At 44.7% G+C, this 144,179-nt stretch overlaps 4 protein-coding genes across 6 annotated transcripts; 1 reads left to right on the forward strand and 3 right to left on the reverse strand.

Annotated features, from left to right (window-relative positions):
* Positions 1-7,795: 7,795 nt before the first annotated feature.
* Positions 7,796-24,029, reverse strand: Tfam (transcription factor A, mitochondrial). Its single transcript, XM_057751867.1, has 7 exons — positions 23,795-24,029; positions 22,981-23,099; positions 21,558-21,628; positions 20,898-21,047; positions 19,064-19,159; positions 14,372-14,428; positions 7,796-11,586 (listed from the first exon to the last, which is right to left on the reverse strand). The coding sequence occupies exons 1-7, from the start codon at positions 23,893-23,895 to the stop codon at positions 11,446-11,448; spliced, it is 735 nt and encodes a 244-aa protein (XP_057607850.1). The 5' UTR covers positions 23,896-24,029; the 3' UTR covers positions 7,796-11,445.
* A 6,992-nt stretch (positions 24,030-31,021) lies between these two features.
* Positions 31,022-61,813, reverse strand: Ube2d1 (ubiquitin conjugating enzyme E2 D1). 2 transcript variants are annotated; one of them, XM_057751357.1, is made up of 7 exons: positions 61,670-61,813; positions 39,232-39,295; positions 39,113-39,144; positions 37,070-37,147; positions 35,983-36,088; positions 33,592-33,685; positions 31,022-33,048 (listed from the first exon to the last, which is right to left on the reverse strand). In XM_057751357.1, exons 1-7 carry the CDS (start codon positions 61,691-61,693, stop codon positions 33,003-33,005), a joined length of 444 nt encoding a protein of 147 aa, XP_057607340.1. In that variant the 5' UTR covers positions 61,694-61,813; the 3' UTR covers positions 31,022-33,002. The 2 variants fall into 2 exon arrangements, with proteins under 2 accessions (XP_057607340.1, XP_057607341.1); XM_057751358.1 differs by lacking the exon at positions 37,070-37,147.
* A 29,436-nt stretch (positions 61,814-91,249) lies between these two features.
* Cisd1 (CDGSH iron sulfur domain 1) lies at positions 91,250-106,148 on the reverse strand. Its single transcript, XM_057751985.1, has 3 exons — positions 105,989-106,148; positions 97,810-98,015; positions 91,250-93,895 (listed from the first exon to the last, which is right to left on the reverse strand). Exons 1-3 carry the CDS (start codon positions 106,017-106,019, stop codon positions 93,806-93,808), a joined length of 327 nt encoding a protein of 108 aa, XP_057607968.1. The 5' UTR covers positions 106,020-106,148; the 3' UTR covers positions 91,250-93,805.
* A 1,386-nt stretch (positions 106,149-107,534) lies between these two features.
* On the forward strand, positions 107,535-142,632 carry Ipmk (inositol polyphosphate multikinase). 2 transcript variants are annotated; one of them, XM_057751646.1, is made up of 6 exons: positions 107,535-107,861; positions 122,171-122,256; positions 124,651-124,747; positions 130,780-130,952; positions 134,486-134,567; positions 137,997-142,632. In XM_057751646.1, exons 1-6 carry the CDS (start codon positions 107,723-107,725, stop codon positions 138,608-138,610), a joined length of 1,191 nt encoding a protein of 396 aa, XP_057607629.1. In that variant the 5' UTR covers positions 107,535-107,722; the 3' UTR covers positions 138,611-142,632. The 2 variants fall into 2 exon arrangements, with proteins under 2 accessions (XP_057607629.1, XP_057607630.1); XM_057751647.1 differs by lacking the exons at positions 122,171-122,256; positions 124,651-124,747.
* Positions 142,633-144,179: the final 1,547 nt, after the last annotated feature.

Here is a 144,179-nt window from a genome sequence, read left to right on the forward strand (position 1 = left end):
ACTGGCGTTCCCTTGTCTTACTGTGCCAAGGGCAGGAAGCCAGTCCCGTCCTCTAAATAGGTCATTGCTCTTCATAATGTCCTCTCACGACCCCCAAGAGCTCTGCATAGTCCTCTGCCAAAGTACTCATCCAACCTGGAATCTGTTACAGAGACATTTGGCTCCCCGTGGTCGTGGTCATGTGATCTTCAAGACGCTAAAGACCACGTGGTCGTGGTCTCAGTCTGAGTCTTCTCTACTCCTAGTGCCTAAAGCTGTGTGTGATAAACAGTAGTTTCCATACAAATGTGTTCTGAGTCGACTAAACAAGCCTGCAACTGCTTCTTCCTCTCGGGGCTGGGACGTTTAACCCCCAAACAAGTAGGGGCTTGCAAAATAACTCCTTTGACGTAAATAAGAAGTGACGGAAGTTTCCAAACGTAACATTAATCAAAAGAAATATTTGTTCAATTGTTCTGAATAACACAAGAGCCCTCTACTGAGAACCTCTTCAGCTTGCCTACTTTGGGGTCGGGTCGTTCGTGTTTGTCATTGTAACTCAGCCGTGATTCCATCCCACTGAATTTTGCTACATCTTGTGTGCTCTTGGACTGTCTTGTCGCCTGCTTTGTTGGCGGGTGCTTCAGACAAAACACCTTACTCACAGCAGTTTCATATCGGCATGGATACAAACCCAAGCATGGGTAGGTAGGGGTCAGATACTGTTTGGCTGTGACAGAGAGGTACAATCCCAATGGAGATACTTTGGGCACTAGATACTAAGCAGTAGGGAGATGGCCAAAGTTGACCATGGAACTCAGTTTTCCTCCTGAGGATGACCGAAGGATAAATTTCAACGGGGATAGTTTATTGGCTTATTGTCTCCGTTTGACAATCAGAGCGTGTCGTGTCACTGAACGGACAGTAGATGAGAAATGTCTCATTAAGAAATTCTATTAGAATTCACTGTATATCAGTTGTCTGTCACACCTAAGCCCTTATACTTTCTCCATTCATGTCTCTACTGCACAGACGAGACTCTGAAGTTCATAGTGATGATGTTGAAAACATTTTTCAAAATTTATTATGTTCAATATGTATGCCTGTATGTCTGCATGCCAGAAGAGGGTACCAGATCTTATTATAGATGGTTATAAGCCACTAAGTGCTTGCTGGGAATTGAACTCAGAACCTCTGAGAGAGCAGCCAGTGCTCTTAACCTCTGACCAAACTTTCTATACGAACAAAGAAAGCAACACAATCAAAGAACGAATTCAAGAAACCCTTCTAGCCCAAGGCATGATGGGTAAGGGCAGTTTCCCTTCCGGCCCTGGCTCCTAATCTCTGCGATGACTGCTATCAACACCACAGCTGTGTTTACATCGTCCACAGGGCCTGGCTCACTGATGTGGTAAGCAGAACTCTGGGAAGGGGAGGGGCGGGGGGCTGAGTCACCCTCCAGCCTCTTTTGTCTCCCTGGGTCTGACGGAGGTGCCTCTCCCTAAAGTGTCACTGGAGACCGCGGAAGAAAGGAGGTTGGAGGCTTCCCCCATCAGGCTGTAACTAACTTTCAAGAAGAAATGTTTCGACATAGCTGTGGGAAGAGGTTAGGATGGAAATCCAGTCTCTTTTGTACTTCAGGCCACACTGAAATGTGAGCCTTGTTAACGGAGTGACCCACTTTGAAAGCTGCTGTGTTCATCTTAAATATAGCCTCACCCTGTGGGTTGGATGGAAGTGTGCCCCACAGGCAGGTATGTGTGAACACTTCTACCCCACTAGGTGGCCCTCTCTGTGGACATTACGGAACCTTTAGGAAGCGGAGCCTTGCTGGAGGATCTAACTGGGGATCAGCTTTGAGGACCTATAGCCTGACCCCACTTCCTGTTCTTTCTGTTTTTCTCTCTCCTCTCCCTCTCTCCCCTTCCTCTCATTTCTCCCTCCCCTTGCCCCGCCCCCCCTTCTTCCTGTATGCTGTTGGAATGTGATTAGCCAGCTTCTGCTCCTGCTGCCACGGCTGGCCTGGAACTCACTAAGTACACCAGACTGCCCTCAAACGCAGCCACAGAGAAACAAAGATGCGAGGAAAGAGCCAGGAGCTAAGAAAGACAGTGTGATGATGGGAGGGAATATGGCCCTATCAGACAGAAAGATAAAGCTATAAGTCTCATATAGTGAATTGGGATAGTGTTTGTGGAAGACAAGACCAACTCACCCGACTTTAAATAGAATTTTTAAATCCAAAAATAGGTCCAAACACATACATAAGTTAAATGTATTAGAGCTGGCATCCCAAATCGTTAGTTTTGTTGGGCGGGTACAAGGACAGAAGTGTGGATGAAGAAGGTGGACACAGTAGCCCACACCCGTAACCCCAAAGCTCTGGAGGCAGAGACAGGAGGATCCCTGCGGCTTGTGGCTCAGCCAGGCTTCACTCGGGACCAGCAGGTAAGAGCAGGAGTCACTGCACTGACTGGTGTGGCTGACTCTGCCTGGTGGAAGAGGGGCAGAGACTGAGAGTCAGGAGAGACCACCAGGAAACGAACGAGCAGCCTCTACCTACACCAACGTGTTTTGGGCTGCATTTGTTAGTGGAGGGAGGGGTGGGGAAAGAGAGACAATTTGCCAAGCACACAGGGTTGTACAATATAAAAAATCAATCCCAAACTAAGCCTGTCATGACTCCGAGGTGCTTATGGCCACAGTGGCCCTCAGTGCATCACAGAGCTTCAGTGAAGCCTTATTCCCTAACATATAACATGCACAATGCACACCATGCGTTCTGACCCACTACACAGCACCAACAAATGCTGCCCAGAACACCTTGGTGTAGGCAGAGGTTGCTCGTTAGTTTCCTGGCCGCCCAGACCAGTTTGGTTATCAAAAACAAGGTTTTAATATTTTCTTACAGACATTCCTCAGTGTGGAAGTATCATATTAGCATACCTTGGGATTTTGTTCTGTCAGAATACTTGAGTTTTAAAAATTACTGTTTGCAATGCTGAGTTTCATAAAATGAATTCTGGCCTGGGATTAATGAATCATCAACAATTTCTGAAATGCCCTAACTATACTCCTCTCACTTTGTATTACATATTGAAGGGAGACGGCATTCTCAGCATTGGCAACTATGAAATCAAATTATCAATGAACTCTGCAAAACATTGCATGCTGCTGTCTATCCTGCAGCACCAAATGTTCAAGATTTGCTTCTTTATTAAGCAAGCACAGCTATCCTCAGTATCAAAATCAACCACCCTCTCTCCTCCTCATCTTTCAACGCATGTTCTGCAGGAAAACTCAGGCTTTCCTAATTAGTTATATCTACATCTGCTTCCCCCAGGACTCAACTGACACAAATGGCCTCAAATCTAAGCTTCGGTACCCCCTGGCTTGAGAAAAGAGGTAGCCAAGAGAGGAGAGCACAGACCCATAGGACTTGAGCTGATCAGTCTGAGCCCGCGGCCCTTGGAAATTGTCAAATGCTACCTTCTGCTGCCCTCTGGTGTTTGTGAAACAAACTGCTTCTCCACCCAATCACATGGCGTCTTAATTGCTAGGATGAGTAGCTGTGAATACCTGTTATAAGAAACAAGAACTTCCAGACTGCAGAACAAGGCCACCAGACTGGTCACCATCATTACCACAAACTGATCTGGTCAGCTGACATCCAGGCCACATTTTCCCCAGTTATTATTGGCTCAGGCCTCATAGTGTATTTATCCACTGTAACCAGAAAGCTGATGTCACGGTTTGTGTGAACTTCCCAGTTAAGCCCTACCAGGAAGTCTCTGACTTGCTAGTTTGCTATTTTTTTTTTTTGTAGCTTATCTTTCCAGAGCCTGAGCCCCACCACCCACCCCTGTTCTCACCTTGGATGGAGATTAGAGGGTAAGGTCTATGATTTACAGGACTCAGCCAGTAGGAAAGAAGTGACTATCAATCACTTGTGACAATCCTGGAATGAAGTGCCACTCACTCGGTGCAACCAATAAACTACAGCCATTGTTCATGATTTTAAATCCATACACCCAAAAATACCAATAGAATTATGAGATCAGAAGCACTCTCACCAATAGAAACTGTTCCAGACCCTTCGGTGCACACCGTTTTGTGCCTCTATGGAAGGAATTAAGACACTGGCGGGGCTGTGCCCAGCCAGCTTCAAAGCCACCATGGCTGTGGCTGCAGTGCCTTTTGTGAGAACTGTCTCTACCCCAAGACCACCACCTCTGAGCTCTAGGGATCTGCAAGCTCTCTGACACACGGCTTCAAACCACTGTAAGCTGGAGATGTCAACAGAAAACATTTCTTACTTTCTGCTTAGGCAGCAAAGTCTTTAGCTTCCAGGTGCTTGGGCTGTCCCCATCCCAAGTCTCTGAAGCGCTCTGCTGTTAGGGGAAAGGCATTTGCAAACAAGGCCAGGCAGAGATCAGAGGTCCCCTGCACGGCTGGGGACACACATCACAGTCTGTCCATCTGCTGTTTGCTTTCCTCCTGGGGAAGAGATGGCTCTCCTTGAGGCAGTAACGATGAAAGGCGGCAGGAATGGGGGTGGGAGCAGGGGAAGGGGTGACGGCAGGCTAGTGTAGGGTCAGGGCCTGTGTAATCAGGTCTTGGGAGGGAGGTTGATCTGATCTACTTCAGGCCTTTGGAATTTGGCTCAAGGGATGCCATCCTGCTGGGTTCACAGAGGAAATTCCCAGGGGCTAGAGGTGGTGGCCTAACCACAGAAGTGAGACCATTGAGGGACACACACTTAGGAAACGAGGTTGCCTTGCTGCTGTTGTGATAATGAGAACTGCCAGACCCCTGGGATGAGCAGTGCAATCAGAACAACAGTGTGGCTCTGGGAAACAAGTCAAGGTGGCATAAGCAATTACATCATTCACTGAGAGAAGATACAGGAAACAAATCATGGTAGTTTGTACAATGCCACCAACATGCATTCAACTAAAAATTATTTGGACACACACGGCTAGCTGGTCTGTAATTGGAACTACCTGTGTCTGTTTGATCTACAGCACCGTAGATCAAAGTCGCAGATGCAAATGTCTCTAGCATTCTGCTTTAAGGAATGTGTCAGAATCATAGCAGGACAAAATGAGGTAGATGAGTGTATTCACAGAATCAGGGTTCTCTAATGCTAGAAACATCAGCGACCCGTTTAAAAGTTGAGGTGCAGTCGCATGGAACATGATGCATTATGAGATGAAGGCGAAAAACGGAGCATCCCTGCATCCTAATACGTAAGACACAACAAACTCCCAAAACTCGAGTTTCAGAACAGACTCGATACTATGCTGTCTGAAACAAAGCAGAGAGAGTCAGACAACAAAGAGGAACAGAGCACACTTGATGAGGGCCCACAGGCCCCAAAAGCCCTTCCCACTCCCACCAGTCAGGTTTGCAGAGGGCCCTACACAGGTTAGGCTTAGCTGAGGAAAAAACACATATATACACTTTCCCCCTCTCTTCCTGTCTATCAGAACTTACATTTTAATGAACACACGGCTTATGTAGGGACTGGGATATGGCTCAGTGGCTAATTTGCCACATAGGTATAAGGACCTAGGTTCAAATCCTCAGAACCCATGTAGAATCTGTAGGACACATAGCCCTACAGAAGCTGGAAGTCGGAGGTGGAAGAAACTCCAGACAGCTCGAGTAGGCCAGCTAGCCTGTCAGGCTCAGAGGTAAAACTCAAAGGGGCTTGTCTCAACCAAGGAAGATGAGGCCTACCACCCCAGGTTATGATGAAAGGCATCTTCAGAAGCTGTGATGAGCCTGGCCTCAGGTCTAGAATGTCTGTTTAGTAACAGGCTGAATCACAGCTACTTCCTCTGAATTTGAATATCCCTCCCTGGAGAGAGAAGGAGGCTCACAAAACTCTTAGACAGTTATTACTCTGTGACATCATGTGAGCAGTGGACTCGGGGAGAGGAGACCCTCCTGCATGCTGGCCGGCACGTGGCCAACACATGGATTACAGTACAGAATAGACCACGTGTTAGGGCATCAAACCAGCCAGGCGAATGCAAAAAACAAAACCGAACCCCAGACACCAGGAGCCGGAGAACGTGTACATCCATAAAGGGGATGAGTTACCTGTTGCCCTCCTCCACTGACTAACATGCCAGAGGGAGTCCTCTAGAGAAAGAGAATTCAGAGCTGGGCTGGAGAGTGAGCTCAGTGGAGAGTACTAAGAACACATACTGCTCTTCAAGAGTTTGGTTCCCAGCACGACATCAGGTGCTTCCCAACTGCCTCAGACTACAGCTGAGGGTCCAATTCTCTCCTGGCCTCCTTAGTGGGGCACCTGCATGTACAGGTACAAACCTACATACATGTACGCAAATAAACCAAAAAAAATGTGTTAAAAATAAGAAATCTAAGTTATCTTAAAGCTATAGAGCCTAAGGCCGGGCGGTGGTGGCGCACGCCTTTAATCCCAGCACTTGGGAGGCAGAGGCAGGCAGATCTCTGGGAGTTCGAGACCAACCTGGTCTACAAGAGCTAGTTCCAGGACAGGCTCCAAAACCACAGAGAAACCCTGTCTCAAAAAACAAAAACAAAAAACAACAACAACAACAACAAAAAGCTATAGAGCCTATAGAAAACCTTAGAGCTAAGAAAAACCTGAAAATTCCAAAGTAGAGATGGTTATGGAAACAATGCATGCCTATTTGCCAAGACAGTCATGACAGTTGAGAGCTAGAGTCAGGAAAGGGTACTACATGAAGCTGGAAAGCAAGGCCTGCTTTGGTAGCTCTACATGTCCATTAGCTACAGTTAGGTGTTATGGTCTGTAGCTGAAATGTCCATCAGAGCGCATGTGCTGGAGGCTTGGCTCCCAGCTTGTGGTGCAGGACGTGGGGCCAGCTAGCTTCAGAAAGTGATCACTGGGATGTTTCCTTGGGGAACTAGATCTTGCCCCAACTGCTTCCTGGATCTCTTTCCTCTACTTCCTGTCCACTCTCAACCATGAATACTTTCTTTCTCTACATCTTTCCAAGAGGTCCCTGTCTATCCTTGCACCCACCATCAAAAGATTCAAGATGTGGCATTAAGTCTCTGCAGTCACAAGGCAAGAGATCCCTCCTCCCCTCAAAGTTATACTAGGCATTCTGTCCTACAAACAATAAATATGATCAATCTCACGGACATTGGACAAGAGGCTTAGTCCAACCCCAAGCGGGTGGTCAGGATTTGAACACTCCTAACCCAATGCTTAACCACTTAACAATTTATACTCCCTGCCACCCTTTGGCAGAAGTGGGGACTGAGCCCAGGATTTCATGGATGCTAGACAACCTTCCTGTCCCTGTGTGTGCTTTAGACAAACTTCAGATTCATATTTTGGAAACTAATATATATATATATTGTAATGAGATCTTGGAAACCTAAAAAAAAATTTCTGTGTGTGTGTGTATAACGAGATCTTGAGGGTAAAATATAAATCTAAAAATAAAATTATCTTTTGTATCTACACCTTATATAGACAACCTGAAGGTCATCTCACACATTACCAACTCTTTCTGTTCTCCTACGACCTGTTACAAACGTAATGTACAGAATGGTTTAGTTGTAGTGCCGGTGCTTAAGGTTTAAGATTAGGAATGTTCTGGAGCAGAGGATGCTAGGGACTCTCCAATCTCTGCCATTTTATACCCAGAAGGAACCTGCAAATACATCTTTTACCATTTTTGATCTTCTTGAACATCACGCTTATATTAGAAACCATTATAGTTTCTAATGAGACTGATTTAAATGATAGTTTTTTAAAACACATTTCAAATTCATGTTTAGCATTTAATTTAAATTTGCAGTTTCCTGGTCAGCATTTCTAACTTTACAAAAGAATGGTTTATGTTTAATGTATTTTATAACAAATACAGCCAGTGGTTGAATTACCAAAAGTATCTGATTTGTGAATGATAAACAATTGATAGTACCAGTTGTGCATAATTTTACTTTTTGCTTGGGAAGTTTTACAAATTCAGAGTAATAAATTCATTTTATTTTTTAAGTTCAATTATAAAAAAGTATTGTTTATACTTCAAAACATACAAACACTGTTATAACATTTCCAAACTTATCAGTGACAGGCTGGTGCCAAGTGTGATAAAGGAGGGAGAGCTGCTGTTAGGGAAGAAACAAAGATTCTTGAAGATGGCTAAACAGAATTGATGGGTACTAACTACCCTAAAGCTGCTGTTTTGGCGCCCCCTGGTGGTCCAGTGAATGTGAGGCAACCCAGGAAGATTTTCTAGCTACCTTAAATCCATTTAAAATATACTAATACCAACTTTTAAATTTAGAAATACACACTAGTACCAACTAGAGTTTTTTGTTGTTTTTAAAAGTGTCTCAGTTAGGGTTTCTATTGCTGTGAAGAGACACCATGACTACGGCAACTCTTATAAAGGAAGACATGTAATTGGGGCGGGCTTGTAGTTCAGAGGTTTAGTCCATCATTGTCATGGCGAGAAGCATGGCAGCATGCAGGCAGACATGGTGCTGGAGGAGCTGAGAGTTCTAAATGATTCACAATCAACAGCAAGAAAATTGTCACACTGGGAGTGGCTTGAGCGTGAGACCTCAAAACACACCTCCAGAGTGAGTTACTACAAGGCCACATCTCCTTATAGTGCCACTCCCTATGGGCCAAGCATTCAAACAGGAGTCTATGGGGGCCATACCTATTTCAACCACCACAAAGGGCATTGCCAAAAAAGGAGCAGGCTGTCAGCAATGTTACATAAACATCAGAAAGTATAATTAGCACCAAGTCCTTGTAGACCTCAACGATCAGACACCCGGACACTGTCACTCCAACCACAAAAGCACAAAGTCCCCACACAGCAACCTAATACTGTACAGACACAGCTCCACCTCATCCTTTCAGTTCCTTCCAGTACTTTTTCAGCCCCTTTGGCAACTACTTTGTTGCTGAAAAAACAAAAACACAATAACAACAAAAACAGGCCACTGATTACTGATGCTGCGTTCTCATCCTTGACAAAAAAAAACTTAATGTGTACAACTATATGGTAGGCCACTCTCAACATTTACTGAATTAAAAAAAAAAGCGTGAAGGCGTGGCATGGACGCCAGGTGTGGTGGTACTTATTTAATCCCAGCACTTGGGAGGCAAAGCAGGCTGATCTCTGTAGGTTCGAGGCCAGATTTATCTACACAGACAGTCTTTAAAGGAGGGTGGGGGAAATAAAGGAAGTATGGGGGAGGAGGGATGGAAAGCTACTAACAGTGAGCTTCTCTTACAAACAATGAAAATCAAATTCAACCAAGCATCATGAAAAGGTAGATCTGAGTTAAGTGGTTGCACGGCTAGAGCTCTGGGACCTGTGGCACCTCTATGCATCACTATAGCACCTGCCGCTCTGAATGCTGAGACACAGGGACAGCACAAATCAGTTCCCTTCCAGACAACACTGTGGAAATGCAGGGCTAAAGCCTCTCCTGGAATTGCATTTGGGAAGATAACAATGTGACCACACGGCTCAACCTGGCCTCTTCCCCCACCTCCAAACTACTCTGGCTTTAAACCCATGCCATGTCATCTACTTCAACAAGGGAAAAATCAGGCCTGAATTTGATTGCACTGGGTAAAATTATGTTTTTTTAACTCATCTTCAAAATTCTGATTACCTATCAGAGAGTTGCATTGCTAGAAATAGAATTGAAAGCCTTATAGTCTAGGCAAGCTTCCTACCAGTTACATATATAAATCTCACATCTCCTCTCCGTATGTTCCTCTGTTCTACCTTGTCAAGTTCAGTGATTTCAAACTTACTTTCCCATGAACAAAGCAAAGAGAAACACCTGAGTCCTCTAGAGTTCTAAGTGCACCATCTCTGAGCATCTTCAATACATAAAATACATGAGTGCCAACTCTGTTACCCCGTGTCTGAGGTCTGCTCAGAGGTGTGGGTTTGAAACTACTTGTTCTCTAAAACAGAACAGATATTGAAGAGTGATAGCTTGGGCTTGGTGAGGGCTTGTGATGTGCCAGCTCAAAGGTGGGAAGGTGCTTCTGGGCAACAGTAACGATAAGGAGGGCTTCATTTCATACAACATGGCCTTTTGCTCCACACTAACCACTACTTGAAATTAAAGACTATTTCCTTTGCTAGCACAGGCACAATTAGGCTTACAGTGACCCAGTGACGACCCTAAGACAGGACGACAGTTCCACAAGAACATCAAGGACAGCTGAAAAAACTAGCCCTTCATGCACAGTAGCTACACTGCACCATGCCACAAACCATGGTGGAAAACTATCTGCACAGGGCCACGTGTGTACGTGGCGGCTTCCCAGCCCAGTTCCTGTAGCAGAGCACCCAACATACTAAACCAGAGAGAGCATATGGCTGTCTTCCAATTCTATTCACAAACACTAAAGAGCATGTTAATTTTCACGTTCATGGTTTTCTTTTTAAAAACCTATTTAAATTATAAATACATTTCTAATGAATAGGCTCTGAAAAGCAGTCAATCAGTGGCTGGATCTGGTCAGCTCAGCAGCTGGCTCTCCGTTAGCAGTCATGGACAATGATCAGATCTCTGACTTTGTAGAGATTTCACATTTCTCATTTAAAAATTTAGGCCACACAAGCTGTGTGAATATTCTCACGTGAAAAAGTAACTCAGGAAAAAAATCCTTATCTTACAAGAAAAAAAATCTGTTAACCAAATAATTCATCTTAAAATACATAATTCAGAAACATGTTTGGAAAATTAGAATTTTTATTCTATGCAATAAAAACAATATGCATAGACCTGGTACATAATTTTTTAGTTTTTACTTTAGGAAAAAAAAATAATGAAAAAGGTTTATAAATCTTTGTTCCTACTTCTATAAAAAGCTGTTATGATGTCAGCAATCACTTACATGTACAAGCATCAACTCTATACATGATTTGTCCCTAGGAATCACTTCATCTAATGAGTCTGAAAGCTTCTTTGAATCCGCAGTTACGTCACAGCTTTGCCATACAGCTGTGAAAGCAGCTCTGGCCCCAGAACACGAGAGGCACACTTGCACGTAACAGTCATCAGTGTAAAAACTTTACACACCCATGGTATTGTCATCAGTGTAAAAACTTCACAAAACCTCACGTAACTGTTACGAGTGTAAAAGTTACTTCACAGTCTATCTACCTCCATCAAACCCAGAATGATTCATCCCCACTACATGCAGATGCACGGGCAGTCTCATCCCCAGTTCTTAAGTAAAACGCAGAACTCTGCAAGATCTTCCACTGTCAGGGCTTGAGATTATAACAGAAATGTATTCAACAGGCAGAAGTCCATGGGCTACAGAAAAAGGAACTGAATATCAAGTGTTAACCGACCTTATCCTTTCTACTTTGACAGCTTAAGGCATTGAGACCTAATTGGTTTCTTGTGCCTAGTAACAAAGACAGCTCCATCTTCTATCTTTTAATTTTCAGGGATGTCTTCTGATCGTTTCACACTGCGACGGATGAGATCACTTCGTCCAACTTCAGCCATTTGCTCTTCCCAAGACTTCATTTCGTTATCATAACGAATTCTATCATCTTTAGCAAGCTGAATGTATACCTGAGAAAGAGTGTTAAAATATTTTATTTAGAAAAGAGTAATTAATCTCTGGAATGCTTCCATCTACACAGAAACTGTATCACTATTCTCCATGCACTAAAGGAGAATACAGAAATAATTTTAAATAAAATGTAAGAGGAGAAAAGGTTAAGAGAGAAAGTATTTAAGAAAGTGTTCTCCATCAGAAAAATTATCCACCATGATCAAGTCGGCTACATCCCAGAGATGCAGAGATGGTTCAACATACGAAAATCTGTCAATGTAATCCACATATCAACTAACTGGGAAAAAAAAAAAAAAAAAAACCCCACACAATCATCTCATTAGATGCTGAAAAAAAAACCTTCAACAAAATACAACATCCCTTCATGATAAAGGTCTTGGAGAGAGCAGGGATACAAAGAACATGCCTAAACATAATAAAGGCAATATACAGCAAGCCAACAGCCAACATCAAACTAAATGGAAAGAAACTCAAAGCAACCCCACTGAAATCAGGAGCAAGACAAAGTTGTCCACTCTCTCCATATCTATTCAATATAGTACATGAGGTTCTAGCTAGAGCAGTAAGACACCAAAAGGAGATCAAAGGAATACAAATCAAAAAAGAAGTCAAACTCTCACTATTTGCTGATGATATGATAGTTTACATAAGCGACCCCAAAAATTCTACCAAGGGACTTCTACAACTCATAAACACTTTCAGTAATGTAGCAGGATACAGATTAACTCAAAAAAAAAAACAAAATCAGTAGCCCTCCTTTACACAGATGATAAATGGGCTGAGAAAAGAAAATAGAGAAACATCACCCTTCACAATAGCCACAAATAACATAAAATATCTTGGAGTAACTCTAACCAAACAAGTAAAAGACCTGTATGACAAGAACTTTAAATCTTTGAAGAAAGAAATTGAAGAAACCAGAAAATGGAAAGATCTCCCATACTCTTGGGAAGGTAGAATTAACATAGTAAAAATGGCAATCTTACCAAAAGCAATCTACTGATTCAATGTAATGTCCATCAAAATCCCAGTAAAATTCTTCACAGATCTCGAAAGAATGGTACTCAACTTCATATGGAAAAGCAAAAAACCCAGAATAGCCAAAACAATCCTGTACAATACAGGAACTTCTGGAGGCATCACAATCCCTGACTTCAAACTTCACTACAGAGAAACAGTACTGAAAACAGCCTGATATTGGCATAGGAACAGACAGGAGGACCAATGGAATTGAGTCGAAGACCTACAACTACGAACACCTAATTTTTGACAAAGAAGCAAAAAATATCAAATGGAAAAAGGAAAGCATATTTAACAAATGGTGCTGGCATAACTGGATATCAACATGTAGAAGAATGAAAACAGACCCATATCTAGCACCATGCACAAAACTCAAGTCCAAATGGATCAAAGACCTCAACATAAACCTAGCCACACTGAACCTTATAGAAGAGAAAGTGGGTAATACACTTGAACACATTGGCACAGGAAACCACTTCGTAAATAGAACCCCAGCAGCACAGACGCTGAGACAAGCAATTAATAAATGGGACTTCTTGAAACTGAGAAGCTCTGTAAAGCAAAGGACATGGTCAATAAGACAAAACAGCAGCCTACAGAATGGGAAAAGATCTTCACCAATCCCACATCAGACAGAGGGCTGCTGATTTCCAAACTATACAAAGAACTCAAGAAATTGGTCATCAAAAAAACAAATAATTCAATAAAAAAAAAAATGGGGTACAGACCTAAACAGAGAACTCAACAGAGGAATCTAAAATGGTTGAAAGACACTTAAAAATAAATGTTCAACATCCTTAGCCATCAGAGAAATGCAAATCAAAACAACTCTGAGATTCCATCTTATACCCGTAAGACTGGCCAAGATCAAAAACACTAATGACAACTTATGCTGGAGAGGATGTGGGGTAAAGGGAACACTCCTACATTGCTGGTGGGAGTGCAAACTGGTATAGCCACTTTGGATTTCCGTATGGCGATTTCTCAGAAAATTAGGAAACAACCTAGCTCAAAGACCCAGCAATACCACTTTTGGGCATATACCCAAAGGATGCTCAATCGTACCACAAGGACATGTGCTCAACTATGTTCATAGCAGCTTTGTTTGTCATAGCCAGAACGTGGACACAATCTAAATGCCCCTCACCGAAGAATGGATAAGGAAAATGTAATGGATTGCTACACAGCAGAAAAAAAAAATGACATCTTGAAATTTGAGGGCAAATGGATGGATCTAGAAAGCATCATATTGAGTGAAGTAACCCAGACCCAGAAAGACAATTATCATATGTACTCACTCATAAGTTGGTTTTAAACATAAAGCCAAAAAAAAAAAAAAAAAAAAAAAAAAAAGAGCAAGCCTACAATTCACAAGAGGAGACATACATGGACCTAATGTACCTGGCAAGTAGAAAAAGACAAGATCTCCTGAGTACATTTGGACCATGGAGACCATGGGAGAGGGTAGAATGGGAGGGGAGAAGAGAAAAATATATACCTCAATAAAAGCAATTAAAAAGAAAGTGTTGTCCAAGGGTAGGTAGGTTGTTAATTTAGGAACTTAGGGGAGAGAAGAGGGCGGGGCAGGTGGGACAAGACATGTTTTAAATGTTAGTTTATTTGTTGACATCCTCCAAGCTGGCCTTAATGAAGGCAGTCTCTGAGTACTGCCTTCACTGGCGCTGCTACATGAGCAAGCCTAATCTGATGTACTCGAAGGTATTGTAAATGGACATATAAAGCTGAAACTGTACTACTCACCTGCCTTTCATCACTAGATAGATTTTTCCAAGCCTGATTTATAGTCTTCAGTTTTCCCTGTAAGATAACAGACAGTTAAGATGTACACACCTAAGAAGGCAGCAAAAGAGACCATTCCCCATTTACCCCAACAAAGAACTCAGCTGTCATTCACAAGCAACATCCACTGACTTATTTCTACTGGACTGTTACATTTTTATTGAGCTGTTACATTTTCATTTACATTTTGAAATGTAACAGGAGTATGAAATACGATGAGTTATCTCTTTTAATCAAAAATGTCTATATTCATCTCCACTCTGTCATAAACTAACTTCACAGGTTGTTTTCTTCCCTGTAGCCGTTTTGTATTCTAAATTTTGTCCCTAGATATTTAGGCATCACCCTAGGAATGAAGCAAACAGTCCTTAATTTTTCTACTCACCTGATCAGCTAACCTAGGTGATATCACAGCAAAGAGGCCACTTTACATCCCTCAGACTTTGTTCACATAAAGTCATGGGAGGTAGGGGGAATGACAGAACATGGTTTTTTTGCAATTTCCTCCAAACTCTATTAAATAAAGTTTAAGGCATAAATGCATGTGGAGAATAACCAACAGAAGAGGGCAGTACCCACCCAAACTGTGGACAGTAGCAGGCTGGAATGGTAACTGGATTGACTGACACTGGTTGCAGTGCCCAGAGACAGTAAGAACCTGGGAGCACCAGATTTACAAGGCAAAATCCAGTGTCCCAGAGGCAGCACCGGGTGGGAGTCACAGAGGGGAAAGTGAAAAGAAGCTTAAATGCCCACCATGGCAGATTCCAGACATTCACATTCTCAAGAGAGTAAAACAGTCACAGTGAAGAATAGGCACTCTTGAGGACAATGGCATCTTGCAAAAGGACAAGGGAAATACATGAAAACATACAGTATCTAGGGGACGGGGAAGGAAGTTCAAAAACACAAAAATGAGAAGACACTCAGAAGGTCTATACACAAATACAAGCTATATAGAGTCTAAACAGAAAGCAACAAGCAAAGAAGTCAAATCAAAAAGAACCCAAACTCAAACTGGTTTTACCTAAAAATTTCTAAAATGACATTTTTCTATGTGTGCACATGTATGTGCACACACGGTAAAGATTAGAAGACAATTTACAGGAGCCAGTTCACACCTTCTGCCATGCAGGTCTGGGGAAATCAAACTCAGGTAAGGTGCCTTTACCAGATGACCATCCGATCAGCTCAGATTTTTTTTGCCTTATTTGTTATTTATTTTTATTGTTTATTTTTTGTTTTGGTTTGGTTTTTCGAGACAAGGTTTCTCTAACAGTCCTGGCTGTCCTGGAACTTGCTCTGTATACCATGCTGACCTTGAACTCAAAGAGATACACCTGTTTCTGCCTTCCAAGTGCTGGGATTAAAGGCTTACGCCATCACTACCTGGTTCAGAATTTTTTAATCTGTCGTTCTGGGGACAACCTAGGTGGCCTCATACTCATGATCTTTCTAACTCAACTACCCAACTGCTGATTGTATTTTTCAAAGATCACAGTGGCTGGTAAACCAATAATCCTAAAATGCCAAAGAAACATTATTTTCAAACCATTAACTCAATGGCTAATCTAAAAACACAGGAAAAAGGCAGTTTTTAGATATGCAAAACTTGAAATATTAATTGCCCACATATCCTTAAAGAAAAGCTAGAATAAGAATAAATCAGGAAATACAAGCAAAGGCACAAGAGCACTGATGCAGGAGCTTGGCATGCTGGTGTACACTGGACAGATGGCAGTCGCCAATCTGAAATAAACCAGAAGCTTCAAACTGATGTAACATCAAACTAAATGTACTGAGCTAGTGAGCACTGACAAATTGGGATTAAAAAAAGATCGTAAATGAAACTGGGTAATTTCAATGTTTCCTTTGTAAATATGCTGGGGATTAACTGCTGATAAGCCCCTCCTGCATGTGTATGCATAGGTGTTAGTATCTATGTGCATTTGTATGTATATGTATCTATGTGTTTGTGTGCACCTGTGCATGCACATATGCATATGTGTACACACGTCTATGTATGTGAGTCTGTGGAGGGAGGGATTAGGAGGCAGGAGTGTTTGCAGATGTTCTCAGGTGGCTCAAGCTGGCCTAGAATTCTCTTTATGATCTAGGACAGCCTTGATCTCTCAAGGACTGGGAGCACAAACATGAGCCACCCATCTAACTTAGCCAGTATTTTTAAATGAATAAAATTATAATCAAGTTGTATTCCCATTACTAAGGACAAGGCCCAGTCATTCAGGCTGATGGGTAATTCTAGGGTACAGCCTGCAAGCCAGAATGGATGTATTAAAAGTTCTCACCAGCAGAGAGCTTTCCTATAGCAGTTTTTAAAACAAAAACATAAATGTACCTAGACCCAGAGTAAATCAGTGACTGAGGAAATTCTAATGATCAGAAAGGCGAAATTCTAACAATCAAAAAGGTAAACCTGCATTTTAGTATCAGGGAGTCACAAAAATTAAAGTCGCAAAGAGAACTTCTGCCACGGCCATGGCTGTTAATCTACCACCAACCCTTCTTGTACTCTTGCCAGTAAAGCTTGTAGACAACAGTACAGCCAAGAATTCACACTGTGGTGGAGAGTGACAGACATTTCTTTTCTAGATTTGAGGGCTATCAGTATGATGCTGGAAGATGTCAGAGTTTGAAACTGTACAAGGATTGCTAAATTGATCCAATTTTGCTAAGTGGAAGTAAAAAAAAAAAATGTTGGGTACTAGAAAAGGGCCCAAGAAGATATTTCTTTGACTTCCACAAGATTCTAACTTTTTTTTTTTTGCTGTTTTTTACTTTTAATGATTAGTCTCTTTAAACCCGTTTCCATTCATGGAAAATACTTCAAAGATGAACATCCATTTTTCTAAGCAAATCATGGTTACTGTGGAAAAATAACAGTATGACTTTATTAAACACTAAAAAATAAAGGTGTTTTTGGAAAAATGAATAAAATGTTAAAATCCCAAAGAAAAGCGATTAAGTAGTAACAAGCCTGAGAAGAACCACACTACACATATATTTTACTTAAACATACACAACATGTAAGTGCAGTCAAAGGACTTGCGACTGAATAACAGAACCAGTTAACTCCAGTGATGAGCCTAGCAAGCTCAACTGCCCCATGAGTGATCTGGACATCTACACTTCTTTATCAGTAGTGTACATCTACACTTTATACGAGGAAAACACAGCGGCTATTGTCAGTCTTGAGAGGATATGACATGGGCTTTGGGTTCACAACACCACACTCTATGATTATGTCCACACATACAGCATGTTCCCAGTGCACAGGTATTGTGGAGGTCCACAGATGTGAGCCTGTTTCACCTTGACTAAAGGTCAGTGAGTTTAAGCTTAATTTTGCTTTCAAAGTTGTTGACAACAGATGTAGCTACAAACAAGAGATCCTGACCTAGGGTATGGTTAATTAATATTTTGAGTATAGAGGTGGATCCGCTCCATCTTGCTATTCCTGCTCCTTCAAAGGCTATTGGCAGGAGGTTCCAGGGGAGTGGCTGCCTGCAGGATACTTGGTCTATTCCTTATATCATGTTAATGAAGTCTGCTGCCTCTCCCTCGCTTTCTGGAGAGGAGTATATAAGCATGTGGAAAATAACCTTGGGTGGTTCAGTATTCACTGAATGTCCCTCCCAATGCTGTTCTGTGTTTCTCTTATTTCTCTCATAGCCTTTTGCTTAATAGTTCTAATCCTCCTGCTCCTACCCTGGAAGGTACAAATTTTGTCAAGGCTGGATCCCAACAGGTGTAACCAACCTTGTTAAAGGACAAGGCATGAAGAGAGTTCATCCCAACCCCAGAACTAATCTCATTCTTTCTGGGGATGCTGACACTGAAAAGCTGCGGGAGCAGAGCATTTCTAGAAGAATCTTAACTTCTCATGATACAAATGTTTTATGTCTCCCCCGCCCCCAGACAGGATTTCCTGTCCTGGAACTCACTCTGTAGACCAGGCTCCCTTGACCTCAAAGATCCACCAGCCTCTGCTTCCTGAGTGCTGGGATTAAAGGTGTCTGCTACCACCTCCCAGCTTAGTGTTATGTCTCTCTCTTTTCTTCTTTTCTCTCTCTTTTCTTCCCAAGACAGGGTTTCTCTGTGTAACAATCCTGGCTGTCCTGGAACTCAATCTGTAGACCGGGCTGCTCTAGAACTCACATAGATCCACCTGCCTCTCCGTGCTGGGGATTAAAGGCATATGCCGCCACCACCAGACAGACATGTTATGTCTCTTAAATGTATAGGGTTTATGTTATATAGAGTTGTGTCTGTATAAACCATAAAAACAGAAAGGTAACTTAATTAGAAATGTTTTGAAAGTTGTTCTAGTGTGTATGCATAAAGTATATATGGCAACCTATAGTCACCATATACCCAACCGTATAGTAAGAACAAGAACTTATGTTGTTCCAGTGCTGACAATCAAACCCAAGGTATCACACAGACCCAGCTAGTTCTGCCAGTGAACTATACGCTCAGCTCCAAGGATTTTTTTATTGTTGTTCAAAGAGACACAATAAACTTCCACGTTTTCTATTTTCTTCATTATGTGACATGATAGACATACAACTTCTTACATGATTTTAAACTAAAATAAACACAAACCTACGAACAACCTGCAGCTCTGCTTACCTGAGCAGACTCTTCTTTAGTCTCTTGGAAGCTTTCGGATACATAAATGTTGTATGCTGATCGAGGTCTTTTTGGTTTTCCAAGCAAAGTTAATTCCTGAATAATAATAAAAGCGTCAGATACAGACACTGGGAAGCCTAATATCTAACAAAACAATTCACTACAATTGTATAACAGAATCCAAGTGCTGACAGGAATGACAGCCTGTGGCACCACACCAGCAGTGTGATTTGTTTTTTTGTTTTTTTTTTGTTTTTTTTTTTTTTGGTTTTTCGAGACAGGGTTTCTCTGTGGTTTTGGAGCCTGTCCTGGAACTAGCTCTTGTAGACCAGGCTGGTCTCGAACTCACAGAGATCCGCCTGCCTCTGCCTCCCGAGTGCTGGGATTAAAGGCGTGCGCCACCACCGCCCGGCCAGCAGTGTGATTTGTATATAAAGTATGTTTGTTACATCTTGGAAGTCAAAAACTTTTCCAGCATAAAATCTTAAAAACTGTAATATAATGAGGCATTTCTCCACACAGAAAGTTATTTCCTTTACATGTTATTTTTGTAGCTTCCATGAACTGAATCATTGTATTCACATATAAATTTTCTTAAAACATGTTTTTAATCGTGGTTTCCTCCTTGCAGGATACATAATCATATTGGCCCAATCAATACATGCCTCCACTGAGGCTCATAAACACAGGACTATTTAGTAACCTTATCTCACCCCTTCTCTTAATACTTGTAACATTAAAAATTCCAAAGATGTATTCAACTCTTAGCAGATGCCAAGAAGGGGAACCACAGGATGGGCATGCAGCACCTCTTGCACTTGGTCCCATATTCACTGTGATAGATACTGCACTCTCCTATTGATTTTCTGTATTTGGAGACTAGCAGTATCTGAATTTATAAAATTTTGGGGTGGGTGAGATGACACAGCAGATAAAGGTATGTATTGCACAACCCTGTAAAGGTGAAAGGACAGAATCAACTTCACAAAGTTGTCCTCTGACCTGTAAGTCAGACCCCTCCCCCACACTGCATACACATATACAAAATTTAATAATAAAACAAAGGGGGTAGGGGTCTGGGAGGGGTTAGCAGACCAAGGGTATTAAATACCTACGGTCTTATCTACATAAGTTTTATTATAGAAACCATAACAGCACTCCCTAAATAAAGAAAAATGTAGCTTGACTTTGAAACAGTGGCCTTCATGTAAATTAATACAAATTAGGAAACAAAAAACTTAAGCATGCAGATAGAAGTTTTAATAGTTATTTCTTTAAAAGGAAACAGAATCCTACTTGAATAACTGGCATTTTCCTGATACGCTAATGAAGGAATTTAGTATATTTAGCAACATTCAAATTCATGGTCCTCTACAGACAATTCAAATGTGAAAGTTACTCTAGAAGGAAGACTCAGAGTAAAGACTAACTGTGCATCATTCACTTGTTTCATAACTCAAGCTTCGGACCAATCCTACTGACTGCTGCAACCAGGACTTCCCAGACACACCATGTGAGCTGTAACATCCTGCTTGTCTAAATGGTGTGCCCAAGTGCTCTGCTGTCACCTCTACTGTCACCGACACAAGGGAAAACTACCTAGATTCTTTTTTTTTTTTTTTTGGTTTTTCGAGACAGGGTTTCTCTGTGAGTTTTGGAGCCTGTCCTGGAACTAACTCTTGTAGACCAAGCTGGTCTCGAACTCACAGAGATCCGCCTGCCTCTGCCTCCCGAGTGCTGGGATTAAAGGCGTGCGCCACCACCACCTGGCTCAACTACCTAGATTCTTGGTTGACATTTTTCCACAGGAAAAGAGTATTTCAATGATACTTACTCTCTTTTTTATTGAAGCTTTCTTTTTTAAACGTTTTTGCCTTTCTTCTTTCTCAAAAGATACCAACTGAGTTGGTGTTAGCTGGTCTTTAAACTTGCTCATGGCTTCTTTGTACGCTTTCCATTCTGCCTTAAAATCAGCTTCATACACCTATATATTAAAAACCCAAATAAAAAATCAATGAACCAGTTCTGGCAAGCTCAACACATCACATTTGCCAGGGACAAAGAGGTGAAAATGTGCTCTGAGATTTACTTTTCAAACTCTTGCTATCAAGGTGCAAGTACAGCAACTGACCATCCTTCCTCATTGTTGTCAACTACTAACCTATACTCTATCCATCCATATCAACATCATTCATGAAACAAATGGTATAGAACACCTGTGTGGATATGACTGTTAAGGAAAGAGAAAACTAAGATGATAACACAGTTGGGAAAGTGCTTGCCATGGCCAGTGTCCATAACCCTCATGCTGGGGGATGGGGTGGGGGCAGAGAGGGGTAGATCCCCGGAGTTTGCCAGCCAGCCAGTTTAGATCAGTTGGCAAGCTCTGAGCACAAGCAGAAACCCCCGTCTAAAAGAAAAAAGTATGAGCTAACTAGTCTTTGAAAAAGCTTACATCCCTAACTACACAACTACTGAAAACATAAACGCTTACTTTTTTTTCTGCATCCGGTAGTTCCCTCCATGCAGCCCCAATTTTTCTAATCAGTTCTGAAAGTTTTGCATCTACAAATTAGAACAGAATCAAAATGGATGTCTCAATTTTATTTCTTAGGGGTTAACGTCTACAAGCTTTTAAAAATAGCCTAGTGGCTCACTCTAAAAATCAAGCAAATTACATACATCTCTACACCCTCCAGACACAATTTTATCTAGACATGCTAGGAAACTGTTGTTTAGCTTTAAGGAGCATGTTACAGATTACCAAAGACAGCCCTTGGAAAGCCACTGCTACTGTAAGCACCTGAGAAATCAACTGCTTCAGGTTTCTTACTTCTGTATTTCAATTGAAACATTTTGTCACATCTTTGAAATCATTGTTAGTAACCCCAAATAAACTACAAATTAGTCTTGTTAATACAATATCATCTTGCATTCCAATTATAGAAATACCATTCAGATATAAAACTATTATAAAATTAATCCATTATTCTCCAGTCCTTTGTCTTAACCAGGGACACAACTGTTTCTCGACCACAACTTAGTGCCAAGTCTTACATTTTAGAAGACAGGAGTATGGGATAAGCATATCTCTTAACAGTTCACTGTCTGTCCCTTACCTCCGACAGAAGAACTTTAATTACAGCTCACATGATTTTCACAGGTGCCCCGTGAGGTACTTTAAGTAAAAGGGCATTGGAAATCTTAAGGAACGACCAACTTAATTCAGCTATTATCTTTATTACTCCAATGAAGGCCCTACAACCGTTTCTTAGACTACCTGGAAATATTTCCTACTTGCCAATCTTTTCTTTCTTTTTTTTCAAGAACTCAGATAATTTTCAACGAAGCTAGCAATGATCTGTATAGACCATTATATTTTACAGAACACTTCCTGGTAAGTTATTTTATTGCACCTTTATAAACAATGTCCTATTGAAGAAGCAACTGCTATGCAAGAGATAAATGAATTCGCAGGGCCATGGTGGTGCACACCTTTAATGCCAGCGCAGCACTGGGGAGGCAGAGGCGGGCAGATCTCAGTGAGTTCGAGACCAGCCTGGTCTACAAAGTGAGCTCCAGGACAACCAGAACTATTACAAATCCTGCCTCAAAAAACCTAAGAGCAAGAGAGCGAGTGAGAAAGAAATAAATTCGTCGGCAGGTCTTCTAAGCCCAGGGCAACTAGATCTCAACTTTATCTTTTTTTCTCTAGAGTGCGCTCCACTCTACAGGTTATTTTTAAAAATACTGTTCTCATTTCTCATTTGTATTCAAAGAATTTCTATTAGTTATAAGATATTATACAGACCATTAAAGAAAATGACTGTTGCCAGATGCTCTGGTAGTGCAAATCAAGATTGCAGTTAAAAAAGAAAATTACGTTAGAGAAGAGCATTAAGTCACAAACTTCTTACCTGGGTGTTTAGCTTTAAATCTGGGTAGCTGTTCTGTAGAAAATCGAAGGTATGAAGACAAAGGTTTCTTTGGATGATTACCCACGTTGGATGAAAAACATTTCGGAATACAGACAAGGCTACACGCGGATTAAAGAATCGAATGTCAGAAGGTCAGCTATTTACCTCTCCTGTACACAAACCTCACGTTCTAAATAGAACGTCAGCCAAGGCGCTAAATAACCAACACCTTCGCCAGAAATGCTAATAACCTTTACTTCTCTCTCCTCTGCTGCGCTAAGAATAAATTCAAGGGTTTCATTTGTAGAAGCACGTTACAAAGTGCTCCACAACCAACTACTCCCCAGCCTTAAGACTTACTTTAAAATCCTGCCCTAACCAAGTAAGAGACTGCTGGGCTGTAGCCTGCAAACGCGGCGCCCTGGGTGACCTAGACAAACGAAAGAGGGGGCTGCAGGTTTGAAGCACCAGTCCTGGCGACCTGGGGGACCTAGCCAAACAGAAGAAGGAGCTGCAGGGTTAAAGCACAAACCCAGGCCCCTGGGTGACCTAGTCAAACAGAAGGGGCTGCAGCGTTTAAAGCACAAATCCTGGCAGTCAGAACAGAACAGGGACGAGCGTTCCGCGCCACATCTCTGGCCCCGCCTCCAGGGCACGAGAGGAAGGCGGGAGCCCTGGGCGCCCAAAGGTAGAAGGTGACAGGAAGTGGGGGTCGGGCACCAAAAGCGCAAGGCCCCTGGCGGCCCGGAGAGTCGGGTGGAACGAGAGGACAGACGGATGATGGACGTGCGGCGCCTCTCGCCCCGCGGCCTACCTGAGCGGCGAGGGCAGGCGACCCCCGCAGCCCGCGCACATCTCGGCCCCCGAGCGTCCGAGTGCCCTTAGCGCACCCCACATTCCCCGGAACAGCGCCATCGCTCGGGCCGACGATGCGCTGGCGCGGCGCCTCTTGCGGGCAGCCGTCGTGGTACACACCGCGGTGTCCACACAGCCGAAAAAGCCGCGTGGGAGCCCCGGGCGTTTGTTATCATGCCCGCCGCGCGCGGGGCACTGTGGGAAGCCCGGACTTCCGGTCTGAGGCAGGAGGCGGGGCGGACCGAAAGCGGTGTGCGTCCGTCCCCCCCCCCCTTCCCCCGCACTTCGGTGGGCGGGGCTGGGAAGGGGCGGAGCCTGCCCTGGAGGGCTTAGTCCGGAGCTGGTGTTTCTAAGCCGCGGGGGCTACTGGCCGCCCCGCTGTGTGTTCTGTTTGCGGCTTGCAGGCTGTTGCGGGACAGCGTCTTCACCCCCCAGCTCAGGTCAGTGACGCTGGTGCTGTGATTTGTGTCACAGTGCCTGGCCCTTGAGGTCAGATAAGACTGGTACTGCAGATGCCCGAGCCGCAGAATGCCTGAATCCCACTGTCTCGTCTGAGCCCACCAGAGAGCACGGGGCTACTAGGGGGTGGAGGAGCGGGAGGTGTGGTCGTGAAACTCATCCCTCTAAACTCCGTCTTCTCTTTTCTAATTAATAGAAAGAGGTTCCCAGGATGTAACAGTGAGTAGAGGCGCTTGACCTCAAAGCTGGCAAGTCGAGTTCAATGCCATGGTGTTAAAGAGAACCAATTCAAGCAAATTGCCCTCTGACGTACACACACACACACACACACACACACACACACACACACACACACACACAAGTAAATGTGTCAAAAAATAAACAACCCAGGTTTGTTTTCATCAGATATCAACCATTACGATGTAGTGATTTTATTGTAAATGCGTATTTACGAAGGAAACGTTGCTTGAACTTTCTTTGAACAAAAAGGACTTCTGGTTTTTATTTACCTCTAAGAAACAAACAGCACAGCCTTTCTCTGGATTTTGTCCTCGATGTCGATAATTCTACTGTCCGTCTGAACCTCGTGGTTCCAGTATTCTACTTGTAACCAAGATCTCCTTTCAGCTCTATGTCCACAGACCCACTGAATGTCATTACCTCATGGTTCCTGTAGTCTCTACAGAACCCAGACCTCGCCTTGCAGGCCCATCTCCTTAGACCCAATTTTAAAATTCGACGAACAAAAGTCATGATCTTTGCACTCTACCTAGATTTCCCATTTCACTCATCCAAGTCGATAATTTCTTAAATCATTTTAGAATCTCCACATTGACACTCCACTCAGTAAGCCCCTGTTGGTGCGGATGGGAAGGGTGCAGCCCTCCCACGAACAAGGGGCTTTGGACACCAGTCTGAGACAAACATGCTTGGGAATATGTGAGTGGGTGTATGTGAAACCCTGGCTCCCAGAACAGGTTCCCCAAGAGCTCCCAGGGCACAGGACTACTACTAATGTAATGAATCCAGAGCTGTTACACAGAGAAACTCTTATCTTAAAAAAAAAAAAAAAGAAAGAAAGAAAGAAAGATTAAAAAAAGAAAAAAACAAAGCACATTCATGGATACCCATGTAATAAAAAAGAGTACAGATACAAGTAACATTATGCTAACTGAGCAGGTATATATGTATTATATATGCATGCTTATATGTATGTAACAACCATTAATGAAGAATAGGCTATGATTTTGAAAGAGAGCAAGGAGGGGTTTATGGGAGAGTGTTATGGGAGAAAGGAAGAGGGAAAAGAGATAATTATAATCTCAAAAGATAACTTTAGGAAACTTTTAAAAAATGCAAAATATTAAAAACTTAAGGTAGTGGTGATTCTATCTAGATACTGCAGGAGAAAGTGGGAAATCTTTATTTTTACTACATATATTTCTGTTACATAAACTTTTTCCTAAAATGCAATATTAAAAATATATACATACTTCTGTAATAATTAAAAATGTTTTCAGTTTCTCAGACAGGCCTGTCCTATGTTACACACACACGGTGATAAATTCTAAAAATACCAAGATGACTAAGGCCTGACCCATCTGTTTCTGTTTGCCTGGGAGAGCAGGGGAACGGCTTTGGGAAATATGTGACATTGGAACCGCTGTTGTCAAGTGCAGAAAATGTGGGGTGCTCCCTGGGAAAGGGAAGCTGCAAGTCGCGAGTGTGTGTGAGGTCTCGGTGCTCTGAAGAGAACAAACACGCCAAGGAGTGATTGAAGCGACCGTGAAGAGGTCGGGTGCGGTTAGCTTGGGGAGAACTGAGCATAGCACAGGACGCAGGACGTCTGTCAGCAGAGAGGGCAGGACGATTGCCACAGATGACTGGCACAGCTAAGCTGGGTTTTAGGCGACCTCTGATGGGAGCATATTGAGAGAAGGGAGTGGGAAAAGCAGAAGCGACCAGGGAGGAAGCTGTCGCCATCACACAGGAAGAGGGCTGAGAGTCAGAGCTGAGATTGTGCTGGCTCACGCAGCAAAGGCAGACGTGCAGCCGGGAATGCACTGGCCAGCTGCACACACAGAAGCTGTCGCTGAATTCAAGGTTAAAAGGCTGTATGTAGCCCATTCAAACTGCTTGCTCTGAGTCAACGTCCCTAAACGATTGTTTTTGTCACACCTCTTGCAGATCACACACATACTGACTTCATGTGAGCCATTCACATCTGGCAGATTAATCTTCTCCATCAAGTTTTTTTTTTTAAAGATTTATTTATTTATTATGTATACAGTGTTCTGCCTGTGTGCATACCTGCACCCCAGAAGAGGGCACCAGATCTCATTAAAGATGGTTGTGGCCACCATGTGGTTGCTGGGAATTGAACTCAGGACCTCTGGAAGAACAGTCAGTGTTCTTAACCGCTGAGCCATCTCTCCAGCCCTCCATCAAGTCTTAAAACGTTAGATATAATTGGCTTCAGGGCTTTCTACAACACAGCACACAGCACACACACACACACACACACACACACGACAAATAAACAGGACAGAGAATTGAGGAAGGAATCTGAGATTGACTGCTAGCCTCCACCTGCAGGAATCTGCGCATTTGCATATACCTAGGTGCACACACAAAGACAAAAAAGCTGATTCTAAAGGGCTTGGGGAATTACCATGGAGCTGGCAAGTCAGTAACAAAGAAGAATGAAGTGGGAAGGCCCATATTTCATTTAAAAAGTCAAAGCTACAGGAGTTTGGAGGAATAGACTCGAGAATCCTCTAGAAGGACGCCTTGGTGGGTTTTCAACAGGGTACCAAGTGATTCAAGGGGAAAGGAGTCTTATAGGAGTTATACAAGCCTGCTATTCGGAAGCTCTGTTGGCCAGATAACTTTCCCAAAGGGATAAGCTTGTGCCCGCTACGCTAACCCACCCATAGTTTTTAAGTAAACACAATAAATGTGATTTATGGTTAACACCTGCTTCCTTCTTGGGAACTAGGCTTTTGAAGGGCACAGAGTGCCAGCACAGTTAGCTCCCAGTAAGAACCGCAGCCTTAGACATCTAATTGAGTTGTTGGTTCGAGGGGCCCTGTGGGAAAACCCAAATATCCAGGCTTTTGCCAAGGCTATCGGTTGCTCCCCACAAAGCGACACCAAGGCCTGATTGCAGATAACACCTGAATAACCCAGTAAATACGGAGAGGTCAAGCCGGTGCCTACCTAGAGCCGTTAGCCCTAGTGACGAGTGATCACGGTACAGGAAGGTACTCTTGCATGCGCCCGGTCCCTGTGGGAAACCTCTGCTGTGTGGCCCTTCCAGGGAAAACACTGACCATCTATGTACACAGCCACAGCTTTTACATGTTTTCCCCCACAACTGCCTAGCTGTGGATCTGTGCATGGTCCTTGCGAGAAACCCAAGCTTTGGGGAAAGAGACGCTGAACCCTATCATTGTTTTAATCGACGTCACAACTACTTCACAGGTGCATACCTTTATATTAAAATATCTCAGGCGTATCTCAGTGGCCTGTGAGGTTCTTTCACACGCTAAGCAGACTCTCCAGCACACAGCAGCAATGCCCCTACCTTGAGACACTAGTAGCTTTTCCTAATAAGTAAATTGTAAGGGAAGGTGTATTGTACTTCTGAACTCGTGGCCCACTGTAATCAAAACAGCTTCTGAATGAGTTGAGAAAGGCTCATGTGCCTTCCACAACAGCAGGACCCAAGAGTTTAAAACAAGTAAGTTTTAAAATAAATTTGATTGTACATAACATCCAGCACTAATACCTCTACATGATTTTTTTTTTCTACCTGTTAAGGTCATTTCAGCTCTCAATCTAAAAGCACATTCTTTTATAAATGGATCAAGAAAACAAATTTTCGAGACCGGGTTTCTCTGTAGCTTTGGAGCCTGTCCTGGAACTAGTTCTTGTAGATCAGGCTGGCCTCGAACCCACAGAGATCCACCTACCTCTGCCTCCTGAGTGCTGGGATTAAAGGCGTGCATCACTACCCCATTTTAACTCTTTTATCTTAAATTAACCCATGTCCATGGGCAGAGTCCAGGAGAAGCCATGTAGCCCATGGAGACAGACAGATGCCAGATGGAACTTTACCCGGTAAGCCACAGCCACATGACGATACTCAGATTAATAGAAATGGGTTAATTTAAGATGTAAGAGCTAGCCAATAAGAAACTAGAGCTAATAGGCCAACCAGTGATTTAATTAATATAGTTTCTGTGTAGTTATTTAGAGTCTGGGCATCTGGGAATGAACAAGCAGCCTCCTACAACAAACTGGCACCATGTTTATGGTGACTATATCCATAAAACCTGAGAGAGCATTTTTTTAAAGATGGGCTCTGCTGGTGACAAGGCAGTGAGTAGGAGCTCCGTGGCTCCTTTACAATTAAGAGAGATCTTTTTGATTCAGCAGTAGCAAAAGAAAAAAAACCATACACAGTTTTGAAATGGCAGCTTCCTGGTTCGTTGTGCCAGCATGAACTCTGGCTCTTTCAGGATGTGGAGCACTTGAATGGGGTTTGTGGGCAGCATGTTGCAAGTTACTTGGTAGCAGCATGGGGCAACTGGTTACCAGATTTGACGTGGTGAGCATGCCTCCCACCTGGTAGTCTCAGAGGCAGTGAATGGACCTTTGCCATGTTGGACTGGGCAGAGCCAAAAGGCAAAGAAGCCTTAGGCCTAGATATGCCACTTTGCATTTTAAGAAGCAGTCTTGGTCAGAAAAAAATTACAGATACACAATAAAGACAGATTCAGATAAAAAAGACCTCTAGATGGGTCACAGTGTTGGATAAATGTGTGTAGGCTTCAGAGGGGGGGGGAATATAGACAGTTATAAAAGGAAGTAAATGGTTTAAAAAAATAAAACAAAGTCTTTAAAGAGACAAAGTACAGTCATAGATTAAAGGGATAAAGACAAGTAAACTGTATAAAGATGGAATAAACACAGAAAGTGTGAATTATGTATATTGTGTTTTCTTTGAATTTTTTTTTTTGTGAATGAGCTAAGTACAGAAAGACATTTCATTGTACAGACTGCTAAGCTAAACCAACATATATATTTTAAAGATAAGTTGACTTCAAAATTTGGGTCTAAGGATTTGATGCTTTGGGAAACAGGTTCTTCTTTTGTTTCCACAGAGGATGTAAACCTGTGGATTCCTTCCAGACTAATGTGGTTTGATAGACCAAGATCCCCCAAAAGGTCACTGTGAACACCCCCCAAAAAATTACCTTGCCCAATAAAAAGCTGGAAGCAGTTTGGAGAGAATTATGCCCAAATTCCCAAATATTGTCTATAAATGTTTATTCACATTTAAAGAGGGATATGCTATAGGGATTTGTATTGATATGGATCTTGGTTCGATAGATACAAATTTTAGGTCAATTTTGTTATATATATTTCTGCTCTTGATTAAGATATTTGTGCAGCTCATCTAAAAATGTAATGTATAATTAAGAACTATAGTCATCTATAATAATCAAGCTTGTAGTCATGTTAGTTAGGTTTTCTAGATGTACAGAGATATAATTCAAATGGATAGGTATTCTTCAAACCTTTCAAAGACTTCCAGAATATGGCATTTAAAATGTTCTAAGAACTTAGGACTTTTCACAACATGAGACACATTTTCTCCTGGAAGTACCAATCACTTCAAGAGGATGATGGGCATCGAAGAGGTTCCTTATGGAGTGTGCTAACCATTTGGGCAAGAAACTACTCTTGCCTGAACTGCTTGACTGGACTTGCAGGATCCACAGAAAAATGACTGTTGAAGCTACCTAAAGAAAGTGAGACAGTCCTTTGGGGTTCCTGCTTCGTGAAAGAATCTGCCAGACATTCTGCAGGACACAGAAGAAAGTGACTGACAAACTACCAATATAGGTGGAACTATCTTTGAAATTTCCTGCTTCATGGAAAAGTTCGCTGGATTACTCTGGGCCAGCAGGCTGAAGATGGGTGCCCACAATGTTGCAGAACAACTGTGGGTGACTGTCCAGGCAGCTAGATGTCTCTGTCAATTCTAAAGTTTTGGAAGTTGCCTATAATGCACTTTCTGTTTACTTAGATAATATTATATCCTTTTGATGGAGTTGAAGAGTAGATAGTTGTAGTTTTCCTTAGTTATGATAAAAGATAAAGTAGATATAAATGTTTTTCTTTCTTGATACCTGTTTTGTAATATGTAATCTTGCTATGTTAAAGTTAAAAACCTTTTTTATTTAAACAGAAACAGGAAGGTGATGTGAGAGGTGATATATGCTGTGAATGTTTTATTGCCATTGGTTAATAGAGAAGCTGCTTTCAGCCAATGGCTTAACAGAGTAAAGCCAGGCTGAAAGAAATATATAGAGAGAACAGAAGACGTCAGGGAGAGAAGCCATGTTGCCCTGCCGGAGACAGATGCCGGATAGATGCCTGATGCTGGATAGAACTTTACCTGGTAAGCCATAGCCATGTGGCGATACACAGATTAATAGAAATGGGTTAATTTAAGATGTAAGAGCTAGCCAGTAAGAAGCTAGAGCTAGCTAATAGGCCAAGCAGTGATTTAATTAATACAGTTTCTGAGTGGTTATTTTGAGTCTTGGCAGCCGGGAATGAACGAGCAGCCTCCGCCAACACACACACACACACACACACACACACACACACACAACTTTTAAAAAGAAAATACAAAGACACTTCTAAAAGTAAATGCCATACAAATGGAAAAAATTTTATTAGTTTGTTTTTGAGATATGATCTCTGACACTATAGCCCTGGTTGGCCTAGAACTTGCTAGGTAGACCAGTTGGCCTCACACTCACAGAGATCCTCCTGTCTCTGCCTCCTGAATGCTGAGATTAAAGGTATATACCATCATCGTCAGCACAAAGGAATTTTTTTTCAAGTGATACTTTAAGATACTCAAGAAACAAAATCTCTTACTTTCACAATACACTAAATATTATCTAAATATGAGAGCACCTAACCTCAAGAGACATGTAGTTCACAAAGAATGGATAGTAACATGGGTTTTGTTCATGAGATGACTACTTCAAGACATTAATATCTCTATTTCTCAGACCCAATATTTTCTTACACATCCATTTCACATTTTATTTAATTATTTTTACAATCATTCATAAAGATGTATTTCCTAAGAGGCTAGCCTGTGCTCCAATAATAACAAATCATGACAAAATAATCAATGGAGTTGATTTTTTTTTTTTGCTACCAAGTAGTTCCATCAGATTCTTAACCATTTACACATACTTTTAAAATAGTGATGGCATTAAAATTCTGTTTTAGAGATTCCAGACTTTAAAACATTGAGTGATGTCATGGCAGTAATATTGAGAGTCTTTCTCACAAGTCAACCTGGACATTCCTCAGAGTTATCAAGACTGTTCTTTAGGGTAGGGGATACAAACCCACAGTCCTTTTGCGACATTTATAAGTAATCCATCTTGGATGTGGATAAACCCCCACTTCTAAATTCTCATCTACAACAAGGGACCAAAGTAAATGACCTCATAGCCAACAAGCTGATAAAGAGGTACTAACCTACTGGAATAAAGTGGTTATTAGAAATGCCAAGATAGTAGGTGGGGTGGTCAAGGGTTAGAGGTGACCAAAGTGACCTGAGCTGGATTTTAAAGAACCCCATGATGGAAGAAGAGAACTGACTCCTACAAGGTGTTCTCTTTTCTTCACGTGTACCACAGAACTCACTCCAAATTTCTTTTAAATACAAAAAAAAGATTTAATTTTCCACATTGGAAATAGTCTTCATGAAAAAGTCTAGAGTTTTGATCCTTAAGGACAGATCAAGCAGTTTTGGTTTTTGTATTAATTAACAAGACAGATAGTAGAAAAAGCATTTTATTTATATGGAAAAAGCTACAGTAAGATCTGTAAAAGGTGTCAATATAATATTGCCTATACAGAAAAAAATTCAAATGTGAAGAGCAACCAAAAAAAAAGTGACACACCTTCCTACTTAGCAGTGCAATTAATTCACATTGCAATAAAGTTAAGTCAAGTACAATAAAACCAAAACAAGGGTCTCTCCATTCTAATCGGTATACTGGGAAATACAGTGTGAAGATCAGTTCTGGCTTAAGAAATATGCATTCAACCCACAGAATATCCTAAGACAAGGGGGCACAGTTAATTCATCATCAGTTGTTGGGGGATTCAATACTGTTCACAGGGAAAAAAGTCATGAGTTGACATAGAATATATTTAGTCTATACAGTAAAAAAATACAAATTATAAAGTGAGCTAACAAAGAATGAAATCTGAATTCAGATTTATAAAAGTGATGACATCTTGGACAATACATACAGTGTTTCTCATGTAAAAACATCTCCTTTCAGCAAAAAAAAAAAAATCATCTGGTTGTTTCTCAGTGATGTCACAGATCTTGCTTCGAAGATGCAGGTGTCCAAGTGTCTCAGAAACCAAAATAAATGTCCTCCTCAACGAGCACAAGATGCTGAATGCTCTCAGCACAGTTTCAAGGGTAGTTTTGGAGGTTTGTTCTGTCTTGCTTCAGAAACACATTTAAAATGAGTAGAAACCAAAGGGTTCATGGAACAAAGGAGACAGCCAACAGCGCTCGATTTACTACTAATGTTGAAAAAGACATAGATTTTACAGTACTCTGGTATAAGTGTAAGTGTTTGAAAACATTACATTGCATATTTCTGAGTCCATTCTCTTGCGTGCCTGTTGTATCTGTAGGCATACAAAAAGAGAGAGTAAAAACACACACATTTAACCTGCAGGAGCCTCGCTCTGTTCAGAATCTGGTCCTCTGCCTCCTCACATGACTACCATGCTCTCACAGGGTTTAGTCAGCACAAACATGCCAACACAAAGGCATAAACAAACGACCTGTAAATTCCTAGGTTACTCAAAACAAAACAAACAAGAGACAGAAAACCAACTTCAAATAGAAATCTATAGAAGCTACCCCGGAGGCAGGGTTATCATGCACCAGGAGGATGAAGCCTAGGAAAAGATAGCCAAACAATGCCCAGGGCTTCCCAGTGATTAAATCCTTCCTTGTCTAATTTACCAGCTCGAAATGATGAGCGCACAGCACAGAGAACACATAACACTGACCCAGAAAGAGGTTTCTGTTTTTGTTTTAAAGACAGTTAAAAAAAAAAAAGTCTATGGGGGGGTGAGGGGGGGCAAGGAACATTACACAGAGCCATGGGGGGCAAACTATATTGAAATGCACCCAACAGGAAGTGTACGACAGGAAACACTTACTTTTCTTTGTCTGATTTATAGATCTGTGCAATATCTGGTACTAAGGGATCATCTGGATTAGGATCACAGAGCAGCGAGCATATGGACAACAATACTAGATTGGGAACAAAAAGAACCAACAAGCACTCCATTAGGCGATGCCCTTGCTGCTTTATAAAACTTACCCATGCGGAACTCACTGCACTGAAAATAAAGAAAACGAAAGAGAAAAGGGCCATGCAGAGGCAAGAGAGCAGCTCCGGGCAGGTGGCTTGCCAAGCAAACCTGAGGCCCTAGCAGGAAAAGAAAGAGAGAGAGAGAGAGAGAGAGAGAGAGAGAGAGAGAGAGAGAGAGAGAACGAACTAGCATTGTAAAACAATAAAAGCCACATGGGGGTTACATTTTTAGTAGTCTGCCTGCAGGCCAGAAGAGGGCACCAGATCTCATTACAGGGTGTTATGAGCCATCACGTGGTTGCTGGGAATTGAACTCAGGACCTCTGGAAGAGCAGTCAGTGCTTTTAACCTCTGCGACACCTTTTATATATTTTTTTTATATTAATTTCGGTTGGTAGGTAAATATATTACTTTTTAAAGTAATGAAGTAATTATTTTTGACATTTTGAATTCTAAGTTATCTATTTACTTAAAACAATGTGTGTCATCCAAAAGTAGCTGTCAGCAATCTTTCAAGTCAAAAACTTGTGTGTGTGTGTCTCCATGAAATGTAAGGTCTTTTCCCAACAAATCTCCCATTCCTTAAACCTCATATTTAACAAACAACATGAACTGTTTAACTTGTATATTATAAAAGAAACACAGAAGCTACCATGTCAAAACTTCTAATGTAAACAGCTACACTAAAAAAAAAACCAACAACAACAAAAAAAAAAAACCTCCACCAGGCAGAGAAGCACATGCCAGCTATCCTAGAGGTCCTGGAACTCCTTTGTAGACCAGGCTGGCCTTGAACTCACTAAAATCTGCCTGCCTCTGCTTCCCAAGTGCTGGGATTAAAGGCGTGCACCACCATCGCCCAGCCCACTGCTGAAATGTTATGAAAGGATGCTACATGACCATTTTAGGTCAGGAAAATGATCAGTTATAAATAATCGACCCGGAGGTTCTTTGGCTTTACCTAAGACTTGAAACAATTATGGCTGTGGCCCCTGCCTCTGGTAAGACTATCCCATTTAAGAACAACCTATGGCGCTGTGATATAGCTCCATTGATAGAGTCCTTGCTAGCATGCACAGGGCCCTGGGCCCCATCCCTAACATCCAATGAAAGCTCATGCCTGTCACCTCAGAACCCAGAACATAGAGACAGAAGAATCAGGAGTTCAGTGCCTCATGAAACCTGCAAGGAAACACCTGACTCAAATTTATTAAAAAAAAAAAAAGGAAAATGTGGTTGCTAGTGCAGGGACAGATATGTGTAACCCAAACAGTTTTGTTTTTTCCAACTGCCAGGTTCTATTAGAGACACTAGGCAAGGACTGCTGGCACCGTATGCACTGTTGGCCAATGAGTGGAACCAAAATGGTTTCTAAGGATCTGCGAGCACAGCTGATGGCTCAGCAAAGAACAAGGTGATGCCGCCTCTGAAAGATGAGCACCAGTATGGGGCAGCTGCCAATCATGGTGATGCTGCAGATTCCTCAAGCTAGACAGGTAAGCTGTCTTCACAGCACCGCTCTGCAGCATGAAGCAGACCTTTCCTTTTTAGCTGCTTATTTTATCAGCCAGTCCTCAAGTCGTTCTTTTTACTGTCAATAGACACTTTAATGAATGGGATAAGTCCCAAAATATGCCCTCCGCTCCCACCAGACAAACAAACTCCTCTTACTGGCATGACTCTTACTTCTTTTGTAAAGACAGGACAGACATCCATAGGCTTATCATAAAATTTCCAACTCTAGCTATGTTTAAATTTTTATTTTTCTAGTTTTAGTTATGTGTATGTGTGTGTCTATTCGTGTGGATATGTATGCATGTGCATGTGAGCGCAGTTGCCCTTGGTGGCCAGAAGAGGGCATTGGGTCCCCTGGAGCTGGAGTAACAGGTGGTTGTGAGCTACCCAACTCGGGTGCTGGAAACCTATCTCAGGTCTTATGCAAGAGCAGTATGCACTTTTAGTCTCTGAGCCTTCTCTTGAGCCCTTAGTTCCAGTAATTTGAATCTCTGATTTTGTTTCTATTTGCCCATCCATTCATTTCTCCCAACCCCAAAGTTCACTAAAAGCCAGAATGACCAAAGAGTTAACAGAAGGAAGCAAAATCAAAAGAGGAGTAAGCACAGAGGATTGAAGCATTGTTTTTGTTTGTCTGATTATTGGCTTTTGTTTAAATTCTGATCCCTAGACATTGTACTATCCTCCCCATGCCTATTTTAAATCCGATAAATAAAATTACCTTTAGATACAGTCAAAGCTGGTGACCACTGGGACCGCAGGATGTCAAGACAAATACTTCCATTGCTGTTTATATTTGGGTGGTAGATTTTTGTCGTGAAAGCAATCTACAAATAAAACAGAGCAAAAAGTGTTGATCGTCACAAACTGTGAACAAGCAGAACCGATCCACTCAAGGGTAAAATGCGCTCAACGGTACCCAGGTTTGGAACAGAAACATCTACATGCAGCTCAGCTACTGGGGACTTGAAGGAGCCTCAGGCTAAGCTCTGCTTCTCCTCCATGTGTGGGGAGGTGTCTGGGGTGTAATGAGGATGTCTGCAATAGCTGGTGTGACCGGCTGAGTGGCACCTGGACCGATTGCTCTGGCTTTCATCACACCGCCAACTACTCCTGTTAACCCGCCCGTCAGTAACGCCCAGCGGGCCACCTGGAGCTATAAACAGGCCACGGAGTCCATCAGAGCAGAAGTGAGATGCCCCCAGCTGGTCACCTGTCCTGTAAAACCCACTGCGAATCTGAATCTCGACAACAGCCACTGTCGTGTGATGTCATCCGTGTAAACTAGCCATTTTAAAATTGCTACAATTACTTCCCTAGCAGCCTGTGTTCATTTTCCCTCCCTCTTGCACCCCTCACTGCCCCTTCCTTGGGCTCTAAGCCTCAGAGAAGGCGTTTCCATCCCCTTCTGCCATTCAGTGTGTATCCTTCGTGGTTCCCATAGTGAGGGATGTGGTTGAGGCTCAATATGTGTTTAGTGAATTCTTCAAAAAAGAAAGCAGGGTCCTCTCTGGAAAGATAACGTTAAGGATAGAAAAGCCTGATTCTTGACTACGAAAACATTCCAGACTACACATATCTCAAAGAGGAGAAGCCCATGAGCCTAACTAGAAGCCAATGCCACCTTTCGTTTAACAGGCAAAGGCAACTACTTGACTAAGAAAGAGTATCTTGTATTTCTGATCTGGAGGTTGTACCAAGGAGCTTGCCCTAGCTAACCTGCCCCGAGTCTGTGACATCACGAGACCATCTCTAGACAAACAGTGGAAACCCCTGCTATGGGACACGTCAGTCACAGAAATAAATACCTTTGGTGGTTTAAAGGGATAGTCTGTCGGGAAGTGGACAGTGAGGAAGAAGACTCCACCTTGATATGCACTGTCAGGCTGAAATTACACAACAGGGCGCATCAGTGTCCGGCCACAACACGTACACAAGCCCGAACGACTCCCCCGGGTGTGAACAGCGTGAAAGAGATGGCCACAGCTTCTACACAATGCCGTCAAATATCAGCTTGTAAAAAGAAACATGATCCTAGCAGCAGACGTTGGAGTGATTTACCTGGAGAGCAGGCTCCTTGCCAGGAATGAGGTTTTCCAAGGCGCCCACAGAATTTAAAGGGGAGCAGACACGCACAGCAGTATGATTTAACCAAACAGATCACTTACGGGGACCAGTGTAGACGCGAGGGCTGCTGCGAGGAAAGATAATCGTCTAGAGCAGTCACCAGTATTTATAGAGGCCACGACTAATGTTTACCTTCTCTTCTCTCATTTCCAAAGTTTAAGTTCTAATGCCCACTTAAGTGCATCCAAAAGGGAGTAAGTGAGTAAGAGGGTTAAGTGGCACCATCACACAGTTTACCCCCCAATATTCATTTGCTAGTACTTTATATTGTAGAAGACAAAACTCCAAAACCTAGCTGGATGAATTTAGTATTCATGAAATATAGAATTAAGCAACAACTTTACCAGAGGAATTCAAACTTGGTTACCTCCTAAGTGGCAATATCACACACACAGACACACACACAGACACACACGCACACGAAATATTAAAGGAGAAGAAAACCAAAATATACCCTAAATTCTATTTTAATTCCTTCATGTTTACTGGAATGCATCATGGGCAATAAAAGTAACTTTCATCCTTTTCCTGCTTAAAGTTCTGCAAAAAGATTAACACATTCGTATTATATAATTATTCTTACTATGTGGCTGAATTCTAGCGTAGTAACTGTAAAAAACATTACGAGGCTAAGCGTGGCCAGCGTGGACAGTGAAGTGATGTGACAGAGGGTGGTGGAGTGGGTTGGTGCTACTGAAACAGGACAGGCATGCAAAACAACCTCACAGTTGCTCACGACACATGGTTCACCTGGGAAATACCATGGCGGCCCCAGCTCTGACGGTGAGGCACACCTTTAGATGACAGGACTTGGAAGGTTCGAAGCAGAAAATGAACAGCAAACAGAAGGAACCAGCTTCTTATTGAAAGCTGTTAGGTAATATGTTGCATTTTCCCCCTCTAACATAACAACTTAATAGGATAATTTAGTCATTCAGGGTAATTCCTTGGAGGCTTTTCTTTGAAATTCAGCAATTTTTTTTTCCCTCCCAGTCTTTGGATCTGAGGGCAAAAGATTTAAAACTTGATGACCGAGTAGATAAAGTGCCCCAGGGGAAATATGTATGGCATTCAGGAAAGATTGCTAGCGTGTTCTCATCCAGAAAGCAGACAGGAGCACAGCGCCTCCTCTTTCACAATTAGCATTCCGTTCATAGAAAGCAAAGCCTGTCTCAAGCCATCGATGCTTCTCAGGTGTAGGAAGAAACATAGATGACAAAGAGGGGTCAGTTTAAGGCAGCGCAGCAAACTCCAAAGGTGACAAAGGCCACCCACAGCAGGGCTCCTCCCCTTCTGCAGTCAAGAGCCACGATGAGACCTAGTGCAGACGGCCACTTGCTGGGTGTAGCAAGTCCATTCTCGGGTCAGACTTATTGCAAACCTATGAAAACTGTGGATGGGCGAGGAACGCTCTGCCCCCTTTAAATACAGCGGACTCTGTATTAGAAAATTAACAAGGGTCAACACAGACGGCCTGCACAGAGAGCGTGACCTTGCTATATATTGGGGAGGTATTAGCACAGGAAAATATCGCTGTGACCCAGCAGGTGTTTGCCAGTCGTGCTTTAGAGAAATCGCTGCCACCCCCTTAGTCGTGTTTTGCTCCGTGAGTGATTCAGCGGACAAGAATAGGCAACCTGAGTCACAAACATCTGCTCACAGGTCAAAAGGCAAGAGTGAAGAGCGGCCGCGGGGGTTAGTCCACGCGTGTGAGTTGTACTTACGGGCCCCATGATGGTTGCTTGCCAGTGGAACACTGAAACACAGAGGGACGGAGGTCACTTAGAGCTGCTCAAAGCCACCCTTTCAACGGTAGCAACCCCTAGCAACAGAGTAAACTTACGGTCATCTCCCACAGGTCCCGCGGAGCAGTGAGCAGGTGGGTCGCGCTGTAAATCACTTAATTCCTGAAGGAAAGCAGAAATACTTGCGGTTAGTCCTTCCCTTTCTGAGGGAACAAGCACTGTGGACCCAGAAAGACACAAGCTAGGGACATCACGTGAAATTATTCTAGCTTAATTCTAGTCGCAATGGACTCTGCCACTGAGATCCTTGATGACATAGCCCCAGCCTCTGAAGAGATTTAAGCACAATAAAACAGTGTTTTCCTTTAAGATTCCTAACATGAAAGCAGTTCATTTGCATCTCCTTACGCAAGATCGTATATGTCATTGCTACGCAGATGGTACCAACAAAGCCAGCAGGTCCTGGTTGTCACTGTAACTCATGCATGAGATCCCCAGGTTTTATTTTCAACCCCTTAAAAACAAGGTCAGACTTCTAATAAGTTACAATCTAATGAGAAGGAGTGAGGACTTGGGAAAAATGGATACTTAAAGGAATGACTTGAAGTATCCAAGGATCTGTGTGTAGAATCTGTCCAGAAAGTGCTCCCCGCGTAAGTATGAGAACCTGAGTTCAGTTCCCAACACGCATGTAAAAAGTCAAGTATGCCGGGCGATGGTGGCGCACGCCTTTAATCCCAGCACTCGGGAGGCAGAGGTAGGCGGATCTCTATGAGTTCGAGACCAGCCTGGTCTACTGAGCTAGTTCCAGGACAGGCTCCAAAGCCACAGAGAAACCCTATCTCGAAAAACCAAAAAAAAAAAAAAAAGTCAAGTGCACGAGGCAAGCCCGTAATCCCCGCACTGGTGAAAGAGACTGGAGTATCCTTGGGGCTGGCTGGGCAGTCAGCCTGGCTGACTCCAGGTTCAGTGAGAGACCTTGTCTCAGGAATAACATGGAAAAAACCAAGTGAGGAAGACGCCTGACACCAATCAACGTCTGGCCTCTAAACGCCCACATGCGCCTGTGTATTCGAACTCGCAAACGCACATGTACACACACAACTTACAAGTACAGAGTAGGAAGGCAGCCAGGCCATGCTCTGAAACCTACAGCGCTGATGATTCACGGGCCCGTCTCTATCCTCGAGGTTTCGGAGGGAAGGCCAGTGGCAGACACAGCTTTCAGGCTGGTCAGCCTGAATCCCAAATATAAGTGCATCTACTGCCTTGAAGAAGTCACTTAATCTTCCTAGCCTTGGTTGGGAAAGAACTGACCTTCCCCAAATGAGTGAGGTATGACCTCAGTATTAAATACTGTGCACTGGGGGATGGCTCAGAAGCTGAGAGCGGGCTCTACTCTTGCAGAGGATCTGAGTTCAATTCCCAGCACTCACACAACAGCCCACAAACATCTCTAACTCCAGCTCCAGGGAGTCCAATGCCCTCTTCTGGCCTCCACAGGCACCCACAGTCATGTGCGCACGCACACACATACACACACACATACACACACACATAGACACACACACACGTAATTAAAGATGAATCTTAAAGAGAAAAGCAGTATCAAAAACCATACAAGCTGGGGATGTAGCTCAGGAGCAGAGTAACTGCCTAGCATGTGAAAGGCCTGGGCTCCATCTGTATCACTCCACAAAGGAAAAGATTATCCCTGAAGAACCCACTTTAGCTTGGAAGATCAAAGACAGTCTATCCCTGACGAAGTCAGTGAAGCGGCAAGAGTTGGCACTGAGTGGGTCGAGTCATATGCCATGAGCCTGGGAAGGCATGTGGAAGCCATGCAGGACCAGAACACACATCCCACAAAGGATACAGTGCTACACAAAGTGCACGGAGCTAGTTTTTAAGAAGTAGTGGACTACATATTTTTGAGCGGCATTTATTTATTTATTTATTGGTTTTGTTATTTTTTTTTTTAAAGAGAGAAAGAGGGAACATGGAAGTTGGGTGGTTAGGGAGGGTTGAGGATATGGTCAGAGTTGGGGGATGGGGAAGAAGGGTCTGGTCAGCCTATGATAAAAACCCTGATTTAAAGGGTGCTGCAATGTCAAGGGATGATGAGGCAGAAGAGCAAACTGCAAGACGAGTTACTGAAGGCAAGATGGGGCAGGGGGTGAGCAGTAAACTTGGAGGAGCGGCAGGGAGACACAAGGCACTGGCCTGGGACACTCTAGGGGCTTCCCTACCTCAGGTCTATAAGAACAAAAGAAGGAGAAGCCACCAAACATGTTGTGTAATGTAATGACATTGGGGCAGCAGAGGATTCTACAGTCTTTGTCATCTGAACCATCCTCAGAGGCGGGTGTCGGCAGATTCCTCTGTTCTACACATGGAAAGCAAGATATTGCGCCATCTGCAAACCCGGGGAGCCCGACTCCTTACTTCTTAGCTTTACAGATGTGCAAAGAAAGATGTGTTTACTGAGGTAGGGACCTCTAGAAGACAAGGTGGTGAGGAGAGTAGCCATGTGGAGTCTATGATTGAATCTATGATTCAACATCTCTGTGGAAAAATACACAAACAATTTGCACATTTCATCGACTCCAAAATCCCACCGGGGATTATCTGACTGTGCACTGATAATCACCGAAAGACACTTTGCCTACACTTCAGAAATACTAGAACCTGAAAGATGTCAGCTGACGACAGTGGCAAAACAGCCATGATCGCTTCCATTTGGCATGCTAATAAAGACGAGGAAAAAGATGTGAACTGATGCATGGCTGGGAGCCCAGTGCAAGCGAGAGGCCTCCTTTAAAGTGCATGTCCCTTCAGCGCCTTTTGCTGCTTTCATTTCTGTTTTTTATTTTCCTCCTTGTAAATAAGAAAGAACTAACTCATTCGGTTCCTCTGTTGCTTCACGCACCGGTAAGCAATGGGAGACTCCAGTCTTTTGCCTTTGCCTTGCCCCACCCCACCCCCGTTTAAAAACAAGGCTTTGACATTTCAGCCCGAGGAACCACCACTCACCTGGTGACCATGGGAAGTCGTTAAAATACAGTGTGACATTACTGTTTCATCTTCAGTTTCTATGACAACTACGGGACATGATACAGGTCAAGTGTGCAGCAGGGTATCTCTAGCCCATAGCAAACATCCCAATTAATGTTGAGATAGCTTGTCAATTCTCGGGTACCAAAAGATAATGTGAGAGAGCTGTTTTTAGTTACAGTCCCGTTACAGAAGGACTGCTTTCTGACTGGTTTTTTTTTTGTTTTTTTTTTGACAAGGTCTTGCTATGTAGCCCTGCCTTGCCTGGAACTCATTATGTAGACCAGACTGGCTTTGAACTCCTAGAGATCAGTCTGCTTCTGCCTCTTAAATGATTGGATTAAAGGCATGAGCCAACATGCCTCCCTCTAAACATTAATGTAAATAGTACTTGTGTTCATTTTAACTAGTTAATCAGAAAAATGTAATCTTTACGGCTTAAAAACAATGATCTGCATGGAAATTTGCAATCTGATAATTTATTGCAATAAACAATAAATCGGATAGAGACACAAATGCACACTAATTAATCTTGTTTATTAACAAGGCAACTCAAAACCATATTTTAGCTGCAACAGCTTTGAACCATACTCAAATCTCAAACGGCAAGCCGTTCTTCAAGTTTTCAAGTATTACATTTAGAAGAGATATTTTCTCATTATTATTTTTTATGTCCTGATTCCACTTCCTCTTTAGAAGAGCGAGGGTGATGGATGAGAGAAATAAAGAAACAAACCTCACAAGTAAATTCTGCAAAGGGCGGACTCGTAAAGTGTCTCCAGAAAGCTCCCCGCGCTGTAAGAGAGGGAACTGACGAAACATTAAACAGCCTGCACTATGCCCTGCTAGGCTGTCAGGGAATGTGCAAGTACAGCCATGGGGCACAGTTCAGGCAGCATGCACAACAGACAGGAAGGCTGCAAGACACACATTCCTCCCTCACCTGCAAAAATGCAGATCTTAAATGCGAAACAGAAAGCCGGGCGGTGGTGCTGCACGCCTTTAATCCCAACACTCGGGAGGCAGAGGCAGGTGGATCTCTTTGAGTTCGAGACCAGCCTGGTCTATGAGAACTAGTTCCAGGACAGGCTCCAAAGCTACAAAGAAATACTGTCTTGAAAAACCAAAAATAAATAAATAAATAAATAAATACATAAATACATAAATAAATAAATAAATTACAAAGTAGGGACACGAGGAGGCTTAGGAAATCCCGAGTTGAACTAAGGAAGTGAAAACACAAGGCTGTGAAGACTCCGTCCATGAAAACTGCATCCAAGTACACCCAACATCCACCCTTGTCAAAATCAGCTCAGCAGGCAAGGTAATTTCGGGGGACACAAGAAGTCAGGGGTCACTCAGCCATCCTCTCTTTCCAAACTGCCTTACAATCCGAGTGGCACTTTCTCCCCTTTAACTGGTATTATTACACATCTACTTCTATCATATCATACACTTGGTAGTAAAACTAATTTAGGGAAATAAATCAAGCTCAATCACCTAAATTACTCAACTGCTCAATCACTGTAAACGAATCATTTAATCATTTAACACCAATCAGAGGGTTCCATTATAATAACCTGAACTTCCTTGACCTTCTGCAGCTCCCTTAAATGCGGCAATGATATTGCTGGGTTGTATTTGTGTACTGACAGCTGAGTTTCATCTAAACTTTGCATCAAAGAGATACATCGAATTCGCTCCACTTGCATTTATCAACTGGGGCATACTCTTTTATATTAATATGAAAATAAAATCCTGACTTCTATCCATACAATAAAATGTATCACAATTATTTGTTTCTTTTCAATCTGCTTACATAGCCTGCGGAGCTAGACACTGAGTAATCGGCGTTAACTATGTCATTGGTGGGTATCTGGTATTTTTACTTTCACGATTACTTTAGTAGGTCAATAGAAAATATCTGATTTCGACAAAATTTCGCATGTACTCTAACATTAACTGTCACGGATACCGTAAGAGCATGATGAAAGATCTATGTTTGGATAAATCCCCATAGGAAGGAGACAAAGATAAGGTCTCCTGAGTAAACTGGGAGTGTGGGGGTCATGGGAGAGGGTAGAAGGGGAGGGGGAGGAATGGAGGGGAGCAGAGAAAAATGTATAGCTCTATGAAAACAATAAAGAAAGAAAAAAAGGTTTAAGTTGGAGTGTTAAAAAAATAAAAATAAAAACTAATTTACTGATACCAGGGCCAGCAAGGTCGACGCCAGAAGCCAAGCCTGATGACCCGAGTTTGAGCCCTGGGAACCGCATGGTAGGAGAGAACTGGCCCATGCAAACTCTCCTTTGACCTCCAGACCTGGCATGCATGTACGGCACACATACACCCTTCACACACAGAATAATTATGATGAACTACATAAATTTAAAAGAAATGGCATGCTAGGGTTAAGCTATCTCTCCACTTATTCTAATCTTTGCTCTCTAAGACTTGACACTATAATCATAAGTTTGCTCAAGAATACAGGGTTCTCAAAGGAGCCAATCACATTGTAACTTCTACCTTGAGTCTCAGACACGCCACAGGTGGTCTCTTCTGGGGTTTCATGGAACCCTCAGGCTCCAGGCAGACCCCTGCATAGTCAAATTGAACCAAAAGAGCTTGCAGTACTTAAGACCATTCTTTTTAGACTCATGATGCCATCTACACGTGGGCATCAAAGCAAAACAGTGACTCGTGGGGACAACAAAATGTGCAATGGATGAGACAAGCACCCGCCAGACCGTGACCCAAACAAAACCATTGTTAGCAGAATAGAATACCCCCATTTATGCTCAACTGGGAAGTGAGTATGAAGCTCAGTGTGGGAGGGGTGTGTGTTCAAAGACAGCTTTGGGGAGGGCAATTTGGTAATGACTATGACAGTTGGGAAAACACTTTTGGTCCTTGGCCCTTTATAGAAATCACCATGAAAATAGACACATACACACACATGCACGAGGATGTGTGACACAGCATCTTGTCTAAGCACAAAACACTGACCGTAACCCACTGGCACGCCAATAAAGGGATAGCTTACAAACCACATACTACGAAATCCTGACAGCCATTGAAAAGAACAGCACAGATCCCACAAGCTGACAACGAAGGATGAGACGCAAAAGTACCACAGCACTCAAGGAAAGTTACCTATTTATTAGTCTCTGCTGTTACAGTCTCTAGATTATATACTACACACATACATAAAACAGATCATTGAAAACACACATGGAGCTCTGGGCAATGCATAGCCCTAGTGCTCTGCTACTTCTACCGTGTCGTCTTGTTTGAGAGAGTGTCACTACATGGCCCATGCTGGCCTGGAACTCACATAGCCCCAGTTGGCCGTGAATTTAAATCCTCAGTTTCTTATACAATTTAAAAGAGATGGAATGGCACTGTTTTTCTTTCCTTTTTTTCTTAAAATATCTCTCTATATCTCAAGCATTTTCTCTTTCCATTAAAAACTTCTGATAAGACCAGAGAGACCAAGTGACTGTCGTGGACTGTGGCGTGGATATGCAAAACACTGGGTCAGGAAGTCAAGAGTGAGAGCCAACTGAATCCTGGAACAAGGGAAGGACAAAGTAGGAGAACCAGGAAGCTGAGTTTTCTAAGTTACTTTCCTCATGCTAGCAACTGCACCATGGCTACAAAAGCTATGGACATCACAGGAAGAATGTGTATTGACTCCCTATATCATGTTGAAATCTTTCTGGAATATTAATACCATTTCATATTACTTAATGAATGTTGTGGGTGCTAAACTCAAGTCTTGTGTAACCTGGGCAACCACTGAGCTAAGTCCTCAAAGGCCATTATTTTTTAAAGATTTATTGTGTGTGTATGTGTGTGTGTGTGTGTGTGTGTGCGCGCGCGCGCACGTGTGCCTGTATGGGGTATGTGTATGAGTGCAGGTGTCCATAGAGACCAGAAGACAGCATGAGAGGCCCTGGAAATGGAATTAACAGAAGGTTCTGAGCTCCATGTGGGTCCTGGAAACCAAGCCTGGGTCCTCTGCAATAGCAGCAAGTGCTTTTAGCCCAGTCATCTCTCCAGCCTCAATGACCATTTTTAGAATGAAGTTTTGGAGTCAAATTTGGTTAGGTTGAGCCTTGTGCTGATTTTGCTAGTAGCTGTGCAGCCCTAGTAATTAATCCCGAACCTCAAGTACACAGTGTGTGACACAGGGACATCACCAGTGACCTTGAACTCTACTGAGTTCGGGAAAAGCACAGCACTTCATATTGGGCACCTGTAACAGATTCTTAATAAATGCTAATTGCTTCTCCCTTTCCTCTTTTGCTAGAATGGGTTTTTTGCTTTTTATTTTCACTTCTATTTCAAGAGAGGGTCTCACTAACTAAATGAGTTAGTCTCAAACTTGCCATCCTCCTGCCTCCACCTCCCCGGAAGTGGGAGTGTGAGCACTCTGCCCAATTTGGAATGCTTTTGTTTTGAAATCAAGACCTTCATGCCTCCTGTTCCTGCATTCCTCTACAACAGCAGGCAGGCTACTTTTGATACTTACATGTTTGTTATTATTTGAGTCACGCTCCAGTCAAATTTCTGAAGATATGGGGGATGAATAGATTTGGCAAACAAATAAAAACCACTGATTCCCTTGAGTGGTGCGTAGGTTGCATAGAGCAAAAGGTTTAGCAGTGAGCTGAGAACTGTACATTCACTAGCCTGGGAGTGTCCTGTGTGATAATGTGTCATTGAACACCATGGTGCCTGAAAATGAATACCAAGAAACTATCAACCCGGGAGTATTACCTCACAGGGATTTCTAATACACAGTATATAAGACGTAGTCTAGAAAAGTCTCCAAGCCCAGAGGGAACATTAGAATGTTCTGGGTTTTATTTCTTGTTTAGGAAACCTCAAAACTCTATTCCCTCCTGTTCATTCGGGATGCTGCTGACCTACTTTCGGGCCACTGCCTCGGGTGGCTCTTCCCAGTGGATTAGAGGTTCGTACCGAGCTAACCTCATCTCAAAGCACATGGAACCCTGAACCCTGCTCGGGGTCAGCAGTGGTCAGACAGGCTGTGGTCTGCTGTGTGCACGGAGACCTTAAAAGAATCTATTCCCTGCTCGGTTTAACCACAGGGGCTAATTATAAAAGTTCAAGGGGTCTTTTCATATACAGCCTTTCTTGCAAACATCATCCAAATTTTGTCATTTTTGCCTCAGTCCTACCCCGCCGAATCCGTTTTAAAGACTAAATGGTGACAGACTCAGGTCACCAGGGAGGTATGTCTGATGATGATTAAACTGAGGCATGGAGTTCAAGAACGTACACATTGGTTTAAAAAAAAACGTGTCTTCACGGGATGCAGTTTGGAAGGACCAGAGACGGAGTCCTGCAGACTCTTAGAAGTGTGGCAGCTAGAGCCAAGCTCCCCAAAATACCTAAGTAAGACGTAAATCTCAAGGGTTACCTTAGGAGCGTGATTCCCCAAAGCTCAGGATATTTTTCTGGGACAGGAGAGGGATTTACTACAGAACTCAGATAGAATACCTTAATTGGTGCAAAGTTCCCTTAAATACAACACTAACATCGATTTGGCAGGGTAGGACTGGGAAGATGGCTCAGTCTCTGAAAGGGCTGTATGCCTGGCACTCACGTTGACGCTGGGCACACACACACACACCACACAAAATGGGCCCAGCTCACCAAGGATATGCCAATTAACATCAAATCCTCCTCCAGCACACTCACGAGCATGGGACAAAGAAGAAAGCATCAGCGCTGGGAAACGTGAAGCAAGTAGAATCCTTAGTTTCTGTCCACAGAAAATTGTTGGGTGATGAGCGCCAACTAAGCCCACACGTAGTGTGCGACACAGCGGTCCCACTGGCAAATCCACACCCGACACAAACAGGAACACACAGATTCATCTTAGGGGTCTCATTTGCAACAGCGCCAATCCAAGGACAACCTGAACGTCCACCAATGACAGGCAGCGAGGGTGAAGAAATTTGACCTCCATGAAACAGTTCAGATGAAGGTCAGAGGCAAAAGGGGACACAGCGCAGGTTTCACTTTAAGGACATTGGCTTACCTGAGGGCACGGGAGAGCTAGGCAGAAACGCATCTGGGGCTCTGGTGAGGGATTTCCTGAGTGCAAGGTTCACAACTCTCTTCATTTTGTAAATATCCATTACCTTTTTTATAGCCCACCAAATGTTTACATTGTAACTTTAAAAAGAATTGGTGTGAGGTTTTTTTTTTAAAAAGATTTTATTTTTAATGGTGTGTGTGTGTGTGTGTGTGTATGTGTAGGTGAGTACAAAGAAGGGTTTTGGATCCACTGGAGCTGAAGCTCTAGGTTATCATGAGTCCTGGGAACCAAACTTGGGTCCTCTGCATGAACAGCAGAGTGCTCACCACGTCACCATTTCTGTGGCTCAACACTGTAACTTTTTAGGCCAGGCTTCCCTCAGTAAATAACAGGACAATATTAAGAGCATAGACAAGGATGTTTGGAGGTCACATCGTGCAAAGTATGGCTGTTAACGTCATCAGGCGTCACAGCAAGCTCACTGGGTGAACGTGAGCGTACCTTGTAGATGTGCGTTTCAGTTTCATTCCAGAAATTCAAAAGTGAGATTATGATTTGATCGTGTGTCTTCACAGCAAAGACAACACTTAAAAGAAGCCAAGCCTATATCTGAATATAGATTAAGCGATGAATAAACACCATCCACATGGATGAAAACACTCCCCAGAGGAAAGTGGTCTCTGCCAAAGAAGCAATTTTCCAAGTTCATGTGATGGGCATGTAACAGGGGTATCTAAATTTCAGAATGCAAGTTATTAATAGGTTATAGGCCAATGTCCTTACAGCTTGACTAGACCCATAAAACAAAAACAAATAAAAAAAAAAAAACCTTGCAAGGCTGCAAAAAAATGTGTACTTATGGGATTTCTAGACCCTCCCGTGGTTAGGTATGTCTATTCCAGTGCAAACTTCTATAATCAGCAAGACACAAAGAGAAGCATTGGGAGGCCTCAACTGAATTTAAACGGGCACAGATGGTATGTTTATAATACCCCCACAATATGCTAAGTGTTCTCCACAAAACCAACCAGGACACAGCCCCTGCCTCTAGGGACTTAACATCTAAAAGTAGATGAGGCCCGCCTAATTTAAAAAAAGTAAACAAATACAAGGAAATAAAGCTGGGAGCGGAGAGGAGGAGGCTGCCGTCCGCCTCCTGGCTCCCAGAAGAGTAGCGCCCCTTGGCAGCAGCGGAGGGGACCAGCGATCCACAGCGACCTTATTTACCCGGAGATTTAATATGACACTGCACAGTAAACACCTCTGGAGAACCGGCGCTGAGCACACTGAAAATGCTTTTGTGGTTTCCTCGCTGTAACAGGCAGACGGTCTGAACTTGCACATGAGATAGCATAGGCCGGGCTGGGTGTGTGCAGTGGGAAGCACACAGCCCGTGCACGGGGGCCTGACTTACGGCCTCAAGTTTAAATTATTCAGTGCCAAGCACAGGAAAGCATGATTTCAAAAGCCCTGGCTTCACCAGCAATTAATTAACAGGATAAAAGCTTCTCTCCCTGGTGCTGGGTTGTGGATTTTCGCATCTGGTTCCATCAATTACGGGAAGAAGGCTCTAGCTTCTCGGGATCCAGTCAAGGAGCGGGAAGAGGGAATACAGGAACAAATGAGATCAAGATCATGCTGGAGAAAATCTACGGAGACGGCTGAACCAAGCTCATGGAAAGGCATGAACTCTGGACGGACAGATGTGGAGGAGACTCCATAGGTCAGAACTAGGCCCTCCGAATGCGAGAGCCAGTTGCTGAGGGGCCCCTGGTGGTAGGACCAGATCAATCCCTGATGCAGGAGCTAACTTGTTCAAGTCCATTTCCTATGAGGGGATGCCTTTCTCAGACTTAAGGCAGAGGGGAGGGGCTCGGTACCGCCCAAAATTAATGTGCCAAATTGGGAGCCTTTACCTTTTGGGAGGAGTGGATGGGGGGTGGGCTGGGGCAGAGGCGAGAGGGGAGGGAGGAAGAACCTTGGTTAGAATGTAAAATGAATTAAAAAAAATAAATAGATGTTCCAAAAAAAATTCTCTCCCTCAAAATCCCAAACCAGCCAGTGACTCTTACAGGACTGACTGCATTTTCTTTTGCCTGATTTGGTGTTGCTTCTGAAGGGCAGACGCGCTACATTTGGTGTCTGTAAATAAACATTTTCTGGGTTTATAATCCAGGTTGATCTCCTCCCCCAGCAGACTGGAGCTCTTCCGAAAGGGTGATGTCACAGTCACCAGGGTCTCCCCACACAGGACCCCTATGCAACTGAGTTAAAGGACAACTTGATTTCATACCACGCGGTTTCCTCCTTTGGAAGACTTCAAAATGCTGGTGCATTCAATTAGTTAAGGGATAGGAGGTGAGCTCACGTCAACAAGCTGGTCCTGGTGACGTCACACACCAGGTGTGTCTCTTAGTGGGCATCTGTGAACATAGGTGTAAGTACATGTGGACTCGATCCACACGGAAGCCATAGGTTAACCTCCTCAAGAGCTGTTCACCTCGGTTTTCAGTTTTTGTTTATTAACCATTAGTGTGCGTGCACACGTTTATATGTGCGATGTAGGCGCATGTGTGAGCATGAGTACGGGCATACCATTTAATGCACACGTCACGGTTAAGAGGCCAGCTCTTGGGAGTTGGTTCTCTTCACTGGGAAAAGTCTCTGCCACGCTGGTTACACCAGGCTAGCAGACCTGGAAGCTCCCAGGTGATTCTGCCAACTCTCTCTTCCCTCTTGCCACCGGAGTGCTAGGGGTACAGATGTGTGCCACCACATCTGGCTTCTTCCCATGGGCTCCAGGGATCAAGCCTAGGCGGTCAGACTTACACAGCAAGTGCTTTTACCTACTAAGGCATCTCAGAGGCCCCGCTGTTTTTCTAAGACATAGTCTCTCACAGGCCTGGAACTTGCAAAGTAGATTGGCCAGCTGTCCTGTGAAGCCTGTAAATCTGCCTGCCCCCCCCCCCAAAACTGGGATTACAAGCAGGTTCTCATATGGGTACTCAAATCCCCACTAACATATAGCAGGTATTTCTCCCACTAAGTCATTGTCCCAGCCCAAGGCAGCTTTCTAAAGAGATAAGATACGGTGTGGGACAATGGTCTTGCATTGTTTTAATAAAACGCTGATTGGTGAGTAGCCAGGCAGGAAGTATAGGCACGGCAACCAAGCAGGAAGTAAAGGCAGGGTGACGAAAACAGGAGAATTCTGGGAAGAGGAAAGGGTCAGTTTGCAGCCGTCATCAAGACACAGAGGAAGCAAGATGAAAATGCCTCGCTGATAAAAGGTACCGAGCCACATGGCTAACACAGACAAGAATTATGGGCTAATTTAAGATGTAAGAGTTAATAAGAAGCCTGAGCTAATAGGCCAACCAGTTTATAATTAATGTAGACCTCTGTGTGTTTCATGGGGCTGAACGGCTGTGGGATCGGGTGGGACAGAAACCTGGGTCAACAAATATAAACAAATTCCATGGTACAGGGGTAGAGGAGTGAAGAGAGCAATGACCCTGGTGCCTTTGTCCCATTGCTGTGCATCAGAACCAGAGTCTAATTTAGAATAAAATTTAAAGGTAAGGATTGGGAGCATTTTTACCCACACATCATCTCAGCACCCACTTTCCCAGAGCAGCCATAATGGCTGTATTCCCCAACTGCTATCTTGTGTCTAATTTCCAACAGTACTTTTATTTTAACTTTTTAAAAATTGAGTGCGTGTGTGTGTGTGCTCAAGTAAATGTGTGTGTATATTCATGTGTAGAGTGCAGGTCTGTGTGTTCCATGGGGGGCGTGTGGCGGACAGAACACAACCTCAGGTTGGCTCTCATCTTCCACCTTGTTTGAAGCAGGGTCTCGGTGCACACCATGTTAGCTGATTTGCAAGCTTGCAGGGATTCTCCGGTCTCCTAACCCAACTCAGCACAGGCATGCTAGGATTACAGGTTTTCACATGCATGCTACCGTAGTTTTATGTGGTTTTGGGGAACTGGAACTCAGGGTCCTCACATTTGGGTGGCAAGTGCTTTAGCCACTGAGTCATGCCCCCAGCCTTACTTCCATAAACACACGCTTGCATATATATATATTTCCCCTAGAGGAATCACATAAGTAAAGCACACTTTAGACAAATACATGAGCTATATGGATCTTCTTGAGGAAGTCTTAAAGTTAAAAGGCAGTAGTTACCCATGCCAGTGACCTGAATTTTGACTCTGGGTATCTGGCTCCGTCCCATCCTGACCACCTTAGCTTCCCACACCCTCTCATTAATAAGGACACCAGAGTTCTGAGTCTTCTCGGTCCTTATCTCTCCCCAAAAGGGGTCCAGCAGACAACTTCACACAACCCAGTGGAGGTCCACGGGGTGAAGTGTCTGATGTAGTCACAGCAGCAGAAACCTATCAGGATGAGGAGTTGGAAAGACCCCACTAAAGCATCCAGGAGCACTGGATGAGGAGGGGGAAATTGAAGAGGCTCCCAGCCAGATAATCTCTAAGATTTAACTTGAAGGGCCAAGCAAGGGAGGAAGGGAAGAGTGGGTCAGAGCAGCTCCAGAAGAGACCAGCAGTTGTCCTACCTTCTCATTTCAATGTTCCTCTGCCATCACTCTGGCTTGGACCCTCATTGATAACACTTGAACACGAACAGCTGTTTGGGTTTTTCCACCTAACACACCTAACACACAACATGTTCACAGGGCCACCATGTCAAGCTCTGCAGTAGTTTCCACTCAACGTAAGGTTTATAGCTGGGATGATGGTTCTCCGACCTCAAGACACTGAGGGTCATGAGTTCAAAGCCAGCCTGGACTACATAGTAACTTCAAAGCAGACCTAGACTACATAGCTAGGCCCCATCAGGAAAGAAAGTAAGAAAGAAAGAAGGAAACAGAGAGAGAGAAAGAGAAAGAAAGGGAGAGAAAGAAAGGAAGGAAGGAAAGAGGGAGGGAGGGAGGGAGGGAGGGAGGGAGGGAGGGAGAAGGAAGGAAGGAAGAAGGAAAGTGAAAAAGATGAAGAGAGACAGAAAGACAGACTGCATTATTCAAAATGACTTTCAATTTTTCAAAATATTATCTTGCCTGTATTGTTCAGCATGGCTTCAACATGGCTTCCTCTTAGGAAGATTCTTAATCACTTCCCCTCTCAACTCACACACATATTCAATTCTCAATACCCCTCTTTTCTCTTCCTTTCCCTTCCCCTCTCCCTTTCCCATTCATTTCCCAATCTCACTTTTTTTTTTTTTTTTTTTTTTTGCCTTTGGTATTTTCGAGACAAGGTTTTTCTGTGTAACCATGGCTGTCCTGGAACTCTCTCTGTAGACCAGGCTGGCCTCAAAGTCACAGAGATCCACCTGCCTCTGCCTTCCGGGTGCTGGGATTAAAGGTGTGCACCACTATGCCTGGCATGTACCCACCTTACTTTTATCTTCAGAGGTTTTCTCTCATCCTCAGTGGTCCTTCTCCATTCCCAGAAAACCTTGCTTATCTTTGTTCAGAACATTCCTCAGAATCACACACACACACACCACACACACACGCGCACACACACACACACACACACACACACGGAATGACATTGTATCCTTTGAGGGCAAGTATGCATAGTCAGTCCCAGATTAGGAGATGTAAATGTTTCATGGCTTCACCAGGCAGGCTCCATATTGAGCATACAATTCTCAGCATGGCCCTTCCAGGTCCTCCCACGCTCTACCCCACCAATGCTTCCCAAAGGCATGCTTATCTGCTCCAATTAGTCATGAGGTTTCTAGTGCCTTCAGTTCTATAGCTTTCTGTACAAATAGGGCTTCCTTGTGTCTTTCAAATCATTTCACGTTTCTCCAGATCTAAGTCTAAGTACATCTTTCCCAATGAAGAGCTCCTGATTTCCTCTGAACAAATTTGCCCTACCCTCATTTGGCTTCCTTCCTGCACAAATACATTGTTCTTTCCTTGTGGTATTTCCCTACGTCTCTCTATTTATAGTTACAGTTTCTGTCTTGCCCTTATGACTAGCTATATCTACTTTCCTGTGGATCTCCTTATTCATTTAGTATACTGTGTATCAGAAGGTGCATGACTCAGGATCCCTACAACTCTACAGATGAGGCAACTGTGTAAGGCAATGCTCTAAATACCTGGAAGAAACAACCCTTAAAGGACAAAAAGACACCTATCAAAGAGATGGAAGCCAAAAAGAATCAGAAAAGCACATTGTATTCTTAGCTTGTCATAGAAACGCATCTCATTTGCATCACAAATAAGTGATTTGTAATCAGAAGACTTACAAATGTTCCAGTACATAATATGATGCCAACAGTGAAAAGTCCCCATAGCCCAGAGTCAATAGAATTTCTCTCTTATAGCTGCAGGACACACGACTCAGTTTTTACCTTGGTGACAAGTTGAGATGTTTGCTGAACAACAAAACCCACAAATGATAGTTAAGTTTGCTTCAAATTATAAAGGGGAGGCTCTAGATATTGCTTCCTGGCAGAGGGCTTTACATGACATTTGGGTTCAACCCCCACCACAGTGGAGGAAAGAATTAGAGAATGATAGCATGCATGCACACGCACAAACACACACATGGGTAGCGTACACAGCACACAGATCCACAGAGGGGCCAGTGAAATGATCGCGTTCACTCACGAGGTTTCTAGATGGTGAAAATAAGGGCGAGTTCTCTTAGCCAGGGTCAGAAGATAAAGCTAGAACAAAGTAGACTGTCTGACCTCCACTCTAGCACTTGATCCAAACTGACACCATCCTAAACAAAGGGTCAGCATATGCTAATGTCGCTCTGCTCCTTCTTTGTAATTTCAGGAGGTCACCTGGGAAAGAGGTGTTAATTCAGTCTATGTGACAGAGCAGCCAGAGTTGCAGACGTGACCTATGTATATCCCGCTACCCCCTCAGTTTACGTCTTGGTATAAAAGCTGTTTGGAGAATTAACATGGGTGAATTTTCAGGATGTGAACTCAGGATTTCATGACGGATCACTTAAAACTCCCTCCTGATAAAGCCATGTGAATCGAGTCTCAATTATTCTCACGCCTCCCACTGATCCAAGAAATAATTTAGGTCTGGCCTGGCCCCGGACCAGGACACTTAATAATTGTTTGTGTTTGGAAACAATCCATCTTAAACTGGGCATGGTGTTGCACACCTATGATCCCAACACTCAAGAGGCTGAGGAAGAAGAAACATGGGTTTGAGGCCAGCTATAGAGATTCTGTCTCAAAACAACAATCAAAGGTGCTTCTCTGGGACACTGTGGCTGAACCCCACGACCTGTCTACTCTGTTGCTACTTGAGGCAGAAAACAATGAGTGTTGACACTCTGCGTTAACTGGAAATGCATCCAAGGGCAGAACATTTTATCTTGTGTATGACTGACTGGTGGGCACATTTATTTATTTGTTTGTTTGTTTGTTTATTTATGAAGTAGAGTTGGAATTTATTAAGTAAAGACATTAACACAGATTTAAACCCAGGTGATAAGAGAGGCTAGGGCTTTCTGGAAGAGTTGCCTTTGGGTCGCATTAATAAGTAATTTTCACATTTTTTCTTTCAACCATGTACATTGAGGAATAGATTCTACATCATGACTTGGTACTCACACACACATAGTTCCCTGCACCACCCAGCTATAGTATTCCCAAACATGGGCACCAGGGGGAAGCAGCCACCCCAAAGGCATGGGTGCACATCGGTTATCTCAGCAAGTTTAAAGTGAAGGATGAGGCCCGGCCCAGATACATCTTCATATTGCCTATTCTTGTATTGTTGTTATTGCTTCTGAATAAGCAACATGGTGTCCTTAAAATAAACAACATACACAAAACTGGAAGAGAGAACGGTTGACAAAGCACCCAGGAAGAGGCAAGACAGTGGAATTTGGTGCTTCTAGATCCACACTGCTTCTTCTCCACCCCAAGGAGAGCTCCTACATGTGGAAGGCCCTGTTGCTGTCTGTGTGTCGCTGAATCAGAAGCAAACAAAACTGTTCATGATCTCAGCTTCGAGGGGCTCACGTAGACTAAGGCAATCTAAAGCACCGATTGCATTGCCACACGTGATGTTCTTTGATGGGTGGCCTGAGAGCCTCCCACGCCTCAGAGTACCAATCTGGGTATACTGTGCAGGACTTTCATGGGTGAGAGAAGGGACAAGTCACCGAATTCCCGTTTTCAATGAAATATCCATTTCTTCCAGTATTTAAAAGGCGGGTGGGGTTAGGACCAACACATTGGTAGGCAACTTTGTTACATTACTTTTGATTTGGATGAAAACACAGGCCCCAAAGTTTTTGGGTCTATTTCAGGCAGCCGAAGGGGCAGGGATGCTGCTGGCTTCCTGGAGGCAATCTACATCCTTCGGTTTCCATGTGTCTGCTCCCCTAAGTAGGCATCAACAGTCTCACCTGGGTCTATGCTGTTTATTTCCTCTGAACTTTTAAGCTATAATAAACTATCTCATCTTCTTGTACCTTTGTTATATTAAAGAAAGAAAAGTACAGACGGGATAAAAGACTGAGTTTAATTACAGAGGCTTAAGGGTAGAAAAATCCCCACAGTGGCTTCCTTGAGAAAGAATACTGACTGCTTCCTCTCTCCTCGAGGCAAACTGCTCATCCACAAATGATAGAGATACTGGACTTCTCATGTTTTCTCTTAGGCTATTTCCCTCCTCCTGCAGTCTTGCATTTATGCTTTATCATCGTGTGTGAATAGTTCACTACTCGAAGCCATGACAGGCACTTAAACAATCGGGTCAACTTACAATCATGCTGTGAAAATTCCACAATGAAATGATATCGATAGAATATTTAAAGAACTCCGAGCAATTGTTTTTCTAAATCCTTCTGGAGGAGTCAACACTTCCAGGGGCATGGGGAGATGAATGAAGCTGTTATTCTCCAGTGTTTAGTGATGAGGGTCATCTCTGAGGAGAAGGGTGACTAAGCACTGTTCACAGCTGAGCTGTGGTGACGATTAGCGATGCAGAGGCCTAATTGCGGGGTTGAATGTCATATGGCTAAACACTAGTCTCTATAAACCCACCTGACTCCAACTCCACGTCTTTCTTCTTCTGTGTTTGTTTTTGAGATAGGGTCTCGGATAGCCCAAGGTGGCCTCAAACTCAGTATGTAACTGTGGATGACCTTGAACTGATCCTTCGAGTCTCTACCTCCTAAGTGCTGGGCTAACAGCAGTGAGCCACCACACCAAGGATGGATGCGTGTTAGGGAAGCACTTTACCAATGAGCTAAAGTCCCAGATTCTTGACTTTTAGCTTAGAAAAAATACATATAGGTCCACAGGATGGAAGAGGCCTGAACCGAAACCACCAGCTGGGAATCCTTACCATTTCCATACGCTGGTTGTGCCATCCTGTGTACCCTGTGCCATCCACGTACCCCGTGCCATCCTGCGTACCCTGTGCCATCCTGCATACCCTATGCTGGCTGTGCCATCCTGAGTACCCTGTGTCATCCTGCGTACCCTGTGCCATCCTGCGTACCCTGTGCCATCCTGCGTACCCTGTGCTGGCTGTGCCATCCGGCGTACCCCATGCCATCCTGCATACCCCGTGCCATCCTGCGTACCCGTGCTAGCTGTGCCATCCTACGTACCCTGCTCTAGCTGTGCCATTCTGGTTAGCAACTCTGCCTTTGTTTCAGCACCTTCAAAGTGAGAATTAGATTACTTCTCGCTCCAGGGCCTCATGAACGACTCAAACTACTTGTGTAGGTTACATATACTCTTGGCATGGAGTTAAGCAGAGCAAGCTCCACCCATGGTGGTGGTGGTTGTCATCCTTGGGAACATCGTGTGGATAAGAAAACAGAAGTCAGTAAAACCACAGAGCCGGGAACAAAAGCTAGATCCTCTTTCTCTGGATGATGACCCAGACACACAGGGTCAAGCTACGTAAGATACCATGCTTACTAGACCAGCACACAAACACCGTGATTTAGAATCATACAAATCAAAGTCCCAGCAGCCCCAAACATTTACAAAGCTGCATTTTAATTTATGTTCATGCACACAATTCAGATTAATTATTAAAAAGTCCAATGCTCAATGCTTGGAACCAAATGCAACCTATTTCTTCTTGCGGTGCTGGCAGTTGAACCTTGGGCTTTGAGAGCAGTAGATGTGTGTGTGTTTTAGCACTGTGCCACACTCCCAGCCCCAAATGTTTCATTTGGGGACAGAACACTATACAGAAAAGAATAATTATCTGTGTTACGATTATTTAGGAACGAAAAGCCTTTTGTTTCACTTTCCAGAATACAGACAAAAAAAAAGGCTGAGATCTAGCACATACCCTCCGATGTGATTATTACCTAAATTTCCTTATGTAAAATCAGCACAAAGGAACAAGACAAAGCTGTCGATGAGAGAGCTGCGTTAGGGCTCCTTCCTCCCCTAGGTCTCAAAGCGTGCAGCACTATATTAGAACACTGATGGCTTAGAAAGTGATGTTTCGAAGCAAAGTGTACCAAAGACTGAAAAGCGGTGTTCACAGAAGAAACACCTAGAAAATGACTAAAAATAACACCCAACCGAAAAGCTGCTCTCTTCTTTTCAAATCTGCTCCAGGCTTCTCTCCTCGGATTTTGTTCAAACTTTATTCCTTCAGTGATTTAGGTGACTGTAATAACATCTTTCTCTCTGTCTAAAAATAGGCCACGGGTGTGCAAATTTATGAGCTGAAATGCAAGACTGGCACAGAGTGACTAAATTAGAGCATTAAATCATTTAGTCTACGCTGGCACAGAGATATATTTGAAGCACCGATGTCCACATGTTTTGTATAAAGACACAGTTTTAATCCAACATCCTTGTTCTTTTCACAGGTGGAAAAATGAGAAGCCATGAACATTATTCTCAAATGTGCCAAATCACTTCTCAAGAGATGAACCCTGGGGAAAAACCTATCTCGACTCCAGCCTCAGGTCCCCTCTTTGGATAAAGAGAAGAAACTAGAACATTGAGGCTTTTGACCTTTCCATGCTAACCCCCAACTCGACCTCGAGATTCAACATTTCACTCGCAACAGTGGGGTCTACAGCGACTCTACTCCCTGCCCTAGAGACTGTCTCTTTGTCCATACTCTTGGTTACACCGCTGCAAACCTAGCTTTCTGAGCTCCAAGGCCTGATACATCAGGTAAAGAAACAATACAACCCAGTGGGCTGGGGTTGAAGTTATCCAGTTACTTTAAAATACACTCAAAAAAGAAGGCCAGAGGTTGGAGAGATGGCTCAGCAGTTAAAAACACTTATTACTGTTCCAGAGGACCCAAGTTCAATTCCCAGCACCCACATTACACACAACCTTGTCTGTGGCTCTAGCATCAGGGGATGGAATGCCTTCTTCTGGCCTCTGTGGGCACCCGTACACAAGTAGCATGTGCTCACAAATACACAAATCCTTTCTTTCTTTCTTTCTTTCTTTCTTTCTTTCTTTCTTTCTTTCTTTTTTTTAAGCCCAAAGGTTAGCCTTGAACTCCATCTGTAGGAATAAACTGAGGATATGGACTTGGTTCTCAGCAAGACGACAGGTTAGGAAGTGGTAAAATGGGAGAATCAACTGGTTTTGAAGGGCTGGCTGGCAGGTATGGCTGATATGATTCGGGGCAGTCAATGTCCTATGACAAGAAGGGAAGCCAAAGTCTGACATTGAAGGATAGTATCATGTGACCTCCAATGGCATCTCCAAAATATCAGTTTGTCATAGGTCTGACATCAGCTGTACTTACATGTTATCTGTGTAATGGACAACCTTGTTCATATCCTATTCAACAATATCTACTAAAAAAAAGAAAATATGTGGGCATTTCCCATGCTAACACAAGTCAAATACATGGGCTTAGCATGACTGACACGACTTGTCAAGCCTGTACTTACAATGTTTTGCTTTTCTGAACGAAGGTTCTATAGATAAATCCTATGGCATCTAAGAGCTACTGTGTGTGAAGCCACATGGAAACGCCTCACCATTGTGAAAGGAAGCAGAGTCCGAAAACTTCCATGGAAAAATGTGTGCTGACTGATCCAAATGGGAACCAACATTACAGTAAACGTTCAGAAGTCGGTACGGTGAGGACTGCAGCTTCAAACTTAGGTCTGTTTGTTTATATGGTTAAAAATAAACCACCATCATGCTATCTTCAAAAGAGAAAAACGTCATTAATTAATAAATGCTGATTTTCCATTTTATAGTGAGTTGACCTTCAATGTCACAAAGAATAGCAACGATCTACACAAGCTAATGTTTGGATGCAAAAAGAACTCCAAATCTGGCTGGGTGTAAAAGTTGCTGTCCTCTGTACCGAAAGATGCCTGTCTACTACGGCTCTAAACTCAAAACATTTGTAGTGAGGTGTAGCTGGAAAGGTTGATAAAATGTTCGGGGAGCCATCCATTTCTTGTGAAATCAATTACCAAACACATTATCCACTGTCGGCGCAGTTGTTTCCAAAGCGCTTCCATACACTGTGTTCCCGGCAAGGACTACTGCTGTAAACGTTAAGACTTGAGGAAGGGGACAGGCCAACGGGAGAAATGGGTGCGGTAAAGAACACAAAGAGAGGAGGGTTGGGATGGAGCGTGTGTGTTGGTTGACCATTCGTACTTCTTCCTCATTCTCTACTCATGCATCAAAGCATCCAAACGATTTAATTTGTGGTCCTCACTGCTGTGTCTTCAACTCTACAGTTTATCGTGAGTAAAAAAAGAAAGAAAGAAAAACAACAACCGGCTTGGCTTGTCTCTCCATGAATCACAGCCAGGAGGTCATCTTGCTGTGTATCAGCAACTATGTTCACAGTACAGCTATGTGACCTGAAGTGGCAGCTGCATGCAGAGCCACCAAAATAGCAAGGGCAAGAGCTTTCTGTTGGCTCCTCGTCCCCAATCCCGGTTTCCCAGCCCTTTCCTCCCACTGAGCACCAGCCAACTGCAGAGCCCAGAAAGACCCAGCCCCACGCTCTGAGAATAAAGGCTCTAGGCCCACCACACCTTCCTTGTCCGCCGGGGGAGCCCGGGGTGCGAGCCCCAAGAAGAAGGGCTCCGGGGATACTGTGAGGACGCACGGCGTGATAGGGGACGCAGGCCACCCATTGCAGGGCCAGCGGGGATGCACACACCCCGGGACAATCTGACTACCACACCGGCACCCGCAACCAGGGCTACCGGTTCAGCCGGGAGAGGGCACGGCGGGATCGGGGCACCCCGCGTAACAGGCACCCGGACCCTGCGGGTGCACACCTCACCTGCGCGGGGCCGATCCGCACCCCGGCCTCCCTAGTGCCCACGCCCCTCCCACACCGTGCGCCCGGGACTCCTAGGGACCCCTCAGGGGCACCCAGGTCGTCCCTGGCCGCCACTCACTTTCTGGATCCGCTTCAGCGCCATGGGGCAGGCGGCGGGGGCTGCGGCTGGTCCGCGTGTCCCGGGCTGCCGCCTCGCGGGGCTGCTCCGTGTGCGCCCGAGCGCGGTGCGCGAGTGTGCGGGCGGCGGCGCCGGGCTCTTTTGTTTCCGCCTTCGCTGCTGGGAAGGAGCCTGCGCCCTCCCCGCCGCGCCCCGCCCGCCTGGCACACTGGGAAGTGTAGTTCCAGGCTTGGCCTCTTCGGTCTCCCGTTCGGACGTCGTCGGGTCACCCGTGGGTGACAGCTGAGGCCAGGCTGCTTCTCCTTGCAGCTGCTCTGCAGAACAAGGTCCGAATCTGCAAAACGGTACAGCAGGTGAGCTGTTGCTCTCTGGAGCTTCTAAGGTCCACGGGTCGCTCCTCCTCGCACAGACCCTGCAGAGCACACACCCAACCCTTACATGGTCTCTAGCATTCGAACTCGGGTCCTCAGGCTTGGGCAGCAAGCAATTTACCCTCTGAGCTGTCCATCAAACCTTTCTCAATTCTCTGATCTTGCTCTCCCTTGGAGCCATGACTTTTGGGCTTGACATCAGCAGAAAGGGTTTTCGCTTTGGTCAGTCTCAGATTTCTGATGACTTTGGTCAGACTTAGGTTTCTGATGATGGAAGTCAACCCATTCCTTCTCCAAAATGGTTTTGAATCCCATTTTGTTTCTCATTGCCCTGGCTTCAACAATGTCACCGCAGCTGGGTCGGCCACTTCTGCGAAATTCTCTTCTAGAGATTTTCAGTGACCTGCCCGAGACCACCCTCATGCCCTCTGCACAAACTAGAGCTGGCCCGCAGCCCAGAAGAGTCTGAGGGATCCAGCTTTGCGAGGCCCATTCAAGGGGTCCTGCTCTGTCTGCCCATTAGTCTGCTTTTCTGTCTCCAGGTCCTCATCATCTTCTCTTTCCCACAGCATGGGCCTTTTGCCGCCTTGCGTCTGTTTTGCAGTGTTCTTCCAGGTGCTGTTTTCATTGGTTTGGAACCACACCAACCCCTCTACCGTGTGTGTGCGTGTGTGTGTGTGTGTGTGTGTGCGCGCGCGCGCGCACGCGCATACACACACAATACACATGTGCACCAGAAATTATTTCCCAGGAGCTGTACTTGTTTTTGGAGACAGAGTCACTCACTGGAACCCGTGGCTCACCAACTGGTCTAGGCTGGCCAGACATCTGCTGTCTTCATTTCCTTAGCCTTAACACAATCCCATTTTACGTGGGCACTGGGGACGGAACTGGGTCCTCAGGCTTGCTGGTCAGCACTTTACTGGCAAGGTCTTCCCGCCAACCAGCCTTATTACACTTCCTGTCTCCTCCCCCCAAAGAGAAGAGTGGCATCATCACACTCCATCTTTTCAGCTAGGGAACAAACCCTAGACTGACTCTTCTTGTGTCAGATCGTGGAATCCAGGGGCTCATGCACACTACAATAAGTACGCAGTGAACCCCCCGAGCATGGGAGTGTAAGGAAATACTCTTGGTCAAAGAGGCTTCTAGATCACACCAGCTAAATCCTGCCTTTGGCAAAGAGCAGTACAGAGGCTAGCTGGAAGCCCGAGCAGCATCCCTGTGCTCTGGAACTGGAACACTACCCTTGTGCTCCTCCGGAGCATCCTTAAAAGTGAAGTCAGGGATGTTCGGTCTGGTCTTGGACCCCTATTGCCTTCAGTGTTACATTCCCATGTTGATGGCTTTCTGATGTCATGTCGGAAGTAAGACCATGATCACCTGCTACCCTCATGGGAAAGCATCACTTCCAAGTAACTTGTTGCCCGGCAACTCAGACAAACCTCCTGCAAGAATGACTCAGTGGTTGATACTAACCAGCTCCACAGAAAACAGAAGCACACTCTCCTCCAGCATCGCTGTAGTTAGGAAACTTTGGTCTCAAAGTCACCAAGAGTACAGGATACAGACATCAAATTTTCTCTCTTCTAAGAGGTCCTATAGACCGCGTGAAGACTCACTAATGGAATCACCTTCGTGTTTAAAGATGTAGACACTCAAAGTCCCAGCTTTGTGCAAAATACCATCACAATTGATCACCACACTCCTTTCCAACTACTGCTCACCTGCTGTCATTGATGAATGCTTTTCTTTTTTAGGCAGCGAGTATTGGCAAGGGCAGAGAGACTGTCTCCCTCACACATCACTGCTGAGAATGTGAAAGGGTGGGGTTTCCTCTAAACAGTAAACACAAAGTTACAAAGAGTAATGAAGATGGCCAACCAGGCAAAAACTTGCCCACTGAGTGCATTTTTTTCATAATGAAAATGTATAAACAAAAATACACTTCACTGTCCAATAAAAATAATGGTCTGCTGTAGTGGAGAATATTATTCTGCACTAACATGAAAGAAATGTTCCAGTGTGCCCGTGAGGAGTCCAGTCACAGAAAAATTACATGCTGTGTGAGCCTGTGTATATGAAGTGTCCAAATGGGTTGTCAAGTAGATTAAAGGTTGCCAAGGTTCTGGGAGGAGGGGTGGACATACTTAGAAGGGATTGGGCGTGGGACTTGTCTGGAGATAATAAAATTGTTCTAAAATTAGATTATGGCTATTGTTTCAGAACTCTATGCTTAAAACCGCTGAATTGTACACTTGAGTTTCGGGATGCATAATTCTATCTCAATAAAACTGATACAAAGAAAGGATGTTCTAGGCACACTCAGACTTTAATCTTAAGGTGTCATGACAATCACTCTTTTTCCTAGATTTTTCCCAGAGTCAACCCTATCTAAAGCATTCTACAAGTCTGTTGTTTTATGTTTTCATCTAAGTAAGACAGAAACCCTCACCTCAACCAACATCTGTAAAGCAAGAAGAGGCCTGACTGTGAGTTGAAAAATCTGTGATTACTTTTGAGAAGACCCAGTTGAAGCTGAGAGTGCAGGGAGTTGGGATAGGGGAGGCATGTGCACTTGGCAGGGTTGGGGCTAGCCTCAGCGCAGGGAGACTCCAGGAGCCCAGCTCTGCAGGTTCTCCCAGCCTCAGGTCCCTGGAGTCTGACTCAAACAGTCCCAGAATAGGGAGGATGCTGGATTTTTTGTGTGTACATTTCCTTGTGTGTGTGTGCATGTGCACACATGTATGTGCACAGGTATATGTGCAGGTGTGTGGAAGCCAGAGGTTAAACTTGGGTGTCTTTTCTAGTCATTCTGCAACTTGTTTTTGATGCAGGGTTTCCCACTTTTTACTGGAACTGGCTAGATGGCCAGTACATTTATCCAAGAGCAGCCTGTCTCTGCCTCCCCAGTGCTGGGGTTCCCAACTCAGACTCATACTTACTAGCTTAAACCATCTTCTCAGCCCTGGATACAGGATCTTGATGGAGTAATGTAATGGTCCAGAAATTTTTTTTATTTTTTTATCTTTACTATTATTTTATTTATTTATTTATTAAAGAATTCTGCCTCCTCCCCACCACCACCTCCCATTTCCCTCCCCCAATCAAGCCCTTCTCCCTCGTCAGCCCTAAGAGCATGGTCCAGAAGTTGAATGAAGGTGATTGAGCCATTTATAGAAACCTTCAAAGAAGATCACCAAGTGAAAGATGTGAGTGAAGAGCTCTCTGGAACCAGACAGGGTGTGCCCACCAAGATATATCCACCTGGTAGAGTCAGTGTCATGTGGAAGGTTTTCAAGGACTTTGGAGGAAATGGCCTGGTGACAAAGTCAGATGTCCCAAAGACTGTAGTCAACAGGATGTGTGCCTGGAGGCCAGACTGTATAGCTATGGCCAGGGAGGACCAGCAGAGGGAGGTTGAGCTGCAAAGGCTGCCACTATCTGGGCCCTCTCTGAAACAGAGGTTACCTGATTCGTGATTGTGAATTTTGCATCTCCTCTATCTGGTCTTGATGAAGAAGTGTCTGTCTGTCTTTGCAAATGCAGAACCCCTTTGTGCCTCCTCTCAGAGGCTGTGTTACCCAGCAGTTATCCTTGCTTGGAGCAGGCTACCCAAAAGTTGTCTCCACCCATGGGTGCTCTCTTTGGATTGACAAGGGTTCTCATTTGTTCTGGGACAGCTCTTAGTTTCTAGGCCACACAGGCCTTCGTAGACAACACAGCCTTTTCCTGCTTGTGGTTTAGACGTCCCACAGTGGTAAAACCAGAATCCCCAGGAGGCAGGGCTTTAGCAGGAAAGCTGAGAATGGCTGGTAACAGGTGTTTGGCTCCCATACATACGTTCGTCATTCATCGCCCATGTGTTGCCAACAGCTGTCTGGGGCGTTGGCTCGTGAATCCCTGCACTATCAGCTGCAGGCCAGAAGACTGGGGAAACATCCTTGGGCAGGGGCCCTCTGCTGTCTTTAGAGGGCCAGTGTTGACTGCAGCCCGATTGGAAATCAGCAGAGAGCCTCAATGGAGGCGGAGCCGGCTGGACTCTTCTTAAGAGCAACAAGCCTCTGTCCAGAGTGCTTCTTGTCCGGTGTTCCTTACATTTCTCTCAAGACTGCTTCTGTTCGTGATCTTTTCTTTTCACTTTTATTTTTATTTATTTATTTATTTATTTATTTATTTATTTATTTATTTATTTATTTATTTTTGAGACAGGGTTTCTCTGTGCAACAGCCCTGGCTGTCCTAGAACTGACTCTGTAGACCAGCTGGTCTTGAACTTGCAGAGATCCAGCTACCTCTGCCTCCCAAGTGCTGTACACCCCCACCACCTGACATTTCTTTTCTTTCTGATGTTAAAAAAAAACCAAAACAAACAAACAAAACCAACCAAATAAACAGTCTTGAGCCCTAAATAGCCAACAAACTGATGTTTAAGTATTTTTTTTTTTGGTTGTCTTTTGTTTTTTGTTTTTTCTTTAATTGATTAAGTCTGGGAAGGAAAACCTACCTGTAATCCTAACTGTAATTCATCATAAGAAAGTCGTCCTGAACCAGGTGTAGTGGTGTATGCCTTTGATCTTGACACGAAGGCAGCAGAGGCAGGAGAACCAGAAGTTCAAGGACAGCCTTAGCTGCATAGTGAGGCCAGCCTAGGCTATATCCTTGTCTCAAAAATGAACAAAGAGAGGAAAGGAAGGGAAGGGTGAGGAGGAGAACGGAGAAGGAAAGAGAGATGAGTTTAAAGTGTCTCTTCTCAAACAGCCTGATGCCTCACCCCCCCACCACCACTTAGGCACGGTGCCCTGTGGACAGGCTCTTGACAGTCCATGCTGAGGCGGTGTGTGTGTGTGTGTGTGTGTGTGTGTGTGTGTGTGTGTGTGTGTGACAAACCCCGAATGGGAAGCTTAGAAACTGGGACTGGGTGGTAAGGGTGGACAGGCTTGAGGTCCAGCCGTCTTGCTTTCTACTGTCACTGGAAGGGTTGGAGACAATGGCTTGACAGCATCCCTTGTCTGATCATGAGAGGAGGTAACCTAGTTTACCCTGCAGTGTGGAGGGCTGACGTGTGTTCAAAAGATGTAGTTACAAAGCTTGGATTCATAGGGGAGCTTGTTAGAGAAAATGGCTTCTGGGCTCTGTCTGGAAAGTGCTTGTCTCACAAGTATGAGGCCCCTAGTGCAACCCCCAGAACTCCCATGAAAAGGCAAGGTGTAGTGGTGCATGCTTGTAATCTCAGCTCTGGGGAGGGAGATCCCTGGGGCTTGCTGGCCAGTCAGCCTAGTCTCCTGAGCAGTTCTAGACCAGTGAGAGACCCTGTCAAGGAATAAGGTGTCTGATGACTAAGGAAGGAGAGCTGAGGTTTAACATTTGGTTTCCACATACATGTGAACCCACATATACATGCATGTATACACACATACATATATACAGAGAGAGAGAGAGAGAGAGAGAGAGAGAGCGAGCAAGTGTTGGCATGTTTCTAATAATTAAACAAGTTTGGAAAAGTTTGGAAACCAATGACTTTGTTAAAGGCTTTTCTTTTCCAATTCCATTAACAATTTCTCCAGTACCCAGGAGTCTTGTGACCTCCACAGGAATTTTCAGAGCTGTAGTATCTTTCTTCTTTGACGTCATGTTGGGTTATGGTATAAATTCTCCTGTCAGAGCCTTTAACCCTGGGCCACTTTGAGACTCTTTCCTCTGCAGAAGCATTGCCTATCACTGTCCAATAGCCTTTGGTGCCATGAATGACGTAGCTCATTCTTCGACTCACACAGGACAGTATATTGCAGTTTACGGAAAGAGGGATGTTTGTAACTTCCACCCCCGCTGTAAGCTGTAATAAGCATGTTAATTCTACGACGGTTGTTGAACAAGTCTACAAGACACAGCCCTTTAACAAACAAACCCACTTCCAGGATCCCTGAATCATAACTGGCTGTGTTTGCTGCGAAGCTGAGCAGGAGCTAATTATAGGTAGTGGATGCAGAGGTGACTTTAGCATCAATTAAGAAAGGGGAAGACTCTAGGAGCCACACACCTGCTAGGACCTTCAGGAAAAGGTACAGAAGGGATATTTCTCTCTGCCAGAGGGATTTGGTGGTTAGACTACCCCAGGGAAAATATACTCCAGAATATAACTTGATGTCATCCTTTCAAATATTTTACTTTTTTATTTCATAGGCACAAGTGTATGTGCATCTGTGTGCACATGACATGGTTCCATGAAGCATGAATGGAGGTCAGAGGTCAAGTTTTGAGGGTGGGAGCCCTCCTTTCGTCATGTGATTCTGAGGATGGAACTTGGGTCTTCAGGCCTGGTGGGACATACCTTTACCTGCTGTGGTCCCCCATTTTGTCTTGCTGCCCCCCACCCCAGTAGCTTTCTAGGCTTCTGCTGTCTGAATCTTTACTCCACAACATCCTTCTTCCTCCATTCCCCTTCCTTTCTCTCTCCCGGCTCCTCCTCTGTAACCAGGCTTCCAGGGACTTTTCACTCAACTGTCAGGACACCAGATGTAGCGTTCCTTCAGCCTGGAACCCACACCACAGCCCTTGAGAAGACGGGAACTCGAGCAAGCTACATTTACTGAGTCTTCAGGACCTTATGCTTATGAAACGGTCCCATGCAGGATCCCATTTCACAAGGTACCTCAATTGCGGCCCCTCTTGCCTCAGTAGGAAGTGGAGGGGGATGAGCGTGAGCACAGCTGTCGTCTTCACCCCTTCTAAAGATCACCCCCTTCATCTGGTGTTAAAGTTTTGGGCCACTGGCGTGTTTCAGAGCGTGAGGAGTCTTAGAATAGTTTTTAGACATTTCTAACAATACACTCTGAAGAGGGGGGTGGTTGCAGGGAAAGGGGGAAAGAATTCAGGTAAGGAATTCTAGGACCTAGCACCCAGTTTCTGAGGCAGGGAACCAGCAAGATTATCTCTGAAGAGTTGTTTACTGCCAGGATCCTTGTGGCTTTGTATCTGAGCAGCTATAACATGGTCACATGTCTCAATTCCTGGGTTTAGAGCCCTAAGTAGAGCTGTGACCATTACATGATGTGGAATGCTGACTGCATATGTGCTGAGATGAGCAAGTGGGTGCCCCCTGGAGGGGGCTCACTGCAGAGAACAGAAGAAGAATAGATAATACTAAGACATGGAAGGGATCAGACACTCCAGTCTTCCAAAATACGACACCAACTCAAGGTAAAACAGTCCGGTGTGTCCTCCTCTGTGGTGCTCTGTGGGTTCTACATCTTTCTGTGGACATAACTGCCACAACATAAAATCCATCTATTTAAAAAATGTCTTCACTACCTTTTTTTTTTTTTTTTTTTTTTTTTTTTTTTTTTTTTTTAGCATTTATAGGCATAGAGGTGTAAGCCTGGAACATTTTTGTCGACTGAATTTTAGTAATACAGGTGGGAACTTCTAATTAGCACATTTGCCTGCTAATCCTTGATCAGCTTTGTGCTGGGTCTCACGTGGGAGGCTTTCCAGTCATGTGGATGGTCGCTTTCCTACTCAAATTTAGCAAGATACCTTTGCTTAGATGGTGAGATCAAGGTACTGTGAGCTGACTGAGGTCTCCGGGGAGGCTTTGCCTCCACTGCCTGTGGAGTCCTAAAGTCTTTAAAGAAGAGAGCTAAATTTAACAGGAAAGGTGTGAGATTATCACCCCCCTCAGTTCTGGGGTCAAACTCAGGGCCTCATCTAGCTTAAGCTAGAAGTCGACCACTAATCCATGTCCCCAGCCCTTCCTGGAGACATCTGAACGCTCTGTGATTGATGCTAAACAGACAGATGCAGCGGTTTTCTCTATAAGGAGGCAAACCCCACTTTCCTTGTGCTTGCTGTCCACGATCATGAAAGACTCAGTGAGTGGAGAGTGCGTCATTCCCGGGCAGCTTCAGGTTTAGGACTGGATTTGAGGAGGTAACACTCCTGGAGTCAGAGCAACAGTTCTTTATAGCATGGTGTCTAGGAATAAAACTTGACACTGACTTTTCTTGAAACCATGTGATGCTTAAATTATTGTATATATGCACCTATGTGCAGCTATATTCCTCCCAGGACTGGGGACCATGGACAGAGAGAATGAATAATTTTTTTTATTTTTTCATTTTACATACCAACCCCATTTTACCCTTCCTCTCCCTCTCCACCCCCCCGCCCACACACCTCCAGTCCCTCATCCTGCCCCCCCATCCACTCCACAGAGAAGATAAGGCCTGCCTTGGGGAGTCAACAAAGTCTGTTATACCAAGTTAAGACAGGACCAAGCCCCTCCCCGCTGCAACAAGGCTGAGCAAGGTATCCTACTGTAGCGAATGGGCTCCAAAAAGCCAGTTCATGCAGCTAGGATAAATCCTGGTCCCACCACCAGGGGCTGCACTAACAGATCAAGCCACAGAACTGTATCCCACATTCAGAGAGCCTAGTTCAGTCCCATGCAGGTTCCTAAGCTGCCATTCCAAAGTCCCATGAGCTCTAGCTGAAGAATGCATATCTTTGCCTGTTTAACTGCGGAGGGTTTTCTGTTGGTATTAACAGAGCTGCCTCCTAATAACTGCTTCTGGCCGCTCTGTGCTGTGTTTCATCTGACCTCCATTCGTTCACTTCTAGGCCATCTCTTTACACTGGCAATTACAAAATACCATGTAATAATTTTAAGCTTACACTGCTTACATACATGTGAATCCATTCTTAGGACAGATTCTTAGACGTGGAGTTTCTAGGTCAAATGGTATATGAATTTTAGATGTTTAGAGGTTAGCATCATGAAATTTCATAAAGATGGCTGCTTATTTTTTTTCTGAAATGTCGTTATTTTCTTGTAGAAGTGGGAAGTGTATCTACTAGTGCTTTGAATTGGCCCTACAGGCTCTACCAAGGCAGCCCTCCCCGAAGGCACACGGCTCTTGGTTCCCATCTGCTCACATTGTTGGAACATGCACTGTATACAAAGGAAGCATAGTGGGTTCTGCAAGCACAAGACGGGGTGCGGGGGGAAGGTGTCCCCTTTCTCACAGGACCAGAGACAGGGCAAAGAGCAATATGCAGAGACATCCTAGACAAAGGTGGCTTCTGTCCTTCCTTTGGCTCCTGTGAAATCCTTGAGAAGTGGGAATGGTCAGGAGTGAGGTCTTGGCTCTTCCTGTCTTAAGAGAGGGTGGGGAACCTGAGAGCAGAGGTCAAACTTCTGTAAACATTTGAGACAGAGACTGTGCTATGGGTGGGAGGGGACCGAGTTCTGGAAGAGTAGAAAGGGTGTGGGGAGGAAGGGAGGTTTGTGCGGGGAAAAGAGGGCTAGGAGGAAGGACAGCGTTGAAGGAGTTCATCGTCATTGTCTCTCAGAGGGTTCATCACACCTGGACCAAAGCTGTCTCCGTTCTCATCACTGGAAAGTTCGATTTGTTGTTCTCTGGTGGCACAGGCTAAGACATCAGGGTTCTTGCCCTGTCCTCTTTATATACTTTTCTTTCGATGTGCTGAACAGCTAGTGCCAACTTGAACCCTCATACCCATTATCCAGCATGAGAAGACATACAGGGGACAGCACGCCTTAGATGCAAGAGAAGGTTTGCTTTGATGAAATGAAGCTCCAAGATCTTTCTATTATATCATGTCTTTCAAGTGAGAAAAAGAAATTCTCCTAAATCAGTCCAGAGAGATGCCCGACAGAAGCAGAAACCTGGGAGCTTCCTAAAGTCATAGGCTCAAAAGTCAGAAAGTCTGTCAGGGGTCACATGGTCTCACAGGGTAACTGACGTAAAAATATTCAGACCATGGAAGTAAGAGCCGGTGCAGGGAAGAGCAGCTGGAGGAGGGAGCTGGATTCTCACTCTGATACCCAGAATGAGCCTGTTTGCTACCCTTGTAACACCTGCCCTTCAGTCTGAGGTGATGTGGGATTCCCCTCTGCATGCTGTGAATATGTTTATTACCATTGCTTAATAAAGAAGCTGCTTTGGGCTATGGCAGGGCAGAATAGAGCCAGGCAAAAAATCCAAGCAGAGATAGAAGAGGAAAGAAGGTGGAGTCAGGGATACACCATGTAACTCCTGAAGGACACAGACGCCAGAACACTACTGGTAAGCCACAGCCTTGTGACGATACACAGGTTAATAGAAATGGGGTAATTTAAGATGTAAGAAATAGCTAGAAATATTCCTGAGCCATCGACCAAATAGTGTTGTAATTAATATAGTTTTGTGTGATTATTTGGGTCTGGGCAGCCAGGAAACAAAACTGCAGCCAGGACTGTTACACAGAGAAACTGGTCTTGAAACGACAACAACAACAAACTATATAGAGAGCAATAAAGGAAGATACTCAGTGTCAACTCAACTTTTGGTTCCACATGAATGCATAGGCATGTGTACATACATCCATGCACACACAACACACACATACATACACCTTCATCTATGCGCAAAAACTTAAAAGCAAAACCTAAAACGAATTCTCCCCTCCAAGCTCTCCTCTTCCACATCTTTTTTCCCTTTGCTGTTTGCTCTCTTTGCTCTCAATTCACCCGCTAGCCTCATCCAAAGATGCTTTCTTCCCTCTGGCCTTCATCTACACCTAGCATGGAGGGAAAAAGGAATCTTCTGGAAGTTCAGTCTTCAGAGTCAGAGAGGGTTGACTTTGACTCCCAAACCCTCTCAGAAGCAGCTGCGTGAAATTGGATGCGTCACTTAGCTTCTCTGAAGTTCACCTGTGGTTAGGTGGGGTAGAGAGCGACCCTGTGCTGGACTGAGCTGAGTCGAAGCCGGCATTGCCAGCCACTGCAAACCTATTGCTGGAATTGCCTCAAAGAAGGCTAAGCTTTCACGGTCAAATTTAGCCTCCCACCTGCACAGCTCCATCTACTGGAAGGTGCCTGTCTCCTTGTTGACAGTCGCTTCGTTTGTGGGAATCAAAGCCGAGGCACAAGGAAAGAAGTGTCCTACCAGGTCTTGCACAGCTGTCCCTTCCAGAACTCAGAGAGACTCTACTTGCAGTTCATAGTTGCTGCATTTCCTTCACTTCGCCTTCACAGAAAACTCTGAGTAATTGCTCATGGTGAGGGCGGAGGCTTGGCTCAGTCAGAATCTGAGAGCACTGTGTGTCATAATCTTATATATAGAAACTCCGAAGATGCCACTTAAAAGCAATTAGAACCAACAGCCGAATGTATCAGCGTGGCCAGGTATAAAGTCCACCCCCCTTATCAGTGGTATTGCTGGTATTTCTATATAATAGTGAATTATCTGAAATAAGAATCAAGAATGCAAACCATTTACAGTAGGCACCAGGAAACCAAAGGCCTAGAATATATTTAACCAAAGAGGTGAAAGATCTCTGAGGTAAAAATTATAAAATACTGGTCACGAAAATTGAAGCTAACACACACATCACACACATACGTACACCCACCTACAAACATACAAACACACATACACATATACATGTTCACACACATGTACACACTCACATACATGTATATGTGTGCTTACATATATACACACAGAGACACAAACACACAAATCCATACACATACACATGAGTTGAAAGACATCTGTATATAGAATGGAAGCATCAGTATTATTAAGACACTACTCAGCAATTTGTGGACTTGATAAGATACATTTTTCACAGAACTGGGAATAGCAGTTGTAAATCTTTATGGGGTGGAGGTAAATGTCAGTCACACAACACACAACATAGTGGAAGGTGTTGAGAGCATGCGACAAAGTCATGGCAATCAAAACAGGGTGGATACATAGACCAGCGGGACCGAACGGAAAGCCAAGGGCATGATCACATCCACAGCTCCTGGCTTTCATTCGTTCTCTTTAGAGACAGGCTCTCTTGGGGCCCAGGCTGGTCTGGAACTCACTGTGTAGCTGAGGCTAGCCTTCACCTCCTCCTGCCTCCACCTCCTGAGGGTGATGTGCGTCATACCTGAGTGTCAATTGATTTTTGGCAAAGGTGCTAAGGACACACACTGGAGAAAGGGCGACTTTCTTCATTTAGATTTATGAATATTCATCCTGTTCTTTGGGTTTGTAATTCAGTTCCCTTGCTGTGTTGCATAAATGGTTCTGTCTGGCTTCTGTTTTCCTTTGTAGTCATGGTCCACATCTCTCCTCCCTGCTTTTACATTATTTGTCTAGAACAATGACTTTATCGTGTATGTATGTTGGGTTAGCATTTACTAATTACATGCAATAACGGGTTTCATCATGGCGGTTTCATACATGTACATAATGTATCTCCATCCTATTCCCCATTACTCTCTCGTCTCCCTCTCCCTCCCGTTAACCCCTTCCATTCCATAACTAGTCTGTCCTCTACTTTCACGTCACCTCTCCCCACTTTTATGACTCGGTGAGTTTCACTCGGATTGTTTCCAGGACACGGGTCAGAATCATCTCCCTCCCCAAGCAACAGCAACTGCCACAAGATCCTTGAGGGTGGGGGTTGGGGCTGGGGCTCAGGAATCCTTCCCCAGTAATGGGTTTCACTCTACACTGTACCTCACTCTTCTTGGCTAGCTATACTGTTTTCCTCCCCACTCCCAGCCTCCTCTGGCTGGACCCTTTTCTCCCCACAAATGTCCCCCTTCTCTGTCTCATCATATAGGTGTGTAGAGTTAATCTAGATTTTTGCATACAAAAATGATGGATTTTTGTCTTTTTATACCCTCATTACCCTCTCTAGTTTCCCTATCCTTTCCTTTTAGACTCCTTGCTCCCCTTCTTAGGACCCCTCTACTTTCACATGGTGTGTGTGTGTGTGTGTGTTTAAATATAGGTTCTGCGTATGAGAGAAAATACTTAATACTTGTCCTCCTGAGTTTGGCTTTACTGCATTTAACACGATGCTCTCCAGTCCGGTGCCATCACTTCCCAGCAAATGGCCGGATTTCACTCCTCTCTACTTTCCTAGTGGGTGTGTGCCACATTTTCGTCCATTCATCCGAGGGAGCTCTTCCCTAGCGTGGGGGTTCTAGGCTCAATAACTAGTGCCGAAATAAAGTGGGAAGGAAGGAAAGAAAATGAACTCTCGATCATCGTTGGTGAACATGTAAATTAGTATAGATATCATGCAAAAACAGAAGCCTGTTCCTCAAAAGATTAAAAACATAAATATGGTACGTTCCAGGATTCCCTTCAACTCATCCAGGCACAGAAAGGCCAAACAGTTCTCATAGGAACGGGAAGTAAAGGCAAGCTGGGTACCAGGAGCCCAGCAAAAAAGCAGGTCCGTAGATTCCACTTTACAGTGCTGCACTGCCACGATCCAGCACCAGGGGGCAGGAAAATCGTGAGTCCGGAGTCCGAGGCCAGTCTGAGATGTCTGGGGGAGACCCCGTCTTTATCAAAACAAAAGCAACAAACAAAAATCCCAGAATTAAGAAGTCCTGGTGTGCTGTCTGTGGTAGAGTGACCACAGATGGAAGGTATAAGTTGAATACCTCAAAAAGCCAGATCAAAGGTTTTGTTGTGTTTTTTTAGTTTTTTACCATGAAAAATAACTGAATGGATGTTTAACCTGATTTTAAAATGACATAAAATCACATGTACATATATATCAAAGCAGAACTTGCTACACTGTGAATGTTACTTTATTTTGTATCTGTTAAGGTTCATTTATAAAAGGAAACACTGGTGTATGGGGAGAGGGGGAGCAAAAAATAAAACAAAAAAAAGAAGCAGCATGTGTTGTTTAAGACCCTTCAGTGATGCCCTAAGGCCTGGGCATTAGATTAAGGCTATCTACTTTTTTCTTTGTCTTCTTGTTGTGACTTATTTAGACATTTGGAAGATGCAAAAATTATGTGAAAGACCCGCAACTGTATGCAAATGTATGTGGTATACCTATATTTAATGTATTGTACATATATATTATGTATAATACATTTGCAGTATTCCATATCACAGAAAAAACTATGCTAATTATACTTCTTTCTGAAAAGACAGCTCCTATGCTACAGTTTTGTGTGACTTTCTTTTAAAAAGGTTTATTATTTATTTGTGTGTGTGTGTACCTGTGTATGCGTTTGTATGTGTAGGTGCAGGTACCGTTGGAGGTCAGAGGAGGGTGTCAGGAACAGGTTGCTGAGACCTAAAGCAATTTTCTATGAAGATTTTTTTTCGTAAAGATAATAAACTTATTGACCAAGCAGCAAAAAAAAAAAAAAAAAAAAAAAAAGAGTAGCCGAGCAGTGGTGGCACACACCTTTAATCCCAGCGCTTGGGAGGCAGAGGCAGATTTCTGTGAGTTCCAGGCCAGCATGAGCTAAGTGAGTTCCAGGACAGCCAGAGTGGTTACACCCAAAGAAACCCTGCCTCGAAAAACTAAACCAAACCAAGACCAAAGAAAGAAAGGAAGGAAGGAAGATTTTACAGCAGTATAAAAAAGCATGAGAGCCGGGCGTTGGTGGCGCACGCCTTTAATCCCAGCACTTGGGAGGCAGAGGCAGGCGGATCTCTGTGAGTTCGAGACCAGCCTGGTCTACAAGAGCTAGTTCCAGGACATGCTCCAAAGCCACAGAGAAACCCTGTCTCGAAAAACAAAAAAAAAAACAAAACAAAACAAAAAAAAAAGCATGAGGTACACATACACATGCAGATACATACAGCACACAACCAAACAAACAAAAGCATAAATTTGGAAACTATTAATATACAATCAAAAGAGCAGTAGGGTAAAAGTGCTCCGACAAAGCAGTATGAGGCATCATACTAAATTTGAACAAGAAGAAGCAACTGTGAATTGGAGCAGCAGTTTAGGTGACTTGGCAGCATGCAGAGAAGACCGTGTGTGGACTGTGAGATCCATGAACTCTGTGTCTAGAATTTCACCCAGAAAACCCTTCGCTTGGATCAGTGAGATGGCTCAGAGGGTCAAGGTACTTGCTGCAAAAGCCTGATGACCTGAATCAATCCCCACCACCCACTGAAAGGTGGAAGGAGAGAACCAACTTCACAAAGTGGCCCTCAGAAGAACCTCTGCTCAGCTTTAAGATCTGGAAAGCAAAAGTCGTTAATGACACATTGTCCGTAGTAGCACAAGCCTAAACAGTGGATAAATTGTGTGGGGCTCATAAAAAGCATCAAACATTTTAAATTGTCCAGCAGGCACATACAAATTAAGTAAGTCCCCAAACCATACAAGGAAAGAAACTAGCAAGCTAATAAATGTAATACTTTAAAGTACAAACTAATATTTTTATAATAGTAATAAGATGGACAACCTATCCTGAGTGTTGGGATTAAAGCCGTGCGCCACCACCGCCCGGCTCTGCTTTGAATTTTTAAAACTATTTTTCTTCCTGTGTTTGACATTCCTTTTTTAAGCTTTTAAAATTTTATGAGTGCCCATTTTCTAAGTAGGGAGAGAAAAAAGTCATGGAGATGGATGGATCTCCATGGAAGTGGGGAGGATCTGGGAGATGAGAGGGGAAACCATGATCAGAATTTACCGTATACAATTTTTTTTTAATTTAAAATACAAAACAATTTAAGGAAAGGAAATTGGGTGTGATTAGATGGCTCTGGTAATCAGAGGCACAGTCACTGGCGTCCTGTTGTTATATTTAAGTCAGCAATCTCCTGGCCACACAGGAGGTGAAACAGCTTCTACCTGCTCAGGTGTCCCTGCTTACACAATTCCTTCAGCCTTTAAAACTGCCTTGGAGGGAGGGTCAGAGGAGTAGGTTGTCCCCCTTTTTCCATGTGGATCCCGCGGGTGGGTGGGGGGACCAAACTCAAAGTGTCAGGTTTGGCAACAGGTACCGTCCCCCGCTGAGCCATCTTGCTGGCCCTTCCTTTTTTTAACCTTATTCTTTATAAATTCTGCATATTAGATGGAAGTTTTAAATATTTATGTAATCAAATCCCGGAGGGATCTAGGCAATCAGCTCTTTCCCTTTTGAGTTTGTGTTTTTGGAATCTTATTTAAGAATTCTCTCTTCAACTCAAGGTCATTAAAGTGTTATCCTGTATTTTTTTCTCTCTCCCTAAAACCTTGTTTTTGTTTGAGCCCCAAGTTGGCCTGGAAATCTGGCTGTCCCTAGCTTCATTCCCTGAATGCTGGGTTACAATGTAGTTATAGATGTACGCGAACAAACCTAGCTTTTCTAAGAACTTTCATGTTTCTTTACAGTTTCATATGCATTTTAAGGTCAACCTGTCAAAGTCCACGGAAAGCATGGGGAAAGGACTGTAATCGCATCAAACACAAAAATTACTCTGGGAGAAGCTGACATTGTTAACACAGCAATCCTGACTGTTTTATATGATGGATGCTCTATCTATTCATGGCCTTGTATGTGTTTGCTTGTTTGGGTTCTTAAATTTCTCTCTCTCATGTTTATATGTGTTGTATGTGTATGTTCATGTGGTGCATGTGCACACGTGTATGAGTGCATGTGGCTGCTAGAGGTTGATGCTGTGGGTTATCTTCAATGTCTCCCTGCTTTGTCTTTCTGAGGGTTTTCCACTGAACCTGGAAATTGCCTATGCTAATTGACCAAGGACAAGGATCCACCTGTCTCTGCCTCCATAGAACAATTAAAGCTGTACCTCCCCTTGCCTGTTTTTTTTATGTGGGTGTTGGAGCTCCAAAGTCAGGTTCTCATGCTTTTTGCAAGTCGAGCACTTTAAAGACCAACTTGTCTTCCTCACTCCCTTGTTTGCTTGCATTTAACTGAAAGCTTAGACTTTTCTTCCTCAAAAAAAAAAAAAAAAGTCTATGTATCTTTTGTTATATTTATGGCTTGCAAATTTTAGTTATTCTTGGTTCCTAGACTTTAACTGATTTTGGTATCTGTTATAATTCAGATCTTGAAGGCCACCGTCCCAGGAGTCACGTGTTAAAGCTTTGGCTCTCAACCAGTGGCACCATTGAGGGGTGGTAGACTCCTTCAGAGGGGTACTTAGCTAGAGGGAATGAGTTCATTGGAGGTGTGCCACTGAAAGACACGTTGAGACACAGGCCCCTTCCTCTTTCTTTCTGTTCTCAAATGGCCTGGCATAAACAGGCTTCTTATGCCATGCATTTCAAGCAAGATGAACCATGCTGTCATAGGCCTGAAACAACAGAGCTGGGTGATCATGGGCTAAAACTCCAGAAATCGTGAGTCACCCCATCCCTGATTCTCTGTGGACAGAACTGTGCTGTCCTTTCCTATCTATCCTGTTTTGGTTAAAAACTGAGATTAATAACTTAATGACTATAATCAGGTAAGTGGTTTCACCATAGAATGCTATGCTTTGTTTGTTCGTCTGGTGCTGGGAATCGAACACAGGGCTCTGGAAACAAGCAATGGTCTCCCACCACAATCCCCAGGCTCCCTGTCGTAATGGTTAGACTGTAGCTAAGAATTTCAAATTTCGTCTTTCTGTTGTTTGTTCACTTCTGATCCCCGTACTATCTAATATACATTATCTTAACTCCAGATGTCTGTGATCCTTGGCTATTTGTTCTCAGTTAGCAGTGATGGGTGGGTATACCTTAGGGGTCTCTGTGTATGCCAACATTTTCTTCGGTTTTCATGTTGGGATGGGGTGAGTAGGGGGTGGGAAGGGAAGGAAGCAGGAGCAAAGAGGCCCAGGTCTTCTTGTTTAACATGCAGAATGTCATCCAGCCATGCTAGGTGTGTTGTTATCCAGCTTGTTGCTGTATCTGGTACTCAGGGACTGGGTTCTCCTCCATAGCAACAGATGCTCACAGAGAACCCTCACTGGTACTTCTGAGGGTAGGGAAGGGAATGGCGTCCACAGTGTTCAAGGCAGAGATTCAGCTCTCCTGTTTCCAGTCACATTGCCATATTTAAGGTCATACTTCTTGGACACCTACAATCCTAGCATCCTGGAGGTGGAGACAGGAGGATCCTGTGTTTGAGGACAGCCTCAGATACATAGGAAGACCCTGTCCCTAAAACAAACAAATAAATTATACCCAATTCTTGATTTTCTATAGAGCTCTATTTTTCTAAATGTTAGGAGTCTGTTTTGTTTTTTTCAAGACAAGGTATCTCTATGTAGCCCTGGCTATCGTGAACTCACTCTGTAGGCCAGGCTGGTTTCAAACTCACAATAAATCCACCTGCCTCTGCCTCCTGAGAGCTGGAATTAAGGGCATGCACCACCACCACCTGGTTATGAGGTCCCCCCTTTTTTTAAAGATTTTTTTTCTAAAAGATTTATGTATGTATTATATATACAGTGTTCTGCTTGCATGTATGCCTGCACACCAGAAGAGGGTTCCAGAGCTCATTACAGACGGTTGTGAGCCACCATGTGGTTGCTGGGAATTGAACTCTGGACCTCTGGCAGAGCAGTCAGTACTCTTAACTTCTGAGCCATCTCCCCAGACCAGAGGGTTTTTTTTGTTTTGTTTTGTTTTTAATAAAATCGTTATAAAGACAGAATATTGAAAACAAATATTTTTATGCCTGTGATTTTCTATAGACTTCTATTTTTCTTAGTGTAACATTTTAAAAAATATTAATATACAAATGTTGTTATAACTCTTTATCTAAACGTTTAAAAAATCGTCCTATCTTCCAAAGCTATAGAGTTTCTTCGCGTTTATATTTTTGGGAAGGGGATGAATCTGGAATTTGGTTTAGAAGGCTTCATCAATGAATTATCATTGGGTGTATTGCTATATTTAAATCTTCAGTATCGCACGACAGAGACAGTATGAGGGGTCTAACCTTTCCCCAACTGACTCCCCAGACACGTCAGCAACAAGCTCTGAATAATTTATCTTTCTCTTCTTTTGATGGCTCGAAATGACAACTTTTATGTTAAAGTCTCATTTGAATTAGGTCCTTTCTAGGTCCCCCCCTCCGTTTCTTTTTAAATCCCTGCTCCATCTCTCACATCATCTCATTTGTCGTTTAGGTGTGACTCTGCTTTGCTCGTCTGAGGCTAATAATAGCTCTGCTCTTCATGCACAGCTCTGCAGCGCATCCCAGCACACGCTCCCTTCAAAGGCCTCGCAGCGACAAGGAAGGAAGTTAAAAATAAGAAATCGTTTAAGAATGACAGGGCTGCAACTACTGGTACCAGTATAAACACACTAAAATATATTAAAGGGAAGAATGGTTGGATTATAAGCAAATTACATCTATTTATTTATTTGTTTGATTGTTGAGATCAGTCTCGCTGTACATTGAACCTTCCTATGTAGACCAGGCTGGCCTTGAACTCACAGCGATCTTCTTACCTCTGCCTCTGGAGTACTGAGACTAACCATGTCCTGCCACAAGTTACATTTACAGTACATACTTCATACACAGAGCAGAGCAAATTAAAGACACTCAGAAAACCTTCAGTAAGAGCAGAAAGACTTTCTAAGAAAGGAAAAGAAAAAGTCATTCAGGGATGGAAGTTTCTCTCAGATCGCCTCAGGTGGGCAAGGCCCTGGCTTCAAGGTCTAGCACCATGAAACAAAACAAGAGTGAGATGGAACAGTGTAAGCCGACATGGAGGCAGGGATATGGAGCTAAGTGTGAGCAACACTAAGCAATGAACAGAGACTTAAATGTCAGGCAGGTGAGGAGGTGTGTATGACAGAGGAAACGCTAAGCTCTGTTCATATTACGGGGGCTTTGATTTTCTCGGCTAATGTGAGACAGGTGGGGCCAATATCTGCGCTGTCTGTGAAAAGTCACCACAAACAGGAGTTAGAGAAGCAGGAAAAGATGGGTCACAGCTGGCAGAGGGCTCACATAGCACACACCATCCAGCATGTCACGAAGTGGGCGTGTTACTCACGTAGCACACAGCATCTCCAGCATGTCACGAAGTGGGCGTGTTGCTCACTTGGCACACACCATCTCTAGCATGCCACGAAGTAAAAGCATGTTGGTGCACATCTGTAATCCCAGTGCTTGGGTGATAGAGGCAGGAGGGTCAGAAGTTCAAGGTCCTTCTAAGCCGAACAGTAAGTTCTAGACCAGTTTGGGCTATATAAGATCTGGTTGGAAAAAGCAAGTTCGAAACCAGGACAATGCACATATGAACCCACAGAGACCGTGACGGCATGCACAGGGTTTGCACAGTCCAGGGGTTGAGAGGGTCAGTGAACACACGCTTCCAGGCCTAACCAGGACCCTACCTCCAATTGCAAGGACTTACAAAGGGAAAATCAGTTTTCTCCAGTGGAGTCCCACTGGGTATACAAACTGCACTTAAGGGCAGAGCCCATGTCTAGCAGTGGACGGCAGCACAGAACCAACTCAAAGGCAGTTTTGGAGACTTTCTTTTTCATATTGCTTTGTTTAGGTTTTTTTTTTTTTAAAACACCTTACTGTCCTTTTACTTGTATATTTACAATCTTGTGGGGTTTTTTGTTTTTCCTGTGTGTTTCTCATGTATTTTTTTGTTTCTTCATTGTTCACCCCCTACACACACACACACACACACACACACCCCGTGTGCTAAAGAGAAGGAAAGCATGGAGTCAGATGGGCGGGGAGAATGTGGGAGGGCAGATTGTGATCAGAATATATTGTATGAGAAAAATTCATTTTCATTTAAAAAAACTTAAGTTAAAAAAAGCCAAAAAGCCAACAAAACAGATAAATGAATGAAAGAAATAGCTGTGTCTTCTGGCAACAAACAGTGGCAGCTAGAATAAGAAAGAGAAAGATCAGTGCAACTGAAGGTGAAAGGTCAAATGCCCCGTGAGGCGAAATGTCTGCTGGGAGGAAAGAAATGAAGGGGAGAACTTGAAAGAAGTGGAGACAGAGGGAGGAGACGCAGAAGAGGCAAAACACGAATCTGGACGCACACGTCCTCCACACAAAATGACTGCCATGACATGCCAGAAACAGGTGGACACATCTGGGCTTCCGCACAGGCTCAGAACAACAATAAGTTCACAAGGGTGGGCCACACGTCAGAATCCCACCATCTTTGGTAACCCAGCCAAGGCAATGTGGGTTCTTCATTCCAGCCTTAATCACTAAAATTAAGTCCCATCAAGCTCAGCACACAGTAAGTGTAGCTATACATTTATATGCACACATTTTTAGTTCAGAATACAGGGTAAAGAGGATACTGCAGACAGAGTTCATGAGCGTCTAGAAATGGGTTGGGAGAAATGCAAATAGAGCCTGCAACAAGTAATCAGGGAAACCTAGAGCAACCCCAAGGGAGCTTGCGCTGTAGAGGTCAGGCCGTTGGAAAGCGAGGCTTGAGATCTAAGGTGTCAACTACTGAGGCAAAAGGGCAGAACAGGGTCAGACCAGGAAATGATGGGCTCAAGTCCAAAGAGGTGAGGAGGCAGGCCGTAGGTCAGCAGTGGAACAGGCTGCATCAATGTCCGGAGACTGAGCTGAGCTGAAGCCCCAGGAACATTCTCTGCCTGCCAGTCCTTGATGTCCACACCAGTTATCAGACATACGGTGGTGAGACTATTGCCCTCACGGTGCTAAGTCTATTAATTTAGGTAAGGGAGCTGAACCCCTTCCATGGCTCTACAAGTCTTATAAGCTTTTGGTCCTGGTTTTCCTGATACTATTTTATTTTATTTATTTTTTTAAAATATTTATTTATTTATTTATTATGTGTACAATATCCTCTCTGCGTGTGTCCCTGCGGGCCAGAAGAGGGCGCCAGACCCCATTACAGATGGTTGTGAGCCACCATGTGGTTGCCAGGATTTGAACTCAGGACCTCTGGAAGAGCAGGCAGTGCTCTAACCTCTGAGCCATCTCTCCAGCCCTCCTGATACTATTTTAATACATACATGTGGCCTTATGATCTCAGTCCTGGTAAATTACAGGGAAGCTCCCTGTCCTCTCCCAGGAATGTCTTTATCAGACTGCAGTGTGTCAGTGGTGCCACACAAATGAAGCTCACCTGTCGACTGGAGGCACAGTTGCCCTCTGCCCTCCAGAGTTAAGGGATGCTTGGAACATGGAGTCTCTCAGGGAAAGACACAGCACAAAAACCCAGTTTTACACAATAAGGAATAATTTAGAGTAGGGCACAGCCTGGTATCAATGCAGTTTTTCCTTCCCTCCATTTGGAGATTGAGCTCTGAGCACTGTGTGTCCCCAAGCTTCTCAATCTGTGGTTGGTTTCAGTCATGCATGCAGAAGCACGGTTGTGTGTACGACACAGTAGGTGAGCTGTAGATGCAGGATGACTTCGGATCAGCATGTAGCTGATTTTGACTTCTGTCTTTCCCTTGATCATAGTTTGACCTTCGCGAGGCATCTACCTGTTCTGGCCATCCAAAGATGAGGAGCAAGAAACCTGACCTTTCTGGGCTACTATGGCATCCACTGGGATGATGCTGTAAGGATATGTCAAGAGGGCATACTCGTTAGAGGGCAGAGTCCTGTGAAATCACTTGTCTTAAACCCAAAGCCTAAGCGACTAAGTGAAAATAAAGGAAATGCTATGGTATTTGTACAGGAGGGAAAGCACCAGAAATCCTATGTCATATCACACTTTTCTGCCATTGCCTTCGCCTATCTTTCCATGTTGCCAAGGGAGAGGCATTGCTGCCAAACACCAATGCTTGGTATGTGTGTGTGTGTATATATATATATATATATATATATATATATATATATATATATGTACATATAGTCTGCATTTTCCCTCTGCACCAGGCAGGTATGAACCAAGAAGGATGAAGTGTGTGTGTGTGTGTGGGGGAGCCGGCAGCGGAATGACAGGGCTGTTTCTACTGCTTCTCTCATTCATTCCCAGGGCAGGCGGGTGTTTGCTCTTCTTATCCCTCTCCAGTTTCCTCTGAGGGAGTTTGATCAAACAAGGGTCATGCAAACAAAGCAGCCTCGCCCTGTAGGAAATGGTCGATTGGGATTACGATTAAGCTGTAGACTCTGTTCAAGGAAACAGCTTCTCAGACATGAAGTGGTCAGAGTTCCTGTGGCTTGGTGGCATGCTATTCAACAGCAAGCGACAATGAGTAACTGGACACCCTTAGGTGCTGGGCGAAAATCATGTGTTGTCATGGCTCGGAGCAAGCTCCTGCTCCAGGCTCCAAGAGCCCAGAGTCAGAATAAAGATGAAATGCTTCTTAACCAAATGACACCTTTAGGGAAGAAGATAAGCCCAGACAGAGCAGCTCTTCTGAAAGCCAAGAGTCCAAGCTGCAGCAGCTGGCAAGGCGACTGGCCTTTGCTTCGGTCTTTATCAAAAAGAAATGTGAGCTGGGGTGTGCTGCCGTGGTGAAGCACTGGCCTAGCATGTTTGAGGCCTTGGGTTTGGTCCCCAGAGCTGTGGAGATCAGCTTTGTTTGAATTTTTATTGTCTGTGTACTGTTCTCATGCAATAAAAACTTGTTTTACTCCTGCCCAGTGGGAGCCCTTGTCCTATTTTGTAGAATGGAGGCTGCTTCAATTTCATAAATCTCTAACAAAGGCCAATTCGAGTTGTAACTAATTCCGTTGTGTGTTCCTTTTGACAGATATATAACCTGTGTTTTATTTTCATGACCACTCTGTGAGACAGTCCTATTACTTCTGTGTTATAAGGGTTCAGGAGGGTTAATGACCTGACCAAGTGCTCTAGCACGATTATTATTAAATATAATTAACACAGTCCCCTTTGAAATTACATATGGTGTAGCTTAATTTACAAGAGATATCTGTTCTCTCACGCTTATCGCAGCAATGGTCAGCCATGAAATCAACTGCAGTGTGTGTCAACAAATGAACAAAGAAAACGCGGTACCTGTGAACACCCAGTGGAGCCTGTCAGTTGCTATAACACAGATGGAACTTGACAATGCGCTAAATGAAGTAAGCCAGATGAAGAAAAACAGGCATCCTGCAGTTTACCTCATAGATGGGTCATTCAGAAGATGATCCAAGGTCATTGGAAGTTGAGGACAATAAGCGGGTAGAGGGATGGGTGCTCAGTTACAGCTAAGGAGCAAGAAACTGTGTGTGCTATTTCACAGTAGGGTGACAAGGGGAGCAGTCATAAGGTAAGCATCTAAAAACAAAACTGAAAATTAAAAAGACTTTGTATGTCTTCACCATAGAAAAATGACAAGTGTTTGAAGATTTAGGTATCTATATTGATTTAAACACTACACAATGAATAATTATATCCCAATAATGGATAGTCTGTATATGCAATTATCCTTCTACTGTAAGACTGGGGATTGAACCCAGGGCTATACATATGTAAGGCAAGTGCTCTCTCACTGGGCTACAGCAACCACGCAGTTTTTATTGTTGTTATAATCTAGCATCAGTAAAAATTTGTTTTGGGATACTCAATCACACTGTGAACCCCGAGTTTGTGTTTGTGTTGATTAAATAAAATCAACCTTGGATCAGGAGGTGGAGTCAGCAACCAGTTGACAGAAAGTAATCATAGAGAGTCAGAGGGAGTCTGGAAGATGGCGAGAGATGCACAGAAGTAGTAGGGAGGGACATTTTGGTTTGGTGGAGCAGAAGGATGTTCTCTTTCTGAGACGCTGGTGAAGAGGGAAGGTTAGCTACTTGCTCCTCCACCTCTCTGAGCTTGCAGGTTTTCACCCTGGCCTCTGACTCCCTAGTCTCACTTATAAACAGAACAACAGAGATTCAGTTGATTTAGCTAAAAACTACATTTGGTGGCAGCTGCAGGAGGTCAACAGCCGCTGCCCGAAAAGTGGGCTCGTAACTGTGGACTCGCAATTACTGGCTGGAACAGCAGCAGAGTCAGGTGCAGCCACTGTGTTGGCAGAAAATAAACAGAAGTAACAAGCCAACACTGCTTGTACAGAGGTCAGGGGAACATTTGGCTGGACTGCTCCTCATTGTGTACTGACAATGGCTAAGCAGCAACCACTGATTTTCTCCGCTCTCCAAGAGGTCCCGGTAGGTAAACTCCTGTGTGTTCTGGTCTCTTCTGCCCCGACAATCAGGGATGACAACTCATTCTCCACTGCACTGTACAAGGCAGGGAAAGACACAGCTTCTCTTTTAAAATATAGCCCAATCTGGACGCAAACTTGTGACCTTTGTGCCTTGTCCCGATTCCAATGTGGACCCACAACAGCTGGGAGTGGGGCACATGGCTATGTGCACTCAACCCGAGGAGTGAATTCAGGGCCCGGGCTCTGAAATTGGCCATACTTCGGCCTTCCCGATCCTTTCTAGGTGAGGTCTGTGGTGCTTTGCTGACGGCACTCTGCTTTATTTCATCTGCTGACTGAATTTCATCTTACTCTAAAACACACACACGCGCACATGCGCACACACACATCTACAACACCGATTATTGACTGGCCAATTATCCGAGTATCCCACGTCCTACCCAGTTGACATGTAAAACCAATCATCACAGAGACTAACCTTGAGAACTCAACAAAGTGAGATTATCTGACTTGGACTCTTGCAATCTCAATACACACCCGTGCCTGCCATCCTAAGGAGGTCATACTTGGCCAGCAGGCCATGCAGACCAATACCAGCAAAGTCAAGCTTGCTCAGGGCAGTTTCTTTTTTGCTTACAGTTTAGAAAGTATGTGTTTGTCTTTCCCTCTGTCTGACCCTGAGCTGACCACTTTGTGCAGACTGTCAGAGGTAACCGTGCACACAGGACAGATGGCAGAAAACAATGGAGGGTGGAGATACTCCTTCACATGTTCCAGAGGATGAGAAAGCCAAACAGACAAGAAGCTCTGGCCTTCAAAGGGACAAAGCCCAGACTGGTGTGGAAGGGCTGCTGTTTCAAAGGGTCCTGGCCTAACTAACAATGAGGATCCCACCGGAGTATGTCCCAGCCCCAGGGCCTGGCACCCTTTGTGGCAGCAGCTGCGGTTTTCATATCTCTTGAAACAGTTTTGGAAGCCATGACTAATGCTGAGGTCAGAGGAGGGGAAGACAAGCTGCCAAGGCTGGCTATCACCTTGCAGTGCGGGTGCTGTTTGAGCAGCACTGAAGACAGTGGTCAGCTCAGCCACTAAGAGGCTGTCCAGACTATGGAGAGACGGCCCAGCCATTATGAGCAGTTGGTGCTCTTACAGAGGTCCTGGGTCCCAGCACCCACATCAGACAACTCACAATTGCCAATTCTAACTCTGGGAGGACCTGATGCCATCTTCTGACTTCTCTGAGTACCTGTGCTCATGCGGTACACACAGACGAGTAGGCACATGCATATACATGGAAGTAAAAAATGTTTAAAAATTCATTACTTGCTGTGCGGTGGTGGCACACGCCTTTAATCCCAGCACTCTGGAGGCAGAGGCAGGCGGATCTCTGTGAGTTCGAGACCAGCCTGGTCTACAAGAGCTAGTTCCAGGACAGGCTCCAAAGCTATTGAGAAACCCTGTCTCAAAAAACAAAACAAAAACAAAACAAACAAACAAAAATTCATTACGCATATGCATCTGTGTCTGCATGTGGGTATATGAACAGGTATCTAAGTATCTTTGGAGACCAGATGTGTCAAATCCCTTGGAGCTGGAGTTACTGGGTTGTGACCCACCCAGTGTGGCTGTTGGGAACTGCACTAACTGCAAACTTTTAACTCTAAGCCATCTCTTTAGCCCCAAAATAAATTTTGAAAGGTGTGTGTGTGTGTATGTGTGTGTGGTAAAGACAAATGAGGCAGGTGCCCTTGTCATGGGGTGATGGGCTGTGTCAAGAGAGCAGCTGCACCAGAAGGTACCACACCTCTCCTTGCTTCCCCCAGCGTGCTCCTTCAGAACAACCTGGAGGAAGGGGTGTGGCTTTTCCTTCTGCAGCGCTGGGGTCAAGCCACACTAGGTGAGTGTTCTACCGGTACCCTCAGCTGGGTCGAACTTGGTTTCCTGGTTGGTTTTTTAAGTCAGCTAAGCCACAGCTTTACTGTTGACTAGATACATTACAGCCAAACCTGTCAGGGCAAGTTATTCAGCATGCTTTTCTGGCTGGGAAAGAACATGCAAACCAAACCAACCAACCAACCAACCAACCAACCAACCAACCAACCAACCAAACCAACCAACCAACCAACCAACCCAACCAACCAACCAACCAACCCAAACCAACTAACCAACCAACCAAACCAAACCAACCAAACAGCAAAAACCAACCCAAGTTCAGCATCTGTAGCTTGCCAGAATACAGAAAGCAAACAGGTAAAATAAAGAAACAAATCAAAATGGATTTTCAGGTTTGGAGAAAACAAGAATGTTGGTTTCTGGGCAATTATCTGTAGCCTTTAAAGCTGCATTCCATTGCAGGCGTGGGCTCGAACCAGTACTCACTGAGTGCTGCTCTCGGCACTCACATGAACGACCAAAACTGTAACACTTTTCCCTCAGGGATTAAGAACACTACGGGCTATTTCCCAAACCAGATGTCTGAACCACAGGGAAGTTGAAAACGTCAGTTGTTGAAAGCGAATCTCGCTTTAGGGGGACACAAGATCAAGGATTTCAGTGAACAACCAGATTTAAAAAAACACAAAAGGTAATTTAGGGCTCTGTGTTGTCAGTACCAGAGGCTGCGCACTAGGTGGCACTCTGAGCCAAGACTGAAACCTAAAGAGCAAAAGAGCGCGGAGCAATCTAGGGTTTGCAGGGTTCTGACAGAGGGCGCATTAAGTTGGACGGGAGAGAGATAAACAGACTCAGAAAAGTTCACCATGGGGCGAGTGTGTGGGAAAGACGACGGCTGAGAAATTTAACAGTTGCATTGATGAGTTGAACAGGTAGCTGGACTGTGTCAACAAAGAAGGAAGAACGTGGATTCTGGAGACAGTGCTGAGACAGAAGGTGGTCAAGGCTGGGGCTACACTGGAAGATCCTGGCTCAAACAACAAACACAAAAAGAAACAAACCCAAATAAATACAAGAGAAAAGGATTACTCTGCAGGGACAGAGGACATAAGAGATTGGACTTTAAAAGAGCTGGGAGGCTTCCGGAGTTTAAAGGATGTTAGGACCTGGAGCACACTTCCGTAGACGAGCCTAGCCCGAAAGAATTCGGGCTTGTGATGGAAACAGAAGATACAACCTATCATCATAAGCAGGCAGGCAATGCTAGAAAGTTATTTTCAATGAAAAACGAAACAGGGGGCCAGCGAGACAGAGCAGCAGGGCAAGGGCTCGCCTGCTGCCGAGTTCTGACTTTGTATTAGATCCCCAGATCATGGAAAGGTGGAAGGAGAGAACGGGCTCATCCAACCTCCACATGTGCCCGCCCCACCATTCACACACAGGAATAACGAATGATAAACTGGGAAATCTACACGACTCTCAATACTCACCTGAGGCCTTGGCGGGAATCAACTTCTGGCTCTCCTTAGGAGACACGAGGACTAGTGTCACCAGAGACCTGTACAGGGGCTACCGACAGTGAAGACCATCTCCATGACACGAGGCTGAATGGGCATTCTCCCAGCACCTGTTTGATGTAGAATGGCTTTTTTTTTTTTTTTTTTTTTTGGTTCACGGGTGTAGTGGTTAATTATGATTGTCAACTTGATGGATCAGGAGCTGTCTAAGAGATATACCTGGACCTAGCTGTCAGCAAGTCTCTAGGCCCCGCTAACAGAGATGGGAAGGATCAGCACACTGGGTGGCGCCACTCCACCGCCCGGGGTCCCTGACCAATAAGAAGAATGAGTTCAGCACCAGCATTCATCTGCTTCCTGGCTGTGGATGCTGTGTGACCAGCTGCCACAATGGAATGCACCCCCAACCTGTTGGCTATCTCTGTCACAGGGAGGAGAAAAGTAACTAATTCCAGAAACATCAGAGGTGACAACGGCACTGACCGGTAGTCCTGTTGAGGTGAACCCTGGGCCTTGCAATATGAGGCAAGGACTAATTCGCTGAGCCGACTCCCAGCCCAGACTTAAGCCTGTAACAAACCTGGGCTTTGCTCAGGAAAGGTGGATGCTCAGCAGAAATTCATCCTTTGGGAATCTTCCTTCAAAGATGGTACGGCTTTCACCTAAAGTCATGCAGCACTACCCTGGCTCTGGACCCATGGCAAGTCGAAAGCATTTGAAGCAATTGCTAACTTCCGATGAACCCGCAATGTGCTGAGTTCACTATCAGATTTGAAACTTAAGTCAGGCATCAAATGACACTGACATCAACAAACACATTCTAGAGCTTTAGATAGCATCTTGGCTTGTTGCGGCTCAGGCTTTGAGTTTGCAGAGCAGTTAAAAATGGTAGGGACAGATATATGGATGGGTGCCATCTTCTTTTGTCAAGGAAAGTACTTAGCCAGGTGGTGGTGGTGCATGCCTTTAATCCCAGGACTCGGGAGACAGCGGCAGATGGATCTCTTTGAGTTTGAGGTCAGCCTGGGCTGTTATACACAGAACTCATCTCGAAAAACCAAAAAGGAAAAGAAAGAAAATTACTTAAAGGAAACAATACCACTACCAAGATTTCATTGAAGGATACGTTGATACCGTAAATACTGGAATTGCCTGACAACAAAAAGTAAATGCATGCTGATAACTTTTTATTATTACTTTTCCTTCCTGGAGAGCTAAACATTTAAACTTGGTCAAAATTTGGGGACCAAAGTTTTATGTCATTCAGCACAATCACATCCACTTAAAAGGCTGAGAAGTGGCTCTACCTGTCAGGGACAGGTCTACCGCGGAAGCTTAGGTCTGTGACCCTAGCAGGAGAGAGGCCGAGACAGGCCTGTGTTCAAAGCTAGCCTGCGTCACACAGTAAGACTCTGTCTCTAATAAATACATCTTGGCAACTAGCAGAATACACTCTCAAACAGAGCCTATACCACTTAGGCTACTAATTGGGGACCTCAGGCAAAAGCCAAATGTCACCATGATGGATGCAAAAATAAAGAACCATCTACCTAACTGGGAGCGGCTATCATTTACCAGATAAACCTTACCATATGATGCCATAATCGAACGCTTATCTTTTTGGTTCCATCACAAACTGTGATGTGCAGTTATGGGGTGTACACATCTGACAGACGGATGTCTCTGCATCTCTAACATGGCCCTTCACACTGGAAACCAAGAGAACTCAAGACCTTTCTGCGGAAAGTGAGGCCAGACTTGGAGCAATTTCCCCTTCCTGGGGAGACAGCCACATAGTGTATGCTGGTCTGAAATCTGGAGACAAGCCCTGAAAGGGCCAGTCAGTACAACTTCCTTGACTTAAACGGCCGAGAAACAGGCTGCAGACAGCTTTGTGGGTAAAGCGCCTGCTGTGGTTTGTGTGAAGACTGGAGTCAGGATCCCTAGACCTCCAGAAAAGCGAGGTGCGCCTGGAATTGTGCCAGGGGTTTGGGGAAAACAGAATTATTCCTGGAGCTCCTTGGCCAGCCAATATAGCCAAATCGATGAGATCCAACAGTGACCTCTGGCCTCCACACGGGGCCACAGACCCCGTATGAACACATACAACATGCACACACACAGGCTGAGAAGGTCAATAAATGGCAGAGAAGAAAGCACACTGCTCATGGGGGCTCAGCTCGTCAATGATGAGGACGTGAAGCCTTGGCTGTTCAGGCAGAGCAGCAACTGTGCACATTAACACAGTCTTCGAGCCTTTGTAAGGAAAAGGCTGCTCAGTTGAAAAGATGGGATCCTTTTTATCTTCAAAGCTAGTTTCTCTACTAGTGCAAGCCATGCACTTGATTATCCAGGGTGGGAAATAAGAATTTCCTTTGCTTTTGATTGGAACTTGTTACTCTCTGCAAGGCCATGTGATTTCGGGATCAATATACTTGAACATGGGTATCGAATCCCATAAGGCCTTCAGTCCGATGCCCTTCCGCTATTGGGCGTAAGTCCTATATGACTACATTTTGTTTTGTTTTTGCACATATGGATGTGTGCAATCATATTCACATGTATGTGGTGCATGTGTGTGCAGGGGTGTGTTCAAATGGAGGTCTGAGATTGACACCAGTGTCTTCTTTGATAGTTCTCCACTGACCTGAGGCAGCGCCTCTGATTTTACTCAGACCTCATTGATTCTGGCTAGTCCAGTTGGTCAGCTTGCTCAGCTGATTCTTAACCGCTGCCTCCTAAGGCTGGAATGAGAGGCAAGCTGCCATGCCTGCCTGGCTTTTACACAGGCACTTTATCCACAGAGCCACGGTCCCAACATTCTTTGTGACTACTTAACCAACATCACTGTGGTGGTTTAGATTTCTGCTATTGGTGGATCAATTAAATATCCACAGAAAGGAACACAAGGAAGTTGTTGCCCCTTTATTGTTGACCTGGGCGATTTTAGGGAGAATAACATTCAGTTAATTCTGACTGAAAACATTAAAACACACAAGATGAACCTACGCCATCACCTTGGCCACAAGGACAGACAAGGTCATGGCAGGTTTCCCTTATGCTGTAATAAATCAACGCAACTTGATCACACTCCATCACCTTCCAAGTTAACTAAGTAATCTGAAAAGGTGATTTTTCTTTAAATTTACAAGTACAATGTACATGTACATGAAGTTGAGAATAATTTAATACGTTAACCTCAGATACAACTATATTCTAAGACCATTATTGTAAAGCAACGGATCCTTACAAGACCAAAATAACCCATATACCATGAGGTTGGTTTAGCCTTTCTTTTTTATGCTCTTTCAACAAATGTGCACCACAATGCTCCAACAGCAAGGCTAAAGTCATGAATACGAAAGCTGCAATTTGAGGGGTACCAACCACATCTAGAACCAGGGAGGCCAATCAGACAGAGTGAGTGTCTCATTAATTAATTAATTCTAATTAAACGATCAGGTGACATCACAACACTCTGGGGTGCAGCACTGAAAATGTCCATTAAGTTTCTTTTTTCTTGATGATCAGAGGTCCCACGTTGTCGCCAGTCTCTTCGTTATGTTTTATGTGAGCCCCATCACAGAACGGAAACTAGGAAGAGAGAAAGATTGTAAGATTTCTAATCTCCACATCAGCCTGTGCTCGCAGCAGTGGGATAGGGATGCCTGACTCCCACACATCACAGCTTCTATTTTTCTTGGCTAGCAAATGTACTTCATTGAACAGGAGGAAGAAATGATCAGGGGGATAAAATCCAGATCGCTACTCAAACTTCCCTGATATCTGGTGACGCATGCTAAAGGCTACCTACCACTCTAGGGACCTATGCCTTTTGCCTACTTACAAATAGGCAAAATAATGAAAAACAAAAAACAAACAACAACAACAACAACAACAACAACAAAAAACAATGAGGTATGTGCTGAGGGTTGAATCCTGGGTTTTGTGCACATTCTTACCACAATTATGCCCATGGCTCTACTTGCAAGAGTCCAAGTGTATTCCATTAAAATCAATTTGTACTTGGGGGTAGTAGTACACACCTATAATGTCAACATTTGAGAAGCAGAGGCACAAGAATCAAGATTCAAGGCCACATAAAATCCTGTCTCAAAAAAGAACAAACAAACAAATGAAAAAACCCAGAAGAAAAATCAATTTACTATGACCCCTATGCCAACCATCCTTGCTGCAATCTTTGCTCCAGTTTTTCCATTCTGCTCATCCCTGAGCCCTTAGTGTTTTTCCCTTTAATGTACAATTCATTTTAAACGGGTCATGGAGACATTTTCTTTTGGAAATATGATTATAAATTCCAAATGTTCCTCCATTTTTATTAATCCACATCACAGACCTAATTGACATTATTGCGTCTGCCAGTGTTTTCCAGAGAGGTCCCAAGAGTCAACTTCTGCAGGACACGGACTTCCTTCCGCTGTGCTTACAAAACAGATCAGGGACTGATCTGAGTCACAGCAGACTTTTTATTATTATTATTATTTTATTTTATGTGTATGGCTGTTTACATGTGTGTGCACTGTTTGTGAAGGCCAGAAGAAGGTGTGAGATTTCTGAACTGGAGCTACAGAGCTGCCACACGTGCGCTAAGAACAGGAAATGGCAGCCCTGGGTTTTAACTGTGGGGACAAAGAGTATTCCTGGGGGGATACTCTTGATCTACGCTGCTGATCTACTCACAGTTTAATAGGCATTTAGGGCACCAGCTTGTGCCTATGCTTGATTCTTTCTGAGATCTTAACTCTTAACAAAGTCCTTATCCACTTATGGGAGAAGTCAACGCCAGGAAGTTCCCTCCTGCCTCTGCCAGCCCTCTTTCTCTGTCTACTCTCACCGACAGCAGCTCATACTGGTAGCACTTGTTTTTTGGTAACACAGGCTTTCACCGACTTGGACCCAGAGTTTTAATTATTCTGTTGAAATGGCAGCAAAAGGTCAGCTGCTAATTGCTTAATCCAAGAGTCTCCCCATCATCACCCACTCACCTGGCCATGCTGCTGGGCCAGTTCAGCACCAGAGCCTGGAAAACTCTCCTTCCTACTCTGACGCTCTATCTTAACTTCTCTTTCCAGGCTCTGTCCTATCTCCTGACTCTGTGTCTAAATGCAGAACATTCTTTGAGATTTCATCTCTGATTCTATCGAGTCCGCCGTGACTCACCAGTTCTGCTGGCCTCCGCTGCCACCTTGTCCCTTGGCCACGCCCATTGCTCCTGCACATCAGCACCTCAAACTCACTCTTTGCAACTGAACTGCTCAGCACTGCTGTAGAGACATTAGCTTTTCAACCTGAATTTCGCGTTTCTGGTGAAGATGCCCCCTTTAAACCACACACTAAGACCCTGCAGTTTCCTCGCCAGTGTCCCTGACTAGTCCCTGCCAGGGCTGGAGAGACATCAGCGGGTACATGTGTGCTGCTCTTCCAGAGGATCTGAGTTTGGTTCCCAGTACCCATGTCAGGTGGCTTACAACTACTTATAACTCTAGTTCCGGGGGACCCAACTTTGTGGGCACCTACACTCATTCATGCACATACATAAATAAAATGAATAAAAGCTGGGCAGTGGTGGTGCACGCCTTTAATCCCAGCACTCAGGAGGCAGAGACAGGCGGATCTCTGTGAGTTCAAGACCAGCCTGGTCTACAAGAGCTAGTTCCAGGACAGCTACACAGAAAGACCCTCTCTCGAAAAACCAAATCAAACCAAACCAAAAAAAGAAACAAAGAAAAACAAGTCTTTTTTAAAAAGTCACTCTTTTCCTTGGACCCTGTAGATTTCTCGGCACGTCCGCAGCCAGCATTCTACGGTAAGTCACATCTAAAAGACTCGTGGCCCAAACCATGAAGCAGTTTGCACACTGGGTCTCCTCACGGACTTCACTGGCTCCCTCTCCTTAGGACTACTGCTGTCTGGCACATTTTGAGAAAGCATTCCTAATGTCTGCATATGCTCATGTACGTGTCTCCCATTCTCCCAGGGGCGGTCTAACTCTCAGAAAATTTTAGCCCACAGCACAAGCACTCCCATTCAGTAATGCACCTGAATTACACATACCGGGCTCACCTGGGACACCAGTGTTTGCATGTGAGCAGGTGCACACACTGAGCAGGTTTAGGAATTTACATTTCACATCACTGGCTGAAGAGCTTCTGTGACTGGGGAAAGTCTCCATTTTTCCTTCCTTGTTCAATGAGCAGCAAGAACAGAGCCTATGTAGGCACAGCTCTGAAAACAAGTCTAGTCTACAGAGCACCAGAAGATTATGTCCTAGCAGCTCCGGGAGTACCTACAGTTCACATTCCATATCTATACCAGGCCTTGTGGGACACATGACATCTCTTAAACTGTGTTTTATGAGTACTACTCCTGCACAAGACCTGAGTTTGAACCCCAGCTCTCAGCACTCACATGAAGATACCAACACACGCACGCACACAAACACACAGTATTAAAAACTATAAAGTAATAAATTACTCCCCCAAACACACTTTCTAGTAGGCATTATATAGCCTTTTCTATGTTTATGACACAATTCATGATAGCATTCTCCACTGTGGTAAGCCTCCAATATACCGCTATTTCAGAAAATGGTACTTAAAATTATGTGGGTTCTCCCCCACCCCCTTTTCTAAGATCTATAGGACTAAACTCATGGCTTCTGGAGAAGTTCTCCACCACTGCCTATACTCCCAGCTTGGCATGCCATGGCCTTGGAAATTGAGCTTTGGAAATCAATTTTCCACAAATGTGATCAACAGCCCATTCAGAGACAGCACTAGGTCTCTCGGGACATCTGAAATTCAGAAGTCACCCAGTGTATCACTCTGTCAAGACGTTTAGAGAGAGGATCCCATTGTCCATGCCTAGAGACTGTAGGTGTCACTTCCATCCGACAGAACAGAATTCTTATTACATCAAGTATTTTAATGGATTAAAAATTGCCAGGTATTTAATTATAGGAACTGCAGCTAAAAGAAGGCTTAGGATATTTCCCAGTAAGGAATCTAAGCCAGGTGAGGTGCTGTACACCTATAATCCACACTCGGGAGCCAAGACAGGAAGACTGGCACCAGTGCAAGGCTAGCCTGGCTACAAAGGGAGCCTCTGTAGGTCCACGGGCTACCCAGCAAGATCCTGTCTCTCACACACACTTGCTCGGTCTATTTCTCATTATCTTAGGCTGCAGACATTCCTCCAGAGATCCCCTTGGAGAAGAATTCCCAATGGAAAATCAAAGAGATTTTTCCTTCATCTTTGGGTAAGATGATGGTTAACTCAGTTTAACTCAGTGAGGGTATGATGTAATACAGCTGTGTGGCAGCTGTATATCTGAGAAAATATACTCCACAAGAGTAGGGGAAGCTGCATGCGGTGGGGCAAGGCTGCAACCCCAGCACTGGAGGCAGAGGCAGCAGGGCAGCCTGTCTGAGCTGCCTAGTGAGACCCTGTCTCAGACAAGCCCAGGCTCACACGGGGGCAGCACTCACCTTTTTGGACCTCCAGCAGCGGCAGTACACGGCCTTATCTCCCAGGTCCTCCATGTCGAAGGCATGCACGACCTTGGGGTTGTCTTTCTGGATATGGAGGTTCACCATAGCTTTGGTACGATTATCTTTACCATAGAACTTTTTGTAAGCAAGGTAACCGAGAGCAGCTGTCCCAGCAGCAAATGTCACGGCTGCAATCCACTCAACTGCAACAGACAAGCGAGGCATGGAGTTAGAGACAAGAAAGCCCACGAAACCTGACAGGCATTTTAAAAATCACATCCATTTCTTATTTATGTGTAGATGGCATGTGCTCACAGCATGTGTTGAGGTCAAAGGGCAACTTCTGGGAGTTAGCTCGGAGTCTCCCTCCATCACGTGGGTCCTGGAAATCTAACTCAGGCTGACAGGCTTGGTAGCAAGCACCTTTACCTGCAGATCCATCTTGCCAGTCTGGTAACGATTTCCAGTGTTAATAAATGACCCAAGCCCAGTGGTGCGGCAGTCCTTTTCTCACGGCTTCCTACAGCCCTCACTAATACAGATGTGGTTTTCCTGCTGAGTGGACAGCTAAGCTAATCTAAAAGAGGGAAGAGCAAAGATGACAGAAAAGGGACAGCAAGGCTTGATAACCTTTCAAGCGCCCACTAACATCTTCAGCAGCTCGTGCGCCTGCAAGTGCCTACTGCTTAAAGAAGAAAACTAAGTCGGAGAAATAAGACCCAGGTTATAAACAAAACAGAAAGGTCAGAGGTGACGGCTTGCACTAGCAAATGAGCTCACGTAAAGAGCAAAATCCTGTAGCGGCTTTGAAATGCTTTAATTTACCAAAGCTGCTACAGTAACACAAACAGAACCAGATCGAGACAAGACGAAGAAAGACCTGTAACCCCCGCCTTCCCAGTTGCCAAGCATTCCCAGGATCTGCCTGGCAGGGTTGGGTCTGGGTCAGAAGTTATTCAAAGGCAACCAAAATGTGCAAATTGCTTCCTCATAAAATACAAAGCAGACTGTAATAGTTTCATATGAAACATTCAATAAATTCTTCATTTCTATTTTCTTTCTGAATTTCTAAAACTTCATTTTGAGCAAAATATTATTCTACTTCCTAATAGTAATAAAAATTATTGGACTAACAGGCCATGTATTTATTCCTTCTGCATCCAAGGACTCCTTAGAAACCCAAGTGCTTAGCAGCTACCCCAGCTCCAGGCAGTGAGTGCAGAAGCCAAGTTCAGCATTATCTGGTTGGCCTTAGCCTCAGAGGAGAGTTGTCTAGTCCCAGCATGGAGGGGTTGCAGGAAGAAGTCGAACAGGGTCAGGAGAAACACACTGGGCTGCTTCCTAGCACTTCCTCAGTCAGGTCTTCAGTGTCTGAAATGAGTTCCCAGACTATCAAATAAAGCCCTAGGGAGATAAGTACAAGAACATTTTATTGCCAAACACAATCCCATGGGCACAGTGGACCCCAGGATGTTTCTGCTGTCTCACAAGTGTGACGGATCTGATGGTGCCTACACAAACCACAACTGGAGCTCGAGCCTTTTTTCTTTTCTTTTCTTGAGACATGGGTTCTCTGTGTAGCCCTGGCTGTCCTGGAACTTGCTCTGGAGACCAGGCTGGCCTTCAAGTCAAGAGGTGCACTTGCCTCTGCCTCCTGAGTGCTGGGATTAAAGGTGTACGGGAGCTCAATCTTAACAGCTTCAAGTAGAAGAGCCTTCATACCATGCTAACCCCTTTCATCGTAGTCTTCTCAATTCTTAATAGCTTCCATCCAACGTTTCTAATGGGCACACTCTGTTTTCAACTACATACAGTAACACCTTTCTGTGTAAAAACGAATTTAGATTGGCTTCCATCCCAGGTCATTTCCATTTCTTCTTGCTAGGGCACCTAAAATAAACATTAACTGGTATTTTGTTATTCTCAGGTGCCATGTGACCAGTGGTCACCTGACACCTTCAAACCTTTGACCTCATCGGGAATTTTTCTTTTTACAGCACTGGGAACTGACCCAAGGCTTCTAGGCAAACGTTCTGCCTCTACGCTGCACGCCGGCCCTTCAGCATGTTTTGTAACTATGTATTTTGTGCACATTTCTCTTGAACACTAGCGTTCAAGTGGGGTTGAATTTTAGTTCAGTTTGCCTGACTCCCAGCCTTCCCCTTCCACAAAGAGTTCAAGGAAGAAGCTGCAGGTAGCTACAGTCAATGCGAAGTCACTCACAATTCAGACTGAAGAGTTTGAGGCCAACCTTAGCTAGACATTGGACCCTGTCTCAAAAGATGAAAAACCACAATGTCACAGTGTCTGCCGACATGTAATCGGAATTCAAAAGGCAGCTAGTTATAAGCCCTCGTCTAAATTAAGATAGCACAACTCCTTGAATATTGTGATCTTAGTTCTTTTGTTTCAGGAACTTAATTTTCCAGGTAAATTAACCCACCCCTAATGCCCATGTGCTGTAATGGAGCCCAGGCTCCGCCTCCTGAGAAGCCTTTTACATTTATTTTAATAATCCCCACAAACTTCAAATGTACTGAGGTTTGTAGAACAACTGGCTGGCATTTAGTTCAAGGTAGTAAACATTCTTATATTCTCTCTTCTCAGATTACGGTATTAATATACAGGCTGACATTAAAAAACAAATCCCAAATAAACTTTTACCTTCTCCAGATTTTGACCAGGGGAGAAATGAAAGAGGATTGGACACAGAAAACCAGCCATACCATAGATGTTGCAGCATACAGATACTCAAGGGTGTCTGTCCTGTGGGAATCAATATACAGGATCTGTGACCACCCTGACAACTGTCACAGTACCGTACGCGTGCTGGAGAAACAGCACTGAATTCACTCAAGTGAGTGCTTAGACTCACAGAACTACATAAACCTGGGGGGTGGGGGCGGAGAATTCTATTATTCCTTCTTCCCAATTCTGATTTTCTAATCTCATTTAGGGACAAATTGCTAGTTTCCAGACAGAAGAAAAATGTTGCTTTTTTATCACTCCATTACTGAACCCTTAGTCTTTTTCTGGCAAAAAGTGGCAACACCCCTGGTAACTCCAGGGCAAAGAAGGAAAAGGGAAGTACAGAGATAGATAAAAAACGATTCAAATGCCAACCCCGAGAAGAAAGAATCAGAGAGTAAGCAAATCACAACCCAAGAACACTCAGTGCTCGCCCTGCCTCTTCAGGTGGGGAGCTCTCAGAGCATGGCAGAAGTCTGTCTCTTGGGGATTAGTAAGACACCACACGCCTGTCGGGCTGGAGTTCCACATCCACCACCAGATGCTGAGTGCCGCTGGGGTCCTGCTCTTCACTCAGAGCATGGCGGGGTCAGTCTTATGTTCATTCACAACTTCAGAGACAACGCAGGACTCTTGAGAGGCTGAAATGTTCTCTACTGGCCCTTTCGATCCTGAGCACTCGCCTGCCTCCTCCAGGGGCTAGCCTCTATCCTTTGCTATCTATATACAGTTCTTAAGGGTGGCCTCTTCCTGTAGATCCGTCAAACTTTCTTCTACATAAACACCATTAAAGGAAGATTAGAGCCAGGCAACGGGGTGACAAGCTCTCTGCTTCCTCCTGCTGCTGTGGGCTTGCTTTATAGCCTCTGGTTTTCCTTGGACGTGCTCCTAAACCCACAGTCCTCTTTATGACTGACTGATCCCTCCGATCTGCTTTTCTGGGAGGGTGAATTTGCTTTGCCTTAGAAATCTCACCCTTCTCCTTTAGACTGGTTTCTGCCCAAAGGACCTTCACCTACCCACTACCACCACCAACTGCCACAGAACCGGAATGTTTGTGGGTCAGAAGAGGGGGAGGGGTACCATGCTGAAACCAAGCCTTCCAGGCCTGTGGCTTTTTTCTCTCAAGTTTTGGTACATGCGGATCATGTCAACATCAAGGGAGCAATATATAGTGGTAGATGACCAATTCACCTTGGTTTTCACCCGTCCCTTCCATGACCTCAGTGTTCCTATACCTGAACTTTACTTTCTCAGACTCAGAAAACAAAAAGAATCCATCAGCACAGGGCACTGCAGACACCCACAGGATGCACTGGGTTATTTTTCCTCATTCCAGAAACTTCCACCAAAGACAATAGTTCGTATTTCAGTTCCAGCTCCAAATCCCACTGCTCATTATCCGCTTACTATGTTCTTGGTGTGACCTGTACATTCTTTTGCAGGAAAAAAAATCCATTAAATAACTTTGCAAGACTCAAAAAACTTACTGAATTAATAAATTGTGATAGAATGACCTGGGAAGAGAGAAAGGAGTTTGAAGAAAGCATGGATATAAATAGTGTTTAAACTGATGGGCCAACATTAAGAGCTTGTGATGACCCAGGCTTGGAGTGAACAACAAAGCACACAAAAACACATAAATCCCTCTTTACAACCTGTGGACAGGCCCAAGTAAGAAAGAGATGGCAGGGCAAGGCAGCCACCATTAAAACACAAGGCTTAGGGCTGCCAAGAGGGCTCAGAGGTGTAGGTGCCTGCTGCCAAGTCTGTCTCCCTGAGTTCCATCCCGGACCCACACTGCGGGAGGAGAGAATAATGCCCACAAGTTGTTCTCTGATCTCCGCCCAAGTGCTGTGATCTGTGCGCCCCCCCATCCTTGACTCATACAAAATAAGTAATTTATAAAAAAAATTTTTGATTTGAGAGGCTGGTGGGATAGCTCCATGAGTAAAGGCACTTGCAGGGAAAGCCAGATGACCTCACCTACAGGACGGAAGAACAGACTCTACAAAGCTGTCCTTAGACTGCTACTCTGCTCAGCAGCACACATGCCTCCTTCCACACCAGCAGCACGCATGTCTCCTTCCACACCAGCAGCATGCATGTCTCCTTCCACACCAGCAGCACACGTTTCCCTCCACATCAGCAGCATGCATGCCTCCTTCTTCCACACCAGCAGCATGCATGTCTTCTTCTTCCACACCAGCAGATGCATGCCTCTTTCTTCCACACCAGCAGATGCATGCCTCCTTCTTCCACATCATGTGCATACAAACACAGAGAGGAAATTATTCAGTTGAGCTGGCTTCTTGGTTTTAGAGGTAAAGATAAATTATGGTTGACTTTTGGCTGGATAGAGTAAATCATTTATATCAAGTGTGTTTTAAAACAAGTGGTCAGATGTGGCCGCTTATATCTTTAATCCAGCACTGGGAAGCAGAGTTAGGCAGGTCTTGGTGAGTTTGAGTCCAGCCTATTCTGTGTAGGGAGTTCCAGGCCAGCCAAGGTTATTTAGTGAGACATGGTCACAAATAAATAAACAAACAAAGCAAATGAAAACAAGCATTGGTAAGACAGCACAAGATAAGGCTGTCTAGAGAGCCAGAAGAGAAAGACTTCAGTCTGGTGGAAATGGAAGGATGAAGGATGACAGTTGGCTCTGAGGTGTAGAGAGGCATTTGGATCAAAGTGAGTCCAGAAAGGCCATCTACTGGGCAAGAGGAAGAATCATGAGATTGCATGCATGGGCACTGAAGGCCACTTTCCCAAACTGTCTCATTCTGACTAGGGGAGGGTCTCAAGTTCTAATGCTCTTCTGCATTGCCTCTAAATCTAGTCCTGGTCTGACACCCACTTAGTTTTATTAACCACTTTCCCCATGCACCCAAGGCTTTCCCTCCCCAATATAAAGAATTCTGAGAGAATGGACATTCTCCCTGCCCCCTTTTAATTTTTTTTTTTTGTCTTGAATAATCATGTTACATAGCCCAAGCTGGCCTCCAATTCTTTGATTCTCTAGCCTCAGCCTCCTGGGCTAGCAGGTTATTTGCAGCCACACCTGGCTGTAAATCAATATTTTATTTTTCAACTAAATACCAGTAGGAATGTGACTCTGGGGGTCCAGGATGAGGCTCAATTGGCACATTGCTTGCTTTGTTGGCACGAAGCCCTGAGTGAAATTCCTAGCGCTAAATAAACTGGGTGTGATATTGCACACCTACAATCCCAGCACCCAAGTAGAGGCAGGAGGATCAGGGGTTCAAGTTAGAAGGCAGCCTGGGCTAAACAAGACTCTGTTAAAAAAAAAAAAAAAAAAGCAAGCAAACCACAACAATTTTATGAGGTACAAGAAGTAAACTTTAAAAGGTATACTGCAGGGGCTGGAGAGATGGCTCAACAGTTAAGAGCTATTAAGACGGTTTTTTCAGAGTACCAGGGCTCCATCCATCCACAGTACCCATGTGTCTGGAACACCAGTTCGCGGGTAACTGACACCCTCTTCTGGCTTCCATGGGCACATCATGCACACTGTGTACCAATAACACGCAGTCCAAAACCTCGTACACATTAAATAAATAAATCTTAAAAGGGGGGGATTTATTTCCAAGGCATTCTATAATCCAGCTTTGAGGGGGAAGAAGCTGGAAGAAGAGACTTGTAAAGTCTTTGGGATTCTCCGTATGGTCTTTACAATGATCTCTCTGCTGTTCCTATTTTTAAAAAGTTACCCCATATGACAAAGGTAAGTACTTCACGTTGGAGCTAATTAGGGGTTCCAATAAGAGGTTTTATATACCTTCAAGAACGGTAAACTAACGAAGAGCCACCTTTGAGATTCCTTGTGCCCATTAAGCAAAACCAAAACTTTATCTTCGTTTCAACAGCATACTAAATCAGGGCCTAGCATCTGCTCATACAGCAGGATCCCAGATTTCAAACAAAAACCTATTTTGCAATCTCTTGGCTCAACTCACACATGTGCAACAGTGTTCCTAACCAAGTCAAGACAACTGCACCACAAATCATATGAATGTTTTATTCTATGCAATAGTACTACTGCCAAAACCACTGTTTTTACAGGTGTGGTGGCCCAGGCCTATAGGCACTGAAGAGGTTGCTACAGGAAGATTTTGAGTTCTAGACTGCGCTACAAGGAAAGATTATGTCCCCAAAACAAAACAAACAAAACAAAACACCAGATTTTAAAAGCCATAAAGACAATTTAAACTCACCAAAGTGAATGTATTTAAAGAGTCCCAGATGGCTATCCTTTGGAGTAAATTTTGCAAAATTTAGTAACTTAAAATATGTTTGGGCATTAGCATGATGGCTCAAGGGGGAAATGTGCCTGCTGCTTGATAACCTGAACTTGATCCCCGGGACTCACGTGGTGGGAGAGAATCAACTCCAACAAATTGTCTCCTCACTGCCACATGAGCCACGGCACCAGGGACACTCACACAAATACATGTTAAAAATAAGTAACACAAGCCGGGCGGTGGTGGCGCACGCCTTTAATCCCAGCACTTGGGAGGCAGAGGCAGGCGGATCTCTGTGAGTTCGAGACCAGCCTGGTCTACAAGAGCTAGTTCCAGGACAGGCTCCAAAACCACAGAGAAACCCTGTCTCAAAAAACCAAAAAAAAAAAAAAAAAAAAAAAAAAAAAAAATAAGTAACACAAAAACGTTTTTCTCTCTTTGACATGCCAAGTCAGTTTCATCGACATAGAACCTTCCAGTATACAGAACTCACAAGTTAGAAAAGGCTACAGAATTGAGCACTACAGATAACCAGTATTTGCTGTTTTAATCAATGGGGCTCATCGTAACTTTTACCTTTATTTAACTAAGGTTAGAGGTAACCAAACCTGGGGTGTGGCATTTTATACCTGGGCTGAGTCTATCGCTTATATTGTATAGCCTGTGGTCAACTTTAACACAAAACCTTACACTAGCCAAGTTTCACAGATTCTCTAAATTTCAGTCAGATTTCTTCAAAATACTGTTTTCAAGGCTTAGGGAAGACTATTTTCAGTTGTTTCTTGGACCACTGCCACCAGTGGCCGGATGCAAGATGCGTAAGAAACTGGGAAATTGAAGACCTCGGTCGGATTGGATTTCTTAACCTTAAATTACAAAGCCAGCAAAATATCTACGATATGACGATTCCCGGGCGCCAGGGACGCAGGAAGCTGCCAGTTTCCCCACACTGCCTCTCGGTGCCCTGGGAAGGATTAAGGGGCAGAGGAGTTTTGGGGTGGGCTGTGACCTGCTAGCCTGTGCCTGGCTGGGGAAGCGGTCCACGGTCGGGGATGCCGGCCCACACCAGCATCCCGTGGGCTCCCGGCAGGCCTGAGCCTGTCCTTGTGCAGGTCAAGGTGACGGTCCGGATAAAGGTGGCAGGGACACGTCCGCGGGCAGCTCACCTCGCACTGAGGAGTCGTAGCCGAGGCCCATGGTGCGGGCAGCGGGAAGGCCGCGGCAGGACCGCGCGGGCGAGCGCTGGGGACGAGGGAGACCCGGGCAAGACGCGACCTCCGGGAACACTTCCAGTCACTGCGCAGGCGCCGCGGCAAGCTGAGGGGAGCACGTGTGAGGGCGAGCCGGTAGAGTTGCGCATGCGCACTGACCCCAACCCGGAGGAACGGTGATTTGACAGCCGCGGGACAGCCTTGGATGCTAAGGCGGTGACTGCGTCTGTGCTAACCGGTCGAGACTGTCCAGGCCGGGTTTTACAGGTGTCCAGTTGTGAGCGGTTCAGGTGACTCAGGACTAGTACCTGCAGGACTGTCGCCCTATGGTCTGCCGGTTCTTTATGGCCGGTCATAAGCCCGCTTTGGCTACAGGTAACGCAAGGTGTGGTCAGCTCAATTGTGGGTCCTGCAAATCTGGCCGGCTCAACTGTGGGTCCCGCCAGACCAGACTTTGCTATAGGATATCAGTGCAGACACTGGCATTGATGGAACCTACACTGGGCTTCCATCCCTTGTCTTTGACCTTGCCAGTCAGACCCCCCCCCCAAGAGAGTCTCAAGAACACAAAAACAAAAACAACTTGCTCCGACTGGCAAGGCAGTTTAGCAGTACTGTGCTTGCTCAACGCCATTGTGCTTGCTCAACATGCACAACGCTCTGCCTTCAATTCCCAGCATTGCCTTGAATAAATAAACATAAGTGTCTAGAGTATTCGTCTCTTAAAAAAAAAAAAGTGTTCACTTAGAAAAACGACTTAGAAAGCCGCAGAGTCTTAGAGATTAAGAGCACATATAGCTTTTTGCATAGGACCCAAGTTTGATTCCCAGCACCGACGTAGGTGACCTGCTCTTCCAGCTCCAAGGAACCCTACTCCTCTGGCCTCCTTGAGCACCGACATATACATACTATTAACAATTTCTTTTAAAAAAGTGAATTAGGATGACTGTCAATGTCTAAACCATAAACTTGTCAAGAGGACGTTGAAGCAGCGGTTCGAGGGGGTGCCAACTGGAAGGTGTGAGAAGTAACATCTTCAATCCGGAAGCTCCTGCCTCTTTGATCCGGGAGGGCAGGACGTGGTGGGAGGTCTGCCTAAAACCAGCCACGTCTCTGGGTTGCCCTGCCGCCGCCTCCCAGGCTTGCTGTGCCTCACACTGGGAAGCACCTGGGATGCCTGTTTGCCCCGGGAAGTTCTGGGGTGCTGGAAAAGAAGCAACCAGTCGGCAGGTGGGACAAGAGTCCAATCCTGCGGTCTCTGAGCATGCTCAGTGCTGTCCGGTAGCAGGTTCAGACTCAGTCAGACTCAGAACCTGCTCAGTTCAGTGCTGGTCAACCTGGACGTGCTAGTGGAGGGATGAGCAGGACTCGTCGGTGGCTTCTGCGCATGCTCAGGGAGACGCTGGCTGGGCTCCAGTAGGGTAGCCTCTGGGCATGCTCAACACGGCGAGGCCGGATCCCGGCTAGTAGCTTTTGCGCATGCTCAGAGTGGTGCTGTCCGGGCCGGAGAGAGCAAGGGGCGGGCAGAGGCGGGGCCGAGGCGCCCTTATCCCCGGCGCGGGCGGCCGGGGTTCAGAGTGCGGGCCGCGGAGCGGGCAGCGCGGTCTCGGTATGGGTCCGCGCGCTAGGCCTGCGCGGGCGATGTCGTCCGGTCCTCCCTGACCCCTGACGCCTAGTGCCGCCGCCCCAATGGCCGCCGAGCCCCCTGCGCTGCGCCTGCGGCCGCCGGGGAGCGCCGGGGACAGCCCGCCAGTGCCGCGCCTGCTCGGAGGCTGCGTGCCGCTGTCGCATCAGGTGGCTGGCCACATGTACGGCAAGGACAAAGTGGGTGAGTGCAGCCTCGGGTCCCCTTCCCCGGTCTCTTCTGTGCCCTGTCTGGGCAATCCCCGGCCTCCGCTGTACCCTGCACCGGCAGTCCTTGGCCTCCGCCGTCTCCAGCTTCGGTGGTCCTCAGTACTTGACTGTCGCCACCCCGATGGTCACCGGCCTCAACTGTCCCCACCCTGCAGTCCCAGGCCTCCGGATCGTGGTCTCAGCTGTCCCCACCCTGGTAGTCCCCAACCTCCCATCCCGATCTCAGCTATCCAAGGCTCTTCTATTCCCTACCCGGCAGTCCCCGGCCTCCGCTGTTCCCGATCCCAGCTATCCCTAGCCTCAAGTCCCCAGCTCCCGCCGTCACAAGCTTCCCGTCCCCGGGGCTCGGAAGCCGGGAGCCCCCAGGAGCGGCCACAGGCTCCTGGTGGCGCGGAGAGGCGTGCCCCTTCGTTCCAGGGAAGGCGAGTGTTGATTGGAGAAGGCGTTGTTAGTAAAAATAAGGAACTTGGTTTTCTTGTCTGGACCGGGAAGTAAATTCTCCCTGGAGCTCAAGATCTGTTTATACCCGGGAGTAGTAATTGCAAAAAGGACCCAAATGCATATATACGATGCCAATCCGATGCTTTTCTGCTTAATGCAGCTGCATCGCTGGAGGGGAAGAAAAAAACAAACTGCTGTATGTTTTTAAACTTGCCTTGGCTCATCCGAGATCACTCCCTGTCCCTTGAGGAGGGTTCTCGTGTCTTTGATTGCGCTGGGAGGCGTGGTTCGGCAGTGCAGAACCTTGCCTCCTGGGTAGGCTACCCGTCCCGACTGTTACTTAGATCTGTACACATATAAAATATACATTCTTTCCTTGTTCATTTTTATAGACTGTTCCTTGGCATTTGTCATGTTGTTTGTGAATTCACGATTTATAGAACAGCACAGGGTCTACTCCAGAGCAGAGACCGCTACTTACAGCCGGCCAGTGGTGGACCTATAAAGAATAGGATGGACTTGGGACTCTTGTGGATATCTGACCCGGAACAACCGTTAGAGACGGTTTATGTTTTGCTGATAAAGGGGTTCAGGTTTAGGCTGGTAAGCTAATACGTTTTCTTTTTCTTTCTTCGGCGGTATAGAGGATTGATTTAAAGACCTCAGATAGGCTGGGTAAGAGCATTACCACTGACCTACATCCCCAGCTCTCCTTTTTCCTTTAAGACAGGGTTTTCCTAAGTGCGGCTTGGAACTCTCTGTACCCCAGGCAGGCTTTAAACTTTTGATCTTCCTGAGTGCCTGAACCCACAGGCTTTGCTAAGGTAATACATTTTAAGACAAGCGTGGTTAAGTGACACACCTAAAGTCTCATTGCTAACAGTGTCCTCAAAGCAGAAACCTGCACCCACTATGTGATGTGGCTGTGAGAAGCAGCATACCGACAGACACGAGCTCTGCTACGTGCAGGAAATGTTGAAAGACTACGTCAGAGTTAAGGAACTACGCTCTTGAGGTTCTTGGCTAAGATATTTCCTCCTATGCATCATATCTGGAGTCCACTTGCCCCTGAGGACAGGGTTTCTACAATGTAAAGGCAGAAGAAAGTGATTGTTTCCCTGGCCAGGGTCCTGGAGGTCTGCTTCTGTGCGAAGAACAGACCCAAATAAATATCATCTGTGACTGGCACTTGAGACTAGCTCATGATGCTAGCAGCCTCTTTAGAGTAATTGGTGATTGATTACAAAGTGTCCTGAATGTGTCCGCATTATAGACAATGCTGAAGGAGCTAATTTCTCAGCCGACATGCCTAATTGAAAGAATAATTGAGATTGCAAAGAAATTTGTCCCCAATTTTAGTATTAAGATTTTTTTTTCAATCTCACTAGATTCCTTTGACTAAGAGATATCTCTTGTTTTGGTTTTTCGAGACAGGGTTTCTCTGTAGCTTTGGAGCCTGTCATGGAACTCCCTTTGTAGACCAGGCTGGCCTCGAACTCACAGAGATCCGCCTGCCTCTGCCTCCCAAGTGCTGGGATTAAAGGGGTGCGCCACCACCGCCCGGCTCAAATTCTTCATGTTGTGCAGCAGTCTGCTTGTTGCTCAGGGCTGTCAGATAGTTACCCTGTAAACCGCGCTGGTCATCTTCCCTGCTCATAAACAGACAGCCAAGTAGTCAGCAATTCAAAGGTCAGCTGTTTATTATTGTTCCTCCAACTGCCACAGTTAGGTCACATACTTGAGACCAGTGGTTCTCAACCTTGCGAATGCTGCCACTCTTTATCACAGTTCCTCACGTTGTGGTGACCTCCTCCCACAACCGTAAGATTACTTTTGTCGCTACTTTATAACTGTAACTTTGCCACCATCATGAATCATAATGTAAGCATCGGTGTTTTCTGATGGTCTTAGGCGACCCCTCTGAAAGGTCTTGCGACCCACAGGTTGAGAACTGCTGGTTCAGACCCTACTCTGCGCTGCCTTTGCTCTTGATAAACTTTTGAAGACATCGTGTGTGTTTGTATTTGTTACCATCTTTAACTGCGTCACTCTTGCTATATAACTGGATCTTTAGAATTGATCTTTTTTTTTTTATTCTTTGTTTAGCTTTTTGTCCAGATCATTATCCATAACATCTTGTAACAAACACTCTAAAGAAAGATAAATATTCATAATCCAGTTTGGGGGAATGTGAATGTAGTTTTCCAGGCTACTTCCTACTGATTTGGGGGGGGGGGCGCTGATAATGTTATGGGAACCTAAAGAAGATTTAGAATTATGATCAAGTCCTGACTGGAGTATTCTGTGAGGCTTGATCATCTCAGCCAGCAGTCTTGAAACTGTTATAGATGCAGAACTCAGACATCTGGGCCATCCACTCCTATTGGAGATTTCTTGGGGGGGTCTTCTTGATCAAACCTGATTTTTCTTAGCCCAGAATGAATCCACAGCCTCTCATTTCCTTTGGAAACAAAAAAAAATCTCTTTTTTTTTTTAAAGTAACCTATCGTTTGACTTAAATTTTGGAGTCAAAGCATTTTCAAAATATGTATGTTCGATTAATCCAGCAACATTTATATTCAAATATCTTTTAGCAGCTGTTGCTCCTTCTTCAGTATTCAAACAATTCAAAGAGAGCATAATACCGTACAGTATCCAGATTCTCTGCGTGTTTTTCATCTTTTTTTTTTTTTTTTTTTTTTTTTTTTTATTTTTCGAGACAGGGTTTCTCTGTGGCTTTGGAGCCTGTCCTGGAACTAGCTCTTGTAGACCAGGCTGGTCTCGAACTCACAGAGATCCGCCTGCCTCTGCCTCCCAAGTGCTGGGATTAAAGGCGTGCGCCACCACCGCCCGGCAGTGTTTTTCATCTTTATGTGGCTTTATTTATTTATTTATTTATTTTTTTAAATATTTATTTATTTATTATGTATACAATATTCTGTCTGTGTGTATGTCTGTAGGCCTGAAGAGGGCACCAGATCTCATTACAGATGGTTGTGAGCCACCATGTGGTTGCTGGGAATTGAACTCAGGACCTTTGGAAGAGCAGGCAATGCTCTTAACCACAGCCATCTCTCCAGCCCATGTGGCTTTATTTTAAATTGTATTTCTTTTATTTTTACTTTTAATTTTTGGCTTTTTGAGACAGGGTTTCTCTGTGTATCTTTTGCTGCCCTGGAACTCAGTCTGTAGATCAGGCTGTCCTTGAACTCAGAGATCTGCCTGCTTCTGCCTCCCTATTGCTGGTATTAAAGGTGTGTGCCACCACACCCGACTACTTTTTTTCTTTCTTTTTAAAGGACTTTATCCTTTTTCTTTTCTCTCCCAAGCATACATATATTTTTAAACACACTGTAAACCATTTAGAAGTTTTCTTCATCTGAATCTATCTTTATGGTATATCTCTATTTTCTGATTACATGAATCTTTAATTTACTAAGCGATATGACCACGGCTTTGACCCCTGGATCCACCCCATTCCTTAGCTTTCTGAGATTCTAGCCTCACGGCAGAGGTACTGGTGGGAGCCAAGTTTATTGCCACAACTCTTTGGAGTTTAAAGGTCCCTGCTACCACCAAGAAGCATGCTGTGGGCTATTCATAAACACCATTTAAGTGTTTGGTGGCAGAGCCTCTTAAAAGAGCTGCAAGGTTTCACAGCTAAAGCTGAGTCAAGGAAGCCTCTCTTAATTGATATGCATACTTGTCTCTAGCAAAGAGAGCCCACCCAAGGAACTGCTGAGATAATAAGCCATGCTTAACTCTATCCTTTACTGTCTAGAATTACTTCCCAAGTTCTCTCAGGCTTTATGTGGATGCAGTTGTCCATGTCAGCACCATTTGTTGACTGAAGTTTCTGTCCTGCCCAGTCCTGCAGCCGTTAAGCCCCAAAGAAATACAGAGGTCTACTATATTAATTATAAACTGGTTGGCCTATTAGCTTAGGCTTCTTATCAACTTTTTTGTTTGTTTGTTTTGTTTTTGGAGACAGGGTTTCTTTGTGGCTTTGGAGCCTGTCCTGGCACTAGCTCTTGTAGACCAGGTTGGCCTCGAACTCACAGAGATTTGCCTGCCTCTGCCTCCCAAGTGCTGGGATTAAAGGTGTGCACCACCACCGCTTGGCTCTCATATTAACTCTTATAACTTATATTAGCCCATAATTCTTGTCTGTGTTAGCCACGTGGCTCGGGACCTTTTTTTGGCGAGGCAGTCACATCTTGCTTCCTCTGTGTCTGGATGACGACTGCCTTAGGATTGATCTTATCTCCAAAAATAAAAGAGTTGTTGATTTAATTAATTTTTTTAAAAATGAAAAACACGAAACTTAGAAGAACTCAAGCCCTTGAACAACAAGCATAGCCGAGGAAAGGCTGTTAGTATTCTGACCCCGCTTTGGTGTGGTGTTCTTGATTCAGATCGTATCTCATCAAAGAACATTGAAAACTTAGCTCTCGGGATACAAAATGTTTGGCTCCTGAAAATCATAAAAACAGCTCACAATCCTTTAGAAAAAGAAACAAGTGGTGCCCCTTACTCTGATTGTCTGGGGTCAATCCCTGGTGGCAGCATTCTGCCTGTCCTTAGGCCATTGTTTTCGGGTACTCACTATACACGTAAATAGCATTCGGAGCCTTCACACAGACGCTACAATGGCACAGGCTCTCTTTTGGTCTGTCCTGTACCTTGTAGTAAACCATGTTCATTTGATGTATGGGTGTTCCTTGACTTGCGATGGGGGTACTAACCCTCACCAAACACCCTGGTGGCTGGTGGCCATCTGGGAGCTTCCCATTGCCCCACTTCAGAGCGTCTCCTACAGAGTGCATGGATCTTTGCTTACCTGTTCCTCTCTTGCTGGATGCCCTTGAGTTTGCTGTAACAGAAGATGTATTAGACATTCCTGGACATCATAGCTCACCTCACACATGGTTGTACCGAAATGCAACAGCTATGTCAATGTAGATCCCCAGAGTTCTCAAATGTTTGTTTACGACCTCTTTAATGCTTTAGTGTCTTATCACATACCACTAGTTTCACTTAGAGCCGGAACTGGTGCCTTGACCAAACTTAGTATGCAGAAGTGAGGCAGCTGGTAGGGGCAATGAGGGTTAAGCTGACACCCCCTGGTAGGAACCTTCACAGATATTCAGCATTATTGGTCCTCTTGTTCTGAAGTTAGCACAAAGCTCTGTAAAGCTTTCAAGAGAGCTGCAGGAACAGCAGAGAGAGGAAGGGAGGCATGTTGCCCAGTCTGTGTTCTCAGCTCCTCGCACGAGACTTTTTTTCCCCCTGAACTTTTCCGTAAGTAGGTTGCATATGTCCTGCCATTTCTATAGTGACAGTTCTGCGTGGATTCCCTAAGAACATCCATATTCTCTTCTGCAGCCGGGGTCTATTTATGGCATGTGGGGATTTAACCGATACAGCTCCGTTGTTACAATCCTCATCCTCATTTAGACAAGTTTGAGTAAAATGATTTATCCCACCCGTGCTTCAGAGGACAGCAGCCCTCCACCCTTACCACAGGCATTCGGTTATGTCGGCCGTGTTTGCTGCACAGCCTCACCCTTCCTCTTGAATGCTGTTGACACTGAAGAATACATGTTACGCCTTTCAGGAAATGCTGTCCCGTCTTGAGTTTACGAAGGTTCCATAGAGTGGTGTAAATTTCTGACTGGGGCAGAATGCTCATCTGGAGACCCACGATAACGGTCTGACCTTTATTAGTGGTTAATTTTGATCATCTGGGATGGTCCGACTTCTCACCCCGTAGTTAGTATTTCTACCCTTGGAATGATGGGTAAGTCGTCTGTGATAGACACTTGAAGGCCGTGTGGGTATCTGGACCATCGTCAGACCTCACTCCTAGATTTTGATGTCTAGTGATGCTTCTGGTTTGAAGCAGACGGCTGTGAAACTGCGCTTTCCCTTAGTTCTCCCACTGTCGTTAACAATCGCAGTTCTAAGAAATCACTCCTTTACTCCTCCGCTTGTACATTGTTATTTATGACCCATCGGGACTCCGTCAGACCCAACCACAGAACTAGTTTTTCCTTGGCCATTGGGACTTTCTTTCTGTCCCAAGCTACTGTAGAATGACATCGGCCCTCCCTAGCTGTAGAATTAGCCTTTTGTTCAAGGCGCCCTGGTTCCCTTTTTAGTGGGAAATGCTGTTTCTGTTTTCTCCTCCTCCTCCTCCAGTTCCTTGATTGAACTCAGGGCCACAGGGCCACTCTCCTGACCCAGGAAGTGACCCTTGGAATCGAAGACTTGGGTGTTAGGGGTGTTGGTATTGGGGTGTCATTGCTGGCAGGCCCTTTGTGGATGCAGCTAATGCGTGTAGATATTTTAGAAGTCACAACTGCATAACTACCGGGGGCCTTCCTTTTCTGGACTCTCAATTTGCCTCTCTCCTCTTCCCCAGTGAGAACCCTGACTCCCAGTGTTCCAGTCTATTTGTTCTGTTGTGTATTGATATAATTTTTAGAATTTTTATACCAAGATTTCAACAGAAAACAAACCTATAATAAGTAATTCAAGGTCAGATTTTTTTTTTTTTAGTTTATGGTTTATTTGTTATATTTATGTGTATGTGTTTGTGCCTGCATGAGTTTAGATCCACCACATTTGTGCGGTACCTGTGTAAACGAGAGGGCATTAGTCTCCTGTCACTGGAGTTACGGGTGATTGTGAATCACTTGATGTAGGTGCTGGGAACTGAACCTGTGTACCTTGTACAAGTAGTCAGTGCTCTAATCTTTAACTCATCTCTCCAGACCTATGGTAAGGATTCCTACACAGGGATTATAAGATTAGAAAATGCTCAAAGGGTTTTTGGGGGGATTAGAATTTTTAATTGTCATTTCTTTCCCCTCCCTTTTATAGCAATATTTATTAGCACTCTACTTGGTTTTGTTTGTTTCTTCTTGAATTAGTTTCCCCATTCCTATTTTGTTGCAAAGGTCAAAACCATAGCTAGAAAGGGTCGGGTGATCTGGTGCACACCGTTAGATCTCAACACTAGGGAGGCAGAAGCAGGCAGCTCTCTGTGAGTTGGAGGCCAGCTGGTCTACAAGAGCAAATTCCAGAGCTAATCCTCTACCGCGTTCCTGAGCACTCTTCGTAGGTAACATATTTAGATATTTTCCTATGCATCCTTTCTGAGTCTCTTTAATAACACTTTTCTCTCCTCTGCCTGACACATAGGGTGTTGTGCTGTTGATAATTTTCTGCAGGTGGCTTTAAATGTTCACACCATCACCTAGAAATCAGTATGCTGTCTACCAGCAGACACAGCCTTTTTTTTTCCTTCGTAGCTCTTGGTGCCCCGGGGTGTGTGCAGACCACAGTTTATTCAGCTGGTCTCTTGGGTCTACTCTGGCTCACTACTCAGTGCTGGGGAGTAGGCATCAGGATAACTGAGTAAGCACCCTACTTTCTATTTCAGGGCTATCTTGCAATTTTCTGGCTTTTCGTGGCCAGGTGTAGATTTTCAGCCCCTCCTTACTTTTCCTAAGCAACCTGACGAAGTCCCATTTGGCAATGCTTTCTCACATCACAGATTGCTCAGGAGCAATTGATTTGATTTCGATACCACCTTGAGCCCTCCAGAGCTCAACCATGTGGCACTTTCTTTCTGCCTTACTTTCCTTCTCTAGTTTCTGCAAGTGAGTGCCAGTGTTCATCAGAGAGAGGTCATACACAGAGTTCTCTAGGCTTCCCAAACTATTTAATGGTACTCTTAAATTGTTCTGACTTTTTAACAAACTTTTTTGAGGGAAGACTTTCAAATATATAAAACATTGCCAGAATGACAGTAAGCCAGCTGTGGCTTACTACGATGTGTCACTACGATGGCACCACGCATGCAGGTGATGGTTTGTAGAACTGTTTAAGAATAAAGTGTATTGGGGTTGGAGAGATGGGTCGGTGGGTAAGAGTACTAATTGCTGTTCCAAAGGAGCCAGGTTCAATTCCCAGCACCCACGTGACAGCTCACAACTGTCTGGAACTATGGTCCCAGGGAATATAACACCCTCACGCAGACATGAATGCGGACAAAACACCAATGCATATAAAATAAAATTAAATAAAATCTTCTAAAAAAGAATAAAGTATATAATGACCCTTTGTTTTAATAATTATGTATCTCCTAGAAATATGATATTTTTCTTGCCTACACAGGATAACACAATGCAATTCAGAATATAGTGTTTGGCAGTTGCTGTCAGCACAATGAAACCTGACATCAATGTGGCGTGTGGCTTCAGAGGCGGTTCTGAGGCAGGAGCTTGTGTGGTGAGCCCTTCATGGTATTGTTCTGTTCTCTAACACAAGGGAGTCCATTCAGTTATCACTGGTGTTGGTGCTCTGTCATTTGGAGCAGCTTTTTTTTTTTTTTTTTTTGGTTGTGCTGGAGAATTGAACCTAGAATCTTTTGAACTAAGCACACACTCTACCATGGAGTTACATGCCCAGCCTATATGTTTTTGACCCTGAATTGATTTTATTTACTTGTGTGTGTGTGTGGGGGGGAGGGGTAGGTACATGTTCATGTGTGGGGCAGCCAGAGGTTTCTGGTGAGAGTGTCTTTGTCAGTCTTGCATTCATCCCTCCCCTGTGGGCATAAACCTACATTTTATTTAGGGGGCAGTGTGGGGGGACATCATCTCTATTAGTAAAACAATGTTAATAACTGCCCTAGAGGACTATGGACTCCCCAGCCTGAGCTAAGAGTACCAGGAATTAATTCCCTCCTTGGAGAAGGCCTTCAATGCACTGAGCAAACAAGTAGTTGATGACTTTCACCCCAGACTTGGCACATCTGTCTGACCAGTCAGTGTTGTTCCACACAGAGGCCTACCACCGAGTTAGATTGTGGTGGGCAGTTCTCCATGGCAGCCTGCCTGGCACCTCCTGGCTCCGCTGAGGGCTGGCCGGGAAAGAGGAGGTTCTAGCCCATTTCCATCTCGATTTCTCTGTGTCCTGCGGCGAGGGTATGTGATGTCTTACAGTCTAGCTGAGGACAGGTCACTCACGGAGCCAGGACCTTGGACTCTAGACTATTGGCCAGCAGACCCTTGTGGGAAGCATGTATAGTGTTTTATGTGGGCGCTGCTTGGTGTGTGTGTGTGTGTGGTCAGCATTCAAATCCTCATGATGGCCCAGCAAGCATTTTACTGACTGAGTCCTCTTCCCAGCCTACGTTTTATTTGCATGTATGTGTGGTGTATGTGCATCTACATTTGTGTGCGTGCGTGTGTGTGGTGCAGGCTTGTGGAGACCTGAAGTTGATATCATTTGTCTTCCTCTATGACTACTGTATTTATTAAGGTAGGGCCTCACGCTAAACCTGGAGCTCAGTGACTCTACTTGGGTTAGCCAGCTTGCATAGGCCTCTGTTGGCTTTGCCTCCCAGTTGGCAGCAACCATGCTTTCTTGGTTGTATGTGGGTTCAAGGCATCTAAACCTGGGCCCTCACGTGCACCGTGAATGCTTTATCCATTGAGCAACCCCCCTCACAGTTTATTTTATTTTTTAAAATGTATTTATTTAAATACTTATTGAAGCAGAATCTTCTGTAGGCCAACCTGGCCTGGATCTCACTGTGTGGCAGAAGATGACCTTAGATTTATCCTCCTGCCTTCACCTCCCAAGTTCAGGATTTTAGGTATGCACCACCACACCAAACGTGACCTGTTGGCAGCATCTGAGGTGTGAGATTTTCACATACTTTTAAAGTGTCTGATTGTTTCATTATGATTCGGGTCAGAGACAGATTGCAGTTCTGACGTGTGTGCTCCAGTGTTCTCGGATCATATGGCACAGGTGATCGGTGGCGGTGCCATCACCGTAACTTCGTTCACGTGGCTAAGCGCTGACTGTTGGTATTTCCACCATGGAATTGCCCTTTTTTGCCATTGTAATCAAGTAGCGTGGGAGGAATATTGAGTGTCATACACCCCTTTCCTTGCTTAAGTAATGCTGGTAGCATCTACTTGAGAACTGCCAAGCTCCTGTTTCTGTCACTTGGAAGGCCACACCAGGAAACACTCCTGGGTTTCTCCAGTAGTTGGCGTTGTGCGCTGGGGACCCGCTTTTCTCCCCGTGCATTCTTTTTAGGTTGTACTAGGATGTCTCAAGATTCAGTCAGCGGATATTACCCATATTGCTGCTGCTACTTTTAATCATCACCAAAATGCCACTCTCCTAAATTTGGACAGTGGCAGCTTCTGGAGGCTTACTCCCCTGTCTCTTTGACATTTCCTGTTTTTAATTTTAAAGTGTCTTCTCTGCTTCTGGCATAAAAAAGATGATGCATGCTTGTTTTGTGTCTTCCCTCTTGCTGGCCCGGAACTGGGAAAGAACTGTCTGTCTTTCAGAGATGAGCGTCCTTTCCAACCTGGATTCCAGGTGTGCTCAGTGCTTGTGCGTGGTTCTGCTTGTCCTTTGAGCAGCCTGAAGGAAGAGACCCACAGCCTCATACTTCATGTATGGGGTTCTGTGTGTTTACCTGCATACATGTGTGTGCATGAATGCACGCCCTGGGAACTGTTGGCAGGGCCCCGCCCATGCACGAGCATTAGCAGCCTCTCCCTGGGTGGGCCTGGGCCTGTATTTTGAGCTCAGCATCTTGGGGCTTTGTCTCCTATTTTCTCAAAGCATTATTGTGTTTACTCATTTTGAAATTGTAAGTAAACAGTGTTGCTGGAAAATTGTTCTCATATATATATTTTTGCTGTATTAATGTTACCTGTTTTTTGTTTCTTTTTTTTTTTTTTTTTTTTAAAAACAGGGTCTCACCCTGTAGCTTAGGATGACCTGGAGCTCCTGTGTGTCTGGGTTAGCCTAGAGCTCACATGTGCATAAGGCACTGCTCCTGGCTTTTGGCTTTTACCATTGTTTATTTTTCATTTTATTTTTATGAGGTCCCCCCACCCACTTTGTCTGTGTACCACTTGTATACCTCTTGGGCCCATGGAGACTAGAAGAGGGTTTCCACATCCCCTGGGACTGGAATTGCAGACTGTTGTGAGTCATGATGTGGGTACTGGGAATAGAACCGCAGTTTTCTGGGAGAGTAGCAAGTGCTCTTAACTACTGAGCCATTTCTCTGGTACCTTTACCATTTTTTTAATTTATTTTATTTTTTTTAAATATTTATTTATTATGTATACAATATTCTTTCTGCGTGTATGCCTGAAGGCCAGAAGAGGGCACCAGACCTCAGTACAGATGGTTATGAGCCACCATGTGGTTGCTGGGAATTGAACTCAGGACCTTTGGAAGCCATCTCTCCAGCCCTTTACCTTTTTTTTTTTTTTTTTTTAAATGTTTGCAATATGGTTATTTACTTTTTAAAGATGGAATGTCGGGGCTGGAGTGATGGCTCAGCGGTTAAGAGCACTGGCTGCTCTTCCTGAGGTCCTGAGTTCAATTCCCAGCACCCACATGGTGGCTCACAACCTAGTGTGCAGGTATACATATAGAGCACTTATATACATAAAAAGTCTAAAAGAAGCCGGGCGGTGATGGCGCACGCCTTTAATCCCAGCACTCGGGAGGCAGAGGCAGGCGGATCTCTGTGAGTTCGAGGCCAGCCTGGTTGGTCTACAAGAGCTAGTTCCAGGACAGGAACCAAAAAGCTACAGAGAAACCCTGTCTCGAAAAATCCAAAAAACGTCTAAAAGAAAAGAAAAGAAAAGCAAGCACTATATTCATACCCATGATTTAAAAAAAAAAAAAGGTGGAATGTCCTGTAACCCAGGCTGGCTTTGAACGCATTATGTAGGCAGGTGACCTTTAACTCCTGATACTCTTGTTTCCCAGTTTCTTCAACTGGGATTAAAAAGCCTGTGCCACCACGCCTAATTTATACAATGCTGGGGACTGGACTCAGAGACTCTGGCAGCTAGGCAGTCTCCATACCTGTGGAGCTATTCCCTGCCCTTGTGGTGGTGTTTGTTTGAGATTATAGTCTATGCTTTTTTTTTTTTTTTTTTTTAAGCCATCTTTGCTGGAGCTTTTAGAAATCACATTTACACTATTTCATATACAGCACTGTTTCTCAACCTTCCTAATGCTGCGACCCTTTACTACGGTTCCTCATGTTGTGGTGACCCCAACCATAAAATTATTTCGTTACTACTTCATAGCTATAATTTTGCTACTGTTATGAATTGGGATGTAAGTATCTGATATGCGAGATATCTGGTATGCAGCCCCCCCAAGGGCTTGGGACCCACAGGTTGAGAACTGCTGATACAGAGACTAGACTATAGAGAATAATAGCATTTGGGAGGCTGCGGCGGGAGGATCAAGGCCGGCATGGGATGGATATTACATTCTAAGTCATTCTGAGCTAAACAGCCTCTCATCATAACCCTCTCAGACCGACCTCAAAACAAACAAACAAAAAAAGCTGAGAAAGATACTATCTTATTTCCTGAGAAATTTGATGAGATTACAATTGCTATATTTGTTTGTTTGATTTTGTTGTGTTGGGAACAGTCACTAGGAGGCCATTTTGGCTGCGTTTGGATGGCTTCCTACAGCACCACCCACTCTTGCAATGCTGAAGACTGAACCCAGGTCCACATGTTTTCAGTGCAATGCAGGGACATCTCTTTCTCAGCAGCCCCTGTCTCAGCCCTGGCCCCTAGATTTGTTTCTTCCTTTGTCAGTTTTAACAAAGGGCATTTAAAAGAATTTGCTGATGGGACCCTCGTGAATCTCTCCTTCTCCACTGACTGTTCATTTATTTTCTAATAATGATATGTTTCCTTCTTTTTCCATGATCTGTTCAGCCAGGTGCTTATCCGTTTTCTGGAACAGCCACTTTTGATTTCACTGGTTCTTATCTGTTGTCTTTTGACAAAATTGTTTATCGAGACATGGTCTCACTGAATCTCTCAGGTTGACCTTTCACTCCTGACCTTCCTCTCTTGCTTTGGGAGTGGGGGATCACCATGCCCAGTGTTTGTTTTTATAGAATAGGCTTTTTGTTCATATTATGTGAAGTTAATACATCTTTCATTCTTTAACATGTTACGTGTGGTTCCTCTTCCTAAATGATAGAAATATTTAATGTTTTCTTTTTACATTTATTTATTTGGTGGTGGTAGGAGATGGGAAGGTGCCCGTTGGAGGTCAGCGGATAACTCATGGAATGTTCTTTCTTCCATCACGTGGTTTACAGGGATTGTACTCAGGTCCTTAGGTTTGGCAGCAAGTGCCCATATCCACCGAGTCTTCCACCAAGCGGCGCCAACAGAAAGATTTAAAGTCACACTTTTCACTGTGCGTGGCCCTGTGCAAACTTGCGTGTGCTGTGTTCTCGCTGTCACTTGGAAAAAGACTCTGATGTTGCACGGACAGATTATAAAAAGGCATCTCTGGCTGCTTCAGCCTGGGACTTTGCACAGCTGTGCACAGTACGTCTGAGCTGGGAAGATGAGAGGATTATAAAACATTGCCAAATATGAAATTCGTATATGGCTACTGTAAACACACATTTTTCCTTGTTTATAAAAATGGGCTGGATTTGTGTTACTGCTTTTGTTTTCTTTTATTTAATCATAACATATCATAGAAAATCTATTACTGAGAAGTTTCTAGAAAATCCAGGGGCCGTGAGAGACTCTCAGTAAGGGAAAAGAATGGAAGATAATAAAGCTTAAATGTGCGCAGGTCTCTCTTTGTAACAAGTTTGAAAATGTTGGTTGACTGTTAAAACTTCTGCAACAAGTAACAGGAAACCTTCCATTTATGAAGGCCTATGTTCCCTGTGAAGCAGGGCACCATAAGCAAAGCATTGACCGTCGCCTGATTTCTGTTGCGCAGGCATACTCCAACACCCAGACGGTACCGTTCTGAAACAGCTACAGCCACCGCCGCGAGGCCCCCGAGAGCTGGAATTTTATACCATGGTAAGTGGTGCAAGATGCTCTTCAGTGTTCTGCAGTGACTCAGAGTGAGAAACGTGTTTGACAGCATGCCCCGGGTCCCTGCGTAACAGACAAGCTTCGTGCTTTGTGGAAACGGTTTATCTCCCAGGGTTTCTGCTGCAGCCTGGTATTTTCTGTTGTTTCACATCCTAAAGATTCTTATTCTGAGTCACTGAGTTGATTTCAATCAACTGGTCGTGACCTACGATCTGAAAAACACGTAACAGAGAGTTTGTCTCTCTCAGAAATGCTAAGTTGGTGCTTTTATTGCAGCTTCTTAGCGACTTGTTTGTTGTGCCTTGTGAGGCAGGGTCTCAGTGTATCACAGGCTGGCTGAGGACTCTCGGTGCCTGTGCCTCAGCCTTTCTAGTGCTGTGTGCCACCGTTGCCCTGCCTCTTCGAGTCTTCAGTGTTTCTCTGCGCTGTGGGAGAAGGACTCATTCCTGATACATAATTCATCATATGATGCAGAATATTTTTAGTGTGTTCACAGTGTTCCATGACCACCAATTATTTCTTAACTTCAAAACATTTTAACCACATGGCTCCCCCTTCCCTGCCCATCAGCCACAGATCCACATTTTCCTCCATGTGCTTGCTGGCGTCTGTGTGTTTTTCCTTGGGTGACGCTTGCTCAGATATTTCCCCCATTTTGCAGTTGAAGTGTGTGTGAAAAGTTCAATTCCATCCTTACAGTAGTACAGTGGATATAAGCCCCTGGCCAAACGCCCGCTTGTAGGCGTCCCCTGCCATTTTGTAGCTGTCTCTTCACTGTCTTGGTAGTGTTCTTTTAAACACAAAGTCATGAACGTCACTGAGACCCAGCTTATATCTGTGCTTTCTCTGGTTGCTCTTTTGAAAAGGGGTCTCATTGCATAGTGTAGTAATTTACTAGGAAGCTCAGGGCGGCCTCCGACTTGCTGCAGTCTTCCTCAGTTTCCCAAGTACTGCGATTACAGGTGTGCACCCCCACACCCAACTATAATTGGTGATGTTTGGGCTTGTATTGATTCTCCTCGTCCTGATTCAGAGAGCAGGAAGGTGCCTCTCTCCACCCCACTGGGAGCTCCTTTTCCCTCCGTTGTTACCCACTATTCTGTCCTGTGTTGTCTCTGACCCTAGCCTTCCGTGTCGTGCACACCCAACACAAGGAGGGGGCAGTTAGGTGGTGTGCTCACTGGCTAGGGCAGTTGCAACAAATAACACAAGTTATTGTTTGGCTTGAAATAGAGAAGTAAAGTTTTTCACACTCGGCCTCCTGGTCAGGCATTTTTCTCAAAGGCCTCTCCCTTTCCTGTCCATGGGCTGTCTCCTCAGCCCTTCCTCTGTGGATTTGTGTCCTAGCATGCTTCCTGAAAACACCCTCAGCATGACGAACCGTGCCGTCTCCAGATGTGTCCACATCTGGGGCACTGGGGTTGGGTCACTGCTCACCCTGTAAGGGATGGATTCCCCAGCAGGCACGACAAGATCCTGGGCTAGAAGATGGACCTAGAGCTCTGTGCTCCAGTCTTCGGGTTAGCATGTGCGTGACTGTCGCCCGTGAGTGGCGTTAGAGTGTGAGAGACCCACGCTCTGCGAGGATGAAACATGGTTCGCTCACTTAGTAGTTGGCATTTCTCGGTAGGTTTCTGGTAGAAAGACAATAATTTACTTTCTTTCCCCTTACTCTTAGCTATGAAGTGTTCAGCTCCTGGTCAATGAAATTCTATTTTATATGTCTCCTAAAAGTTGACTGTAGTTTCATTTTAACCTGTGTAGTTTGCTCACACATAAAATCATGGTCGTTTAGATGTATGTTAAAACTGGCTCTCAAAGTTTGAAATGAATAAAACTTGCCTCATAGATATAAAATAGACGATATGTAAAATATTTAATTTAGTGAGAAAGCCAGACAAGTGTTACAAATGAGCCTGGCAAGATGGCTCAGCCCGTAAGGGAGCTTGTCTCTAGGTCTGATAACCTGGATTTGATTGGGATCTACATAGTGGAAGGAAAGAATTGATGTTCTTAAGTTGTCCTCTACACACACACTAAATGAATGAAATCCTTAAAAATAATTTATCTGTAAAAAATACAAAATAATTGGCTAAAAAAGTTAGCCAAGTTGCCCCTTCACCCCCTACACCAGAATTTACTGTCCTGTGTTCAGAGAATTATTGTGAATTTGGCGTCAGTTATATACAACTCACAGTGGCAAAGAGGTGAAGGATGTTGACAGGTAGGACATCACCAGGAGACTTCGCGGATCACCAGGTCGACGTGCTGTAAGTAGCTGGTTATTATTACAAACCCGTGCCGGGTGATTACGAGTCTGTTATACTTGTTGTTCCTGAGGGGTCACGGAAACCTGACCAGCACTGCCCCTCTGTTCAGGTTTACGCCGCTGACTGTGCCGATGCTGTTCTCCTGGAGCTGCGGAAACACCTGCCCAAATACTATGGCGTCTGGTCCCCTCCCACCGCACCAAACGGTAATGCGCTTTAAGTACATTTCGTGCTTTAGTTCCCAAGCTTGGCGTTAGAAGGGTCTGTAAAGGCTGTAAGACATGGGGCGAGTGTGCTTCTTCGCCTGCCCTCACTAAACAAACTCACTGGCCCTTTCATCTTTTTATCACCGTTTTCTTGAAGGACGTGTTACACATTAACTGGTTAATCTGCTACAATCGCATGAGTCCATCTTAGTACTGTACTAATTTGCAAAAGTCCGTTTCTTATTTAAAGAATAAAACATTAAGAACCCACACAGAAGTGCCTCGCCGGCTTAGCTTCTGTCTCCTTCCTTGCACCCAACCTGCAGGTTTTGATTTTCAGTCCTTTGGAAAACCCCGGGAAGTTCCACAGCGGAGAGATGAGACCTTGCGCATCTGTCTCACCTGGAGGCTGGTGACGTGTTCAGTTCGTCAAAGCTTCAGGCTTTGCTGGTGCGGGTCTTGGACCATACTGTAACACTGTTTGAGCTTTGGTCCCTAACTTAGTGTGTCAGATGTCACTCCTGGGGTGTCTTAGGCTCCTCTGTCTGGAAACTCCTAACTGAGCAGTGATCAGTCTAGGGCTGACCCTAGAATGGCAGCCCTAAATAAACGTGGGGTACTTAGGAACTGCCTGTCCTTCACTATCTTAGAGCAGGCTAACGAGCTGAGGCTCTGTGGTGTTCAGGGTGACTGCCGCTTACCTGAAGTGCTCAGGTCTAGCAGTGTTTCCAGCCTGGGAGTATTTGTTTAGACAGATGTGTCTGCGTGATAGGACCCATCTCTAGACTTGGGACTCACTTTTGTAAAAACTGAAGATGGGTTTTTTTTTATTATTATTATTGTTTGCTTGTTTTTGTTTTTTTGAGACAGGATTTCTCTGTGTGACAGTCCTGGCTGTCCTGGAACTAGCTCTTATAGACCAGGCTGTCCCTGAATTCACAGAGATCCACCTGCCTCTTCCTCTCGAGTGCTGGGATTAAAGGCATGCGCCGTCACCGCCTGGTTTGAAGGCAGTTTTTATGGCATTTGTGGTGAAGCTGGTTTAGACTGTAATCTAACCTGTGCTGCAATGTGGAGTTTTCCTTGTGTGGCACTATACCTGTAATGATTGTGGCTCATATTGGATTTCAGATGTTTGGATTAGCAATGTTAGATTCATTCACTCCCCATTTTTTCTGTCTGTCTTGCTCTCTGACTTAAAGGCCTTAGTCCCAAATATATGCAGATGTTTATGATTGAGAAAAACTTTCTGAGTAATTACTCCACAGATGGTAGTAACTGCCCTTGGGTCCTTTTGTTTGTTTGTTTTTAAATTTTTTGAAACTAGGTCTCATTATGTAGTCCTTGTCGTCTTGCCTGTGCTGCCTGGATGCTGAGATTAAAGGCATATGCCACCACAACCACGGCTCCTCATTCTCTGTTTCCTGTTACCTGTCACCTGTGCTTGTGAACACACTTTCTGTTTTAGCATCTTTCCTTTCCCCTCTGCCGTGAGTGGCACTTCTCAGGGATGCCACTCATGAGACCAGAGAAGGAAGCTGGCTTATCCAGGTCCCCGTGAGCTGTGCTGACCACTGCTGCTTGTCATTGAGCCGTTAGTGCTAAGGACAGAGGTCTGGGTAATGAGATACTCAGCTGAACAAGTTTCTCGGTCGGGTCTGGAGAGACGACTCAGAGGTTAAGAACATTGGCTATTCTTGGATTCAGTTCCCAGCACCCTCAAGGTGGCTTCTTACTGTAACTCCAGGGAATGCGATCCTCTCCTGACTATGCAGGCATCAGTACACACCTGGGGCTTGTGCATACTTGCAGACAAAACAGTTATACACAAAATAAAAAAAAAATTTTTTTTTTAAAAAGAATGTTTTCTGAGAAGAGTCTTTGGAGAACATGATGGCTATGGCATAGATAAACATAAACATGCATCATACTTGTGTGTGTGCACATATCTGTGTGTTTGCACACACACATCAGCGTGCATTTTACTTTTTCTTTTTGGAGATAGGGTATTTGTACATAGCTCTGGCTGTCCTGGAATTCACTATGCAGACAAGGCAGCCTGGAACTCACAGAGAGCCACCTGCCTCTGCCTCCAGAGTGCTGGGATTAAAGGCGTTCCCCACCAAGCTCAGCCATTTTCTGTTTTGCCATCGTCACTTTGCTGTGGATGAAGCGTATTAGGGAAAGAAATGCAGCATCAGAGAAACAGTTGTCGCGTCTGGTGCAGTCTTTTCTTCTGTCGCGACCGAAAGTAATCCCTAAGGCTTTCTTTAGTGGGAGCAAAGGAGGGAGGCACCGGTGGGGTTGGCAGCAGCGTGAGCAGGTGTGTCTGTGTGGGAAGTGGGGAGACTGGGAAATACATCACGATGGGCAAGCACCCGCAAGAGCCCGCTTGAGCCTGCATCAGATTGCATTTTGCCGTCTTAGCTCTTTTCAGCTCGAGATAAAAATCAATATGTAATAAATACATGTTCTCGTTAATGTTTAACTGTGGGCCAAGGTTTAAGATTAGCTTCAGGGTGGAGGGCATCTGTTATCAAGTGGCTGCTTGAGTTGTGATTATGCCTTTTTATTTTGTGGTTATTACGTTGTATTTGTCTTCCTGGGCCGGGGAAGAGTTTGCTCCAGGGAATTAGCCTGCGTTTGTATTTATTCTGGATGCTGCAGTTCTGCTCGTATGCCTGGTGACCCAGCATGGGTTTTAATACCCGTCAGTCATGCTCATGTTTAATCCTTAGTGTGTCCTTGCAGCCCAGTGCTCAGTGAGTACCAGGCCCTGTTTGTTGCAGGGCCTCAGGAGCAGCTCTGGAGGGCAAGGCTTAAATGCTGCTGTCCATGTGCCTCAGGGCAGTGCCTTATCGTGTGAGGTACTTCTGGGACTGTCCCCACACGTCCTCAGCACTCTGGACCGTGAAGCCTCTATTTCATGGTGGGCCTCTGCCCTGTATATACCATTGAGGTACATGCTAGGACGACACAGGCTAACACATGACATGGTGGAGCTGCCTTTCGTTTCTGCGCATGCCCCTAGCCCTTCCTCTCTCTGCCTTTGTCCCCACCAAAGGGATCACTCACTTCTCACAAAGGGAACGCCATGTTGTTGCATGAACCAAAGATCCGAGAATTGTCACAAGCAGGTCACCTCTGAATCCCAGCTCCAAGCTCGTTTCAGATGTTGTCCCGGTGTGGTGGCTGTGGTTGGGGCCTGGGTTCCAGATCGTGACAGGAGCACTTCTGAGGTCTGTGGGCAGCACTGAAGTTGTAGTGCACCGTGCTGCACAGTAACGTTGGTGACACACCTCAGGCAGCCCCACACCCGTACTGTACTTCCTATATGTCAGGAATCTCTTCCATTCAGTCCACAGTTCATTAACGGTTCCATGGGGAAACACCTCTCCTCCCTGGATCCACAGGGGCTTCCATGAGGAGACATCTTTTGTTACGGGTGTGCCGTTGCCTCAGAAGACGGTCCTGTAGACATGCCTTTGATCCTTCCAGACTGAGTTCAAGACTGACCTACTTTGACTTGTGCTTTATTCTACTTACTGAAAGGATTTGCTAGTGACGTTTTTGAAAGTGAAGCAGTCTTCAGGTTGATAGACATGACAGCTGTCAGTCTCACAGTCTGGCACTCAGGTTACGGCCCGCTCTCTTCTCTCTTTCAAAAGCTGTGTTAAGCCACTTACGACGCGCCACCAGTTCTTTCCTAAGGACACTGTGCTCTTTTCTTTCTGTGTGTTTTGGGACAAGCTATGTACAGATAACCACGATGCCCAGGCTGTCTTTAGTCTACAGTGTCCCTGCTTCAGCCTCCACTGCTGAGATGACAGGCACGTATCCCCATCCCCAGAGGCCTAGACCTCTGCATGCCTAAAGCAGGCTTGGATGTTTGGTTTTTACAACTTTGAAGAAAAGATACACATGAGAGTCTTAGCTGTACGGTATTTCACTCGTCTAGTCTCAGCCCTGGGAAGGCTAAAGTGGGGAGTGCTGTGAGTTCAAGGCCAGCCTAGGAAGACCCTGTCTCAAAGCACCAGAAAAGAAAAAGGGAGAGAGATATCATTCTTTGATTTCCACGTGTGTGTGTGTGTGTGTGTGTGTGTGTGTGTGTGTGTGTGTGTGTGAAACAGAGGCCAGGGAACAGAAAGGAACACCTAGTTCATCCTCAGAAGGCCTTCACCCATTTTCCTGCTGAGTGCCAGTTGTCTAGCAGTGATGTAATCCCAAGCAGAGACACACGAGAACCAGGTACGTTAAAGAAACGTGCACTTGGCTATTTGAGCTAAGCGCAAAGTAGAACCATGGCGTTTGGGCCCTACTTATTGAAGACATGACTGAATCTGTTATAGTGTAAGGCAGGCTGGGTCCATAGTGTCCAGTGCTGTGGGAATGGATGGGAAAGGCGACACCCATGTTTTGTAGGCCTTCACTCTGTGGGAGGAGAAGAAAGAACAAAGAGAGATTTCTAAGTTAGGTTTGCAGGTCATTGTCTAAATTCTCAAGAGACACGCATTTGACACACAGAAATCAGCCTTGCACTGAGATGTGTGCGTGCCTCCCGACTGACAGGATACACTCATACCCAGCCTGACTTCAGTGTGACTCAGTATGACATCATCTCCAAGTTAAGGATGATATCGCTGCGATTCTGGGTATCTCCGTGTTAAGGTCCTTCGCCTTTACTATTGACGCTCATCAACACTGTAGTGAGGGTGAAACTATCCTTTCCTAGATTCTCCATACTGTGGTTGTCTTTTTAGACACGGAAGCTCGGCTGTGTCCAGCTGAGGTTTGTCCACTTGTCCTTTGCTATTTAGGCCTGCGCTGGTGCTGTGTCCAGGCCTGCTGTCAAGATGCCTGGGCAGCTTGTTTCAGGTTCGGGCTCCTGGGCTGCTTTTCCAGACTGCTGTCCCATTGGCAGTGCAAACCTGTCCGCCCTGCTCGAGCAAGGGATAATGTTTGCTTCTCCCTCATCCTGTGCAGAAGGTCTAGCTCTGTTAGGTTCAAGGGCCTTGAGTTGTTCTTATTTGGTTCCATGCAAACATCTTTATTGGAATTTCCAAACTGTGCCAGTCTGGGTGGGACAGGAAAGAGGGACATGCGTTAGTGCACATGGTTTTTCTTACTCTGGTACTTTTTATTTGGTTTAGAGGAAATGTATACTTTTTCCAACTTTACTATGTGTGCACACGCATACATTTTGCATGCATGCACATATATGAGCCATCGCACACATGTAGCAGTCAGAAGACAACCTTGGGTGTTGACTCTCAGCTTCTAGTTTATTTAGGATGGGATTCCCTATTGGCTGCTGCATGCGCCAGATGGCCAGTCTGCAAATTCCCGAGGATGTTGCCTCCCATCTCTCTGTAGGAGAACTTGGATTGTAGATTCTTTGTCCAGCTTTGCGTGGGTCTTCCTGGTGCTCGTACACACCAACCCACTCCTTAGCCCTGAGAACTAAAGCATGAATCATGATCCCATTGAGAATTTTGACAGCGTTGTTTTCCTTAGGAAGAGACAGAATTATTTCTTTCCTTCTCTTTCTTCTGCACCTGAGTCCTTGCTGTCAAGGTAAAATGCAAGAAGAGGCTGTCGTGGTGTGACAGCAAGCTTTCTGTGAGCAAATGTGTGCAGGGCTCTAGGTGGGGACAGAGCAGCCGTGCGTTTGGAAGAAGCAAGGGGAACATTGGTGTCATTTGGATTCAGTCCCCAGTTTACCAATGTCAAACGAAGGAAAACGACAAAATTCTTAAAATACTAAGAGATCTCATTCTGAGCCAGATGGCAGTGTGTTCATAGGGAATAGTATTTCCATAGCTTCGTAAGGCCACACCTTCTTTTCACTCCAGTGACGTCTGCCATCACACATAGGAGGAATTTCTCTGACGTCTATGCTTGTTAAGGAGTCTGCTGACTCTAGATTTATCGTAAATCTTTTCTCCTCCAGCATTTGCTCTTTGTTTTTCTCTGGAAGTTTATTTGAGTGATATGATTGCCTGTCGCTAATGAAGGTTTTTCTCTAATAACAGATGTATACCTAAAACTGGAAGACGTGACTCATAAGTTCAACAAGCCCTGTATAATGGATGTGAAGATAGGGCGGAAGAGCTATGACCCCTTTGCCTCCTCAGAGAAAATCCAGCAGCAGGTCAGCAAGTACCCTCTGATGGAGGAGATCGGGTTCCTGGTGCTTGGCATGAGGGTAAGAGCGGTTTCGATGAACTGTGCGCGTTTCCCTTACACACCACGCCAGGGGACTGCAGGTCTTATCTCAGTGCGAGTAGATAAGAACGAGCATCTTGTGCTGTTTGGTCATCCGTGACCTGTGAGCTATGAGGGCAGAGGTTTCATGTCTTTCTCACTGGTCTGTGGTCAGTCACACTGGTCCTGACACCTACTAGGTAATTAATACATAATGACCAGACCCTAAGATGGGAACCCGTTAATTTTGTCTTAAAGACGTTTTAAGTTGGGCTGGGCATGGAGGTGCATGCCTTTAATCTCAGCACTTGGGAGGCAGAGGCAGTGGGAACTCTGTGAGTTCAAGGCCAGCCTGGACTACAGAGTGAGTTCCAGGACGACCAGGACTGTTATGCAGAGAGACCCTGTCTCAAAAAGCCAAAAAAAGAAAAAAAGAAGTTGTTTTAAGTTTAAGTACACAATAAATATTAAAAGCTACATATTCATTATAGCTTCCCTATAAGAAAATAACTATTTTATACTTTGTTTTTTTTTTGTTTGTTTTTTTTTAACAGGCATTCCTGTGTGGCCCTGGCTATTCTGTAACTTGCTCTGTAGACCTGGCTCTGGCCTTGAACTTAAGAGATTCACCTGTCTCTGCCTCCCAAGTGCCGTGGAAAAGAACTATTTTCTAATTAGAAAAAACAATCCACATCATTTCATATTTCTATTCAAAACAGTTTTTCATTTTGCACATAGTTCTGTGAATCGGCATTATATATTTTTTATTTTAGCTGATCCATAAGAATCTCATATTTAGCCAGGCGGTGGTTGCGCACACCTTTAGTTCCAGCACTTGGGAGGCAGAGGCAGGCGAATCTCTGAGTTCGAGGCAAGCCTGGTCTGGAAGAGCTAGTTCCAGGACAGGCTCCAAAGCTACAGTGAAACCCTATCTTGGAAAAAAAAAAAAAAAGAATCTCATATTTATGCTTTGATATGTGCATGTACTGTTCACCTCAGGAGAGATATGGGGTTGGTGTCATCAGGTGGCTGGGGCTGCTCGGGTGTCTTGTGGTCTGGACCTTTGTCTATGTGCCATCTGGTACAAGGTTAACTTGAGCATCTGTGGCCTAGGGCCTCATTCTGAGGGGCCGGAGCAGGAGCCTGAGAGGCAGGAACGACTTGCTGTCATTTTGTAGGTCTATCAGACGGTCGCTTTTCACCTCCGATGCCACAACACAATTTTGTTTTTGTTTTTTTTAGTTTTGTGAGCCACCATGTGGTTGCTAGGAATTGAACTCAAGACCTTTAGAAGAGCAGGCAGTGCTATTAACCGCTGAGCCAGAGTGCATATGTTAAGAAGGAAGGATTGTTGAAACCATTCTGCAGACGTCACCACAGCTGGGAAGTAATGTAGCATGTGGTCCTCTAAACCAATAGCGTGTCTTGATGTGCCCGATGATTGCAGCTCGCAATCCTCCTTGGGAGGGAGTTTTGTTGGAGACCGCTAACGAGCCAGTGCCAGCGAAGCAAATCCCATGCTGGACTTGATATCTTGGTCCATAAAGTCGAAGACTTGTTCACACGGTTTTTCATTTTAGAAAGCTACAGTGAACACGAGCATATAAAAACCGACAAAACAGGGCCAGCAGAATGGCTCGCTGGGCAGAGGAGCTTGCTGTGAGAGCCTGACAACTTGTTTGGTCCCCAGGACTCACATAAGGCCGAAAGAGGGAACCATCTCTGCAAAGGTCTCTCCTGAGCCCACGTGTGCTCTGCAGTCTTTTCCTACCTGCTCTGAGGTGGAGTTCTCAGTCTAAAAGGAGCTCTTCCCAGCGTCCCCTGACTTTCCTTCCCTTCCAGCTTTCAAACCTTATACTATAGATTCTCTCATTCTTCAACTTCTGTCTTCTTCTGAGCATTGCTTACCATGTGAGGCTGTTGTGTTGCGGACCGAAATGTTTCCCCTTGAAAACCAAAGCAGTTCCCTGTGGGAAGTCATTTCATTGCTGTGACATAGCTCTCTCGCTAGTCACAGAATGTCTGCGTCTTGATCGTTTTCCTATTTAACGTATCTCGAGGTCTCAGTGACTCATATTATCGTACCATAATTGCACACGCTCCTTTCAGTGGCTCCACGGTTGTTTCTGGACTTTGCTATTGCCCACCATGTTACAGTGAACCGTGGGTCTGCCTCATTCTGCCACTGTCTAGTGTGTCCTGGCGCACGGCTGTGTAGTGGAGTGCTGGCTAACGTGAGCCTACAGCTTTGATGGCGGAGGCCGGCTGCATTGTGTAGAGCAGTGATCTTCAGCCGGGGGAGCTCTGCCCCCGGCCAGCCATTGTTAATGTCTTAGACCAGTGGTTCCCAACCTTCCTAAAGCTGCGAGCCTGTAATATAGTTCCTTATGTGGTGGTGACCCCCAATATAAAATTATTTTCATCAATACTTTTTTTCCCCCGGGAAAGGAGTTTCCTCTGTAGACTAGGCTGGCCTCGAACTCACAAAGATCTTACTGCCTCTGCCTTCCAGTGCTGGGATTAAAGAGTTCCACCACCACACCTGGGCTTCTGGGAAAGCTCTCAAGGCTGAAACATGCCTTCAGCTCATTTCCTTTTCTCAACTGTTTGCATTTGTTAATGACTTGAGAATAATTTTAATCTTTTTTTTTTTTCATTTTATTTTTATTTATTTATTTATTTGGTTTTTCAAGACAGGGTTTCTCTGTGTAGGCCTGAGTGTCCTGGAACTTGCTCTGTAGACCAGGCTGGCTTGGAACTCGGAGATTCACCTGCCTCTGCCTCCCGGGTGCTGAAACTAAAGGTGTGCGCCACTGCCATCCGCTTGACTCTAGAATAATTTTAGATATAAATAACAAAAGACATCATATCAAAAACATATTTTTTGGAAGCTTTTGTTTTTGTTTTTTGAAGACGGCATCTCTTGTAGTTCAACCTGGCATCTTTGCTATGTGGGTGAGTTCACCTTGAACTTCTGATCCTCTTGCCTCTACCTAATACCAAGTGCTGGTATCACAGGCGTGTGCAACCACACCTGCTCATATTGGTGCTGGAGAGTGAACCCAGGCGGTCTGCATGCTGGGAAAAGATCACTGTGTTGTATCCAGCTCCTCTCCACTTTAACTTCTTTTTCTATGGCAGAGTTTCATGCAGTCCTTTGCTTCAAACTTGCTTTGTAGAATGACCTTGAACTCCTGACCTTCTGCTTCTACTTCCTGAATGTTGAGGCCTGTGTTGCTGAACTCAGCTAAACATGCAGTATTAGGAAATGCTCTCATCTTGGCCCTGTAAATTTGCGATTAATTTTGATGAAATGAAAGATAATTCTATCATATTGAAAATCTATGTTACTCTTAGCAGCTTTTCAGAAGTGGGGCTCCTGAATGCTGGGTGCTCTTTTAGGCCTGTTCATGTGACGACATGGTTCTCTTCACATCCAAATGAAGGATTTTGTATCTAGCCGTGAATTCACCCCACATGGCCAAGGGCACCCCTATTAGTGTTTGAATGTTCACTGCTCTTTTATTTTGACAGGTTTATCATGTTCATTCTGACAGCTACGAGACACAGAACCAGCACTATGGAAGAAGCTTAACAAAAGAGACGTTAAAGGAAGGTGAGCCCTGGAAATGAATGCTTTGCTATTGCAGGCAGCAAGATGTTTCTGATCGCACGTAATTCTCCTGCGGAATAACGATTCAACTCATAAACTTAAAAAAAAAGAAACTAAATAGACAGAAGTAGGTTCACTATCATCCCTGAATCCTAATATACCCAAGTGTGGGTTGTGAGCGCCCCTTCCTTTATACCTTCATTAGTACTAGTGAGCTTGCTGGCTCACTTGCTTCCTACTTCTGTGATACGTTCCTTAAGACAACCCACCCAGGAAGAAGTCTTTATTCTGCTTCCGTTTCAATGTGTGTCTCCTTTGGTAGTGTGCCGAGTACCTTCCTGTACCATGAGCACTAGTCATTAGGGGTGAAGGCTCTAGGGAGGGACCAGCTTGACTTCTCCATGTTCAATGAGTTGTGTAGGTTCTTCAACAATAGGGCCTTACCATCAGTTTGTGGGTAGTAATCAAGAGCCTTGGCAACTGCCTGGGTTGCTTGGGGGTTCCCATGGGGGTCCCTGTAATGGTCTATGCTATCCCTTTAAGAGAAAAGCCACGCCCACTCCCTCCCCCATCCATCCACCCAGGTAAGCTGATCTTCAGCTTCCAGCCTGAGCCCTCCCTTTCCATCTCTCTCCCAGAGAGGTAGCTGCTGCTGTGGCTCCCTTCCCCTCCCCTGCCCTGCCTCTCTCTGCTCTTTTCCCTTCTCCCCTTCCTCCTTCTCCCCTCCATAACCCACTAAATAAATATCCAACATCACTCTGCATGGCATGCCTATCTGTCTGTTTCTCATCTGCCGTGGGTGGCTGCAGCTCCTTGTGGGACTGACTGCTCCATTTCACCTGCCATGTGGCTCCCTGCCTAGGACCCACTGGCCTTTGTGACCAGCTGTGGCCTTGTGCCCGCTGTCCACTGCTGACACTCAGGGAACTGCAGCATTTCTGCCGCTGAACCCCCTCAGGCAACAGAGCCATTTTATTTTTACCATTACAGTCCCTTTAGCCAACAGCTCAATTAGATGTGGTCCATTCCTTCAACAGGATGCTTCATTTGACAAGAGATGTCTATCTGGGGCTTTGCTCCCCATTATTTGGTGATTCCATTTAGATCACCTTCATAATATGGATATATTTTAGGAAGCTTCTACTGTATTAGGTTTCCATAGGACCCTTCAGATGGCCTTTACTTTTAGCTGTCCCTTCCCAGATTCCCTATCTCACCCTCCTCCACTCTCCTCCATCTCATTTGATCCTTCTGTTCCATTCACCCCCATCTTAGTCAGTGTTCTGTTGTGTGAAGAGACACCACGACCATGGCAACTCTTATGAAGGAAAGCATTTAGCTGGGGCTTGCTGACAGTCTCAGAGGTTTGGTCCATGATCATCAGGGTGGGGAGCTTGGCAGCATGCAGCCAGACTCGGAAACTGGGAGTTCTACCTCCAGATCTGAAGGCAGCAGGAAGAGAGAGCCACAGGGCCTGGCTTGGGCTCTTGAAACCTCAAAGTCCATCCTCAGTGACACACTTCCTCCAACAGGACTGCACCTACAATAACAAGGTCACCCCTCCTAATCTTTTTATTTAGTACCACTCCCTGGTAACCAAGCATTCAAATCTGTGACCCTATGAAAGGCCATTCTCATTTAAACTACCGCCCCGCCCATCCATAACCATCCTATTTCTCCACCCTCCTGCCTAGTCCCTTACTGTGCTCTTAACCCCTGTGGTTGTGGATTGCAGCCTACTTGAGTTAGCAGCTAACCTCCACATATAAATGAATGCATATCATATTTGTCTCTTTTGGTTCTGGGTTACCTCACTGAGGATTTTTTTTCTAGCTCCATCCATTTACCTGCAAAGGTAATGATTTTTTTTTTAATAGCTGAGTAGTATTCAGTTTTGTAATTTGCTACATTTTCTTTATCCATTCATCTGTTGACAGACCGTCAGGTGGTTTCCAGTTTCTGGCTGTTATGAATAGAGCAGCAGTGAACATGGTTGGACAGGTGTTTCTGTAGTAGGATGAAGCCTTCTTTGGGTATTACCCAAGAGTGGTATAGTTGGATCTTGATGTAGATCTATTCCTGACTTCCTGAGGAACTGCCACACTGATTTCCATAGTGGCTGTACAAGCTTGCACTCCCACCAGCAGTGAATGAATGTTCCTCTTTTCCCACATCCTTGACAGCATGAGCTGTCTTGTTTTATTGATCTTGGCATTTTACTGGTGTAGGATGACATCTCAAAGTAGTTTTGATTTGCATTTCCCTGATGATTGATTTCATTTCCTAACAGTTTATGTCGAATAGTGGGGGAACAAGTTACATAAAAGCAAGTTGCCTAACCTGTACATTCCCAAGTATTATTAAACATTAAGGTTTAATCATTAAGGTTAAATACTAATATTATTCCCATGTATAATTAAAAAATTTTTAAGATTTATTTTTATTTTATATGTATATGGATTTTCCTCCTATATATATCATGCCTGCCTGGTGCCCATGGAGGCCAGAAGAGGAATCAGATCCCCTGGGACTGGAGTTGTAGATGGTTGTGAGCCCCACGGCAGGCCTTGAACATGTAATCTTCCTTCCTCAGCCTTCTGCATTGCTGGCACAGGCCTGCACCCCAGGCCTTAAGAGTTCCTTCTCAACACCAGTGCCATTCATAGCAAGAACTAAAGTACCTGTCTACCTGCAGTGAGTGTTTACCTTAGGGATTATGCTTTGATATTGGTATCATTTAAGTAATTTTTGTTTTCATTTTTTCAAGACAGAGTTTCTCTGTTTAGTTCTTGATGTCCTGGAACTTACTTTGTAGATCAGGTTGACCTTGTACTTAGAGATCTGCCTGCCTCTACCTCCTGAGTGCTGAGATTAAAGGCAGGGGCCACCACAGCCCAGCTCTATTATGAGTTCTTCATCAGAGAACTGATCTAAGTTTCTACGTGTCATTTACTGTATAGTTAATGATTTGATTGACTGGAAGGCATGGTGTGACAAAGTGAAGAATTTTATCTGCTGTGAGCTCACTTGTAGCTGAAGTTTGTGTTGGGACCACTGGCTCCAAAATAAACACACAGAGAGTTAATTATAAGTGCTTGGCCAATAGCTCAGGCTTGTTACCAGCTAACTCTTACAACTTAATTAATCCATTTATATTAATCTACATTCTGCCACATGGCATTACCTCTCTTTCATCTTACACTTCCTGTTTCCCTTCCATGCCTGAGTGGGGACTCCTCACTTTGCCCTTCTTCCTAGTCTCCTTAGTCTGGTTCTCCCACCTAACATTATCCTATCCAGCTATTGGCCAGTCAGATTCTTATTAAACCATTCACAGTGACATATATTCACATAGTGTAAAAGAATATTCCACACTCACTACAAGTGACAGAGGCACAGTTTGACCCTCTCTCTGATGTATTTCGTTTACAGGTGTCTCCAAGTTTTTCCACAATGGCTTCTGTTTAAGAAAAGATGCAATTGCTGCCAGTATTCAGAAGGTTGAGAAGATTCTCCAATGGTTTGAAAATCAGAAGCAGCTTAACTTTTATGCAAGCTCATTACTGTTTGTTTATGAAGGTTCATCTCAGCCAGCTACTACAAAATCCCACGAGAGAACTTTGGCCGGGAAGTTTCTCTCCAAAGGCCACCTGTCGGACGCAGACGCCCTGGAATGCAATAACAACTTTCACCTGTTTAGCTCCCCGGCCAACGGGACATTGGTAGGCAAAAGTTTATCCAAGGTGTACGCGAGGCACAGAAAGCTGTACTCCAAAAAGCACCACAGTCAGACTTCACTGAAAGTTGAGACTCTGGAGCCAGACAACGGGTGGAAAAGCATGTCCCAGGAGCATCTGAACAGAAATGTGCTGTCCCAACTGGAAAAAGTGTTCTACCACCTTCCTGCGGGGCGTCCGGAGACGGCACAAGTGGAAGTGCGGATGATAGACTTTGCTCACGTGTTTCCTAGCAACACCATCGATGAGGGCTATGTTTACGGTCTGAAGCATTTGATTGCTGTCCTGCGGAGTATTTTAGACAGTTGAGTCTTGCTGCGGTCTGTGAAGGAGTGGCCCGGTCACCGTGGCGAGCCACAGGCATTAGCTGTGCACCTGTAATGCTCTGTAAAAAGTTTGTATTGTGAGTCAGCATTCTATTTGTCTTTATACTTTTGGTAGAAGGTTAACTTTTTTATATTCTTACTCAGGAATACTAATTTGTTCATTAGAAAACTATGAAGACTAAAGAAACAGGAAATGTCGAGCAGGGAACGTGCGGGACAGGGAGTAGACAGCTGTAACACTCTGGCAAAGTGCAAACCATTTTGCAGTCATTCAGAATTCATGTCGCTTTGTGTAGCCCGTCACCAAGGAACCTGTCCACCCAACCTTGCTGGTGAGCCGTATCTAAACTATGACGCTGTCAGGCCATCCCCTTAAGATCTTGAAGGCACAGGTTGTTTTCATCAGGACCAGTGTGCCCGAGCTCCCTAAAACTGGAGAACATTTCACACAGAAAATGGGGCTGTGTGGGCTCCCTGTTAAAAGAGCTGCAGATGAAAGAAAGGTGCTTACATGTGTGTGTTCCACCAGCAGGGTTCCCCACAGTTCCTCCCTGCTCAGGGCTGCTTCGGCGGGAAGGCTGACTGAGGCTCATGGCCGGCAACAGCAGCAGCAACAGTAGTCTTGGAACTAAGAGCACAAATATTTCCTCCCTGGGGTCAGGAGAAGAGAGATTGTTTGCAAAGAACAAATTACTCTGTTATGCAAGCTGTCATAAAGGGCGGGGCTTTTTATTACCAACGTGAGGCTTCGGAGAGGGACATGGTGGAAACTTGGTTTATTTCTTCTTTAAATAATTGTTGAGAGTTTATTCCATTTTAAAAAAATCCATCTTTAAAAAAACAATGTATCCCCATTTACTTTCAAGCCTTAGCATAAACACCTTTCTCAGAATTTGGTTACGCAGTGACAGAACCGTGACTGCTATAGGCCGGAATCCTGTCTCGGTTTCACGCCCACGGCATCTAACAGAGAAATTTATCTTCACTCAGAACAAGGGCAGGCAACTTTTCCTTGAAAAAATAGATTCGTAAGTGTTATGTTTATTTTACACGTACCACCTTTTTCAAATTAACTAATTATCAGTAAGATTTTTTAAAATTGAGATTAAATTTGCAAATCCTTTTGCTGTCAGTGCTGTGCACTTTGACTCACTGATGGGTTAAAATAATTGAATGGCTTGTCATTTCTGGAAAATATTTTTGAGTTATGGCTTGACTTTTTTTTAAAAAAAAAAAACCCTTTCCTTCAGAATTACAAATAAAACTGTTCACCCTAGAAGCATTTTCTCTAAGTGGAGGGGATTTTAAGTTCTCTTACTCTCCTGACCCATTCCGAGGACCGTTTGCAAATGTCCACGCCCAAGCGTGAGCCTGGAACACACGGGTCGTCAGCCAGGGCGATTGGGGCTCGTGCTTCTGTGAGTTTCTACTCAGGAGGCTGCAGGTGTCCCCACAAGGCCTCCATGTTCTCTGCCCAAGCGTGTACTGGCTGTAGAGAGAGGCTTTTGTTTCTTTCATTCTGTGGGAATGAGTTCCAAGTGATAATTACTAGAAAACTTTGAGTTGTACCTTTTTTCTTACAATGTTGACTTGTTATCTGGATGTGATTTCATAACTCTCAATCTCATCTGGTGAACACTATTTTGAATCTTAAGAGGCAGTTTGGGATGGTGCCAAGCGATGTACGATGACTAAGTCAACTCAAGTACTCAAAGCGTTGGGCACACTTTAGCTCAGTCAGGCCCTTCATCTACAGCTGTTTCAGGCATTTTGGAAGCCAGCATCCTGCCTTTAGTTTTTGTCTGAATAAAACAGGAAGCGATTCTTATCTCTGCTCTTCAGGGAAGGGATTAACGTTCAATTCTTCTTGTTTACATTTTACCACTGTTGCCCTCTTTATGTTACTTTTCGATTATGCTTTTCGACGATGTGATCAGCGTGTTTATGTAACCAACCTGTGGCGTTTTCTAGTCTGTCCTGTCTTGTAAGATTTTGCTGAGATTTGCCACTTTGGGGAAGAGGCATCCATCACTAGCCAAGCGTATGTGAACACAGAGATATTTAAGAACCAAGCAAATGAGGAGATGGCTTGGGCTGATGGAAATGCTAGCTCCCCCCCACCCCCCAACATGGTTTTAGTGTATTTCTCATGGGGTGCACTCATGGAAAGGACTTTTAAGAAATTGTGGATGTGAATATGTTTCTCAAATAAAAGTTTAAATTGTAAAATAGTTTTATAATAAAGTATTTACATTAATTATTTTAATATGGATGGAAGTTGCATAAATTATACTTGTTGTTAAATATTTAAATAGTCTTTGAAGAGAGTTTTGAAAATGTGTGTAAGTGGTTCTAATAGCTGTGGTGTTCAGTAGTCTGGGATGCTTTGCTCCGTGTGTCTGAAGGGGGCTTGTGCACTCTGCCTGCGCACACTACAGCTTGCTACTGTGGCCCCGCAGGCTGCTCAGCTGAGTAAGAACTGGTTTCTGAATGTTGATGTAATTCGGTAATGACATTGTCATTTTGTGGTTCGTGATCTCTCCGTGATGCTCTTCCTGTCAGGCCTAGGAACTATCAAATTTATAACATTTGGGGGGAAATGAATTTCCATAATTCAGTTGCAATTTTCTCTTTGATTTTGGAATTTGGAATGTGTGGCAGGGGGAGGGCTGAATGGTGAGGTGACAGGCACCGAGGCTGTCCTTAGAGTGCCTGACTGTTAGTGCCACACCTGAGGTCTGCTGTTTAAACCTGCTTTGTTTAAGCTGTTTACGTGGCAGCACCTCTCTTCCAGACCCCTGCCTTGACTTTTGTACACCTGTAGCTGCAGTTGCCCTTTCTCCCCCACCCCCCAGCCCCCAACATCGAGTCCTTTTAGAAGCAGTGACCCCCAGGGTGGTTTCTGGAGGCCTGGCCCTCGGGTCACCCAGATTCCTTCACCAAGATGCGCCAGTCAAGCCGCTCTCAAGTATACATCTGTGAGCCCTTCGAGACCCACCACTTCCAGCGTCCTGTCTGGACAGAGTGGCTGCTCAGGACTCCTGTGACACAGGTGCGCAGATGCCTTCACTGAAAGCTGCTGAGGCTAGTGCTTGGGTAAAGATTATGTGGGGAGTGCTGAGTCACGAATGAAGCCGATAATTTTTTTGACTTTTGGGCTGAGACCAAGCGAAAGTAGGTGAAGTTACAAGTGCAGCATTGCGGCCCCCATTGGACTCTCCAGCCGGTGGCAGTTAGAGACAGCATTAAACAACCTTACATTCCACCTTTACTTGGAAAACAATGCCTGGATTCGCCTCCAGAACAATACTAGCATAGTGTTGCTGCGGTTGCCCCTTACCAGTGCGAGCATCTTAGACCTCAGATTTCTAAATCGCCAGTATTTCAAGTTTGTCAGTGATGAAGTTCCTTTTTCACTTCAGAGTAGTTACATTATAACGTAAAATACTGATATTTTGAGAAGGAGTTCACATCTTTGCTGGCAATATTGAAAGTCTTCCACCTTGTTTTGTTAACTTCTATTAAGAACAGCCATGATTCGTGCCACTAAGTCAGTAGAAAGTCGAAATTTTTTTATTGTTAATATTTTTTTAAAAATGCGTCATTGTAGCTACACTTTGGCCTGGTGTCCACTTACAGGATTAACAGTTTAATTACTGAAGGCAGGGTTTGCGATCCCCTGTAGAAGAGGAGGAAGGCATCCATAGACACTTTGCTGTGGGATCTGTACCGGAAAATGTACAAAAGCATGGAAAGTTGCACCCAGGTTGTGCCCACAGTAGCTGCAGGCGGCAGCACCGCCCTCCCATACTCAATGAACGAATGTATTGCTGTGCTTGGGTGTAGATGTCTCCGTGTCTCTAGTTCTCTTTCTCAGTGTTTGTAATCTGTACCATCGACAGGATGTCCTTGGAGTGCAAGGGTCGTCACTGTGTTTCTGGAGTCATTTAATGTGATATGCCAATTTTTATAAGTGATATTTAGATAATTCTAATAACTGTATATTCGACAACTTATTAAAATGTTTTGCATTGGAGTTTCTTTTCGTTAATTACCACGTTTGAACAAACGAATGGCGTAAAACACGCAGCGGATGTTTGGGTGCTGTGGCCTAAATATGGTGTGAGCATGAGGCATTGGAAGAGGACTGAGTTGGGAGACGCTCACTGAGTGGGGAGCGAAATCAACTCCTATGAATTTTTTTTTTTTTTCTATCATACAAAGTAAGATCTTGGGGAAATTGCTGCTGTTATGAAAGTGCTTCAGGTGTTGTTTTGTTTTATGAGACAGACTCACTGTGTTGTAAAGGGAAACTCATACCACAGGAATGGGAAGTCCAACTTCCTCTATGTCAGGCGGGAATTGCCCAGAGAGAGCGCACACCTGGTCCCTCTCAGTTTTTTTTCCTAGGTTCCAGGTAGCCACGCCTTAACTGGGTGTGACTGGTTAACACCAAATGAGCTTCCCCATCAGTTGGCTTTTAAACAAGGTTGTCAATAGGCCAGGCTGAGCACGGAACTTCCTATATAGATGACAGTGGCTTTGAATCCTGATCTCCCTACCCTCACCTCCACAAATGCTGGGGCAGTGATGATGATTATTGTGCCAGCATGCCTGGCTTGAGATTTTAAAAACAGAGTTCCATAAGTCTTTCTCGAGATGTGTGCTCTCTAGTACTGAGGCAAAGCACGCAATGGGGCTAAGCTGCTCCCCAAGGACCGTCACCAGGGTTGACAACGTATAGAGGGCATGGTCCTCCCTTGTCAGGACCAGGTTAGGGCTTCAGGGAGCCAAATCAAACCAATACCTTTGGTTTGAACTGGGAAGACTGGCTGCTCAAGTCCTGAAGAGAGCAGGGCAGATTATCACAGCCACAGTCCCTGTGTCATAAGCCAAGTACGAAGACCAAATGCGGAGGTAATGGGTTTGCTGAGAAAATGCTGACAGAGTCTGGCCTCCGCGGCCTCCTTGGCCCCTGTCGGTTGTGGGACTGCACTCGTATGCAGCAAGACTTGAACACCATCCCCTGGGTGTAGAGAGTGCAGGACCAGTTGGGCTGCCTGGTAAAAAGAAGAAAGAAATAGGTAGGGAAGTTGAGGTAGGACGGTTGCCACAAGCTCGAGGCTAGCCAGGGTCACAGAGTAACAACCCCATCCCCCATCTCAAACAAAATGTAACAACAAAATGGATTGGAGGGTGTGAGAGGATGCAGCCAGCAATGGCTCAATGGCAACCCTTCTCAGTTGGAAGGTGGGACTGCTAACTTTGTCCCGACCTCAGCTCTCCGTCCTGCTGTAGCTTCGGTGACCTGGGTGACAGACTAGACTCGCCATTTTTCCATTAGGTGAGCATTGGCTTTGGCTGTATGATTGCTGACAATGTTGCCAGTATGGGAGCACGTGCTGTGTGAACCAGAGCATCCTGGAGATCCAAACAGGGCATGGGCATTTTCATTGTAAAACACCATTGGGCAATTGGTTCCATTGCCCTGGATGTTTGCTTAGGCAAGTGCCCCACCACTGCGCTACACCCGCAGTCTTTAGAACTATTGT

Source organism: Chionomys nivalis, chromosome 19 (assembly GCF_950005125.1).
Source record: "Chionomys nivalis chromosome 19, mChiNiv1.1, whole genome shotgun sequence".
Classification (NCBI taxonomy): Eukaryota; Metazoa; Chordata; class Mammalia; order Rodentia; family Cricetidae; genus Chionomys; species Chionomys nivalis.

Coding starts and splice junctions, on each gene's coding strand:
- Tfam (XM_057751867.1), bottom strand. CDS start 23,895: ATGGCGCTGTTCCGGGGAATGTGGGGTGCGCTAAGGGCACTCGGACGC. Junction 23,100..23,794: donor CGCCTGCCCTCGCCGCTCAG/GTAGGCCGCGGG, acceptor ATCCGCGTGTAG/CCTTGTCTGTATTCCGAAAT. Junction 21,629..22,980: donor ATTTAAAGCTAAACACCCAG/GTAAGAAGTTTG, acceptor TCTAATTTGTAG/ATGCAAAACTTTCAGAACTG.
- Ube2d1 (XM_057751357.1), bottom strand. CDS start 61,693: ATGGCGCTGAAGCGGATCCAGAAA. Junction 39,145..39,231: donor GGGACCTGTGGGAGATGACC/GTAAGTTTACTC, acceptor TCTGTGTTTCAG/TGTTCCACTGGCAAGCAACC. Junction 33,049..33,591: donor TATAAATCAGACAAAGAAAA/GTAAGTGTTTCC, acceptor GTATGCCTACAG/ATACAACAGGCACGCAAGAG.
- Cisd1 (XM_057751985.1), bottom strand. CDS start 106,019: ATGGGCCTCGGCTACGACTCCTCAGTGCGAG. Junction 98,016..105,988: donor CTACGACTCCTCAGTGCGAG/GTGAGCTGCCCG, acceptor TGTCTGTTGCAG/TTGAGTGGATTGCAGCCGTG. Junction 93,896..97,809: donor GCTGCTGGAGGTCCAAAAAG/GTGAGTGCTGCC, acceptor CTCTCTTCCTAG/TTTCCGTTCTGTGATGGGGC.
- Ipmk (XM_057751646.1), top strand. CDS start 107,723: ATGGCCGCCGAGCCCCCTGCGCTGCGCCTGCGGCCGCCGGGGAGCGCC. Junction 122,257..124,650: donor AGCTGGAATTTTATACCATG/GTAAGTGGTGCA, acceptor CCCTCTGTTCAG/GTTTACGCCGCTGACTGTGC. Junction 134,568..137,996: donor AAAAGAGACGTTAAAGGAAG/GTGAGCCCTGGA, acceptor TTTCGTTTACAG/GTGTCTCCAAGTTTTTCCAC.